The sequence below is a fragment of the Drosophila subobscura genome, chromosome O (genome assembly GCF_008121235.1).
Source record: "Drosophila subobscura isolate 14011-0131.10 chromosome O, UCBerk_Dsub_1.0, whole genome shotgun sequence".
Lineage (NCBI taxonomy): Eukaryota > Metazoa > Arthropoda > Insecta > Diptera > Drosophilidae > Drosophila > Drosophila subobscura.
This window is the reverse complement of record NC_048533.1, coordinates 6986878-7119330: the sequence shown is the minus strand read 5'-3', so window position 1 is coordinate 7119330 and position 132453 is coordinate 6986878. Positions and strand designations below refer to the sequence as shown.

General features: G+C 44.9%; 21 protein-coding genes and 2 long non-coding RNA genes across 29 annotated transcripts; 11 read left to right on the top strand and 12 right to left on the bottom strand.

Annotated features, from left to right (window-relative positions):
* Positions 1–19535: 19535 nt before the first annotated feature.
* On the bottom strand, positions 19536–20463 carry LOC117898288 (EF-hand calcium-binding domain-containing protein 1). Its single transcript, XM_034807544.1, has 3 exons — positions 19998–20463; positions 19831–19938; positions 19536–19766 (listed from the first exon to the last, which is right to left on the bottom strand). Exons 1-3 carry the CDS (start codon positions 20355–20357, stop codon positions 19572–19574), a joined length of 663 nt encoding a protein of 220 aa, XP_034663435.1. The 5' UTR covers positions 20358–20463; the 3' UTR covers positions 19536–19571.
* A 1244-nt stretch (positions 20464–21707) lies between these two features.
* Positions 21708–22626, top strand: LOC117898289. The gene is made up of 3 exons (XM_034807545.1): positions 21708–22181; positions 22239–22346; positions 22403–22626. Exons 1-3 carry the CDS (start codon positions 21822–21824, stop codon positions 22595–22597), a joined length of 663 nt encoding a protein of 220 aa, XP_034663436.1. The 5' UTR covers positions 21708–21821; the 3' UTR covers positions 22598–22626.
* Positions 22627–32718: 10092 nt separating this feature from the next.
* On the bottom strand, positions 32719–34239 carry LOC117897927 (argininosuccinate synthase). The gene is made up of 3 exons (XM_034807012.1): positions 34009–34239; positions 33709–33954; positions 32719–33602 (listed from the first exon to the last, which is right to left on the bottom strand). Exons 1-3 carry the CDS (start codon positions 34177–34179, stop codon positions 32760–32762), a joined length of 1260 nt encoding a protein of 419 aa, XP_034662903.1. The 5' UTR covers positions 34180–34239; the 3' UTR covers positions 32719–32759.
* An 825-nt stretch (positions 34240–35064) lies between these two features.
* On the bottom strand, positions 35065–35792 carry LOC117896824. The gene is made up of 3 exons (XR_004649051.1): positions 35664–35792; positions 35314–35604; positions 35065–35241 (listed from the first exon to the last, which is right to left on the bottom strand). It is a non-coding gene; the product is annotated as an uncharacterized LOC117896824 (long non-coding RNA).
* LOC117896823 lies at positions 35313–35978 on the top strand. The gene is made up of 2 exons (XM_034805332.1): positions 35313–35429; positions 35493–35978. The coding sequence occupies exons 1-2, from the start codon at positions 35341–35343 to the stop codon at positions 35806–35808; spliced, it is 405 nt and encodes a 134-aa protein (XP_034661223.1). The 5' UTR covers positions 35313–35340; the 3' UTR covers positions 35809–35978.
* A 736-nt stretch (positions 35979–36714) lies between these two features.
* On the top strand, positions 36715–46214 carry LOC117898627 (transcription initiation factor TFIID subunit 1). Of its 5 annotated transcripts, XM_034808183.1 has the most exons (16): positions 36716–36985; positions 37038–37348; positions 37402–37560; positions 37634–37842; positions 37906–38552; positions 38621–39001; positions 39061–39781; positions 39841–40113; positions 40175–40396; positions 40453–42310; positions 42375–42517; positions 42582–42909; positions 43729–43827; positions 44487–44675; positions 44855–44944; positions 45080–46213. In XM_034808183.1, the coding sequence occupies exons 1-16, from the start codon at positions 36801–36803 to the stop codon at positions 45850–45852; spliced, it is 6588 nt and encodes a 2195-aa protein (XP_034664074.1). In that variant the 5' UTR covers positions 36716–36800; the 3' UTR covers positions 45853–46213. The 5 variants fall into 5 exon arrangements, with proteins under 5 accessions (XP_034664076.1, XP_034664074.1, XP_034664075.1 ...); XM_034808185.1 differs by lacking the exon at positions 43729–43827 and having other exon boundaries at positions 36715–36985; positions 45080–46214; XM_034808184.1 differs by lacking the exon at positions 44855–44944.
* A 209-nt stretch (positions 46215–46423) lies between these two features.
* LOC117898639 (probable peptidyl-tRNA hydrolase 2) lies at positions 46424–47230 on the bottom strand. Its single transcript, XM_034808202.1, has 2 exons — positions 46966–47230; positions 46424–46899 (listed from the first exon to the last, which is right to left on the bottom strand). Exons 1-2 carry the CDS (start codon positions 47137–47139, stop codon positions 46528–46530), a joined length of 546 nt encoding a protein of 181 aa, XP_034664093.1. The 5' UTR covers positions 47140–47230; the 3' UTR covers positions 46424–46527.
* A 2603-nt stretch (positions 47231–49833) lies between these two features.
* Positions 49834–50761, top strand: LOC117898638 (signal peptidase complex catalytic subunit SEC11A). Its single transcript, XM_034808201.1, has 4 exons — positions 49834–50017; positions 50097–50356; positions 50430–50607; positions 50683–50761. The coding sequence occupies exons 1-4, from the start codon at positions 49949–49951 to the stop codon at positions 50731–50733; spliced, it is 558 nt and encodes a 185-aa protein (XP_034664092.1). The 5' UTR covers positions 49834–49948; the 3' UTR covers positions 50734–50761.
* Positions 50762–50927: 166 nt separating this feature from the next.
* On the bottom strand, positions 50928–51607 carry LOC117898637 (methylated-DNA--protein-cysteine methyltransferase). Its single transcript, XM_034808200.1, has one exon. The coding sequence runs from the start codon at positions 51551–51553 to the stop codon at positions 50975–50977; it is 579 nt and encodes a 192-aa protein (XP_034664091.1). The 5' UTR covers positions 51554–51607; the 3' UTR covers positions 50928–50974.
* A 1479-nt stretch (positions 51608–53086) lies between these two features.
* LOC117898630 (homeotic protein labial) lies at positions 53087–68624 on the bottom strand. The gene is made up of 3 exons (XM_034808191.1): positions 66995–68624; positions 53636–54057; positions 53087–53507 (listed from the first exon to the last, which is right to left on the bottom strand). The coding sequence occupies exons 1-3, from the start codon at positions 68358–68360 to the stop codon at positions 53247–53249; spliced, it is 2049 nt and encodes a 682-aa protein (XP_034664082.1). The 5' UTR covers positions 68361–68624; the 3' UTR covers positions 53087–53246.
* A 5840-nt stretch (positions 68625–74464) lies between these two features.
* LOC117898735 (pupal cuticle protein Edg-84A) lies at positions 74465–75130 on the top strand. Its single transcript, XM_034808355.1, has 2 exons — positions 74465–74476; positions 74536–75130. Exons 1-2 carry the CDS (start codon positions 74465–74467, stop codon positions 75085–75087), a joined length of 564 nt encoding a protein of 187 aa, XP_034664246.1. The 3' UTR covers positions 75088–75130.
* Positions 75131–76038: 908 nt separating this feature from the next.
* Positions 76039–76910, top strand: LOC117898636 (larval cuticle protein A2B). The gene is made up of 2 exons (XM_034808199.1): positions 76039–76141; positions 76236–76910. Exons 1-2 carry the CDS (start codon positions 76130–76132, stop codon positions 76821–76823), a joined length of 600 nt encoding a protein of 199 aa, XP_034664090.1. The 5' UTR covers positions 76039–76129; the 3' UTR covers positions 76824–76910.
* A 1764-nt stretch (positions 76911–78674) lies between these two features.
* Positions 78675–79395, bottom strand: LOC117898640 (larval cuticle protein A2B). Its single transcript, XM_034808203.1, has 2 exons — positions 79257–79395; positions 78675–79194 (listed from the first exon to the last, which is right to left on the bottom strand). The coding sequence occupies exons 1-2, from the start codon at positions 79266–79268 to the stop codon at positions 78751–78753; spliced, it is 456 nt and encodes a 151-aa protein (XP_034664094.1). The 5' UTR covers positions 79269–79395; the 3' UTR covers positions 78675–78750.
* Positions 79396–79897: 502 nt separating this feature from the next.
* LOC117898634 (larval cuticle protein A2B) lies at positions 79898–80797 on the bottom strand. Its single transcript, XM_034808196.1, has 2 exons — positions 80678–80797; positions 79898–80598 (listed from the first exon to the last, which is right to left on the bottom strand). Exons 1-2 carry the CDS (start codon positions 80690–80692, stop codon positions 79972–79974), a joined length of 642 nt encoding a protein of 213 aa, XP_034664087.1. The 5' UTR covers positions 80693–80797; the 3' UTR covers positions 79898–79971.
* Positions 80798–81697: 900 nt separating this feature from the next.
* On the top strand, positions 81698–82476 carry LOC117898635 (larval cuticle protein A2B). Its single transcript, XM_034808197.1, has 2 exons — positions 81698–81727; positions 81788–82476. Exons 1-2 carry the CDS (start codon positions 81716–81718, stop codon positions 82388–82390), a joined length of 615 nt encoding a protein of 204 aa, XP_034664088.1. The 5' UTR covers positions 81698–81715; the 3' UTR covers positions 82391–82476.
* A 758-nt stretch (positions 82477–83234) lies between these two features.
* On the top strand, positions 83235–83751 carry LOC117898642. The gene is made up of 2 exons (XM_034808205.1): positions 83235–83553; positions 83618–83751. The coding sequence occupies exons 1-2, from the start codon at positions 83396–83398 to the stop codon at positions 83706–83708; spliced, it is 249 nt and encodes an 82-aa protein (XP_034664096.1). The 5' UTR covers positions 83235–83395; the 3' UTR covers positions 83709–83751.
* A 1596-nt stretch (positions 83752–85347) lies between these two features.
* On the bottom strand, positions 85348–85878 carry LOC117898641. Its single transcript, XM_034808204.1, has 2 exons — positions 85708–85878; positions 85348–85649 (listed from the first exon to the last, which is right to left on the bottom strand). The coding sequence occupies exons 1-2, from the start codon at positions 85738–85740 to the stop codon at positions 85428–85430; spliced, it is 255 nt and encodes an 84-aa protein (XP_034664095.1). The 5' UTR covers positions 85741–85878; the 3' UTR covers positions 85348–85427.
* Positions 85879–86229: 351 nt separating this feature from the next.
* LOC117898631 (pupal cuticle protein Edg-84A) lies at positions 86230–87168 on the bottom strand. The gene is made up of 2 exons (XM_034808192.1): positions 87070–87168; positions 86230–86983 (listed from the first exon to the last, which is right to left on the bottom strand). The coding sequence occupies exons 1-2, from the start codon at positions 87163–87165 to the stop codon at positions 86294–86296; spliced, it is 786 nt and encodes a 261-aa protein (XP_034664083.1). The 5' UTR covers positions 87166–87168; the 3' UTR covers positions 86230–86293.
* A 1690-nt stretch (positions 87169–88858) lies between these two features.
* Positions 88859–89694, bottom strand: LOC117898633 (larval cuticle protein A2B-like). The gene is made up of 2 exons (XM_034808195.1): positions 89636–89694; positions 88859–89577 (listed from the first exon to the last, which is right to left on the bottom strand). The coding sequence occupies exons 1-2, from the start codon at positions 89645–89647 to the stop codon at positions 88948–88950; spliced, it is 642 nt and encodes a 213-aa protein (XP_034664086.1). The 5' UTR covers positions 89648–89694; the 3' UTR covers positions 88859–88947.
* Positions 89695–91173: 1479 nt separating this feature from the next.
* LOC117898632 (larval cuticle protein A2B-like) lies at positions 91174–92104 on the top strand. Of its 2 annotated transcripts, XM_034808194.1 has the most exons (3): positions 91174–91246; positions 91313–91723; positions 91859–92104. In XM_034808194.1, exons 1-3 carry the CDS (start codon positions 91235–91237, stop codon positions 91991–91993), a joined length of 558 nt encoding a protein of 185 aa, XP_034664085.1. In that variant the 5' UTR covers positions 91174–91234; the 3' UTR covers positions 91994–92104. The 2 variants fall into 2 exon arrangements, with proteins under 2 accessions (XP_034664085.1, XP_034664084.1); XM_034808193.1 differs by having other exon boundaries at positions 91313–92104.
* Positions 92105–93501: 1397 nt separating this feature from the next.
* LOC117898644 lies at positions 93502–94099 on the top strand. The gene is made up of 2 exons (XR_004649158.1): positions 93502–93633; positions 93689–94099. It is a non-coding gene; the product is annotated as an uncharacterized LOC117898644 (long non-coding RNA).
* A 1869-nt stretch (positions 94100–95968) lies between these two features.
* LOC117898629 (homeotic protein proboscipedia) lies at positions 95969–128290 on the bottom strand. 2 transcript variants are annotated; one of them, XM_034808188.1, is made up of 9 exons: positions 128179–128290; positions 127013–127648; positions 116053–116067; positions 99489–99646; positions 99110–99224; positions 98556–98687; positions 98315–98487; positions 97502–98247; positions 95969–97120 (listed from the first exon to the last, which is right to left on the bottom strand). In XM_034808188.1, exons 2-9 carry the CDS (start codon positions 127554–127556, stop codon positions 96586–96588), a joined length of 2418 nt encoding a protein of 805 aa, XP_034664079.1. In that variant the 5' UTR covers positions 127557–127648; positions 128179–128290; the 3' UTR covers positions 95969–96585. The 2 variants fall into 2 exon arrangements, with proteins under 2 accessions (XP_034664079.1, XP_034664080.1); XM_034808189.1 differs by having other exon boundaries at positions 99489–99631.
* Positions 128291–131290: 3000 nt separating this feature from the next.
* LOC117898734 (protein zerknuellt 2) lies at positions 131291–132210 on the top strand. Its single transcript, XM_034808354.1, has 2 exons — positions 131291–131385; positions 131455–132210. The coding sequence occupies exons 1-2, from the start codon at positions 131323–131325 to the stop codon at positions 132208–132210; spliced, it is 819 nt and encodes a 272-aa protein (XP_034664245.1). The 5' UTR covers positions 131291–131322.
* Positions 132211–132453: the final 243 nt, after the last annotated feature.

Below are 132453 nucleotides of genomic sequence, written 5' to 3'. Positions count from 1 at the left end.
TAGAAGTACATACGAGCATGTCAAACGTATTATTGGATTGATTGGGTAGCTGATTGTGAGATTATTTCTTGGGCTAACTTTTCGGAAAAAAAATAAATAACTATTTCCTTTCAGGATGTTTTCAGATTAAAGAGAAACTTTTTAAAAGCATTTTCCTTCAGCGTTTCCTTCATGCAGATTAGGGAAAGGAATATAAAATTCTACCGCAAATCGGGAAACGTTTTCCACATTTAAACATTCAATGTTTAATGGCTTAATGCCTTATCCTCCTGCAACGAGCACTCGACTATCAATTTGTACTGATGTTCATGTACTTACTCGCCCCGGTACTCGTACTCGTCCTCTTGCTCATATGAGTTATTTGAATAGATTGCAATTGATATAAAAACCCCAGTCTGCGGTTAAATTGTAATGCATTGTAGATAAACAATAATTACGCACATTTGAGCACACGCACACACACACAAGCACACACTCTGGCAAATTAACTTGAGCGCATACTTGTGCCAGTAACTGTGCGGTGCGGCTGTGTGGCAGTGGGGATCATGGGAGTCATTTGTTGCTGTGAATGTTGGTCACTTGGTTGGTTGGTCGCTTGGTTTGCTGGCCTGGTCGTTGGGTCTGTCTGGCTGTCTGCTCTGTTTTGGTTCAGTTCGGTTTGGTTCGGGTTTGGGTCTGGCTTGGTCATTACAGATTTATCGCAGCATAATGTAGGTGTGCACGATTTATGCACAGTTTGCTGAGAGCGACAACAGTAACGATGCCAACAAATCACAGCAGAGGCAGCAGCAGCAACAACAGCAATGATGATATGGCAGTAGCATCAAGAAGCGCCGCAACAGCGGCAGCAACAAAATGGCCGGCAGCCATCAAGCGGCAACAATGGCAAACCGGAGGCATCATCCATGTGTGTGTATTAGCGTTCTCTGTGTATGTGTGTGTGTGCTGATTGCCACCCATAGCGGGGCGTGCAAGTGTGAGGCCATCTCCTCCGGACCACAGGCTCCGGACTGTGGCTGAAACCCCTCTGACCTCCTCCCTGCATATCACTTAATGGTTCACGGGTGTGTGTGTATGCGTCTGCCTGATGCGGAAACGGAAACGCCCCACAAATCGTGACCTAATGATCGGGCTTTTATTTAATTAATTGTTGATAACAGTTTCATGCCCAGCAGAACTGCGTCACACACACACAGAAAGGGGTTCCAGCTGCCGCTCGACCCGCGACCTCAACTGGTGGCCTGACTCCAATCAGAGCTTTTTTTTGTACAATGCATTGCTGGGCACACACACGGACCCAAATTGATCTCTCAACCATTAATGATGGCGTTGAATAATTTCTGAGATTTTTGTTTGCACATTTTCTCGGCCATTTCATGCAACATCCGATTCAATATGGCCGGACCAGGGCCAGAACCAGGAGCTGAACCAGAACCAGAGTGCTCCATCGACATGCACATGTCCACACAATGGGATAATTAAAATTCTTGGTTGCGGCTCTGTCTCTCCCTCTTCCTCTCTCTCTCTCTCTCCCTGTCGGTGGGTGAAGTGGACGCCGTCGATGTTTAACCCACTGTGACGACCTGGACCTCGTTGGCGGAGGGTCCCCCGATGGCCCAGTGTCATTACATTGCAATTATCAGTTACAATAAAAACGGCCACAACTCAAAAATTTAATTGAAGCCTTCGCACGGGGGCGTCGTAATTGTTAACTTTCATTATGTAATATCCGTAACGACGCGACGGTCGAGGTCCAGTATCCGTTCTGGACCTTGGCCTCTCTACGGGAGATTATGTGAATTGGAGTGACGGCGGGGTGGGTGGTGCGGAAAAGCAGCGGCAAAAAGCTGAAAAATTGCAACGCTTTCATTACGCATTTCGCATCGGATATTTGCTCGACTTTCTCTCTCCCTTTCTCTGCTGTTATCTCTGCGCTTCTGTGTGATGGTTCAGGCAATTATGCCACCACACGCATATATCAATTAATTACTTTTATGATTCCACAAAACCGAAGCCAGCACAGGCAACGCTCCCATAATGACAGATGGCAATATGGAAAACCGATCTGAGATGAAACAAAGAGTTTTTTATGGCAGGAAAAATACTCTAAGTATTTATGGGTACATGTCAATGATCTCTGAGATTTTTTTTTCTGTTTAAAGATTTTTTCACCTACTTTCCATATTCATTTTCATACAGAAAGGGGCACGATGCGAGTATGCAACCCGATTTAAGGGTAGGATATGCACCCCAGATATATCTACTGAATATTTATAATGTAGCGACTGCTTTTGGCTCGGCTCCTTCGGGTCAAAGGAGTTCTCTCTCTCATTTTAATATATTCCCCTGCACGACTTTCATTTGTTTTCACTTTCGTTTCCATCATGGAAATGCTCCAAGCGGGTGGAAAATCTCCGTTCTCTATTCTCCGCTCGCTGCCATGTTTTCACTTACTCTATTGCAAAGCAAAGACTTGGGAAAGCTTTGACAAAGATCTCAAGGGATTTCTGCTTTGTTTCAGAGTGCAATTTCCTTGGACATCGACAGGGCTGAAGGGCTTTGGAGTTACACCCTCCGCTGCTTGCTTCTGTCTGTGTTTGGACAATTCAAGTGGCAGTGGAGTGCCCTTCGAGTGAGTGTCCTTGCTGTCTGATTTGATTGTGATACCACAATTCAGGCCCATCGTTTTTTCACTTAATTATTATTCAGAAATTGACTTAAATGCTCATGACAGAAACGCAATTATTATTGGATTTACACCTAAGAATATTTGTTTTCTGTATTTATTATATATTCTCTGAGCAATTGCATTGTTGTTGTCTGCCAGCCATTGAAATTCAATTAAAATGTAAGCCCTGAGAGAGCAAGACCATGACAGAAAGATTATAAATGCTTAAATATTAATTACGGGCAAATCAGAGCATCAAATTCGTCTCTGTAGGTATCCAATTAACAGACAGTTGATGGACATGAGTCGCCTGATAATATCTGGGGGAGAAATGAGGAAGTCCTAGACTATTTGTATGTATTTATCTGATTGCTCGATCGATATTAACAAGTGCTGCTCGGATTTCTGTGCGCCTTTTCTTGGGTCTCATTGCAATGAACAGGGCAGAATAAATAAATATATAAAGGTTCTTCAAGATTATAAATTGTATGCAGTTGTAAACAATTTCAGACTTGCGACCACAGCAAGGGATGGTGAGTGAGGCTTATAGCATGGGCGTGAGGCATGAGGCATGGGCGGATGTGCCACAGTTGCATAAAATTGCATACGGAAAACTGAACCGCCGCAACTTCTGGGCCAACGTCGATGGCGACGCCGACTACGACGACGTTGCGGCTGTGGCAGAGTGGAGCGCAGAGAAGCATCAGAGCATCAGAGCAGTGGAGCATCCACAGGACGAGAGAGAGAGAGAGAGAGAGAGATGCACGGAGCGATGCAGAGGATGTACACGGAGCTGAGCGTATGCATCCTTGGCGGACATTTCGGTTGCGAGGCACGTTTTAAAGGCTTGATTTATGCGCACTAACTTGGATTTTACAGCTCCTCTTCTGCGTTGAACTCTTCCCTCCCCCAAATCTTCCTCTCCTCCCCTCTCCAGCATTCCCCGTTGAACTCGTTGCCTCTGCGGCGGCTGCCACTTTCCACTGCCACTGTGTGTGTTCTTTGGTTTTTTTTTGTTCGTGTCGCATGGAAAGGATTATTTAGAGTCAGCAGCGGCTTGCAAGCGTCTCAGCGATAAGGACGCAGGACGAACGACAATGGCCAGAACGATGGCAATGCCGTCGCCCGTCGGCCGACTGATGACGACTAAAGCGCCTGCGATCAACGGAGGAGCCAGAGAAGGCACCCCACACCCCCGCCCTGTCTTTAGCACACGACAGAACGAAGGGAGTGGAGGGATAGGGGTGGTACCAGTACCGCGACCAGGAAAGGAAACAAACTAAACCCAGACAGCATGCAACTGCAGCAGATAGTACGCCATGGACAGTGGTCAAAAAGGGGAAAAAACTGGCAAAGTTTAGATTGAAAACGAGAAGGGACGTGTGAGACGCTTCTTACGCGTCACAACTTTTATACCCGGCACTCAGTACTACATCTGCACTTTAGCGGTTATTTGTCAAATTTTACATTTTTTCTTCATCTGTCATCTACATCAACAACACTGCTCACGCCAACACGCTCCTTTAGCTCGCCACCCTCCCCTATAGACACACACTGAAGAGTTGCGGCAGAGCCAGCGGCAGATGCAGAGGCAGCGGCAGAGATGTGTCAGGGGCAGAGGCCATAAACAGCGCGAAGCAGAGTGTGAATGCTGCGGGACGGGGTGGGTTTGGCCACTGAAAATTAATTTCTCCATTGTGGCTATAATAATGATCCAGTCGGATCCCATTTTGGTGATCTGATAAATATGGTCATTCCCTACGGAATGGCGTTTTTGTTAAGGAGGCGGGGCTCATTTTTGAAATACACTTATAACAGTGTGAGCATACAGAAGGCTGGATGCAACATTTAGTGGCTCTAGCTTTTATGGTCTCTGAGATCAAGGCGCTCAACAATACGGACGGACGGACAGACAAACATGGTTCAATCGACGCGGCTATTGATGCTGATCAAGAATATATATACTTTATGGGATCGGAAACGTGTACTTCGTTACATATGTATGTATATCCACTTTGTGCACAAATACAAAATACCCTATTCACTCTTCGAGTACCGGGTATAAAAATTATGCAAGGAGAGAAAAACTGCCTTTGCGTGCACCCACACTCACTTATCGAGAGGTGCAAGTGTAAGGAGAATTGTTTTTGGTTAATTTCGAGGCGTAAAGCCATAGGGTACGGCAATAAACAAAACAAAAATAAGTAAAGGAAAAAAATGATCGTCACTGAGAAAAATATACGAGCATTTGCGAAAACAAAGTATAAACTGTAAAGCAAACATAAAACATCAATTTTCACTTGCCTTTTACATTCTTCTTTTCCTCATTGCGCTTCTTCTTTTCGCATGTGCCGTGAAGCACTTATTGTCCTCTTTACACACATGCATACGTAACCCGCGCGACGATACGACGAAACGAACGAAACGAAATAAATGTAACGGGATCGAGCGAGAGATTCTAATAAGAGCACAGATTTTGGGCACATTAATTTAGGGTGAGGCATTGGGACGGAAGTTCGTACGCACACACTAAACGAGAGAGAGTCAGACTGGCACGAATTGGGTTGCCTCACCCTATTAGGGGACACTTGAAATGAGAGCGCTGACACTCGCTCTTCTCTTTGCTTTTTGCGCCTCTTCTTTTTTCTTGCGCTTTTATATGACTGCACGGTAAAGGGAGGGGACAACTTCACGCCTTTTTTGGCACATTTTCACACACACACATTGCAAGCCCTTGGTGCAAATTTAGAACATTTTAGCTCTATGTACGTACATATGTACATACATTTGTACGAAAAACACATTTAACACTTCACTTTCACATATTGCCGCATATTTCCAACGCCGATCTGCTTTTAGCCTTGTTGTGCTCCTCCGCAATTGATCTCGCATTTTTTGCCCATTAAATGCTCAACCATTTCACCATATTTCACTAACACACACTTCACTTTCACATATTTCACAATTGATCTCGCATTTTTTGTCCACAAAATGTTCAAACATTTCACCATATTTCACTGCACTTCACTAACACACACTTCACTTTCACATATTGTCGTAGATTTCGCATATGATCTCGCATTTTTTGTCCACAAAATGTTCAACCATTGCACCACATTTTATTTCACTTCACTAACACACACTTCACTTTCACATATTGCCGCATATTTCCATCGACGATCTGCTTCTAGCCTCGCTGCTGTGCTTCTCCGCAAATGATCTTGATTTTTTATTGATTTCACTAACACACACTTGTTGTTGTACACTGCACAAACTGCACGATACTTTTTCCCGTTTAGTTTCCCGATTTTTCCCTTAATTTCCCGATTTTACCCGATTTTTTCGATTTTTCGCGGACCGAATCCGTACCGGACCGAACGCGCTGACAAATTTTTAACTACTGAGTGGGGATGAGGAAGCTGCAAAAGAAGTAAACTGCGTAGGTGTTGGTGGCTTGGGCCGCGCTTCCCTACTCTCAAATCTAATGCACATACATTGTGACGTGCACTTGGGCCTACTGCTCTCTGGGATTTTGAGCTAGCCGACCAGACCAGATCAGTGTCGGGTGAATCTACGTTTTTGCATGGGATTTGCGCTCTCTTTACATTTAGCTAATGAGGAAGTGAAGAGGAGAAAGAATAAGAAAACATTGAGAGCGAGAGAGCAAAGTGACGGCGAAAGATTGCGAGACTGAGCTGTCGTTCTTTTTGCCTTGTATGAGTGAATAGGAGATACACTTGGATTCTTGGTGTTGGTGGATTATGAGTCGCTCTCCTACTTTTGACTCGGAAATTGTAAAGGGAGTTACATTTAAGATTTGTTATACAGAAGCCATCATAATGCGCCGTTTCTTCTTTTTGGTTGTTTCTGGTTTTCGTGTGAGAGCGAGAGAGCAAAGTAACGGCGAAACAATGCGAGACTGAGCTCTGGCGTTCTTCTTGCCTTGTATGAGTGAATAGGAAAGACAATTGGATTGTTGGTGTTGGTGGCTTTTGGCTCGCTCTTCTACTTTTGACTCGAAAATTGTAAAGGGAGTTACATTTAAGATTTGTTATACAGAAACCATCATAATGCGCCGTTTCTTCTTTTTGGTTTTCTCTGGTTTTCGTGTGAGAGTGAGATAGCAAAGTAACTGTAAAAACAACAGCTCATTTTTGAAATACACTGGTTTCAGTGTGAGCATACAGCAGTCTGGAGCCAAAATTTGGTGGCTCTAGCTCTTATAGTCTCTGAGAACTAGCCGACAAACAAGACGGACAGACGGACGGACGGACAGACAGACATGGCTAAATCGACTCGGCTATTGATGCTGATCAAGAATATATATACTTTATGGGGTCGGAAACGTTTCCTTCTGTGCGTTACATATGTACATTCACTTTGTGCACAAATACAATATACCCTATTTACTCTTCGAGTACCGGGTATAATAAGTTCTCAAAGATTAAAAACCTCTTGCAGTTATACAAAAAATTGTATAATATTTTATATAAAAGGAGAGTCATTCAGTTTTCGAATTCTATTGCCCCACTGTGCAGCATCAGAGCGGAAACTACAACTGATACTGCCACTGTGTGTGTGTGTGCGTACATGGGTGTGTTTTTGTGTGTGTGTGGCAGCTGTGCTGCGCTGTGTTTCCACCCAAAAATATCAGCCACTTTAGCCGCAGATAAAGCTGTCCTCCCCCACGTTCGACCAAGCGCGACTTGGATGCCAGCTGTGGCACAGCAGTGAGGCGCAAAGCGGGGGGCACAGAGCTGTGTGTGGCAAGGAATAGACATCATAAAGTGCACCTCGACGACGACGATGGACAGAACGCAACGAGATTTGAGAGTCAGTGCGTCGTTGCCTTTATAAATTTTGTCATTTAATGTGCACCTCTCCCACATGCGCTTCGATAAACAATTTCGTGAGCATTTTCTTGTCCTGTGGCATTTGGCGTCTGTGTGAGTGCGAGTGCGAGTATAAATGTGAATAGCACTGTCAAACGGGAGTGCGAATGTGTGGGTAGCCAAAATACCAAATGAACATCCGTTTTGCTCTGGCAGATTTTCACCATTTTATGGCAACAATTTCGGGATTGTATACCAAACGTATGTGCATATGTTTTGCAGCACGTGCCACAAAAAGAGTTAAATAAAAATGAATAATCCAATAGAAGTCATGACAATTTTCCTGGCGTCTGTGGAGCTCGTCTGCAAAGTGAACTGCTGAGTAAATATAAACTATTTTGGACGAAGGCAAATCAAACAAAAACTTCAAGCTGCCAAGGACCCAGCGCAGGTCAAAAGGGAAATTTCGGAGCACTTCCTTTTGGGCGCCCCCAACCCAGCGCCGACCCTTCCGCCGGACACTGCGCAAAATATGAAAATTAATTAAAACTTTGCCAAGACACGCACACGGCGATGCGGGAAAAATGGAAAAGAAAGAAGCAAACAAACAGACAGACAAAACGGAGAAAATTATGATGACCAGAATGATGAAGCCAAAGGTGAGAGGCAGCGCAGACAGTGGCAAAAATAGAGAAAGAGGAATAGAATGCTGCCACAGAGGAGGGGCACTGACTGGGGTTTTGGCTTTGGGGTCAGCGCGTGCGGCAGACGTTCCTGCCATTAATCCATCCACACTTACACACAGAGAGATAAAGAGAAAAAGAGAGAGACTGGCAGGAGACACAAAGACAGACACAAGTTCATAACGCGAATATAAAAACGCTGCAGGATATCGCTACAACAGACAATTTCCGGGCAACTTAAACTTGAAGACGTCTTCGCCCACAGATCCTCCTACTCCTCCTACTCCTATCCTCCTCATCCTCCCACTCACCGACTGCCGCCACGCATCCGGTTTTGTTTGCCAAGTTTCTGCTTCGCTGAATTTCAATGCTTTTGGTCAGAAGCAGCAACAGCAGCCAGTAGCCAAAGCAGGAACCAGCAACCAGTCCGTCCGCCTATGGCTTCAGCCTCAGCCTCAGCTGTACCCAATGGACGTCGTCCCACCCGATGGACGATGAAGTCTTCTCCGTTGCGTGCACCAAAAAGGCAAAAATAACCAGAGTACAAGAAAAACAAAAAGGCGAGGCAGAATGGAAAAAAATTAAATTATTAAAACATCACCGGATGTCCATTGAGTAAAGAAAGCAGAAAGCTCAAAGGAATCTGTCGCAGCTGCTAACGAAGTTGTCGAGGAAGATCCCTCGAGAGGGAGGACTGAGGAGCATCAGCAGCAGCAGTTGATGGTTTGGGTTTTTGGCTTCTATAACCCCCGACACGACACTCGACAACATAAGCGACAAAATGAAAATTGCCGTCCAAGCATCATTTCCGGCTCAAGGATAGGAGATCGAAAAGGCCAATAGATATCCGGCTGGGTGTTTTTGGGCCAATGGATTAATATACAGGATAGAAGTTGGGAGTTGAAACCCCTCCTTAAGCATTCACAATCGCAAAGATATTCATAATCGCAATAGATTCTTCCATTTCGTGGTCTGATTTGCATAACCACACCCCCTTCTGGCTCAGCAGTGTAAATAATTCATGTACTGTGCTGCCTGCATTGATAACCATTCAATGGTATGTACATTGTACAACCCATAAATACGCCAAATAGGCAAACAGTGTCCTGGAGTGGGTACAAGCACAAGGAGCTACCTCGCTGCCACTCGCCAGAAGCGGCAACAGATTGTGGCACCGTTTAATGCAAGTCTCGGATGTCGTCAGGCGTGTGTGTGTGTGCTTGGGCGGAGGAGGAGCTCGACTCTGAGATACGCCAAGCAAATATGCCATTACAGATATATGGATTTATCCCTTAGCCTCCAGACCTGCCAGGCAGTTTGGTCCGGGGCTCGGTGGTTGCTGGACAAACACAGATGCGACACACACACATCCATTTCGCCTCGGATTATGGCATCTCCGGCTGGCACCTGGACAACGTGGCACCCTCCAGCGTAGGCCCTCTCTTTGAGCTCAGGTTCAGGTTAAGCTGTAAATGGCTGAAGGGGTTACCAGGTGTCCTGGCATTCGTTTCACTGATTTTGGCAATAACTTCGCAGGATGCATTTAAATATGTTTGATATTATGGATGCACAGGGCGAGCTATAGTTTAAAGAATTGTAATTATTTCTACATAGATTTAAAAAAATATATTACACGGCCATTCAGATATTCAGAAAGAAACAAACAAAACTTTATTGATTGATTCTCTGCAATGGGAATGCCATTTTTTCACTCGAATACACATAAATATTCTCCCTTTTCATTGCAGATTTATATTTCTGACATTTTTTCTTTGAGTTTTGAGTATAGTTTATTACAAAAGACAAGTGCCTGGACAGCAGGTAACTATTAAATAGCCTGTCAACTCACACATACATTTATACATTTGAACATGGAAGGGATATGCATATGTGTGCCGTGCCGCATGCTTTCATTGGGACAAAAGTGCCATAAAGAAATGACAACAACAGATGAACAGTAAAAGCTTTTTGTATGCAAATGCAAACCTCATGCAGGATCTGGTATCCACTTACAAACGCTTGCACCACGTCTCTGATATGGCCCCCACAGCTGCAGCAGCACTTTCCCCCCCGACAGCAATTCAATGCAGTCCTTGAAGTTGTATTTTTTTTTAACGTAACGCCCCTCGTGTGCTCAAAAAGGCGAGCCAGACCACTCCACGTGGATGACCACAGAAATTAAATGAAATCTTTTCTATTTTCAAGACTTCAAGCCTATGGAGGGGAGATGTAGGGCTCTTCACTTCCCAGAGCTTTGTATGTTTTATGATTGTTTTATATGCGATTTTCCCTCAATATTCCACAGCGAGGCGCCTAAAAGGCAATGTTGTGCGAAAAATACAATGAAATATAAGAAAAGTTTTCCCCACAAACAAAAAAGGAAACAACCGGATGGCGAGGGAACGAGATGTTGCTGTATTAAAGGGTAGTTTTCTCTGTTGAAGGATGTTTGGTTTATCACTGATTTAGCTGGAGATTTATGGTAGATCCTCTGCTCTAGGGGGAAACAAATCCCCTCTCAATCAACTGACAGGCAATCACAGATAAATCCTTAATCTCCTAGTACAGGGTAGATGTGGAATCGTATATCGAGCGGCACAAACACGGATCTGTCGTGGACTTGAATCTGGACGCACACATGCATACACGGTGGGCAGGCACTTGGCTGCTCTTCATGGCTGATTTATGCTCTCGAAGTGCAGCGACAGAAAGAGCGAGAAAGAGAGAGGGAGGGGTATCAAGGTATCCAAGAAGCTTGGGCCGCGCCCCCTGCTTTGCCGGGTTTTTGTGGCGCAGCCTAAGTGGTTTATACACGGCGAGATTTTAGCCGAAATACCTATAAATTTTAACTCGTTTCGTTGTCTAAGTGGGCAAGAGTACAAGTTGCCGCAGCTTCTGCTGCTGCATTCGCATTCGCAGCCGCAGCCACATCCTTAGCTGCATGCCCCCTGCCATCCGCACATCGACATTTGGCATTTTCTGGTGTTGCTACCACAGCCCCCTCCCTCCCTCCGCCGTACCGCACTCATGCCACACTCCACTGTACTTGCACCACTTGTGAAAAGTTTGCGAAATTGTTGTCTAAAAAGTTTTTCCTGTGGTTTCGTGTGTTTTTTGTTATTTTTGTTTTTTTCTGGAAGAGGTTTGGGGCTTTTGCGTTAAGCTTAACGCACAAAATATTTGCTCAAGTTGGCCCTGCTGCACTCTTGGCTAACAAATAAGAGGAGCAAAAATAAGATGAATAAGAAGAAGGTTAAAGGCCAAAGGTGTGCTAAAATATTTAGAGGCATTTTTCGTCCCCTGAACACAAGTTTTTGAATGAATTTAAGATTGTTTGAAAACCAAAATTACCGAATACATTTACGGCCACAGAATGGAGGGAAATGCAGAAGCTTGAGATGGCAGAAGGTACTCGATACTTGAAACGATATTTGATGAATATTTCGATAGTCAATAGTAAGGGGAAATAATGTAGAAAAAATAAGATATTCAATTTTATTTTTTTTAACAATTTTTGCTTGTACATTGTCCATCCCTAGATAAGTTTGCATTGTCCCAAAAAGAGACAGCTACAGACAGCAGCAGGGGAAAAAAGCAACGTACAGGCCGGCCACATAATCCCTTGTAATTATACCCAAATCGCTTAATTTTGCAAATCCACCGCGATAATTAACTAAAAGTGTCATTAAGTTTTAAGCAGAAATAAGCAACAATGTGGGACACAAACGGAGGGGGGGACTGCGATTACGATTACGATGGGCATGCCATGGCATGGCGCGAGTCTGTCAACAATAACAAGCAACGTAATTACGTTGGACCCAAGTCCAAAGCTGGCCAAAAGCACAGAAGAAGCGAAAGAGAATGTGGCTGAAACCTGGAACAATGGCTGCACAGTGCGAAAGAGGAGATGATGGCAGAGAGCAAAGAGAGCGAGAACAGGATAATGCGGGGACAGAGCGTCGACGACGACGACTTACACTAAACATCCATTTGGGTATTAGCTGACGAGGCGGAAGTCGCACAAAGCGTGCCACCATTTGCGCCCAGCGGAGTACATCAGTAGAGGATTGAGGCAGAGACTCCAGAGTCCAGTGGCTGAGTCCTAGAGGCGGGCAGCGACCAATGACCACGCTAAGTGCAGGTTTACACAGGCCAATGATTGTACGGTTGGCGATTGCGTTGGCGATCCTTATTACAGACCGCGCTAATTCCCATTCGAGATTGTCACCCCACAGGCCCCAGAGCCCAAAGCCCTGAGCAGACTGCAAAAGCGCAGCGAAACGAGGGACAAAAACGTCCAACCAGTTGGTCGGAGCTCCCTCGAGAGCCAAGAGAGAAACAACAGCGGAAGCTAAAACAAGGAAGCAAAGTGAGTAGAAGAAAAATAGCTGAAAAAGCTGCCTCTGTTTGCACTCCTTCTTCCTCCCTCGTTTCCCCCAGCCTCTTAGCCAGAAGAGTGAAAAATTGCGGATACAAACATGGAAAGCAATCAACTAAATTTTACAAGCCATTTTCCTTTGCCAACGGAATGTGGACACACTGCCGAAGGGCAGAGGGCGTTGACCATTCCAATGGGTATCGGATAATTCAGAATCTCAAAAAGGGAGCTACCAACTATAGCTTATAGAAAACTCAAGAAGTTGAATTATATGCAAAGAACTCAGTCCATGCATCTTCAACTTATCTCTGCTCTGGTGTATATTTATTTCATAGCAAAAAGAAAGCGTATCTGATAGTTTCAGTGAACTAAAAGAGTTAAACGAATTCCCTTTTGTGATACATTTGTGATTTCTCTTGGTCTCTCGCTCTCTCTCTGGGGATATTCTTCGCCTTGTTGCCATGGATACTTTGCAGCACTTTCGGGACAGCTTAGGGAAGCCATTAAACTTACTTAAAGCATTTTGAAAAGCTAACAAACGTCAACGTCACTCGCAGTCTTCCCACCGACCTACTGAAAGAGCCGAGGCAGGTCCATGTCCAGCTACAGCTACAGCTCCAGGTCCAGGACTGGAGGAAGTCCTTGTGCTGTCAGGGCGTAGCAAAAGTTGCATTTACTGCAACAGCAGCAACAGAAGGACTGTAAATAAGTAACAAGGATATCCAATTATAGCTCAACCGAACCCCGAAACCCTGCCCAAACACACCCAGCCCAAGGATATCACAAGTACATAAATGGAAGATGAAACGATTAAAATCCCGGGGTCCTGGCCTGAAGGCTTTAATACATTTCCACATAATAAAATGAAATCTTTGCCTAAACTTGGCCTATTAATGTTGGGTACACCACACCACATCACAACGCACACACACAAACACACACACACACTCGCAAGCACCCACACATCCTGGGAGAGTCGAAAAAAGGGACAGGATAAAGTTTATATTCAATTCCCAGGCTAAAATGTGAAAATGCCTAGAAATCCATTTAAGTAAATCCTCTATTTAGCATACATTCGGGGCATTTTCATTGTTTTTGTACTCTTTGCTGCTCTCCTCCCTTTTTGTTTCTCTCCCTGTCTAGTTTCCCTTTTGTTTTGTTTTTTTTTGGGTTAGTCTTTTCCCCCTTTCTGTCATCAAATTTCAAAGCCGAGTCTGTAGTTTATTTTGATGGGTTTTCACTCGGGCTTTTCCTTCCTGCGCCCAACTCTTGATTTTTTCTCTTTTTGTTTGGATTCGGATGCGCATTTCTCTGACCCATTTGTGTGTCCTGCGGCCTTGTGTCTGGTTACAGCCTTATCGCTTCTTTTTCCATCGAATATTATCGAATTTCGATTGTCTTATGGAAGGCCCACAGGGCTCTTGGTCCCGCATCCCTGTGTGTGGTGTGGTGTGGTCTGGTATGGTGTGTGGCTGGCTTCCTTGGGTTAAACCAAAGAAGGGAAAGTGAAAGTAAAAAGCAAATTATGCGCATTGAGTTGTTGGGGCAGACCTAAAACAAAAACCATTCTTATATAACAATAGATGGACATAAATATAGACAATCTCCTGGGTGGGGGTGCGTGTGTGTGTGTGTGCATATTTGTTTATAGGTTTGTGTAAGGGCATAAAAAACACAACCCGAGGATCTGAGGGACCCTTACTTGGGGGCTCCTATTTGCGGTTTGCAGACACCAGAAGAAAATATAACTAAAAACAAACTTTCGAATTAAGTTAAAAATTGTAACAATAATTAGAAAATCGAAATAATCTTCTAAGGATCTGCGGAAAATATCTTAATGTGCAGTTTCAAACGGCAGATTTTATAATAGCTCTTTTAAATGACTCTTAATTATCGCCTTGGGTGATCATTTTTTGATAATCTTTTTCCATTTTTATGATTTCTAGTTTTATCCATCATAATTTTTTTGTTTTTCCCCAGTGCTCGGCATATCAAATATTTAAGCACTTTCCTCTCTTTGCGACTAAGGAGCAATGTGAGGGAATTTCTGGTTAAATTTATTTTTGGAAGTTTAAAGTTTTACGAGATGCATTTGTAAGCTGAATCCCCGAAAGCGAACTGCTGCTTCCTCTATTGGCTTTTGGGTCATTACTTGACTTCTGGCCGGGAGTTTGCCAACAACTTGAAGCCAGTTTAAAACTTGGTCATCCACACACACACACACACGCTAGCACTGCCACTGACACAGACACATTTATGGATAACAGTTCTCTGGCTGTGTGTGAGTGACAGTATCTGTGTGTGACTGCCACTGTAACTATGTCATTGCGGTTTCCTTAATTCATTTTGTTTGTAGGCGGCGGCGCGACATTGTCAGTGTCATCCCCCATCGTCAGCGCCATTGTCAGGCACCGACCGCAGTCCCGCTGATTGCACAGGCATCCAGAGACACACTCCAGAGAGAGCGAGAGAGAGTGGGTTCGCAGGGGGAGGCAGTTGGTCCTGTGGCACGACATTGTGCTGCTCAGAGCTGCCTTCAGTGCTGTTGTTCCTGGACACTGTTTTTAGTTGTGAATGGTGCCGCTAAGCGGATTAATGCTGTTATTTTAAGTTCAACAAACGAACGAAGAATAAATTAATGAGTTTTCACTGTGGTCGCGCAGACAGCGGCGGCGGTAGAGGCCGAATGGGTTTAACAGCAGAAAGCCAAAAGCACAAACACACACAAACCCATTACGACCACCCCTTACCAGCCACCAAAAATGTGCTTCTCTAGCCCACTAGACCCAGCCATTAAGCGCACTCACCAAAAACTGTAATCTGTTCTTTGGTATTCCATTTGTCGGAGGGCACTGGATACCCTTAGGTTCTCTTTCCGGTTGCTCTAAGTCGTTGATTTCTGTAATTTTAGGTAACAATTTACCATAAGACATCTCAGATTAGATATAAGGTATACCCCTAGGGCAAAACCCCTCGAAAGGGTATACTTACGAGCTTCCTTTTCCCCAAATCTCAACCGAGTTTCTTGTTTTCCTTTGTGTGTGCTGAAGGGGGTCATTCCCTTGGCTTTTTTCTGTTCCCCGTTCCCTGTTCTGCTTGTATTTGCATTTGTATTTGTAATTGTTATGGTTTTCGCATCGATTGTTAAAATGCTGCTCCGTTTCTCTCTCTCTATCCCTTTATCAGTGTGTATGTGGGTGGGTGCATGCCGGACACTGAAACTGTAATTAGTTTGAAATTTATGCGGACCCGCTTCCGCATTGTTCTCGTCGAGGATCACGTCCGTGCGGAGCTTTATTTTTTATGGTCCGCTCTGCCAACCACGTCCTGGCAATTATTATTTGTGTGCATGAGTTTTTTGTTGTTTCACTTCGCATCGCAGCGCATCGCATCGGTTTTGTTTGGTTTACTTTCGCTCTCTTGTTTTTCATTTTGTTGTTGTTTTTTGTTGGATACAAATTCTATGAATTTTCAATCCCGAATCGGATTATGGCATTAGCCGGCTGCTCGGTTCGCAGGAGCAACAATGCCACAACAAAAGAACCGAGCCGAAGGTCAGACACGGATGGGTCAGCATTAAAAATGAGCGAGCAAAGCCAATGACATGGAACTTTTGTAATAATGATATGCAACTAAGCCGGTACCTATCCCTCTCCTCGATGTCAAGTGCACAAATTGTAAACTTCACAGCAGGAAAAAAATTAGGGGAAAAAACAGAGATAACAGAGATAGAAAACGGGATGAAGGAGAAAAGGGTTTAAGTTGCATAATTGAGCTGAGATGCAATTAAGCAGTTTCCGACAAGTTGCCATCGAATATTTTGCAGGACAAGTGCCAGTCCTCGGTCCTCGTCTCCCTGCTGGCTCTTGGTGCTGGTTCCTGGCAGGATGCATCCGCCACTGCATCCGCCGTCGAGCTTTGACGAGCACAGCCAACCGGATAATGGGAAACGCTCGAAAGTCCTTTTTGCCTTTGATGGCCCCTGACTTTGAGCTGCTCTGAGCCCCACTCGGAGCTCCGCTAACTTGGCCCGACATTTTTGTATCGCATTGCAAAATTCACCACAAAATTGCTGGTAATTAGCAAAAGTTCGTTCTCAATGCTGCTAATTGATTCGGAGGAAATCTTGGCTGGTTAGTCAATGAAATTGGGGATTATTAGGTGATGGAATCGATCGAGCTTTTGGGTAGGGGCAAACATCAAGAGCATCAGTATGACCACAAATTTAATTGGCCGCCGTACGGCTGCGAATTTAATGAACTTTTGGTTAGTTAGCAGTCTATGAAATGTACCCAAGGACCTCCCTCATTTTCTCTTTTGATAGTTGCCTTAGAAACACTAGCCTCAAAGAGTCTCCCCTTTTATCCGTCAGTTAACTATAATTGACAAACGCTTTGGCTTTTAGCCAGTTTGTTTTTGTTTCCCTCCTCGATTTGCCACAAAGAGGTTGCCAGCAGGAAGAGGCGGCATAGAGATGGAAAGGTGCATCGGCAGGAGATGAAATTTACTCTTTTGCGAGCTCGAATTCCGTGCAGCTTTTGCTTTGGCCAGAAAATTAACTCACTCGCTTACACTGTCCTACACAAACTCAAAGCTGGGGCCCAAGCAAAAAATGTTGCACAAAAAAAGACTTCACTTTGATTCTCCCTTTCTCTTCCTCCACTCTCGTTTGGCTTAGTTTTTGTTGTGTTTTGTCTTCGGCTGCCTTTCAGGGCATTCATTATGCCACTCCTCACCCTGTCTCTTAGCCCCCTGGATGCGCCTCCATTTATCACAGTTTGTGCGCATTTGTCGACTTGCCTTATCCTGGACGGGCGGCTGTGTGGGTGGCGCTCCACATCCGTTGCCACTCGTCACAGCTCCGCACAGATCCAGATCCCTGGGGAAAGCCACTGGGGACAAAGAGCCAGGGAGCTGGGAGCAGGAGGCACAGATTGTGAGGCAAGTTGTCAAAGAGCTGCCAGCTGCGATGGCTTGGCGGAAAATGTCTTTTAATTAGTGTTTAATTGAATTGCAAACTGGAATTTTAATCGAAAATTGCAACGGGATACTGGCTACGATCCCCCAAAGTCATGGCTCAACATTTCCGCACACTTGAGGACACAGTTTGAATTGTCCATTAAGCTGAACACATAGACTGTTTGCTTAGACCACGCAACTGTTGGACACTGATGGTTTTTCTTGGTGGTCACTTGTACAACTTGGCACAAAAAATAGAACCAGTAAGGCCATGTGTAGAGTGGAGTGAGGCAAGGAACTTGAGGCAAAGGATACTGAGAGTTGGAGCCAGTGGTCTACGTTTCGATCCAGCAGTACATTGCTGAAACCTGAAGGATTGATTCGTTCTTGCGTTGATTCAAGCAGTGATCCTCTAGAACCTGAAGGTTTGGTTCCTTTTCCCTTGAAATGCTCCTGCCGGCAGTTCATCGACTAAGCCTAAAGGTGTGGCTTACTTTTTTAGTTTTACTTGTGGTGCTGTTCTTATCACTTTGCTTTTGTTATCCCTCACTTAACCTGCTCTTGGTATATCCCTGGATAACGAATAGTAAATTGCTGGTGGCCACATGAGGCGAGCCGCCCGCACATTTAATTGATTATAATTACTTACATGTCCTAATGCAATTCATCAAACGCGCATTGTCCCCTTTGGCCCGGGGTGCAAGGCAAGGCTCAGCGACGCCGAGGAGTCCTGGAAGCCAGTTACCGAGTCTGACTCTCCCAACGCCCAGCTGCGTGCCTTTGACGACAATAATGAGCATAATGATGCTGCCACGACTGCTGCTGCTGCTGCAGGCCGTGCCGTGCCGCTGCTGTTAATGCCACAATAAAGACCACAGCATGGATGCCGTTGCCGTTGTCGTTGCCGTTGCCCCAAGGACGGCTAACATGGCCACGGCTCACGTACAAATTGCATGATTATTATCAAGGATAATTAATGTTGATGCCAGCGAGACCGTGCCGCACCCGAAGGGACGAAGCGAGGAGTGCCAGGACAAGTTCAACAAAAGGACAACTCCATATATGAAGCCCTCTGACACTGACCGACCCACCGACCGACCATCTATTTAGCCAGAGGCCACACGCTGGGCTTCAACCCGTTAATATAGGATACAGATACATGTAGTAGCCAGCAGTGTCAACTGCAGCTATTGATTAAACAATTTGCCAAACTTTAAATGAAACACATTTAAACTTTACTTCAACTTCACTTCGAAGTCCAAGCCATGTCCCCAGCAGACTTTTGTGTTGCCGCCATTAGGAAAACTGAACTGAACTGCTGGGACAATCGGAAAAGGATGAGCAATGTAGAGCCAGAAGGCGCATTAGTGTAAATCAATTCGCATCACATAATGCCACTACATAAATGCCAAATCATGGCAATACGTGAGCATTCAGTGGCTTAGCCATGTCCCAAATACTTGCAAATTCCAATTGAATTGAGCAAATTAACAGACACAGACACAGTGACAGCGTGATGGAATGAGAGAATGGCGCTCCGCAGATTCTGGTTCCGGAATATGCAATTCACAAATTGTTTGGCCCAAACCTAAACCTAAACCCGAAACCCCAAGCACAATGTGTAATGTAATCAAATGTATTGAAGTTAATGAGCTACTTAACCGACTTCTACCGCCATATCAAATGTATGTGGTGGGCAGGGGCGTTGCCGTTGCCGTTGCCACTGCCGTGATTGTGAGCATATAATTATGGGTTGTCCTGAATTAGGTCGAGTGGCATATGCCGGCCACAAATGCCGTGCCGTGGCATGAAGAAGGTGGGCCCTGGGGGCAACGTCAAGAGCATTGATTAACTGGGATATGGCATCACTCTGTGGAATAAACGAGTATATGTGTATTTTGTATGTGATTCAATGAAATAAACGCCGCCTCAGAGGGGGGAACTTGCCAGCAGCGTGTTCAGAATTTACCAGGATTATTTTGTAATAAATTTAAAGCATTAAAAAACGATTCCGCTGCTCCCAGGAAAATGATTAATTTAATTGAACAAGTTTAATCAATATGAGTCAGAATCGAATCCATATTAATGCAATGGGCCATTATTTCACTGTCCTCGGGAGAAGGAAAGAGCCGGCCCAAGAACTCGAGCAGGCAAGGCTGCTCGGAGACCACCGCGGAGTAGTCCTCAAACGAGATCAAACCATCCTTGTCGATATCAAACTTCTTGATAATGAATTCACCCATGTCCTGCAAGGAAAAATAACCCTATGAAATAAACACCAGATGGTAGATATTCCTCATAATGCCTTACCGCTCTTAGTTCTGTGATCTCATCCTCGTCTTCGCCAGTGAAGAATTTCTCGCAGGCCAGGCTTACTTGTTCGCGATCTATAAAGCCAGTGCCCTTTGTATCATAGATCTACAAAGCAAGGCACAAACTAATCAGCTTTCAGAGAAGGAGAATCAACAGAGACTTACGTCAAAGGCAAAGCGCATTCGCACTGAGAGATCCTTGGTTGTGTAGAGGCTGAAGAGCTGCACCCAGGCCTGGGGACTCACGTACTTAACATCCTTGGTGACGGCAAATAGAGTGCGATCAATGGTCTGCACATTCGAGACTTTGAACAGCACCAGAAACAGTTGATAGAACTGAAGTTTGGTCATCATCTTGGCATTTGGCCCATTGGCCTTGGCGAACTTGTAGTAAACCATCAGCAGACAGTTGATATCCGTCTGGGAAAGATGCGAATTGGCTACAAGTTCCCTGATCAGGCCGCCATAAACGGCGACAAAGCGACTGTTCTCCATGCTATCGATGGTGGCATCTAGATAATCCATGGCAAAAAATTGTGGAATATATTTTGATGTTTGTGATGATGGGGAGAGTTCGAGTTGTTCTGTTTAAATTTGCTTTAGTTTAGATTTGGTTACGATTGAGAGATTATCTTTCAAGGGCCTGCTATTGTACTTCAAAGTAAATTAAATTCTTTCAGGAATGCTGCGCCCTCCATCCTCCTGAGCTCCAGCTGCTGAGTGCCTTAACCGTTTTATGTGAATTAAATTGTGCCCAAATTTTTGCGTCACGCCTCAATTTGTCTTACTTATCCGCAAATTTTACAGATTTACAGATTTAAGTCTTCTCCAAATACCGTATGCAAAATGTATCAATCAAAATTCTATACCGAAAAGTACAATAAAACCAAAAATCCAGACACGACGCTCTGGCACATGTGGGTCTCTGCGTGTAAATCCGCCAACACTTGGCGATGTCAACTTTCGGAGACATTAAGGAGCGTGAATCCCTCTACCCTTCCCACTCGCGTTTGGTATTATGATTTCAAGGAGTTGTTTGCCATGCTAAAAGGGAGAATCTAATTCGATTCTTTGAAAATATTTGACAACAGCTTTCTTTTTACTGCTAAAACTAATCCACATTCTGATGACTATACCGATTGGTTAGGGTATTCTTTGGTTCACCCTTAAAGTTAATCTTTTCTTTTAGCTTTTTTCTCCCTTTCATTTTATTGTTATTATGCCGTGTCGAGCGGTTGAGGCCGCCGTTCCCTGCACCTCTTATGTGTGTTTGTTTCTGGGGGCAGCGGCACCGACCCGCACTTCTTTTCGGCATTTTCTTAGGGCGTGGCATGTGTGGGGGACACACAATTACACAACAAAGGGGAAAGGCAACGGGAGGCGGAGGCGTCTGAACATTTGTTACCCCCAAACAAAATGGCTACACAGCCATTTCCGCCAAATTTCCACATGGCAGGGCTTTACACCCATCTCAACGCTTTTGTTTGGATTATTATATTCGCGTTTCTCATGCGCACAGCTTTGAGCCATTCATTCCTTTCTCTCCTTTCTCTCCTTCTCTTGCTGTTGCTCCTTTTGTGTGTTTGTTTCAAATATTTATTTCGAAGGCCCCCCAAAATGGGGGACAGATGTAGTCCATGTACCGTGGCTGATGTATTTTTTATGTCTCGCCGTTGGTTTTATTGCTTTTAAATTGCGCTCGTTACAAGCGCATTCCTTCATCCGCTCCTTTCTGGCTGCTGCTGCTGACTTACCCAATCTATTTGTGATTTGTCTTAGCCGCATATGGTTCATACATTGTAACCCGAAAACATAGCCAACCCAGTAGGCCTGCTCCTGAGATGTTCATCAATTTGTAGCACACACTTTCCCGTTTCGAACACACAATTATTCCACAACCCGAACAGCTAGGAACACATGCTAGGTACTCCCCAACAAAATAAACCGTAAGTTAGTAAGCACCCAAAAGACACCAAAACTAGCAACAAAATGAATCGCATTGACGCCTCCATGGATGACATGGCCAACAACAAGTTCCTGACTCTCTACAGCAGTGTGATCAAAAGCTATGCCGCCTCCACGGACTTCAGCTACAACGAAGTCGTCTGCCTGTTGATCGTCTACTACAAGTTTTCGCTGAGCAATGGGCCCTCCTCTCGGATGATGACCACCAATCAGCTGTATGGCCTCTTTCTGGTGCTGTTCCAGATCTTCGATGTCAGCATCATCGATCGCATTCTGGTAAACATTACGCAAGATGCGCGCACTGTCTCCCCGGATGCATGGATGCAGCTGTTTTCGGTATTTCTGAGCCGCAACCTACAAGAACGTATGCGATTTGCATACAATGTGAGTAGTGCTTGGGATTCTGCATCCACACATCCCTAAAATGTGTATTCATTTCAGGTCTATACAAGTGCTGGCACACAAGTGCTCAACCGTGAGACTGTGACCCTGGCTGTGGAGAAATTCTTTGTTGGCGAAGACGAAGATGAGGTTCAGGAGCTGCGAGCGGTAAGTATATTATTTCATTTGCATTCTCTTAACACATAAGAGTATTCTTTCCTTAGGACATGTGCGAGTTTCTGTTCAATAAGTTCGACACTGACAAGGATGGTGTTATTTCGTTTGAGGAGTATGCCGAAATAGTCAACCGTCAGCCGGGTCTGCTGGAGTTTCTGGGCCAAATCTATCCCGATGATAATGATAAAACCCTGATTGCCTACTGCAACAACATTGAGAGTATGTTCCCCACCGAAGATTAGCGTTAAATTACATGCGATTTATGATTGGAGAGACTTTATCTTACCTCATCTGTTGTTGGGCTCTTGTCCCGTGTTTACTGTCTTGTTTTCTGCTGTCGCAAGTGTTGAAAATAGGCGCTTAAGGGATACAATGCACAGACCAACTTAAAATAAAGTAATTTTCCATGAAGTACTCCAGGACAACCAGAGAAAAGTTGAAATTGCCTTCACAGACTGTGACTTCAACTGCCAGCGCCACTGCCACTGCGGGTTCTCTCTACTGTTTTGTTGTGTTGTGTAAATCTGTGTCTCTTTTCCTTGGGTTTAACTCTTTTTTGGGTGCGGGCTGCGGAACTTTTGTTTGTCTATGCTGCGGCTTTGTAAAGCAATTAAATTCCCAAGCAACACATGCGGGTTTCGACTGCGACAACAAGTGAAACAACAGCTGAGATTCTAATTAAATTTGCTTTCTAAATTATGTGAATCCGAGAGAGGGAAAAAGAGAGGCAGTGCTATTTCTTAGAAAAATTAAAACGCTTTCACATGTCGCATGTTTCAAGAACATTTCCTCAAACACAAATTCAACTGTGGCCTTCTCTGCTGGCAGCACAAAAAACCATGTAAGGAGCTTCAACCATGGACATTTAATGCTCTCTGCACTCGAAACGGGCAATCAGAAAAATGTCAGAAATCAGATTCGTAAAGAACAAGTAGAGAGGCGAAGAGGCTGAGCTGAAGGCGTGGTCCATTCCGGTGACCCAGAGTCATTGACACGCCTCATTTTCGGGGGCATTGGCTGGGCATTAAAATCAGCGCGTGACTCAAAGTCCCAGACAGTTGTTGCTGCTGTGCTGTCAAAGCAGAAGCAAAAATGAAAATGAAAATGAAAAAAAGGGATCAGAAGAGGCTCAACAGAAAGCATGAAAAGTGACCGCGACATCCAGCTGGTGGCACTCGCCCCTATCGCCCTTCTGCCTCGTGGCTCCCTCCTGCTGGTTGCTGTGTGGGGCAGAGTTCGTCACGACTTTGCCACTTGGCTGCCGAAAGGGTCCTTGCCGCCTGTTGTCCTTTTTTCAGCATTAACACGCGGCCTCCTGTTGCATTTCAGTTAAAATGTCGAGGGCCCCAAATGGGCTCCCATTTTTTGCCTTCGCCTTTGCTGCCTCGAGTGTGTTTTCACCGACCAAAAAAAGCAACAAGAAGCAACCCCCTCCCCTCCCCCCAAAGCAACATTGCAAAAAGGCAGCAACAAATTGAGTAAAACCAACAAACATTTCCCCCTCCCCTTGCCCTACGGCACATTTGTATTCCCAAACCCAGGCCCAACCAAACACACGGGAACGAACACCCTTTCCACCATGCGCCCCCCACATGTGTATCCTGCTGTTATCCTTTCGCGTTCGTCAGTCCATTTATCGCCCGGCCCCAACTTTTGACTGCCAAGCGGCGCTCTGGGTTCCTCCATACCTCCTCCATGCATCCTCCAGTATGCATTTTTTTTCTGTTGCCAACTGCAGTAAATCTTGTGGTGCAACTGGGTGGCATTTTTATGAAGTTATACCACAAACTGCAGGCTGCCTGCACGCTGCCTGCTGCCCCTTCGTGTGCAGTGCATTAACACATGCCAGATGAAAATGTGCATTTTCCAAATGAAATGACCGACACAATGGAGCCGCGTGAGGGAATGTTCAGCACTGTTGAATGCCACAAAGGGAGTTAAACCCTTTTCGGCACTCGTGTTGGTTCAATGAGATGACTTATGGCAACATTACATCGTGTAATGGTCATAAAAGAGCTATAGAGTCATCAGATTTGTATTAAATAATGAAATGATAATAATGATTTGATATTTGTTGTCTTGAGGGGTCCCAAAGATGTTTAATTCTCTTACGAAACAATATCTCAAGCCATTGATTGCCCTTTAAATGATTTTTCTATTCCAACGCATTCGAAATTCCGAATGAAAACAAACAATTCTAAGCACAGAAAGATAAAAATCATAATGCAAACAAATTGCCATTTTAGGACTCAAACAGCTAGCGGGAAGACGCAAGGTCTAATGCGTTTATGCCTCACGGAAAAATCTGCGCACTCAAACAGGGGGAAATATTCCACAGAGGAAGGAACAAACACAGAGCTGGAGCGGAGAAAAATGCGCATTTTGCTTATGCCTTTTACGATAGGCGATAACAATGATAATAATAATCCGATTCGCATAACATCAGGCAATGGAACGGAGGAGACGGGACACGGGGATGGGCAGAGAGACAGAGTATCAGGCGACCTGGAATCGGTTTGATTGTCACATTGTCATCATCTGCATATTAAGTACAAGTGATTACACTCTCACGTGTTCGGCTACAGAAACACACACAGGTGAGCACATGTCCTTGCTACAGCAAGGACTTACATCCCCTTCCCAATCCGCCCATTTCCCCATTCCCACTCCCATGGATGATGTGTGCTGCATTGAAAATTCGGCATTTAAATCTAACCAAGCAAGAGCAGAATAAGAAAGCAGCGAGCGAGCACAAAAGCCGAGATACATCTACCAGATACATATGTATCTTTTGTTAACGAGCACGAATCGGTTCGAGACAGAGAGAGAGAGAGAGAGCAAGCGAAATGTAAATGCTTTTTCGATCCGAATGGAGGGGGAGGTACCCCTGACGAGTTATCCAACACAATTGACATGGAGGCGAAGAGAGAGAAATCAAATCTGTTTTTTGGCGGGGAAACGGAAACGGAATCCATTTCAGGCACGTGAAGTCGTTTGATTATCCGGGATGAAAGTGAAATTCCAAACGGGGAAAACCTGCAACTTTTTGCTGATACAAATTCCTAATAATCTCTCATGGCAAAAGCTGGGTGGAGTGAAACTCTTCTAGTAGAAACACAAACAAGCAGCAATTAAGCATTACCCCACACAAATGACTACAGTTCTCGGACTCCGAGTTGCAGTTTCAGTTCCAGTTCCAGACTACACAATTCTGTTTTTGCTTTGTGTTTGGGGTTTTCCCCCAGAATTGAAACTAACCACTTCAGAGCACACAACTCGCATAAACAAAAGCCAGACAATGGGTTCGCCTGGGCTCCCAAGAAGTTGTTGCTGAGGCAGCCACGAAAGTGGAAACTGTGGCAGGAAAGAATGTCTGCCTGGCTTTGGCGGGTTGGGGAAATACTCGAAAAATCGTAAAATTGAAATTATAATTGCAACTGCAACTGATTCCAAAAAGGGCTGCCTGCCGTGCTGCGCTGTCTGTTGTTCTTTCAGACTTCTGCCGTTTTGTGTTGTGTGCTTGCCTGCTGCCAAATATGGTCTAATTGCGCCACTAACTGGCTGAAATCATTAAAGCTCTTGTCTAATAATAATTGCGCATTTGCCAGCCGCATGCAATAAAAACCTTTTTCTGGCAATTTTCTATCCTAATTGTTGCAACAGAATGCTTTCGCTCACAAATGATCCATGAATTTAAGGGCGTTTACTCTTTCTCTCTCGCTGGAAGTGCATCAAAGCCAGTAGAACGCATATGAGTAGCGGGTATCTCATAGCCATTGCACTTGACTCTAGCATTCCTACTTGCCAGGGTTGTGGAATGTGTTCAAGCCTCTCTAAGCGGGCTCTCTAGTTGGCAGTGGCAGTGGCACTGGCCCAAGTGCTGTGTGGTGGCATGCCGGATGTTGTGACAGTGCACCCCAAAATAGTTCCACCCTGCCAGTGGCTCCTGCGGCACTTGCCGAGTGCTCTGCATAACTCTCTCTCTCTCTCTCTCTCTCTCTCGTATTTTTTTGGTTTTTCTACATTCAAATTCGGTCAGTTGTTCTACTTCGCTTTTGGACGTTGACATTTTTGCTAAATATTCAAAAAGTTTCAGCGTTTTTTTTTCCGACACCCCACACCCCACAGCACAAATTTTATTTTTTTATTTGTTTGTTGTGTGAATTTTTATGGCATATCAGGAATGTTTGTTGGGGGCAAATCAGGATGATGGCTTTGGCTGTTCGATAGTTTTTTGCATGTGACACGTTGCCAGGGACAGTCGGACAGTGGGACAGTGGGACAGTTGGCCAGAAGCTGGGCTTTCCGAAATGCGTCACGCATGGAAATCCATGTGGAGCACGGGCCATGGGCATGAGCCGGTATCTGAATTTAATCTGGCGAATGGGGCCAGAGCTTAACTTCTCTCAGCTTGGTTCGGGGGAGGAGTAGGTCTGGCTAGGGCCGTGGGGCATGTAAGGATCCAACCGGCTTTAAGTGGCACACAAACACAAGCCGTAGTTTTCATCAATTTCCATTGATTTTCACAAATGCCATCATCCTCAGAAGCGTTATGTTGCTCCATTTCAGCATTTCTAATGTCTCGCTCTATCTCCCGTTTGTATTCCTCTCTCACTCGTACATGTATGGGTGTGTGTGTGTGTGTGGCAATTCATTTGGCATTTGAAGTTATCGGAAATGCAGCAACACTTCAAATTTCAAATTATTTTTAAGTACACGAAGACTGTAAATTGCACAAAAGCCAATTCTCGGCATTAGGAAATTGTTTTCTGCATCAGTCTGCGTGTGTGTGTGTGTGTGTGTGTGTGTATTTGTGCATGTGTTTTGCGTGTTTTGTGTATGTGTGTGCGAGCAACAACAACGATAAGAATCCCAATCTGAGAGCAACAAGAACCCAGACAACAGTCCAACGTAAATGTGGCCTCTTCTACGGGGGCCCGGATCTGGGTCTGAGGTCCGCTCTTGTGTGTTTTTGGATCGGGTATTCCCTTCAATTGAAGCAACGAGGATGAAGTCTCTTTGCTATGTGTACACTGAGCGAAACTACACCGTTAAATTCTGCTACAAATCTCAGCTTTCTCTTCTCGTTCTCGTCTCATTTCTCTCGGTGCATCAAAGCCAAAGGAGGCGCTGTGGGAACATGAACCAAAGTGTTTGTTGCATGCAACTGATTGCAAAGGATTTTATGGCTGTTGCTGCAGCTCCTCACCACCCCACACCCGTCTGAACTCTCTTTCAGCCTTCAACATCTTCCGCCTTGGCCCCTTTGGCAGGGCAATGCAAAAATCCACAACAGCAGCAGCTGCCGATCGCAGGAGCCAGCCAGCCCACCATCGCATCGATGCAATGCTTAAGTGCAGGGAGGTGGCAGGCTCCAGATTACAATTGTTGGAGTGGGTTGAAGGGGAGCGAGTAGAAGCTGTGGCTGCGCCACTGGGATGAGATGTCTGCACTGGCAGCCTTGTTGCCACAGAAGGTGTCGCTGCCTGGCACTGGCACGCTGTTGTGGCAAAACACGAGCCCGCATCAACAGCAGCAGCAGCAACAGCAGTGGCACTGGCACTGGCACTGGCACTGCCAGTTGCAGTTGCAGCAGTAAAATGTCGACATCAGCATTACATGCGAGAATTGCTCGACTGCGGATTTGCAGTTTAATGCCAATGGAACCAGGCGACATGCCACCACCCCCCAACCCATGCCAATCGACAGGCAATCGGTGACGGAAATATGCTGCGGTGCCATGTGATGCGGTTCTGCCATTCTGTCAACTGCCGTGAGAGGCGCAGATGCACTCGTGATTAGCTCCAGGGGACACGGCGAAGGTGTCGTGAAATCATTTCGAACAGAGTTTTTGGGAAGCAGCAGAAACCTTTGAGATTGCCAGCATGCCAGACTCCGCGCCGCTCTTAATCGCCATCAGAGTTTGAAAGCAGTTTAACTAGTATTTCATGCTTCGATTGGAACTTCTCAACAGAGATTTAACTTCTCTCAGGCTGGAACTGGTATGATTATCCGTAAGGAAACTAAAAACAATCTCCCTGTACTCCTCTCCGCCATTGTCCCTTCTTTGAGTCATCAATAGATGAGTGATGATGCATTAAAACTGCCACTTAAATGCACAAAAACTTAGCTTAATCACCTCTTAAATCCCTGCAAAATAATCCATGGGGACTATCAAGTGTTTCTGCTACGAAATAACACAATTGTGCACTTCGAAACTCCTTTTTTATGACACTTAAAGTTGGAACTCGTTCTCGCGATCTGGCAACAAAAACTAAAGTGGAACATAATCTCCAAGCAATATCGAGAATCCTTTGGAGGCTCTTCCCTCTGTCGTCGTCATCGTCATCATCATAATGCCTCCGCAATTGCTTTGGGCGTCCCGTGGCAACTATTTTGGCTGAAAAACAGATTTCAACTTCTCGATGCCCCGCGTGTCCACTCAGCGGCTAAAAATAAAGAGAACAAAATAGAGGCTCCTAAAAACAACAGCAACAACAGCAACAAAAAATGCGAAAAAAACTCAACAAGTTTTCCAATAAAATTAAAAGTTTGGGCTGCATGCAGAGATTTTTGCAGATTTCATTGAAAGTAGCAAATACAAAATACTCGGAAGGCCGGACTAGCGGGCAGAGAGAAAGGGCAGGGCAATAGCCATAGAGACATAGGGCCATAGGGCCATAGAACAAAGGGCTGAGACCGTGGGGCTGTAGGGAAAAGTTTTGATTGCCAATAAGGATTTACAGGTGATAATACAGCATAATCTGGCCACGTTCCACGCCCCATGCTGCACGCTCCATGTCTGCCTTTTGCCCGTCGCGTTGGCAGGGGCAACATTCTGTTCGGATCGGTTCTGGGAAATTGTGTCTGCTATTTGTGTATTTACCTTGCGTTCCGCTTTTCGCTGGCAAAATGCATTGCATTAAACCGGGATTCAACTTTAAAACTCCATTTCAATTGCAGCGAAAAAGTTTTTCCACTACGATTTGCATATATTTACCAGGCAAAAAGAAAGTATCTCCAAAACAATATCCGGGGAATACGTGGCATTCTCTGCGCCTGTCCAAAAAGGTGGACAAAATAATTAGTTTTGCTCTCAAAAAAACTTAGCAACAGCTGCTGCCAGGAGACGACCCGCGCTCCCTTGCTCCTCTTTTTTTTCTGGCAAGCAGCCGCCCTGCCAAGTGTAATAATTTGAAAAGCCATTGCTGCGCTGCTGTGCCTCTGCCTCTGCCACTGGGAAGGCAAAAATTCATTTGAAAAATTAAGTTTTCTCATGGACAGCACAGCGTCGCACCGTCCGGCCAATGGGGCGTATGAGTGACCTGATTTTAACTTCTGTCTGCACTTAATTACAAAATGCGAATGCATCCAGCACTAGCAGCAGCAGCAGCGAGCGTAAACCGTGGACCGTGGATGGGGACAACAAAGTCCACGCAAACAAATTTCAATAATAAAATTCCTTTTGCCGGATAGTTTTGGCGCCGCCAAGGAGCCCGAGTGACGGCTAAGGACGCAGCTGTGCGAATGCCAACTGCGTGATAATTAAAATCAAAGCTTTCAAAAGGGGTCAAGACATTTGCTGGGACAGGCAGCCATTTCAAAAATAAAATATAAATGGATTTAAGAAGCTGAAAGGCGAAAGAGAGAGAGAGAGAGAGAGGGCACACCTCTCCTGAAATATATACAAAAAACTGACTGTGGGTGGCACAACATCTGCCTGAAAATATGTCCCTGTGCCACCACACTGAACCCCTGTCATTCCGGTTAAGTAGCAGGCTTGCACCTCCCCTCGTGTTGCCACAGGTTTTTACCGATACTCCATGCTAGACATCAATGGCATGCCTTCGCTGTGGTTGCCCTGCCCCGGCCACAACAAACACAAAAAAAAACATTGCCCTTTGACTGCTGGGCCGGAGCATCGCACCTGCCGATAGGGACACAAAAACGCGAACCGAACCGAACAGAACCTCAATAACCACCGAGTCAGTGGACCAACTCCGTTCGGTTTGAGCCCAGCTACATGCTCATTCCATTCCCGGCTAGTGAGCATCCCATCCAGTCCCATTCCCTCCCATATATCCATCCATCAGTGACTGGGACAATGTTGCCGTTGTTCGTAGTGTTTGAGTCCGTCTGTCGGTGTGTCCGTGGCATACGATCAGAATCAGACAGCGTTGACGTTTCAACTTTGTGCTAAACTGCGAAAATTGCAAAAAGGGGCTTTTGGCCACCCCCAAAAATATAAGCGAATGCAACCAGTCCCCCCCTCTTTCAGTCGCTCAGCCACTCAGCCCCTGAAAACTCTGCATAAATGCTGGGAAAAAGTTAAGCTCTCGGTTTTTGTGGGATTATTTGCGAGCGTTCAAAGGATGTCGTTCGTTAGTCCTTGTGCGAATCGCAGGCGCAACTTTTACGAAAAACCTACCGCCTGTCCACCTCTCTTTCCCTTATTGTATCTCTCTCTCTCTCTTTCTACTATGGTTTTGCGGCCCTTCTGTGTGCGTTCCCTTAGTTGTTATTTTTGTTGTATTCCTGCTGTACGTTTTATTGAAGTTGATAAATTGAATCAAAGGTTAACTTTGTGAAAAGTGTAAAATATGATTAACAAGAGAGGGAGAGAGAGAGAGCAGAAGCGGCTTAAAGCGAGCAAATAAATGGGTGCTAATTTCCCCAAGATACTTACTAAGATGCACAACGTTCTACAAGCATCTCCCAGATTAATGCAATGTTTCTTGTTTGAGCAAATTGATTTAGTCAAAAATGTACACAAAAACTCTCCAGATACATAGCTCCAGAGGAGGCAACAAAACAGAAACAGAAATTCCCTATAATTGCAAAAATAGCATTCCTCTATAGCTCTTACTCTTTCTCCAGCTCCATCTCTTTCACCACACCCATTTCTATCTCTTTTCAGCTTACATGCTCTTGGCTGAATGCTGTCAGAGGGAGGGGAGCTGGCAAGAACAACCAGAAATTTATGGGGCAGCCTGGAACTTGGAACCAGCTCGGGGCACGCCCAATACACTTCAGCAAACATAAATTTATTTATGAGCATGTGTCCGTCCTCTCCCTTTCTCCCTCACACACACACACGCACCCCCTCATCTAGGGTAGATATACCCCACCACCCTGGATCCCCTAGAGTAGAAGTCCCCACCATTGCTTCTGCTCGCCTCACTTCCGCCAAAAAGCTTACAAATTGTTTGAGGGCGAATTTTAATTATTCCTCATTGTTTTGATAGGAACGCGTGCTGTTCGTTCCCTCGTCCACTCCTCCAGCAGCCTGCATCATGGGAATGGGGTTCCGACCTTTGAGCTCTTTCATTTGGACTTAGCAGGAGGTTCTGGGCGGAGACTCCTCTTTCGAAAACTGTGAAGGAAGTGAAGGCTGAACTGTCTCTGAGGCGGCTGCTTTGGCTTGGACCTTTGCCATTCATTTCTTATGCTTGAGAACTTATTGGTTGTGGTGCTTTCGGTTAGTTCCAAACTTGGAGAGTTTCTGTGTATGTTTTAAGCTTGGAAATGTATTGCATTTGGAAATGTGGGGCAAACAGACATCATTTTGATCGAAAAGACACGAAATAAAAGTGATAGAGTGAATTCCACCTTAATTTTCATCCATTTCAGCTGTGCCATAAGTTTTGCACGTGTTTTTTTCTTACCTAAAAACTTTTCCTCACTTCGGTAGCTGTCAAATCTCTGCCGAAAATTCCCAGAGCATGGAATTGCTATGAGTTTCATCATCAATTGTTGTCGATGGGTAAACAGAAGCTGCAGAACCCACACCCACCCCGACAGACAGTCGAACAGACAGACAGAGAGACACATAAATATCTAACGAGTCAGAAATACAATCCACAGCTGATGTTTCCGTCTCTGGTGTTGTTTCTGTTTGCTGGATTTGTGTATGTTTGTTGTAATAATATTAGTTTTTGCATTTATGTACAGAAGGAGGAAGCATCTTTTGTTCTGGCTCGTCTTTTGCCGGACCAGAGCTGAGCAACACCGGAAGTAAGATTAATGCAATTGGGAAATCCCACATAGAGCAGTTGCTCTCACTGTTTGCTCCCCGGTCCGAGAGAGAACCAGCTTGTGGGGATGGCACTCAAATATGGCAATGATATATGTACATTTATTTGTGTGCGAGTATTTCATTAGATTTCTATATACATATACATATGTACATATTTCCGAACCCATACAAGTGTCTCGTCGAACTGCAGATTTATTAAACAAACACACGAATGATTCCATTGATTGCCATGGAAATAATGTACATAACTAGCTACACAGACAGTCATGGATATGAATATGTGCAAGGAAACACATAGAATAGAGTCTGCTAAGATTTAAGACAGAGTTTTTGGTGCGAGCGGTCAGAAAAGCTCAGATTTTGCACATTTATTTCGTTTGCTTGGCCACTTCGTAGGGTCCAAAGGCACGCACATGCTCCCGTATCCTCACGGCATTGATCGCAATGAAACCACCCGCATCCTGTGGCACATATCCCCCGTGCACGTCCATAGATACGAGCTGCTCGTTGTACAGCGCACCGTCTGCCTCAGAGGCCTTGCGGGCAATGGCGCGGCAATAGCCGGGCGCCAGCTCCATGGTTACCTGGCCGCAGACCCGCTGCTCGGCCAGCGCAATGCAGCGCTGGGCATAGATGGCCTCGGGACTGAGCCAGAATCCATTGTACACATAGTCGCTCATGCGATCGCGCAGAACTTGCTTGGTGCGGAGCACTTCGCGGTCCAGCGTGAACACCTCCAGATCCTGGTGGGCCGTGTAGAGGATGGTGCCGCCCGGGGTCTCGTAGACGCCACGGGACTTGAGACCCACATAGCGATTCTCGACAATGTCGATGCGCCCGATGCCATAGGAGCCGCCCACATCATTGAGGAACTTCAGCATCTCCAGGGGTGTGCGATAGACGCACTTGTTGGCTGGGTCCTCGACACGGGTGGGCAGACCGTGCTCAAAATGGATCACAACTCGGACAGGCTCCCGTGGGGCATTCACCAATGGATCGACGGTCATCTCGTAGAGGCTGGCCGGTGCCACAGTATTGGGATTCTCCAGAACCCCAGACTCGTAGCTAATGTGCAGGATATTGGCGTCGGTGCTCCAGGGAGTGGACGGCTTGGCGCTCACCTCGATGCCATTCGCCTGGGCATACACTATGAGATCCTGGCGCCCCTGAAAGCGACGGCAGAACGCCTCGTCGCGCCAGGGAGCGATGATCTGAGAGTTGGGAAAGCATTAATAACGTGAGGTGCAAAGATAACTGGAATAGGCATTGATTAGATTGATTGATTAGCTTATCAACCTGCCCTGCTGTTAGGCCCACCTTCAGATCCGGCTTGAGTGCATATGCGCAGAGCTCAAAGCGCACCTGATCGTTGCCCTTGCCGGTGGCACCGTGGGCCAGGTACTTGGCATCGTACTGCCGCGCCACCTCCATCAGGGCCACGCTGATGCAGGGCCGGGCCAGCGAGGTGCCCAGCAGATAGCGTTCCTCGTAGATGAGGCCCATCTGTATGGCCGGCCAGATGTAGTCCTCCACGAATGACTGCTTTGCATCGACCACGATAACCTGTGGGTCAGGGAATCAGTTAAAGATGTGTCCCCCATCCCTGGGCTATCTCACCTTTTTGGCACCGATCTTGAGAGCTTTCTTTTCGGCCGCCGCAAAGTCCTCTTTCTGGCCAACATCGGCCAGGACACAGATGACGTCGTACTGCTTGTCCAGCAGCCATTTGAGGATGCAACTGGTGTCCAGTCCGCCGGAATAGGCCAAGATAACCGTTTCTCCTGTCATGTTCGCGCTTATTTCTGCTCCCACTTGTGCCAGTCTACAACGGCAAGGCAATACTGAACTACATGGTGCTTCTACCGGCCTCCTTAAGGTGATGTCTCTAATCGGAACACACCTTATCAGCTGCCACGGGCGATTCTCTCTTTAGTTGTTCGCTGAAATAAAAGGCATGTTTGTGGTAGGCGATAACAACTAATCTTAAAGCAGCTTCAAACAAAATCTAAGTCATTTCAAGAGGCAACGGCAACCCAAGCCACAAAATGTAAACAAACAGCCAGAGTCACATCCAATGGTATTTTTCGAGTAATCGTTTGAAATGCAGAAAACAGATTCGTAGCTGTTTCTCAGGTTATGTGTGTAAGCTTCTATAATTTATAAAACAATGCATCTATTATATTCCGCAATAAATATATGTATTTGTATGAACATATATGTATGTATGTATATCGTACAAATTCTACATACGGTTTAGTATTTTCATAAACTTTGCGTTTACTTTGGTCACACCAAACAAACCTCAGCAGATCTTTTACGATTTCTTCAAGTATTTTGCAGCCTTTGCCACTTCCTGGGAAAACGCATTAATAGACTAAATTATTATCATTATTAGTACCTTTTCTAATTATTAATTATACTATTTATAATGTTTCAGCTAACGCCGATATGCCCTGGTATCTGCTGTACCCATACAAGTCCAGACACTCTTGGTCGACAACAAAGGTTTACTTGAAATGGTGTTTGATCAAATGCAACCGAATTAAATTAATTACGCTGGCCATAATTTGGCGACCTTACCTATTCCTATCCTATCCCTATCCCTATCTCAAATGCAACTACTCGTATTAGATTTAAAAGAAATAGCAAATATTCACAATAAAATTGATTAACAAATGAGATTTCATTTGATTTAATTACTCTTGACCTCCGCATCGTATTAATTATTGAGGCTGTCAGTCTGAGAGGCAACCGCCTTCGCGGCCTTCCATGTCGGGAAGGATGCGCCATTGACCCACAGCGGTCACGACTGGCTGACCATGGTCCGATTGATAATTCAATTAATCTATGCTAAATCATTTGCATACATTATAATCTAATTAGTGTGCTGCGGCGGCCGGGTATAAAAGGACCACGGCTCACCCGGTGTTGGAGAGGAGATAACTGAAAATGCAGAACCACGTGCAGTTCCGTCTGGTCAGACTTCTGCTACAGACATCTGTGCTGCTATTCGTCATCTGGCACCACTGCCGGGCCATGTAAGTTGGCCGCACATCGTTGGTGGTATATTTTATGATACTTTTGATGATCTCTTCTTGCAGGGACCTTGAGAAGGTCCATCCGTGCCGAGAGGGCAGCGACGACATCACGCAATGTCCCAAAAGTTTCTTCACTCTGAAGCGGGACAACTGCTTGGAGCGGCACTTTTGCTATCTGCAGGTGAACGAGACTTGCTTTGGCCAGGAGGAGAGCAGGTGTGCGCCAGGACTTACCTGTTCGTGCAACAAGTGCATGAACTGCAACATCCACTATTGCGCCCTGGAACTCTGCACTCTGCACGAGTTTAAGAAGCGCCTGCCGAACCGCTTGCTGCCCTGGTTCAGGCCCCGCTGGCTGGAACTCGCCGCCGACAAGTAATCCCAAAATGTTGAAACAACCGCCGCTGAACCCCTGGACCAATCTCTTTAGTCTCCTCATATGTTTATCAAAGTGTATTTAACAATTTGCAGCTGTAAGAAGTTAACATATTAATCGCAAATAAATGACATGAACACAGTCGAAATTTGGACAAGTAGGCCGAGAATTTACACAATATGCCGTATCGACTGTTAATATTTTTTTTTTTTTGATATTGATAATCGCTACTGCGAAATTGGTTGGTCGCAGAGATGAGTCCGCATTGACCAGGTACTTCAGTTTTGTGTTGAATATTATAAAAAAGTTACCGAAAATTTTGAACTCAAAAAAGAGTTGTTTGCCGAACGAACACTAGAAATGTGTTAATATTTTAGTCTCCGCTCAGAGTTCCATGAAATAACACTAGAACACTATGAAAATAATACAAACATCTCTGTGGTTCAAAACCTCTGTAAACAAAAACGCTTCAATGCGATTGCGGGACCGTAATCCAAGCAAGCTGATTGTTATTTGCTTTTGAAGCTGACAATTCATGAGGAGCCTTGGCGAAGCCTGTGAAAACAAATTGATAATAAAATAAATTAACTATTTTGGTTGTTAATTGTTGTTTTCTAGCAATATTGATTCAAAAGTTCCTCGAACATGTTTTCTGCAGCACGAGTGCTGCATTGTCGCCCAAACACACAAAGGTAAGGCATTTCGGGCATTAATTGCTAGCCTGAAATGTTTGCCTCCCTCTCCCTCTCTCACTCTCGCTCAATCTCTTGCTTACACAAAAACAGCTATAACCAATTAATTGCAATATGATTGTGTGTTGCTTGTTTCTGCAAGTCGCGGACCACACCTTTTATTTACATACCTTTGTTTTGCCTATCGGTCGCGGCACGAGGCGTTTTGGTATATTTTAGTGCTTCTTTACAACTAAAACCCAAATGTGTGCAATTGTGTGGAAAAAACATATTTAACAAATAGAAAACACTCAAACCATTTAAATGGACACTTTATCCGACAATAGTGACGATGAGGGGTCCATTGGCAATGGTGGGGGTGATTTCGGCATGGATCTAACCGGTATTCTCTTCGGTAACATTGACTCCGATGGCAGGCTGCTCGCGGACGACGAGAGGGGGAACGGCTTCGATGCGGAGCTGCGTGAAAATCTTGGATCGCTGTCGAAGTATGTCTTGTTGCCACTATATTTATGAAATTTAGCTAATGCTTGGCTTCAGGATGGGTCTCAATTCGTTGCTGAACGAGGTGATTGACACCAAAGATGCCGAAGCCTCGTCCGACGACGATGAGGATGAGAAGGAGCCCACGTCCGACTCCGCCACCTCTGGCCTGAGTGTCTTCGATGCGTTGAAGGCTAGCGTGAAAAAGGAGGAGACCGACGATGGCACCGTCACAGCTCAGGACGATGCAATTGACTACTCGGACATAACCGAACTGTCCGAGGACTGTCCACGCACGCCCCCAGAGCAGGAGTCATACGATGACCTAGAAGATGCCATACCGGCATCCAAGGTTGAGACAAAGCCAAGTGAGTGATCTTCAAGTGTGTATTATGTGTGTCACTGTGCTCCATTCATACAGCCAAGGATGACAAGGAACTGATGCCGCCACCGAGTACGCCTCTGGGGCGAGCATCTGGTAGCAGCGGGCCTGAAGAGGTCCCCGCCAAAGCACCAAGCCCCGACGGCGGCGGCGGCTCGTCATCCAGTAGTGAGGCCAAAGCCAGTGGGGACCCCAAGGGTAAGCGCAAAGATTTGAATATCTGTTGAGAGTGGATTATGGACCGTGGTGTCCCTTTGGGTGTTCTTTAAAGACGACAGCAGACTGGACACCCCCTTGGCCGATATCCTGCCCTCCAAGTACCAGAATGTGGACGTCCGGGTACTCTTTCCCGACTTTCGCAAAAACAAAGTCCTGCGATTTTCACGGCTCTTCGGTCCGGGGAAGCCAACAAGCATGCCGCAAATCTGGCGCCATGTCCGCAGGCGGCGAAGGAAACGGAATCAGTCGAGAGATCAAAAGGTACTTGTGTCCATCCTCAGTGCAAGTTGTTCATTCAAACAAATATCTCTCGCTTGCAATTAGACGACGAACACTGGTGGCTCCGACTCGCCGAGCGACACAGAGGAGCCTCGCCATCGCGGCTTCAATTTGTTCTTTGGCCAAGAGCCCACGCCTGCGGCTTGCATGTCCGACGATGAGGAGAAGCTGCTCAGCGACCTCAATCGCGTGGATGTGCGGCAGGAGGGGCCCGAGAACGGCGAGAACAGCGACCAAAAGCCCAAGGTGGCCGATTGGCGCTTCGGACCGGCACAGATCTGGTACGATATGCTCGAGGTGCCCGAATCGGGCGATGGTTTCAATTACGGCTTCAAGATGAAGTCCACCACCAACAACCAGTCCAAGGACACTGTCGTTCCCGAAGAGCCAGCCGCCAGCAGCAGGCCAGAGGCAAGTGGCGGCGACAGCGAGAAGGCCACCCTAGCGGAAGATGCCTTCCTGATGGTCTCCCAGATGCACTGGGAGGACGATGTCGTCTGGGACGGCAACGACATCAAGGCCAAGGTGATGCAAAAGCTAAACTCCAAGACGAATGCTGCTGGATGGTTGCCCTCCAGCGGTTCCCGCACAGCAGGCGCCTTCAGTCAGCCGGGCAAGCCGGCAATGCCAGTGGGCGGCAGTGGCAGCTCCAAGCAAGGCTCTTCGGCCGCCAGCAAGAAGGCACAACAGAAGTGAGTGAATCTTGCAGCGAAACAGAGAACAAATAATTGAAATTTTCATCATTTTAAAATGTTATCAGTGCGCAGAACAAACCCACCGAAGTGCCCGACGATACGTGGTACAGTCTGTTCCCCGTGGAGAACGAGGAGCTGATCTATCAGAAGTGGGAGGATGAGATCATTTGGGATGCGCAGCAGATGACCAAGGTGCCGAAGCCGAAGGTTCTTACGCTGGATCCCAACGATGAGAACATTATATTGGGCATACCCGACGACATTGATCCCTCGAAGATCAACAAGAGCATTGGGCCGCCGCCTAAGATCAAGATACCGCATCCGCATGTCAAGAAGTCGAAGATTCTGCTGGGCAAGGCGGGCGTCATCAATGTACTGGCCGAGGATGCTCCACCGCCGCCACCCAAGAGCCCAGATCGGGATCCCTTCAACATTTCAAATGACACGTGAGCATGCACAGCAGTTGGAATCCATGAATAATACTTGATTAATGATTGTCCCCCAGTTACTACGCACCCAAGACGGAGCCTTCAACGCTACGCATGAAAGTGGGCGGCGGCAATCTCATCCAGCACTCGACGCCAGTGGTGGAGCTGCGCGCTCCCTTTGTGCCCACGCATATGGGGCCGATGAAGCTGCGCTCCTTCCATCGGCCGCCGCTGAAGAAGTACTCGCACGGGCCGCTGGCCCAGGAGTCGCACCAGAACGTCTACTCCCTGCTGAAGCACATCGTGAAGAAGGCCAAGCAGCGGGAGGTTGAGCGGATAGCCTCTGGCGGTGGTGATGTCTTCTTCATGCGCAATCCAGAGGATCTGAGCGGCAAGGATGGGGACATTGTGCTCGCCGAGTTCTGCGAGGAGCATCCGCCGCTGATGAATCAAGTGGGAATGTGCTCTAAGATCAAGAACTACTACAAACGCAAGGCGGAAAAGGACAGCGGACCGCAGGACTATGTGTATGGTGAGGTGGCCTTTGCCCACACCAGTCCCTTCCTCGGCATCCTCCATCCGGGGCAGTGCATCCAGGCGCTGGAGAATAACATGTACCGTGCGCCCATCTACCCGCACAAGATGGCTCACAATGACTTCCTCATCATTCGCACCAGAAACAACTACTGGATAAGGGCCGTCACGGCCATTTTCACTGTCGGACAGGAGTGTCCACTGTACGAGGTGCCGGGACCCAATTCGAAGCGAGCCAACAACTTTACGCGTGACTTCCTGCAGGTATGGATTCCAAGCTGCCTTTGAGTACTCCTCTCTGACCAGTTCTCCCTTCCCGCCAGGTGTTTATCTATCGCTTGTTTTGGAAGAGTCGCGATCAGCCCCGGCGCATACGCATGGACGACATTAAGCGCGCCTTTCCCGCCCACTCGGAGAGCAGCATTCGGAAGCGTCTGAAGCAGTGCGCGGATTTCAAGCGCACGGGCATGGACTCCAATTGGTGGGTGATCAAGCCCGAGTTTCGTCTGCCCTCCGAGGAGGAGATACGCGCCATGGTCTCCCCGGAGCAGTGTTGTGCCTACTTCAGCATGATTGCCGCCGAACAGCGTCTAAAGGTAGGACATTCCACTCCTTCCAAAGATTCGTAGCCACTCATTTTCCACCTCGATTTAAAAGGATGCTGGCTATGGGGAGAAATTCCTGTTTGCGCCCCAAGAGGATGACGACGAGGAGGCTCAACTGAAGCTGGACGATGAGGTGAAGGTTGCCCCCTGGAACACCACGCGTGCCTACATCCAGGCCATGCGGGGCAAGTGCCTGCTGCAGCTGAGCGGCCCCGCAGATCCCACGGGATGCGGTGAAGGCTTCTCCTACGTGCGAGTGCCCAACAAGCCAACAGTAAGGACTACTGTCCATAGTCCAGCAAGCATTTAGTAATCTGTTGTCCCACATAGCAAACGAAAGAGGAACAGGAGTCGCAGCCAAAGCGCTCGGTAACGGGCACTGATGCGGATCTGCGTCGCCTGCCGCTGCAAAGGGCCAAGGAGCTGCTGCGCAAGTTCAAGGTGCCCGAGGAGGAGATCAAGAAGCTATCCCGTTGGGAGGTCATCGATGTGGTGCGCACCCTGTCCACGGAGAAGGCCAAGGCCGGAGAGGAGGGCATGGACAAGTTCTCGCGTGGCAATCGATTCTCCATCGCGGAGCACCAGGAGCGCTACAAGGAGGAGTGCCAGCGCATCTTCGATCTGCAGAATCGCGTGCTCGCCAGCTCTGAGATACTGTCCACCGATGAGGCCGAGTCCTCTGCCTCCGAGGAGTCCGATTTGGAGGAGCTGGGCAAGAACCTGGAGAACATGCTGTCCAACAAGAAGACCTCAACGCAGCTCTCGCTCGAGCGGGAGGAGCAGGAGCGACAGGAGCTGCTGCGGCAGCTCGACGAGGAGCATGGCGATGGGGCCAGCAGGGCCAAGGCCAAGGAGGATGCCTCAAATCAGCCCCTGGCCAACCAGAATCAGGGCCGCATTCTCAAGATCACGCGCACGTTCAAGGGCCTTGACGGCAAGGAGTACACTCGCGTGGAGACGGTACGCCGGCAGCCCGTCATTGACGCATACATCAAGATTCGCACCACCAAGGACGAGCAGTTTATCAAGCAATTCGCAACGCTGGACGAGCAGCAGAAGGAGGAGATGAAGCGCGAGAAGCGGCGCATCCAGGAGCAGCTGCGTCGCATCAAGCGCAACCAGGAGCGGGAGCGCCTCGCACAGTTGGCCCAAAACCAGAAACTGCAGCCCGGCGGCATGCCCACCTCGCTGGGCGATCCCAAGAGCTCTGGCGGTCATGCGCACAAGGAACGCGATCATGGCTACAAGGAGGTTAGTCCCTCGCGCAAGAAGTTCAAGCTGAAGCCAGACCTCAAACTGAAGTGCGGCGCCTGCGGCCAGGTGGGGCATATGCGCACCAACAAGGCCTGTCCGCTGTACACGGGCATGCAGAGCAGCCTCTCCCAGTCGAATCCCTCGCTGGCCGACGACCTGGACGAGCAGAGCGAGCGGGAAACCAACATGGATGATGACGATCTGGTTAATGTGGACGGCACCAAGGTGACGCTCAGCAGCAAGGTGCTGCGGCGTCATGGCGAGGAGAGCAAGCGGCGCAGCGGCATGGGCTTGAGCCTCAAGATGTCACGCGACGGCAAGAAGAAGCGGCGCCTGGGCAGCGACCCCCACTGCGACTATCTGCAGCGGCACAACAAGACCGCCAATCGACGGCGCACCGATCCTGTGGTGGTGCTCTCATCTATACTGGAACTGATCCTCAACGAGCTGCGCACCATGCCGGACGTGTCTCCGTTCCTGTTTCCCGTCAACTCGAAGAAAGTGCCGGACTACTACCAGGTGGTCACGAAGCCCATGGACCTGCAGACCATGCGGGAGTACATCAGGCAGCGTCGCTACACCAGTCGCCAGATGTTCCTCGAGGATCTCAAGCAGATTGTGGACAATTCGGCGCTATATAATGGCGCCCATAGCGCCTACACCGTGGCCGCCCAGCGCATGTTCGAGAGCTGCTACGGACTGTTCCAGCAGCGCGAGGAGAAGCTGATGCGCGTGGAGAAGGCCATCAATCCGCTGTTGGGAGATGACGATCAGGTGGCCCTGTCGTATATCTTTGAGAAGCTGCACGCACAGGTGAAGCTCCTCAACGATGCGTGGCCCTTCCTGAAGCCCGTCAACAAGAAGAATGTGAGGGACTACTACCAAGTGATCAAGCGACCAATGGATCTGGAGTGCATGCAAAAGATTATCGACGGTAAGTAGAGGCTCTTTCCTTAGCTTCTGTTTGTAGTTTCTTTACTTTCCTCTTTTTTTTGCAGGACATGGCTATCACAGTCGGGAGGAGTATATGGCAGACATTGAGCTGATGCATGCCAACTCCTTGCAGTACAATGGCCCCGAGCATCGCTTCACCAGAAACTCCACCAACATACGGGCCTACGCACGCTCACAACTGGAAGAGGTACATCCATACATCCACCATGGAGACCCTATATTTGTAAGACATCTTCTAATTTGTCGTTTAGTTGGCGGCCACTTGCATCCCTCTCGAGGAGAACATTGCCAAGACCCGAGAGCTGGCCATGGAGAATGCACCCGAGCTGGACGAGGCATGGGGCAATGATGATTACGATTTGGCGCGTGGCAGCCGTGGCAGTTCGCCCGGGGACGAGTACATCGATGTGGAGAGTAATGTGGGCGCCACCACAGCAGCCTCCATACACCGCAGCATGGGCTCCGATGGCCATATGTCGCATCATGCGATGCCAGCCCGCAAGCTGCCACGTCCGGCCGTGGGCGAGGTGAAACGTGGCCGGGGCAGGCCACGCAAGAGGCACCAACCCATGGAGGAGGGTAAGTCCCAGCCCTGCTACGATCTCTGCCACAATATTTATGCATACGAACAGACACATACTCTCCTATCTACATACATAATTACTCTTATCTCTCTCTGGTCTACTGTGAAACTCTATTGGTAACGATCTCACGCTTTCCTCTTTCCACATCAATATGAATATGATATAAATCTACATACTATATGCAACAAAGTGTATCCCAGGATTCCCGATCCCAGATCCCCCGATTATGGTTATGGTCACCCCTCCGCCATCCACAGATGTGATCTGTTGAGCCTGCTTGTACTAATACCCCAACCCCAACTTGACTTTAATCCACACTCGAAATCATTGAACTCCATTGAAAGTTGTTCCCATTTCCTATATTCAGCTATTCAGAGGTAGATTGTAGATAGCGCATATCATTAGAGCACTGCATGATACTTTACCATCAACTAAATTCCATTTCAGACCAAGTAAAAATATCATATTTTAGGTATTCTTGATAGGAACTTGAATTGCTTTCCATCAACTATTGTAATCTGTTAAAGTGTTTAAATAATTTTAAGATTTTAATCTTTTGCTTGAATCAATCAAACAATTCTTTGGCTTTTCCAATCAACGCTTCTCAGAGTAAGGCAGCTGCAAAATAGATCGAAAACCCAAATTTCTTGCTTTTGATTTCCTTTTTCAATCTGAGAGCTCTGTGTTTCCTCCTTCTACTCGTATTACATGTAATTGTGTGCATCAAAAGATGCTCCTCACCCTCTTGATAAGTACTGTTGCCACCAAAACACATGCCACAACTGCAAAAATACTTTTACTGTACTTTTTCTAGTCAAAGCCCAGAATCCGGTTAAGCGTGGTCGGGGGCGTCCGAGGAAGGGTAGTCTTACATCAAACAAGAGTCAGGCGCAAGCTTACTTCCTGGATGAAGGTAAGCCTCAAACTACAGACTAACGGATTACAGACAAACCTCACCAAAACACCCCCCCACACACACACATACACACCATGTGTTTTTTTTTTGTTAATTAATTTACACACGAATTCAAAATTGATTTGCCAAAAAATACCTGCCTAACATCTAACACAACGCTTTTCATCTCATTTAGTTTTCGGTTAATTTTGGTTTTGCCTGTTTCTAGCTTCATTTGCATTTTTGGTTAACTAATCCTTGAGGCCTCGAGTTTATCTTTAACATTTTGCATGATATCCTCCAGAGTTACAATATCCAAATTACTTTTCACTTAACTTGAAATTATTTATTAAATTGTTTATGGTGCAGCACACTTTAGATTTGTATCCTTGCAGAGGTTATGAGCAACGCAGAAGAGTAATTATTTCCGAGATACAATCAAATCTAACGAAGGGAAGTGACCCCTCTCTTTCGCTTTATTTGCATACATTTATATGTACAAATCCTTTAGAAAGAATCGAAAGAAATTCATATACAACCTTGCTCCAATAAGATAAAGACAGTCACTAAAGAAACAATTTCTGCAAGGATATATATAGCTTTGGTCACTCCGAAGATTACGTTCTCCCGTGTTCACTTGTTCAATTATTCACTAACGATTTGACACTCTCCCGCAGACCTGAATTTCTCCACAGACGAGGAGGATGATGAGGAGGAGGACTTCCAGGAGGTGTCCGAGGATGAGAACAATGCGGCAAGCATACTGGATCAGGGCGAACGTCTACAGGCGCCTGCCGATGGCATGGACTACATCGATCCGAAGAACATTAAGACGGAGATCGACATCGAGGAGCAGCAGCTTGCAGGTGGGTGGAGAGCCAGTCGAGCGCTGGTCGTATCTGTCTTTGAATCTGTCTCTGTTTCAAGTTGATGATTGATTACTAATCGAAAAACTTCCTTCGAACTTTGACTTTGTCTGGATTCTGTTTCTGTTTCCGTCTCCGTTTTACATTTCTATCCGTCCACTTGCCACTATCCGCCGCAGAGGAGCCGTGCGGCGAGGATGACAGCCAGCAGGCGGCGGAAGCAATGGTGCAGTTGAGTGGCCTTGGCTTCTACGCTCAACAGCAGCAAGGTCTCTATTATCCCCACAACCCACACCACATATCAATGTTGTCCTGTCCCTTCGATATCTTCCTTAAGCTCCGCTTGCTCTTGTCCCCCAATCGTATGCGACCGGCAATTGATTGTGTTTCTGCATGTCTTCCAGATGAATCCATGGATGTGGATCCCAACTACGATCCCTCTGATTTTCTGGCCATGCACAAGCCACGCCAACCCATGGGAGAGCCCACCACCGCCCGGAGCGCCTTCGCGGACTTCATGGCAAACGCCCAGGACGACAATGGACAGTACAATCCACCGGAGGCCAGCACAAGTGCCGCTGCAGCAGCTGCGGCTGCGGCTCACGAGGATGAGTCTGTGGTGTTGCAAATGCCACCGGCCAGCACCCTCAACAACGGCATGGGCATTGAGGAAGATTTGGACGTGTCGGACAGTGACGAGGAGGACGATGGTCGCAGGCGCATCAAGAACGAAGTGTTTGACGACAACGAGAATGATATGCACCAGTCGCAGGCCTCGCATCACTCTCAGCCCTACCACGTGGATGCCTCGAACGAGCCCGTGCTCGACTACCAGCAACAGCAGCCAATGGGCTTTACAAGCTCCCAACAGGCAATGGGCTTTTCTGGCGCCCAGCAGGCAATGAACTTTATGGGCTCTCAGCAGCCAATGGACTTTACGGGCGCCCAACAGCATATGGACTTTACGGGCACCCAGCAGCAGCAGCAACAACATATGGACTTCCCGGTCGTCCAGCAGCCAATGGACTTTCCGAACGCCCAGCAACCCATGGACTTTCCGGCAGCCCAACAACCAATGGAATTTCCAGCGCCCCAGCCGGGACTAGAGCAACAGCAAAATCAGCAGCCACAGCAGCCACTAGTGCAGGGGGATAATGATTATGCCTGGACATTCTAGGGATGATATGGACAGCCCCAAAGAGGGGGCGCAACTATCGTTAAGTGAAATATTTTTTATATTCTTCCTTTTTCGGATCAGAAGGGGATCTTTAAACAGCTGAAATTGTTTAAAATCGAGATTCCTTTTAAGGCTTTGCACTGTCAGCTGATGATCATTTCATGCTCTATTGAAATTTAATTTTTTTGCAATATTATGTGTGATCTGAAGGCCCTGGCCTGAACGATTTGTCAATCATCTTTGTTTTCAATTGTGTTTTCTGTCATCCGATTATGGATTAAGCCGATCTTTGTACATTTAAGAATAACCAACACACAGGGACACGAGTCGTGTTGCTGGAAGATTAATATAAATATAAAATGAATTAAAAGTCATTAAACTCGCGAGCATTGCAAACGGAAGCCGCATTACCGATCATTTAATAAGTAAATATTAATTTTATTCCTAGATTCCTTGCATTTCACAGTCGTCAGCGTCATCGTGTCGTCGTAATGGAGGAGGCGCTTACCATACCCCCCATTGTCGCCATCACGCACCCCACACGCCCTGACCCATATTGCTTTTTGAGTTGTTTTTTTTGTTTGAGGTGCGCGTACATAAGTGTGTGGTGTGGTGTGGTGTGGTGTAGTGTGTTCTCTATGGCCTGCGAGTATTCCAATGCGATGGTGCGGCTCTCTACAAGAGCTTCAGGTGCCCAGTGACACGATCGATATCGGCTGCCGCAGCTGGGCCCACGGCCAGCACGGTCTTGGAGTTGGGCTCGATCTGGGTGCGACCAGCGTCGCGTATAAGGCACGTGTTCAGCTGCTGTCGTTCTGCAGCCTTCTTGATGGCCATCAGTTCTGCCTCGCTCTCCACGCGCACGGCGATTTTGGCACAACCGCAGTTCTCCCAGGCGCGCAACAGACGCGGTATCCGCGTCACCGCGTTCTGGTAGGCGCCCACCGCTCCGTGGCCACATTGGGCGGCAATCTTGCCCTTGCCCATCTTCAGGTCGTTCCGCACGACCAGAACCATTTTGAAGTTCTCGTTGATGCCGCCATAGTTCTGCAAATGCACTGATAATTAGCACCCGACTGCAAAGGAGGAGTTGAAGTAGGTCAGTTGGCTCACCCTGTCGGACACAGCAGCTTCCTGCGTGGTCGTGCTGCCGGTCGCAGCCGCTGCTCCTTCGTCCGTCTCCTTGGACTCGCCACGCTTGATGGCGTAGCGGTAGCCCACGAAAAAGGATATCATCACAGCCATTCCATTGATGATTTGGGAAGTGTCCAGCAGTTTATCACCCATTTTGCTTTGTATCTCAGGCAGACTTTGTTAGAATTTATTTCGCAAAAAAACGCAAAGTGTGGCGCTCACCAGCGTGATTATCGATAAGATATACCACAAAACCCTCTGAAATATGCCGAAATATACCTTTAATTTAAAAAATATACTGTAAATATACCGTAAAGCTTAAATTATTTTCCTCGATTTTGCCTTTTTTTATAATATTAGCAGCTAGTGTGGACTCTCAGATTTAAAACAGTAATTTTACTTGTATCATCATTCAATTCTTCACAAGATTGGCAGATTATCATGACTTGTCTTTATTAGATTGATTGCAAAATAAGGTTACAACCAAAGGTCAACCAACACAAAAAGCATATAACATTACGTGAGTGGGAATGGATTTCTACGTATTTGACAATTTGTTGCTTGTCAACCGGTAGGTATAGTATAGTATGGGCATTTGGATACCCTATTTTCCAGAAAATTACCGCTATATTCAAAACATGTCTTTGATCAAAATATTCAATACATAAATGAAGCTTACTGATGGTGACTTTTTGAGTTGATTTAATTTTTTTTAATATATTTTTAAATACTTGTTATTGTTACTCTACTAAACGCATGAAAACCAAGAAGATGGAATGCAAATGTGATAATGAATTTTCGGGTTTATAATAAAAAGGTACCACTTGTTTAATTCTAAGACTGTAAGTGTCCAAATAATAGTTGTGAAAGTGATGAGGTGCGGCACTACTATTTCATTGAACACAACTGTGTGTGTATGTACATACATATATGTATACGCCGGAAACTTTTCCTTCCGTGTGTTACGTTTTTCTACCACAAATACTCGAAGAGTTAATCGAGTTCCGGGTAAACAAATCCTAACCACAAACCATACAGGTATACTGTATACAGTATCCTGTATACTTGTTGGGATTTGACATCTGTATACAGTATACTGTATGGTTAGTGCTTACGCACTATTACTGTATACAGTATACTGTATGGTTAGTCCTTACGCACTATTACTGTATACAGTATACTGTATGGTTAGTGCTTATGCGCAGTTGGCATTTGTCATCGCTGACTTCTGTTACTGTACCTAAAAGCATACATACATACACACATGCATATGTACACATGTACATACATGCATTTTTAACTGCCAAAAATAATTTAAATTATCTAACCACTTTAACCATTTTATATACATAGATATTAACGGACAACATTTAAACTTTCGCTGAAATCTGATTGTGAATTGGGCGCCGTATTTTTTTAGTTTTCCTCCAAATGCAATGTTTGTGACTGTCCCATTCGACGTCAGAGAAAACAAATATGTACATATGTATGTATGTATCTACAAATGAATAATAGTTTATTGAATACATTTTCGACAACTGCCATTACGGTGGCAATCAACTTCAGATCTTCGGCCGGTAGGTTGGCCAAAGTTTCCAGCGCCTGAACAACCTTAATGACTGTTTCGGACCCGGACCCGTCCCCGGCTATGGCATTCCCTTCAGCAGGCACGCTGGCTGCCTCACGCCGGATTTGGGCGCCAAAGTTGTGGTCTCCGTGGTTAGGGGGGGCCAAAGTTGTGGTCTCCGCGGTTAGGGGCGCCAACGTTGTGGTCTTCGCGGTTCTGGGAGCCAACGTTGTGGTCTCGGCGATTAGCAGATCCCCCGTTGCACGCCCAATGATTGGCGGCCGGGGCGCATTCAGCGGACCTACGGCTAACAGCCCCAATGTTGGCGGACCGGTTGCAAGCCTCCACTGACCGTGCTCGTTGTAAGGCTAACCGCGCTCGCTGTAAGGCTTACGCGCTTGCACCCTCTTCGCGATATGCGGATTATCTGCAATTACTGAGATGCTAAGTATCTTTATCGCAATTTTCACTTACTAATCACTGACATCTTCCTTTGAAGGTCTCATCGTTGTTCTTCATTGCTTGTGGTTTGTGGCGTTGGCCTTCGTTTGGTTTGGTTTTACTTGTCGTTGGCGCGTCTTTCCAAAATGGTGTCTATATACCTTATTTGCATGTGTGTGGGTGTCAAGCAGTAGAAAAGTACCTCACAATCCCGACGCAGTTAGGCCGGGCTTGCCCATCACTAATGCGCCTGATAGGTTCACATACAAATTGCGCTACAATTCAAATTGCTTCAGTTATGTTATTTCTTATGGTGTGCTAAAAATTTTTCTATTTAATTAGACAAATATAGAGAATGCAAGAAAAGGTCTGTAAAGTTTTGCTCTTCAATTTCATGTGTGTTTTATCAAATGAATCTTTAATCAACATTTTATCTCTTAATAATTCCGTTAAATTTTTGGCTATTCTGCTCTATTTCTGGAAAAAACTGAGTGAGATAGTTGAGTGAAGTTTTGAGTCAAATAAATATGTTATTGGTATGAAGAAAATGTGTAGTTTTCATGTAGTTACTCTGTAATATAAAAGTAAATTTGTTCATCCCTTCTTTGTTAAAACATTCAAATTGATAATACAGTATTCCATAAATTAGGGATGAAGAGGATTATATGATGAATCGTATAAAATTTAAGTTTTAGCGCTGACAATCCTAACTAGCTGTTAATATTAAATGGAATATCAAAATCGAGGAAAAGCATATAGGATATACGGTATATTTACGATATATTTAGAAAATGAAAAGGTATATTTTAGTATATTTTTCTGCGGTCACACTGGATCGAACACCATACGTGTAATTCTGCCTTCGTCGACGTAGCATTTTTAAAACCCGATCGAAATCGCATTTAGCTAGATTAATTTAAGTAAATACAAACCACAAACCATACAGTCGCAACCATGGGCGTCGCAAGCATGCTGCAAATCGATGAAATGCTGGGCGATTTCAACAGAATGAACAAGCGTCAGGTGAGAGGAGAGCCGCCGCCTTGTCCGGCGACTGTGGCATTGTTGAAAGTGGCATTGTTAACAACGATGCTTCTTGCAGTCCCTGTATCAGGTGCTGAGCTTCGCCATGATCGTCTCGTCGGCCCTGATGATCTGGAAAGGCCTGATGGTGGCCACCGGCAGCGAATCGCCCATTGTGGTGGTGCTCAGTGGCAGCATGGAGCCGGCGTTTCATCGTGGGGACCTGCTCTTCCTCACCAACTACAAGGAGGACCCTGTGCGCGTCGGCGAGATCGTTGTGTTCAAGGTAGAGGGCAGAGACATTCCAATAGTGCATCGCGTGATCAAGCTGCATGAGAAGTAAGTTGTTCAGGCGAGCAGCCACTCCAGGCTTTTGCTACTTTTACTGATGCCAGCTTACTGATGTTTGCAGAGAGGATGGCAGCGTCAAGTTCCTGACCAAGGGTGACAACAACAATGTGGACGACCGAGGCCTGTACGCGCCCAACCAGCTCTGGCTGACCAAAAAGGACATTGTGGGCAGGGCCAGGGGCTTCCTGCCCTACGTGGGCATCATCACCATCTTCATGAACGAGTATCCCAAGGTTAAAGTGAGTGATTGCCTAACAAACCCATCGCCCAAGCGCCCCTTGCTGATCCATCTCTCTCGTTTTCTTCTCTTACAGTGGGCCATTCTCTCAATACTGGCAATATTCGTGCTGCTGCATCGAGAGTAGAGGAGGCGCGTTTATTTATAGGTACAATGTATAAGTAGGATCTGCGCCCAGAATGTGCACAATCTCAATTTCGAGCCTGTTTTGCATTTTTTCATTTGATCAATCCCGCAACGATTTGTCCTTTCCACGGCCCCCCAAACAAAGTCGCCACAAAAGCGAAACAAAACACGTTGTCCGGAGTGTCCGGAGCTGAATTTCAATAAAAAATATAACGATTTTTAATTATGTTTGTAATAACAATTTATTTTGTAGCCTGCTCGAAGCTGAGCAGTTCCTGCTTGAGCCTGCCGCCCCAATGGTACTTGGAGTCTCCATTCTTGGACACAATGCGGTGGCAGGGTATGAGAATAGCCACCTCATTGCGGCCCACTGCACTGGCCAAGGAGCGCACTACCTCGGGGCGACCCATCTGCGTAGCCAGCTGCATGTATGTGTACGTCTGACCACTCTTCACATCCAGCAGGGCAGACCAGACTGCAGTCTCAAACGTCGTTCCAAGGATGGCAACGTCAATCACACATTCCTCGACGTCCTTGCCGCCAGAAAAGAGTTTGTCGCTCCACTTCTGTATGATTGCACTCTCCTTCACCATTTTCGCACCGTGCGAACGTTGAATTGCCTCGCCGAGCGTGTCCTCGTCGTTCTCCATGACGAAATACAGCAGACAAATTGCGTCTTGGGCTTCGCTCTGAACATCGTCCAAGGAAACCACTCCCATTAGCATGCGGCCAAACTTGGTGTCTACGAAGCCATAGCTGATCTGGCGTGGCCTCCTCGACATCATGGTCAAGCGGATCTTTAAATTCTCGGAAAACCACATTTTTTTCCTATTCGAATTAATAGAGAAAAGGCCGGCTTGCAGTGTGAACGCGGAATTATCGATAAGATATACCGCACAGCCCCAAAATATATACCAAAATATACCTATATCACAAAACGTTACGTGAGTGGGAATGGAATGTGTTGTATTTGACAATTTATTGCCTGTAAACCTGTTCTACGGTATGTGCCCCATTTTAATTAACTAATATTAAAATTTCGTTTTAGAGCTGCCTCTCCAACAACAATTCTCAAAAATATGCTGAAATACACCTTTTTTCAAAAATTGCGATACTTTTGTGCGATATTTTGAAAGCGCAATTAGAGCGCGCAATCAAATCTAAATTTATGTTTTATTTGCTGCTGCTGGGTTAGTAGTAGACAAAATATCAAAACATTTTCATATTATCAATGAATGCAATTTTTTGTTAGTTGATGACTAATATTCGATGTAGCCCAAATGGGTATAACCAGAAATGTATTTACCATTTTCTTTTGCTGCCAACTTTTTTTTGTAGCAATCCATAATGTGGCCTTAAAATCGTATCTATCATCCATATGCAAAACTACTTTGGTCAAAAGGTATTTGATGAATTTCCTTTGCCCTCAAAATTACTCATGATATCAAAAAGCGACAAATCCCCGAAAAAATTTTAATTTCCATAAACATGTGATTTTTAGAACTCTAATTGTGTTTTTGTTGAATTAATCCCAAGAAAAGTTATGTCAAAATGATAGATTTGCATGAAATACGTTGACCATGGGACCATACAATTAATCAAGATATAATTCGTTCGCATTTTCCCCACTGGATGTGCCGATAATGCACCGCCATATCTATCCATATCTATGCCTGTTTAGTTCTCGGAAGCTTGATCTCCACCATTGTAATGCCAATCGACAGATGACAATAAATTATGCCATCAATTTGTATCAACAATTGCAATCTGTTTTCGTTTATTGTTTCTTTAAATATATATGTAGATGTACAATTATAATTATATTACAATTAGGACTAGATTAAATATACAAACGTACATACATAAAGATTGTGTCATACCGGTTACACTCTAGAAAAAAACGAATAATAACTCTGATTTGCGACTGAATCTTAAAACTTAGTTAATAAAACTACACTCGTCAGAAATGTGGAGGTGGTACATTAGGGGGATTCTATGCTGTGAAGTTGTATTCTGGGATTTTTTTTCCTTTTGATTTCGGTTGGTGTATTTTTGTCAATTGCTCTGTGTGTCTTCAAGTTTTCAGTTTTATGAATTAAGTATACGTTTTTGTTAACCCTGAGTCAATGTTTAGTGCTAGTCTAGACGAACTTCAGCAGCGGCAATGCGAAAAACTAGTTTAAGTATTTACAGCCACTAGATGAAGATAAATATACATACATATGGCACCTCGATTTCACAAGTTGCTAGCAAAGTTTGATTACCGATTTTGTTTTTATTATTATTATTAATTTGAATTTAGATGAATTTGCGCTACAAATATAACATAATATTTATTTAATTATTGTATTCTCTTATTTAGTTTCTTTATTTATTTTTTCTTTCTATTAATTTATCACAACGAAATGCGTCAACATTTTGGCGACAACAACAACAACAAAAACAACAACAACAGCAGCTAAAACAGCAATAACAATTAAAACAAAGTTCGACCTGAGCAACCCTGAAACGTGTTCAACTCTGCTTGATGGATGCCGTGGTTACCGTTATGCCTGCTGCAGGCAGTTCGTTACTGCTTAGTTCACTGCTTTGCGGTTTCAATTGGAGCTCTGCTTGCTGTTGCTGTTGTTGCTGTTGCTGCTGTTGCTGCTGCTGCGGTGGCTTCTCTGCGAGCACGGGTATGGATGAGTGCTGCGTGAGCATATCCGCCGGGATAAGGCCCTCCTTGACGCGCTTCTTCTGCTTCATGCGGCGATTCTGGAACCAAATCTTCACCTGAAACAAAAAGCGGAGATGCATGAAATTTGTGCTGATAAAAGACTCAATGTAGACTCATTTGTGGAGTACTTTACACACATTTGGAATTAATAGTGGAGCTTTTTAAGTGAAGAACAAATTCTCACCTGCGTTTCATTAAGCTGCAACGTGTTCGCTATTTCGATGCGCCGTGCCCGTGTCAGATACCGATTGAAGTGGAACTCCTTCTCCAGTTCCGTCAGCTGTTTGTTGGTGAAGTTCGTCCTGCCGGAGTTGTTGGTGTTGGTGGAGAGGCTGCAGCTGCTGAGGCCACTGCCGGGCCCATTTCCCATCCCCACGCTAATTCCCATGCCGTTCGGCGCATTGCCCGCGCCTGCATTGTTGGCGGAGAGCATCAGGGAATTCTGCACGGACAGGACGTTGCCGCCAACGACAGGACCATTGGGCACGCCGCCACTCCCACCACCACCGCCACCAGCACCACCAACACCACGGCACATCTCGAGCTGTCCATTCATCTGGTAGTCGTGGTGCATGTTTGCAATGCTGTTGGCAGGTAGTTTTGGTGCTGCAAAGAGAGACAACAAGAGAAGATAAGATTTTGTTTTCTGCTGCGGTTGGAGGCGAACGATCCCCTGGCGTTGATCTTTAGCTGTCGCAGCTAATCATTGTGAGAGTTCTCCCTCTCGGTTGACTTTCTGCATTGTTGTCGTGATTTTGCATTTTATTCATAATTTGACATGCGCCCCGTGGCTAAAGCCGACGATGATGAAACCGATTCCCAATGCCTTTCCATAGAAGGATTTCGTGCGCCCAATAGGTTTGTTTGAAAATATTGGGATTATCCTGACAGCGGGCATTCATTCGTTTCCTAATTCTGACTTTGACTCTAATTCGGACTCTGTTTTGTGGGTGGTTCAGGAACTATGATATTTGTGGGCCCGTCAAGGATTTGCTCATGATCTTTTTGCCAATGTTTGTTGTGGTTTCTTTTGGTTGGACTGTCCGGAATTGTCTTGGAGATATGCTGAGTGCGGTTTGGGCAAGCGGATAATTGAATTTATTGGAATTCTAGAGATTTTCCTTAAGCTGTTAATACTTTGTAAGTTGTAATGTATTTGATGAGACGTTAAGATCATAAATATTGTACCGGAAAATAGTAATTTACGGATGATCTTCAAACTGTTTGTAATCGAAGGGTAGAATTTATACTCCGAGAGGCAAGTGACATATTTTTCTCTATTAAATGAGATATTTTGTACCTATTATAAACCCCTTAGAAGGCATCCCCAGTGGCTCATAAAAAACCTTTTCACACAATCATAAATCTAAATGAAAGTTTCATTCAGCATAAATCAATTAATAAGCAGTGACTTGAGGTGTTTCATTTGCAGCTCGATGATGTTGATTAACCTTCCTTCAAGTTGAAAGAAGCCGTCGTCGTCGTCGTCGTCGTCTAGTGGTCATTCATGCTCGTATTAATATTACTTGAATCCATTTAACATTTAGTTATCGAATTGGTGCTACCAATTTTTAGGCAATTGGTCTTTCGTACAGCCATAAATCAAACCCCAACGACATACAATAAATAAGGTTTCCAATCCATACGACCTCAGGCGAAATGACTGATGAATTTATGACACTCAACTGGTGCTGCTGCTCCTACTCCCAATAGTATACATTTTGGCATCCAGATGGAATCCGCACACAGTAGCCGGTTGCGCACCTTTCGAGGATTTGTGGCCTGTTTGCCAGGGGGATTGGATCGATAAGTGGCCACCGAATTAAAGTCGAAGTCGAAGTCGCAGTCGGGGCTGAAGCTGAAAACTCCTCGCCTGCTATCGTAATGCACACAGGAATGTCTAAGAAAACAAGCCCAAGGATTACGGCGGTGAGTGGCTTGGGCTACATTTGAATTTTCCAGCAAACAGACAAACAAACCCGAGCGGCGCGCCGGCAGTTGCAGTTGCAGTGGCAGTGACAGTAGTGGCTGTGGCAGTGTCAGTTGGAACTTACGAGTACTACTACTGCATTCCGGTTATCAATATGGATGGCAGCTCCGGCTGCCGCCAATCAATGCACAGTGGAACGAATCGCGGAAGAGCACAGAAGTTCAAAGGATGTGGAAAATATTAACATAAAGTACTGAGGGTTCGATTGCACCCATTGATCCTTCCAAGTTTTGTTCTCAATTTGTATTTTCATAGCTTGAAGATCGTCTTCGTTGACCCGTAACACTAACCATAACTTTTATGCCACTGTGGCGCCCTGTTCGTGCCACTGCTGCTGCTGCTGCCGCTGGTGTCGCTCGGGTTGTCAAACATGTCGCGGCCAGTTGGCGGCACTGTCGCTTTTGTCCGGCGCCAAACGATATCTACTTTGTAATATTAGTTTTAGAGAGCATTATCGGGGGATCGCTTCCACTTCAATGCTCCGAGCGCGACGTGAGGCGATGTTAGGCGAGGCGAGGCGAGGCGAGAGGTGTGGATGGGACTCTGGCGACTGCTGACAGAGAGGTGGAAAAGTAGGGAAAACTCAGCCCCTCGGCCAACAAAACCCAACCCAACCCTTCCCTGCTGAAGGCCATCTCCTCTCGGCTGGGCGGAAAGAGGTAGTGGGGGTGGTGGTGCTGGTGGTGGCACCATGGCGCTTAAGCTTAAGAGTGACACTGTTGACAATCAATGCAAACAGCAAAGAGGCGCTGCAGCAGAGAGAGTGAGAGACAGAGAGAGAGAGAGAGAGAGGGTTGCGGGAGTGCAACGGCTAGGGGCGCCACCCAGAGTCAATGTAATTTGATAACATCTCAACTAGCGGTAATTACAATTGCAGGTTTAAGCCAGTCAGTCACTCAGTCCAACGTCTGTTGACTTTTCTCGTGTGAAAAGTGCATGTCTGAATGGGGAAAAATCTGGGGAAAATACAATCAACATTGATTGTTTTCAATTGACTCAAAGAAAGTGTTTATTATGTGGAAAATATTCATATATTTTGGGTGTTCAAATTGGGGAGGAAATAAGTAAGTTTGTGTGGAGAAGTCAACTCAATGCTGGACATTTAATATATCAATTTAATTCTATTAAAATGATCCTAAAAACAGTTCTTATTTTTGATAAATGCAGATATCTCATAATTAGTTATTCCTAATCCAGTAACACATTTCAGAAATTTTCGAATGCCGCTTTATACAAAATTGCACTTGAAATACTCCAAACTTTGTCCTTGAATTCTGCCTTACCCAAACACTTCCCCATTCTCATGAGTCATGAGGCAAGCGTGCAAGCGGCCATTTTGATACGAAAGATATTATGATATTATCAGTTCTATTATGTAGGCGCCACTGCCACTTTACAGAGATCCCCCGGCACACAAACACACACACACACACATACAGTTACACAGTGGTGGACAATCTGTGTGGCATTACAAGGGGTAAGTTTTGGGGCGATTAAATGGGGGACTGACTGCGAACTGGAGACCATGCCAGACCGTAGACCGAAGACCGAAGACCGAAGTGCGACATGCGTTGTCTGGGCAACGGCTCAATTGATAATAATATTTAATTCGAGTGCAAATAGAAAATTATATTTCAATTAAAAGTAAATTGTTTTAATTGTTGATTAAACACTCGTCCGTCCAACATCAACGTCGTCATGTGGCAAAAAGAAAAGCACTTTCGAGAACTAGTACATAATTTCTTGGCAGTCCATAAGCATTAAGTGGGAGCTCCATAAAAGTGCACACAAAATGCTGACCAAAAACTGCTGACGATCGGTGGTTTTAGTGACGATTTGATTGATCACCTGAAGGTAATTTATGGCCCCCAAACGGAAAGAACTCAGACATCGATTTGAGTGGAACTATGGCCAATAATATTTTGCAATCAATGGAACATATTTGTACTTTGTTTTACTTGGGACAGATGTTCGGGTTCACTGCCCAGAGGTCAGTCCGAACTAATTGGGTTGTTTTGGGAATCTCAGCAGAGCAGCGGAAACAAAACCCTCACGAGGGTGGAGAAGAGAAGGGTTTGCCCCTCGGCTAATTAAGGACAGTCAACACTCTGGCTTTGCGCTGGCATTTCACTGTCTGTCTGTCTGTCGCTCCGTCTCTCTGTCTGTGTGTCCAGGCACGGGCCTGACTTGACTAAAATGCCATATAATCCCATCGAAAATCCCATCCATGGGCCGTGTCCATTCAGTCTGTCAGTTTTATTGGCTGCCTGTCAACTCGTGACTCTTTCCACATGTCATGCGATGATGCAGTCGTATCTACATTTCAAACATGAAATGCACAAAATACCAAAATTCTTATAATTGTACAAGTATATCTACATATCATCTCAAATCCCAAAACACAAAAACCAAAACCAAAACGTAACAAAGGAGAAGTCAAGTTTTTCCAGCTTAATTGAAAGTTTTTTCGTGGTTACGGGGCATAACCAGACATCCCGCGGCTTATTAGTCACGATGTCTAACACACATGGAAATTGTTTAACAAAGGTTTTCGAAATTATACAACAACACCAAAGAAGTGTACCCAAAAAAGAAACAGAAAGCTGTGTGATTCATAGGCTGCCAGAGGTAGATGTCCAGGTACCCTTTTGGGGGAATTTGTTTCAAATGGCGCCTGTTAAGCCTGTTAACTGTATCGTCTCCTGTCTCTTCTGTCTGTCCGTCTGTCTATTCCGGAAGAACTTATCATACATAGATCATCTTCTGTTTGAGTTGTTCGTGTGTGTGCGTCTGTCCCTCAATCCGTTTGTTTGCCATTGGAAAATTATGTCGCTGTCGTCACAAAACTCTGAGCTCGATTTAAATATTTACACAGCCACGAACGAGTGTGCACATATTTGTGCTATCTTAATAGCTATATTTTGGCTACTGTTTTTCTTTATTTTACTTTTATTTTTGTGTGTAGATTACGCTGAATTCCAGTAGCGAAGTCCCGAAAATCAAAATCGACAGCATTATTTGTTCTACATTTTATTTTATTTATTTTTTGGCGATAAGAAATTGCCCAACATGTGGTCAGAGAGAGGGAGGGAGAAGTAGGGGAGTGGGAGTGCTAGATGAGAGCAAATTGAATTAAATGTGTTGGTTGGAGTACGATGTGATTATGATATCTATGCGATTAGGTTTTCATGGTGATTATTTCTTGGGTGTTTTCCGTACATTCTGTGAATTAAAAGGAATAACATATTGTCCCTCAATACCCTATTAAAATAGGTTAGTGTAATGTAGGTCCGCCTATGACAATGTTCGTGGAGATTATCTGCAAACGTTTTGTAGATAATTTTACAGTCTGAAGTACCTTTCTTCCTCTCCGTGCCGATAAGACTGACAACATTTCCGATTAACAATTATTATTTTGTTAAGTTCTAATTTCTGTTGTTGGGGTGGCTAGTTATATTTATAATTCAAGCAAACCGCTCGTAGCTCGTATTAATAGAACTGACTAACTGCTCGTACAAATTCGGGTCTCAAATAAGGAGGGTGTTGTGGCGAGGAGAGGTGAGGCAAGTCGGGTGGCAGCTAGAGGGTTAGTTTTTCCATGTCTGTTTGTATCCGAGGTACAGCTGCCTGTTTGTGTTAATTCAATTCAATGGCAGCAGCAGCAGCGGAAAAAAGAAGTAAAATCTTAATTCGAATAATACATTCTGACAAGATGACGGATCACCCAACGAAAATGCACAGGCACACACTCGCACACACACATGGCCATAGATGTTCATAGTTTCCCTTTTTTTTCTTTTTTTCTTTTTGTTATTTGTGCTCGTGTATATAGGGAATATATACACGCTGAAGAGCTGTTGAAATAAGGGTGTTCGATAGAAGCTAAGAAAAGGGAATCAATGTGTATACAAATGGCGACCAAATGCCAAAAAAATGTGGGCTATATACCACTATATACAAGACTTTATATGTAAGGTATGTGTATACCCATGAGAGTGTGTTCCTTTGTGCGTGCCAATGGCTGACAGTCAACACTTTGAGTGGCTCCACTTGACATGGGCCCTACTCCAAAACCCAACCTCTTTTTCCCTCCTTTGATGATTTAATTCAATTAATGCCTCAGTCCTGACACGATATACATACATATGTATATGTATGTATGTATGTGTGTATCCCCAAGTATTTGCAAATTAAAATGTCAACCAAACAAATTTCAAAACATTTTGCCACTCGAGTGGAAGGCAGCAGCAGCAGCAGCAGCACAAAAAACGAAGGCTGCTTTTGGTCCTTTAAAATATTTTTTCGACAATGATGCTAATGTCATCATCAATCTTCGTGCCCGCCGTGGAAATTCCTGTAGACAAGACGCGAGCCTCAGACTGTCGACTGTCGCCTTCAATATCTTGACTTTGCTTCGTAGGCCTCAGGTTTGCTTTCGGCTTTCAGTTTTCCCAATCTCCCAACCCCCCCAAACCAGGCAAAGAAATACAATTTTCATTAGACAAATTAACAAAATTTTACCGACTGGTGTTTAGTGGCGGGGGGACTGGTGCTCCAGGGGGGAGCGGGAGCGGCGACAGGCGGCATTAGCCAAACTGGCAACTTGACTTGTTTACACGAGATAATTTCAATATAATAAATCATTATTTTCCTCTCTTTTTCGCCACAGAATATCGAAAATTTCAAGAATTATATTTTCGTGTGTATTTTTGTCGGTCGGCCGTGTTGTCCTTGGATTTTGCCTGTCAAATGAAAGTGTTACGAGGCTTAGGCATTATTTGGGCACAAATCCATGACTCATTGGGTTCAAAGTTCCCAAATTTAATTTCAACAAAAATCAAAGACTGAAGAGGAATTTTAGAGAATTTTTCTAAAGAAGAAATCGCTAGAAATCCTACCCCAATAACCCTGAACCCACTCGCTTCAGTTGTACCCATTAAAATCTAATCGAATTCCGTAACTCAAGTAAAATCTTTTCCATCTAAACTAAGCCTGTATGGTGTAATTAAACTAATACTTAAAGCCAGCTGCCCTGCCCCTAAAGCTAGTGCCTAAAGATAGATAGGATACATCCATCAATTGGCCCCAATTGAGGCGAAACGAAACGGAAAAGTAAAAACCGAGTGAAATAATTCAAAGTAGCGCGTGTCGCCGTGCAAGTTGAAGTTCAGGCGTTCATGGCTAATACCTGGCCGGCCACTAGAATGTCCACTTTAAAGCCGCCCGCTGTCCATTGTCCGTTATCGGAGCGCAGCGGAGAGAGGAGTGCCAGTGGCGGAGGCACCGCTGATATCGCCAGAAAGAAAACCAGAGCATAGCGGGAGCAACAGCAGCAGCAGCAGCAACAGTCGAGTGAAACAATGATAAAATACCAACAAAGAAACTTCAAATTGACAGCTTTCGTTTACCATTTTATCTACTGTTCACTCGCTCCAAAAATGTTCGGGGGGAATGAAATCACCTTCACAGAAAACGAGACAATTGTCGAGCTCTGGGGCTCAGAGGAGTCCGAGGCGGTCCCTTTGATTCGCAGATCAATTGCTAAATGCGTGTGCTTTATGGAGTCCAGAGTCGAGGGTCTCTCCCCCTTGAACCAACGATTCAAAGACCCGCACCGCAATACCTCATAGAGAGCAAAAGTTTTCATTGGCCGAGACAGTTGTCTCGGTTCGTTTTGGCCGTAAATGATTTTTTTGGGAACAGCTTAAATTGTTCGCCCCTACTACTGTTTGTCTCTCGTCAAATGATTCATTATGTCGCAAAGTATTTTGTTTATGTCGGGATCTTACAACGAAACTCCATTTGAATAGCGTGTTACCCCTCGAAAAAACCGACTCTTGGATCGGTGTGGAATGTTGGTTGCATGCTAAAATGATCTATAAATATCTGATTGATTCTATTTCTGGAACGCTTTCAATTGCGGAACTCTTCTGCACTACCGGATGTTATAAATCTTATAATAATTTTAATCAATCCACACGTCGTGCTGTATCTTGCAGTTCCACTAATTCCACTTGAAATTTGAGTTTTATTTTTAGTAGAAATGCTTTAAAAATAACATTTATATTTGGTCAAACCATTACCATAGCAAATCGCGCCACAAATAAATCACACTCAATTAGTTCTGCCCATTGATAACCCTATCAGTGCAGGAGAAACTCAACGCCCAACGAAAATCCATGATGACTTTGTGCAATTTTGCTGAAAACAAAAAGATATTGAACCACATTTATCGACGATATCGCATGGCTGAGGGGCTCAACTGAGCGAGGGGGGAGCTGAGTGTGTTTGTGCTTGTGTCACAGCACGTAACGCGATACTTATATAATTTACTAAATTATACACTTGAAAAGTATTAAGGCGTCCAGGGAAGCAAAGGAAACGAAGAAAATGTGGAACGCAGCAGCGCCATGGATATGGCGGACCTTGGACGAATGCAAACACCAGATAAGATATCCGTATCCTCCGCATTTGGCGCACTGTTCTGTTTGCACCAAATGTCCATTCAAGGCAAACATTTTTATATAGATATTGTGGTTAATATTACACAACAGGCGGAGGCACCCCGAAAGGCAGGACGAAGACAGAGCGCACCCTTGAACGGGCTAGGACGAGGGATATCCTTTAATGCAGTGAGCAGTGAGGGGCCTTTGGTGGTTGAGGTACGTTAAATTCGATAACTGAATTTTATTTTACTTTATTTTTGGGAGCAGTTCTCTCGCAGTTCTCTCTATCCCTCGCTGGCTGTCACGCAGACTGGACTAATGTGCTTCTCATGTTGTCTCCGGCAAACTCCAGCGACCGGACTGGACTCAGACTTTATGAAAACTGACATTTTAGGTGTGTAAATGTCACTGCGGTACGTCAGGAGATGGAGACAGAAGGTCGGGTAATACAGGGAGATGGGGAGAGCGGGTCGGGCACTACTGGGAGATGGGGCCTCACGAGATGCAGAGCGGATCACTGTGAGCCCGTTCCCACTTAAGTGGTAATTAATGTAAGTACTGCCCAAAGCTTATCACCTAACAAATCGAATCCAAACGAGTCAAAGGCCAAGGCTAGGCGGCTCCTTCGGGTTCTTAGATTTCTCGTTGACCCCCAGAAAAAAGTGGAGAAAACCCCGAAGCAGACAGAGGGAAAGAAATTTAATAATACGCTTTCAAAAATGTTAACTCAGCGCGCGCCAGCGAACAAAATTTGTCACGACACATGCCATACATTTTTGTGTGTGGGTCCGTCCAGCTTGTTATGTTTTTTGGTAGAGTTTGGAGGAGGTTTGGGCTTAGAGATGGTAGCGTGAGGAGGTTGTTAGGAATTGTTAGGAATTGATATGATGTTAGAAACTCTTCTAGGTACGCTATCAAACGTTTTTAGATGCACATGGGAGTATATTTTAATTTTATTGCAGAAGAACCAAATTAAAAACTAAGAATGCGATGGGTTAAATAGTCTTCTAAGCTTGGTACACAGCATAATAAGTCCCCTGAAGATAACCCTAACTTGTGGCTTTACAGATCTCTGTACTGTTCCAATAACTATCGCACACTCCATGGAGCGCACTCACGCTGCCATCTCTGTGGCAGCGGGCTAACCCAAAGTCTGTGACGGACCCCGGCTCTGACGATGACGGTGACAGACAGGCGGGCGGGTCGGATCGGGTCGGGTCTCGGCTCAAGTCTGGCCTCAGTTCTGTTGGGTTCGTTTTGGTTTTGGTTTGGGCAAGCGTTTGATCTTATCTCGAATTCCTGGTGGTCACTTTTCTATCCACAATATCATTTCATTTAAATAGTCTGCCTCTGTAGCGGGGTTCTCATTTGTTTTGTGTGTTTTTTATATGAGAGCGTATATTTCTTAGTTTACCAATTTTTGGTGTGTGTTTTGAAATGAACGTAATTAATTCATTTCGTTTTCATTGTGGCACATTCGTCGCTCTTTGGGTCGCGTGTTGGTGTCAAGAAATATCAAAACATCACATCAAATAAATGTTGAATATCCCCCAAAGCGAAGGTCCGTCCCCTCTGTCCGATGGTCCTCCCAATGGTCCGCCTTCAGTGGCCCATAAAACTAACACCTTTTGCAACCTTTTGGCCAAAAGTTGTTCTCCGTTTTCTCTGTTTCCCCCATGCCTCCCAGACCAACATTTATGGTAATTCGAGTTTCCTTCACTTTTGTCAGCTCTTTTCATATTTCATATTTTCCTTTTCGTAACCTCGCGTGTCGACCTTCCCCCGCCCCGTCCTGTGTGGATACAAAATACAGCTACAAAGTGGTAGATCGTTTAAAAAACAATAAAACACGAACAGAACTTCTATTCTGCGAGGCATTAATTAAATTGTTCTACCAAAACAAGGCTGGTTACTCCTCTCTCTCTTGGAACTTTTCAATTATGTTTGTTTTGGAAAGCCATCAAAAGCCTAATAAATGTAAACAAAATTATTACGAGGCGTAGTCGTAAAAAGTTTGTCGAATTGTGGGGGCAGATACATAGTTGGGGAGATACTTAGAAAGCGAAATTTATGGGATATAAAAAAGAATAAGTGTTATAAAGGAACAGCACTTGAAGTGATATTTCCATTTCGGGAAACCATTTAATGGGAAGCTTCTACAAATCAGGCATTAGCTGGGAAGTCTTACTACAAATATTTGCATCTACCACTCCCCTCATAAGAGTATCTAGAATTCTACCTTGTGTTATTCCCCGCGAAATCTCACACATTTCGCATACTAAGTTGGTGTTCTCATAGAACCGTTGAACTACTTCAACCCTGACACCCAAATGATGGATAAGTTTTCGCTGCTTTGCCGTGGATTCCTCTTTCTATATATTTTTGCTAATTTTAGTTTTATCTAGGTGTCATCACAATCTTGTCAAGCAGCGGTTGAATATTTGGAGAGTTTTCACATTGATTGATCTTGTCTACCACCCCCCAAAAAAAAGTGTCCAACGTTAGACCTGGGATGTGGCAAGAAGTGCCTGGGTTGAATTTAGCCAATGACAAATCCCAGCATAAATTGCCATTAATCTTTATCCCAACGGGAGAGAGAGAGAACAAATCGAGTAGCTTCCCGCCACAATTGATCTTCGATGCCGTGGTCTGGTTATTGAAAAATGCTGATTAACACATTAGAGAACTCTTTGAATTGAAATAAGACTGGTCAGGGCAACCCCACATACAACCCCATCTACCAAATACGAATACGAGCTCATATGTATATGTATTCACGAGTACGTACGAGTATGTCTTGAGTGCGTGAATGCCAATATGTCGAATGCTACCATTTATAACCATGATTGCTGATTATGCTGTTTCCCTGCCTGAAAATGGATGACATGACAGATGGACCCAAGCATGTGCGCTCACAGCCAGAGATCGGATCCGATCCAGGCACCATCCAGCATCCAGTATGCCAGCATCCAGCAACCAGCAACCAGAGATTCCAGCGGAGCGGCTCTGATGGTGCGGGACGGACGGTGGGCAGATCATTGCTCAGTGACAGTTCGGTTGCAGTGAAGCTCAAACGAGAAACTCTTATTTAAATAATCATTTTTTCTGACAGCCAACTTGACTTCCAGATCGGCATGCCGAGAGAACCAGCGGCATCATCCTCCTCAGCATCCAACCCTCCCCCCGTTGCCGTTGCCGTTGCAGTTGCCGTCGCGTTGCAAGTTTCATTCTTGATTCGAGCTGCATCTCGTTGGACTCTGGCTGCACGCTTTAATTGTTTGTTTGACTTGCGGTCGCCTCTGCCCCCCAGTCACAGCCCCATCTCCATGCAGCCTTCCCTTCCAATCCCTCCTCTCCTAAGCGCCTCTCGTTCCACTTGCACGCGTCATTCTTGGGCCCTTTGGAACGTATTTGGGTCTCGTTTTGGGTGCGGCGCGTGGGGATCTGGGATCTCAGATCAGTTCGGTTCGGTACGGTACGGATCGGATCGCGTTTTGGGGCTGAGGTGAGGGGTTTTCTGGGGATCTCTGGCGTCGTTTAATTGAAAACGATGCATGTAAATGACACTTTTCAGCATTAATAAGCAAATATTTGTATGATTATTGGTGTAGCTGAGGGATTAACGTTTGAACTGTAAGTGGTTGGACGCTTGATACTCCGATATCTCCGATCAGCGTCAGTTGTGCAACATTGTGTCACGAACAGGTTAAGTGCATTATAAGCGCAGAGAGAAACCTAAATGGGTTAACAGGTTATATTGGAAGTTATCTAGAGTAACTATAGAGGAATTGGACCCGCAGAAGCTTGACCTCAAATATGCTACAAAAATGATTTAAAATTCCTTTATTCAAATGCAAATAATTCAACAATGTTTCAGGGTGAGCAAATAACTCGAAGATAATACCTCAATTTTTATTGATTTGCTGTGACCTCTCTTCGGAGTAAACGTATAGCCAATTAACAGCTTAACCACTTTATAAAATTACTCGTTTCTTCACTGCTTCTGTTGCTTAATATTTATTTATATCTGATATTTTATTTTTCGAGTGGTTTATCAACGCAAATAAGTATATTCTCTTAGCTGGCTAATTCCCAGATACAAAACTCCGCTCGGCGAAATGTGACAAGTGACAACCTGACTGACTGCACAGGCATTGACAAAATTATCTGAAATATGCAAGAAAAATGCCAAAACGCGACCCAAAGGAGAGGCCAAGAGAACGGCTAAAATTATGAGTGGAGGAGAGTGAGGGCCAGCCGGGGGGAAGATGCAGAGTTGAAGTTCTGCTTGGAGAGAGGTAAGCGAAATCTTTGGCATTTGAAGAGACATTCTTATTTTTAGGTGACATGCCCTCGGTTGGACGTCTGACTGACGCACCAGAAAGTTATTGTCTCTGTTGGTGCCATTTAACACACTGAATAATGCTGTTGGATTGTTTAATACCCAGCAGTTCTAGAATCTATGCTATTTAATACAGGAAATCCTGAACTCTGAGGACAAACATATGCAGCTTTATTCCACATTAATCCGATTTGTCCCAACATTTTGTGCTTATTGGTTGCTCCTTGTTACGATGATAATAAAATAATAATTACAGGGTATCTGAAACTCCAAATACTCCATTATATCATTCCCCCGTTCTTGTTGTTGTTCTTATTCTTCTTTTTGTTTCTCTTGTTGCTGTTGTTCGTGTATATCTGAGCTGTCAATCAGTTTTGAAAGTCATCGTTTTATGATATTTGAATTTTATTTCATTTTATTTTCTACCCTTTAGGAATTGTTTGCTTATGTTTGAGTTTGTCTGTGTTGTTGCTGTGTCCCAGCTTGATTAGCTTAATATATTCATTTAGCTGTTGGCTCTGGTCTGTGATCTATTGAGCGAATCATTCGAGTTGACTTCCCCACGAATGTATCCGTCTGTCCGCTCTGCAATGTGGCAATTAGCCAAGTATGCAGTTCTCAAATTGCCCCCGGGGTTACCTAATGAGCGGTTGTCACACATTTACTAGACTGTTCGTGTGTGGGAGATGTGACAAGAGATTGAGAATGTTTCTAAGCTATGAAATAGCAAAGTTGTGGTCTGCCAATTCTTATCCCTAAACTCACCTTGTGGCTTGGGAACATTCCGCTTGAGTTGCATCCACTTGTAGGTGGGAATGCTGGCCGAGTGATTTGGCGATTTTGATTGTGCGCTCGCTGTGTGCGTGCCATTCGAGGCGGAGGCTGTCGATGAGGATGTGGAGCTGCCAGGTGAGATGACACCCCCGCGCTGGTGTCGCGACAGGCCGCCATTCGGCGACACCGAATGTTGCTGCTGTTGCTGTTGCTGCTGCTGCTGCTGTTGGGATGTTGCCTGCGTCACCGGCGACTGATTCTGTGGATTCGCATGTTGCTGCTGCTGCTGCTGCTGGAGCTGGTGTTGCTGGTGGGTGTTTGTGGCAAGATTGGCCAAATGGCCGTGGGCTAATCCATGATGCATGTGGGCATGCATGCCCAGGGAGTCCATCGTTAGACTGGCATCCAGGGCATAGCCACCCGCCAAGTGCTGCTGGTGGTGCCACATCTGCGACTGCGTGGCCTGCTGCATCATGGGATCCTGCTCCTCCAGTATCAGGCCAGGCCCGTAGCTGGCATGCAGCACGGCGGCATACTTCTCCTCGATCTGTCCGGCATAGCCGTGGGCCTGTGCCTGGGCCTGAGCCTGCGCCTGCACGGGATTGTACATGCAGTCCAGATTGGTGTACATCATCCCGTTCTCGGAGCTGATGATGGGCGCATGGGCGTGGGCATCGATCCCTGGCTGCTGTTGCTGCTGCTGCTGCAGCTGCTGGGGATTTGTGGCACTTGCAGCGGTCACAGGTGAGTTGTTGGTGGGCGGCGGAACAGTGGCCACCGCGGCGGTGGCGTAGTAGGAGTGCACCGAATCGCTTTCGTAGTAGGAGTCCGTCGGCGAGTGGCTGGTGGGATGCAGAGGTGTGCCTGGATTTCCGGTGGCCGTGCTCGTCGTGATCCCATACTCCGCCGCACTGGGGCTGAACAGGTGCGAGTGGGGGTAGAGCTGCTGCTGCTGCTGCTGTTGCTGCTGCGGTGGCGGAGGCTGTGGCTGCGTCTGTGGCACCTGGTGGCCCACTGCTGCTCCTCCTGCCCCAACCTGGGGCGGCGGAGTCAGCTGTGCCTGCTGCTGGGGATAATAGCTGCCGGGGGAGCTGCTCTCGTAGCCATTATACGTGAGGGCATGCTGCTGCTGCTGCTGCTGTTGCAATTGCAATTGCTGCTGCTGCAACTGCTGTTGGTGTTGCAAGTGATGCTGGTGCTGGTGCGGTGCAAAGTAGCTGCTGGCATTGCTGCTGGCGGTTACGCTGTTGCTGCTGCTGCTGCTGGTGGTGGTGCCTCCATAGCCGTCGTAGACATTGGCATGTGGGTGGGGATGGTGGTGCGGATGATTGCCGTACATGCTGCTTACGTCCATCATATTGTCCAGCAGGAACCACACTTGCCTCTAGCCTCGACTGGAGTTTGTTCTCAATGACTCTATCCGCTATCCTTGAGCCTCAGGACTGGAGTCCGTGTTCTCTCTATCAATGGTCTGATTATCACTTCACTCTTTCACTGGGAGGCACTCACACAAATCGGCAATAATACGCGACGGTTAACGGCTATTCTATATCTTCTATCCGAACCACTATCGAAACACAAACCCCGAACGACGACGACGACGCGCTTACCGACTGCTCAGTTCAAATATTTTCTTTAGACTGGCTCGTACTGGCCCGGATCTGGTCGGTCTGGTCTCGGTCGCAAATCAACCCACAGACCGATTGCACAGGCCACGCCTTCAGCTCTGACTGTACTGTTGTCCTGCTTACACCTGTGGCCACTGTATGGCCGTAGGTATGGTTGTTTCGCTCGCTCTCTGTTATGTACTCGAATGTCTTCCCTTATCAGTGGCCGGGCGGGGGTTGTTAGTCATACCGGTTCTCGTCTCTGTTGCTGTTTCCATTTAGATTTTCTTGTTTTTCGCTTTGTGTGTTTTTATTAATTTTTTGCTACTCAGGAGCGGATTGGATTGGACATGAGATGGTGGAACTATTGGAGGAGCACGGGAATTATGTAATAAATAATACTTATGTATGTGTGGTAGGAATTATTTCGAAACTTAGAACATTTATTGCCCACAGATATAGTTTTAAGAATTAAACATCAGGCCAATACTTTTTGATTTATTTTTATTAGTGTAAAGCAATTCAAAATCTCAAAACAAATTGGATTATTTATAATTGTATTTAACTAAGGAAATACTAGTTTTAATGAGGAAATTATTTTAACTTTAGAAACCCAAAACAAATACCATTGAATACCAGACGCAAGACAACTTTTGAGTGGTCTAAAATTAAATTGAAATCACCTGAAAACCAAAAAACATAATTGAATGATCATTTCCCAACAAACCGCCCCCTTTGGGCCCTGCTGTGTGTGCTAATGCTAATCCGCTCCTGCCGCCCGCTGATATTAGAGGTAACGCCCATGTCCATGCTCATGTCGACGTCTTGTTTTAACTGGAAACCCAATGTTCTTTATTAGTTTTGTGGTTTTGGCACGTTTTAGCACCTCGCACGAAATTCCCAAATGAATTGACGGGCAGGTACGTACTCACTCGTACGTAGAAGAGAAGTTTTGTGACCAGCTAGGGGATTGGGAAGGGGATTGATAACTAGCAGGGAGAAGGCCTGGGACTGGGACTAAGACTGGTTATGGGAGGAGCTGCTGCTAAACGGATGCTGACTGAGGCAGCTGTCAATCGTCATTTGCACATATGACAGCTCATCTATGGAGACGAACGACACTGGAATTTAAATCGTCGTCGAACGACAACGACTCTCCTGACTTTATCTCTGTTTCAGACTTTGACTGCGTTGACTCTCCGACTGTGACTTCGACTCTGACTCTGACTCAGTGGGATGCAATTCGTAGGCGCCCCCTACGAGTTATCCCCGAGTGTCCGTCCGTCCGTCCGTCCATCCATCCGTTCGTCCGTCCATGCCCCGTGTCCGTGTCTGTCACTTTGCCAGAGATAGAGATACAACATTCAGATATCTTCATGCACCTTTCACGCACAATGCATCATCTTTGGCTGTCTGGAGGAAAACTTTGTTGTTTCCTTTTTTTTTGGTTTGGTTTTGTTTTTTCCTCCCTCTTTTTTTTGTACAAGTTGATTGACATTTTCACAAGTTTTTGTCTCTACACTGGCAGCAGTGGCATGGGGCAGGGGAAGGACTGTGGAGTGTTGGCCATGCCAACTCCTGTCTCAGTGGCATTCCCTTCGTCCTGTTTCGGCTGTTTCGGCCCAAACGCTCCAAGGTGATTCGTTATATTTTTCGGACAGCAGCAATTAATAGTAACAGGATGTGTGTGAGTGTCTTTCCATATACTACTCGCACTATGCACACCACTTACCTCGGCCCAATCCCAATCCCAAAACTGAAACTGTCCCACATGGCCAAAACGAACAACAGCCAGCACAGGACAACACCAATCTACAGAAGAGGGATATCCGTGTTAGGGCTTGGGGTTGGTGTGGCTGCTGCTCGACAGTTTGCGAAATAGTTTGAGTTTTCCATTTGGTATACATCCCATCTTTGTTTTCATAAATAAAGTTGTTGAATAAATGGAAATATAGTTCGGGGATATCAACCAATATGTCCTGAACTAACCAAAATAGAAGAACCAACTGGGATCAATGGAGCGGCTGTTTAATATCAATGAAATTCAACTCCAGACGGCTATATAATTTGAGGATCTTCTGCAGCAATTAAAGGTCTCTTAATGCAGTAGTATTTGCCTGTATGATACTTATCCTATTTATCCTTTGGGTATTGGGTTTCCCAAGAATCTTTCTCTATGTTCTCGTAACTATGTGTTAAATATCTTATCAAATCTATGTGGATTTATGTTACAATTATTTCTTATTTGCTGAATACTCTTATCGGTTAAAAGTACACTTAAGTAATTATTTAAGTTTGGATATATGTACATTTATTTTATTTTTATTTTTATATTTTTACAGAGTTAGCCACATTTTTACAGACTTTATGCGAACTGCAACACGTGCCTGAAAGCTCTAGGAACGTTTGGACATCCTTGTAGCTGCTTGACTTAAATTCATAGACTTCATGCAACTAGAAATGGGTCAAAGATTTAGCATACGCCTCATAGATCATCTGACGAATGTGTGTTAAATCAATTTATACTTAATCCCATACGCTTAGTTTAATGATTTAATTTGAGTACACATGTCTAGTCAAGTGGTGCTATAAAGCATTTCCAATTAGGACTTTCGTGGGATTTGTTAGTCGCGCCATTAATGTCTTTTTAGCGCCATGGAAGCCGTCGGAAGACGGAAGATATATGGGCTAGATGACGGCCTCTGGAGGCGTCAAACCCGGCTACAAACCTAAACCTGACGCCAGGTTGATGGGGCGCCGCTGTTAAAGTTCCACAACCAGAAAAAAACTTCAACTGCCGTCGTTCATGTCGATTCTTGTTACAAAGCTTCAGTGTCTCCACACGGCAGCCCAGCCCATATCTGTCCATCGTTCGCTGTCCACTGTCCACTGTCCGAGTGGTGTCCGTCCCGGGGACTGAGACGTGACGTGACGAGTAACTGGCGTAATTGGCGCTGCACAAATTGATGGATTGCCCGGCGCCGACTGTCACCGCTCCAAGAACAAAACTTGGCGGTATTTTTGGGGTTTCTCTTTGTAATTTTTTTTGGGTAAATCGATATTTGTGCCATTTTTTATTCGGTCTTGTGCAGCTTTTGACTTTTGTCTTTTGTTCTTTGGCTCTGTAATGATTAATTAATTGAATGTACTTATCAGTTTCGTCTACCGTAACAACGTTGGCAATGGCGTCAGGGGAGGGGCCATAGAGCAGCCGTCGCCTGATGCCTGTTGCCTGTTGCGCGGAGACCGGAGGCCAAGAGTATTCCCAACTTTTCCGTCCGCCCAGCAGGCAGAATGAGGCTCCAGCTCCCTAATTGAATATGTAATTGAGGCAGACGTGCTCATTACGTTTATTAATACGATTTTAAGCTTCCCCCCTGGTTTCCACCTGTGCTTGCAGCCAATTAGAGAGCGAATTCATCACATGTCCCTTTGTGGACGATGCGAGTCCTAAATCCCCCTGTGCTGGGAGCTCTTCTTGTTGATTGATCCACTCAATTGTCGGCGCCCCAAATATTTTTACAGTTTTTAGGGATTCCCTCGCAATAAGCCCGGCAGATGGGCCAGCAGTTGGGAAATTATGTTATTTTATTTAAATAAAGAAAATGGTTTTTAAAGCAAAATAAACCTGGAACTTTCTAAACGTATGGCCTTAACTCTATAAATAAATTTAGCAAACGAGAAAATATACAAATTACATATGTAAAATGTACCTATATTGACTTCTTTTCAGTTAAATAATTATCTTTAATTCGTACATTTTGTATTCTTCTTAGGCAGGCTTTTCCAGATAAGTACCTTTCCCAATTAAGAAAACTAACTAACTAACCAAAAACTAATGCTCTATTACCACCTGATCAATTATCGTAACATAGCAAATACTATTTTTACCTGGAACATAGCAATATTAAGTATGGGAAACAGTCTCACAGAGAAAACAGTTAAATGTACACTAAAAATTCCACCGAAACAGCCTTAAAATCTTCATAAAGCTTAGCATCACTCAATACTTAAGCAAATAAATAAATAACCTTACCCAAATTAGAGTTAATTAACTGTATCTTAAAGACTTTCCTTTCACTCTCCTTAAGAGTATTATTTTCGGTCGAAATTCCAGACATTATTATAAATATTCTTTACACACAGATCAACCCATTCCACACTCTCAAGCACGCTCTACTTTAATCCCTCGTGAAACTTGAAGCTATGTAAACATTGCCAGTGGACACCCGTCAACGACCTTGGCTGTTTAAGATGCAAAATTATGCGTAAAGCATCCCACTAAATATAAAGCCTGGCATCGTTTTATGTTAAATCCAGCGCAAACAATCTTTCATTTTTGATTCAGATGCGGTGGGAGCGGGACAACTAGCTGTGTGACAGCACTTCTCGTGTTGGTGGTGGAGGAGGCAATAACAAGAGCAAATGGCCGCAATGCTACACCTTTTCCCACTTGTTTTTAACGATTTGGTGCTGGTACTGATGTTTGCCAAAAGGTATTAAAATAGCTATATTGTCTTTACCTCTAGTGGGGATGCTGGCTGCCTGCTGTGTCTGCAGCACTCTGCTTTTCTCGGCAGCAGATGGAATGTACGAGTATGTGCATTTGCACATAAGTACATACATATGTACAAATGTATAAATCTACATATTTTAATGTTTTGCATGTGCACCAGTATTTTGAGCCTTTTTTGGCAGCACTCTGGGAATTGCTTTGAGGCGTAGTTTCCGACGGAAAAACTGCCAACAAAAAGACATTCTGTACGTGATGTATTTCGAAGAATAAATAATTTTGATTCAAGGATTTGTAATGCACGCATTCGTTTGTTTGATGTGTTTGTGAGTCGACGCAACCAACCCGCCCCTTGCTTTGTACATAAGCAAATAACAACTGTGGCTTTTATTTAATTTGATTTCAATAAACTTATAACGATTCTCTATACCTATACATAATGAACAATGAAGAAACTTAAACAGCTAAGAAAATATACCTCACATTAAAAATTAATATTAAAATTTAAATAGTCGATGTTGTTGTATCAAAGTAATTATTTCGATTTTTAACCAATGGCAACCAAAGAAATTTTTTAGCCAATGAAAATTGTCTCATGTTCACGAATGAAAGATATGATAAAAAGTGTGGCATACTTTTTGGCGCGGCTATGATATTTATATGGTATGATGCATGTAACATTCGTGTAGAATTGACACCGAGACGGGAGTAGATTCCTTCCTGATCTGAGTCAACATCTGCATTATATAAATTGTATTCTTAAAAAACGGTTCTTTATATATGCGTCTCCAGTAGCACTGTATGGGCGAAACGATGGGCAATCTTATCGAAATAGTAGTCGACTTTGTCGTCAGGTGTGTAACATCATTCAATTATGTATATTTTATCAAATCTGCTTGCTGTTTTGATAATTTATGGAATACTCTTAGGCCAACCATCAATCTCTTGGCCGTTTCAAGGAAGCGCAGATATGATAATTCAGAATTCCTGTCGAGTGTTAACGCAAAATTATGAAAGGGCCAACGGCGGAAAGCAGCTGAAAACGGTCTGCCAAACCTGTCGATTGTCTGATAAACTTGTTGCCGCATTTCGACTCCAATTAGGCGAGAGACTGGAGGTCTCTCCTTGGGCTGACCTTGCCACATTGTAGAGAGCAGAGCACAGAACGGTAACAGGTCCAGGCGGCTCTGTCTGTCCCTCCAGAAGCAGGGCACTGTGGCATTGGGTCAATGAGCATCCATCGTGGTATATAAACTGGTGACCGCAGCGAAATAAATTGTGTGTAAAGTCAGCGACCGACAGGAACAAACCTAAATTATCTTCCTTTAAGAGCTTCCAGTCATGTTCAGCAAAGTAAGCATCGATGTGCGGCCGTTTCCATTAAAATTAACTAACTTATCGATCTTTAAAAGATTGCATTCTTTGTGGCCTTTCTTGCCGTGGTCCAGGCGGGTCTTCTTCCCGTGAAACGAGTCGGTAGCGAGGATACCTTTGATGCCCATCCACAATACGCCTTCAACTATGATGTCCAGGATGGCGAAACCGGTGATGTCAAGTCCCAGTCGGAGACCCGTGACGGCGATGTGGTCCGTGGTCAGTACTCAGTCAACGATGCCGATGGCTATCGTCGCACTGTGGAGTACAGCGTGGATGCCGAGAGTGGTTTCAATGCTGTCGTCCGCCGTGAGCCTCTCTCCAGTGCCGCTGCAGTGGTGGCTCGCCCTGCGGCTCCCGTTAAGTTGCAGCCGCTGAAGAAGTTGCCCGTCCTAAAGCCCCACTCTCAGGCCTCTGCTGTGGTCCATCGATCCTTTGCCCCGGCCTCAACGGTGATCCACCATGCGCCCGTTACTCATCACGTGGTGCACCATGCCGCCCCATCGCAGGCCATTATTTCGCATCATGTGCCGCTGCTGAGAAATACGCTGCATGCCACGCATCCGCAGCACATTTCTTATGTTTTCTAGATATAATTTTTGCTTACTAAGGATTTTAATTGAATAAAACTGTTGAAAGTCGTTTCTTTATAATCTGTGGCCCCTTAAGTAATTTTTTAATAATTGAAAAATGTTTATTAACTGTCAGAAATGGTCTACAAAATGTGTAGTTCCCCTACAATAATCTCCATTTTAGTTGGCTATGAAATGATCAACCTGTTGACACAAGAAATCGATAAGAATAACTCGAGAGCTTTTCCCCAATAAAATCATCCCCACACCGTGTAGAATCCAAAAAGAATATCCACCAGAAATGCCTGAGCAGTCATCAGCATTGACTTGTCTTTGTTTGGGTGGGCATTCGGAAGTGCGACAGTAGACACAATAAACACAAGCTCGAAATCCCATTAACGTTCAACTGGAGCGACAAACCAACTCAAAAATAAACGTTTAAGGTCGCTAGAGAGCCATATAATGGTTAATGGTTAATGGTCAATGGCTATGGGTTGGGGGTGCAAGTGCAGAGACGATTTGAAAAACCGTTGTTATGCATTTGCGCATGCGCTGCATACGATATCGATACGATAATAATAGTGCGAACGAGCAGCACTTTTCGAAAGCGAATGATCATCATCGTCATCGTCATCATCATCATCATCATGATGATCGATTCAAAGGCTGGAGCTGGAGTGCACACGTTCGGGCATGCGACTTCTGGGGCCAATATTAATTTGTCGCCGCTCAAGTCCAATCCAATCAAGAAGGCATTATGCTGCCTCGGCTCGGCCCGGCTCGGGCTGGGGGCCTTTGTCACCGATCGTCACTCAGCCTTGGCTCGGCCGCCCATCGTACTAACCAAAACACGATCCCCTCCCTCAGTTCGGGGCAACTGCTTCTAGTCTTGAGCGTCTCGCATTTTGATATTGTCGCCATCGTTTTGTGACGCAAGTGCACGCCGTCATCGGGCAGGTTGCCATCAATTCGGTATATAAGCCCCAGTTGGACGCTGTTCAAATCAGTTCAAAACCAATTACGGTATCTAGAGCAACACCCCCCCAAAAACAATCCAAACATGGCATTCAAAGTAAGGCTCAAACACCACCCCGCCCAAGGACTATACGCCCGTGATATCAAGTGATCGAAAAGTGTATTAAATTGTGAAAATGTCTTAATTCCAGTTCGTGGTCCTCATCGCCGCCTGCATCGCCGTGGCCAGCGCTGGCCTCATTCCGGCTGCCGCTCCCTTGGCCGCCGTCGCCCAGGTGGAGGAGTACGATCCCCATCCCCAGTACACCTACGGATATGACGTGAAGGATGCCATCTCCGGCGACTCCAAGACCCAGGTGGAGAGCCGCGACGGCGATGTTGTGCAGGGCCAGTACTCGCTCAACGACGCCGATGGCTACCGTCGCATTGTGGACTACACCGCCGATCCCATCAATGGATTCAATGCCGTCGTCCGTCGTGAGCCCCTCGTGGCCGCCGTCGCCGCCGCCCCAGCTCCAGTTGTCCGCGCCGCTCCCGTTGTGGCTGCCGCTCCAGTTGCTGTCCGTACCGCTGCCTATGCCGCTGCCCCAGCTCCCCTTGCCTACCACGCCGCCCCAGCACCCCTCACCTATGCTGCTGCCCCAGCTGCCTATGCTCCAGCTCCTCTGACCTATGCCGCTGCCCCAGCACCCATCGTGAAGGCCGCTCCTCTGGTCGCCGCCGGACCCGCTTTCGTCAAGACCCAGTACGCTTCGCCTCTTATCTCGTACGCCTATTGAAGTGCCCCGAATAGGCGCCACGACCCGATAATTGCCGTTAGTTGTTATTGAATAAATGGATGTGATTTAAATGAATGCAAAACTAAACAGAAATATTAATTTTTGGGATGGGGAATATATCTCCAAGCTCATTGGAAATTACAGTTTGAAAGGGGGAAACGACCTTCGATTCTTATGAAAGAAAATTAGCTGAAAAAAATCGTTTAATTTTCATGGAAATACTTAAGACCGAAAGCCTTCACCCTGTTTACATGTATTTTATTTTCATATCCCAACAGGAAGCGACCCATATATTGGTTATTATCTTTCAAGCTCCCATAAACTCTTACAAAATATTCTCCAAATTGTTTTGTCATTCTCTTTAATGTTCCCCTTTGTTATCATTCTCTTCATTTGCTTTCAACAAGTAATCGTCTCTCTTTCTGCCTTGTCCCACCGAAAAGTACCCTAAAAGCTTCCTCAAAAGAAACCGAAAACTCACTTTCACTCGCTCAACTACAAGACGTTTTCAAGGTCACATTGCAAGCAAGAAAGAACGCTCCAGTCTTCGACATAAACCGACAAAATAACACTTCCAGTCCACAAAAGCGAAACAATGAATAATGTCAACGTAAATGGCCAACACAAAGCGGAGTCCAACACGTCCAAGAACGCAGAAAATGTCGCGACAAGACAAGACAAGAAGTGTTTACACTAAGCTAAATAAATTTATTTCGAGTGGCCACTAAATTGTTGCCAAGTTTACTTCGAGCGGGGGAAACCCCAGAAGAAATTAGTATTTTGTACTCATTCGATGGGGGCCTAGTGTGAGCGGGTCTTAAGCGCACTGATCGGGGTCTGGGTCTGGGTTGGTTTGCTCTGGGCTGGATTTTAATGCGACACGAGCATTGCTGTAATTCGTCTGGTAAACGTTTATGGGCCTCGATGCGAGTCGTTGCGCATGCGCACTGCCATTACGAGGCTCGGACTGCTACTGTGGATCTTCGAAGCTCCGGCAGTGCGTCTGTTGGTTGTTGTGACTACTGTGTGTACTTACATGCTAAGCATGGGAACGCAGTGGCCACGAACTGGCAGCGGGTCCGTTTCTGCGCTCACTTCAACGGTAATTAACAATGAAAATTGACTTTGACCTTAACCTTTGCTGTCCGTGGATCGATGTACATTGCTGTCGGCTGTCCATTGTCCATGGCTTGGTGTCCCCTGTCCACTTGTGTGACAGTCATGTGGCGGATGGGCCTCTGCCTTGGCATATTTGCACTTGCCCACGTTCGAAAGTCTGCCGCCTGCTATCTGGTAGCCACTTGAAGATAAAGGAAACAATTTAAGCCCAATAATGTCACGTAAATCATTCTCCAGCCGAGTCGAACACCAGGCACAGACTTGGCGAAAGGTACGGACCAGGCCAAAGCACCGATCTGACCTTAACTGGTTTTTCAAGGGGCTCCCCCCATCCCAGTCGCCAGCCCCGCGCATTGAATGCACATCCAAGCCGGCAAGCACATTACATGCATTAAAATTCAATAAGCCCTCGAACGCAGATGGCTTTTATTGAAATGTTCCAATGCGTTTCTTTCCGATCGGATGTCTGCCTCAATTTTCGTTGATTGGTGTAAAATGGGTCGGACCAACGAGATCCAACGCCTGCTCAATTTTTTCGTGGCTCTTAATGAGTTATTACCAGAAAATTGATTACCAGAAAATTGATTACAAAATATATGTGTTCAAGAAGCGCCAAGGTAATGCCACATTATTATTGGAGTTGATGTTTCTTTTGGCAAGGATTAAGGGAAGTGTGCAGAACTTGTTAATGAAAGGATTCCCCGTTTTAAAACACTCTGCAATTTGTGAGCTTACAAATATTCAACAATTTATTCATCTAAAACATTTCGTTAAGGGGAATGATGGGATTGAGTGAGAGCCGTGATCCTTAGTGGTGCTGATGGTAGGCCACTGGCAGTGGGGCAGCGGCAACGGCCACAGGAGCCACTGTCTTCACCACAGTCTTGACATGATCGAGGGGCACGCGGTTGACGACGGCATTGAATCCGTTGACGGGGTCCGAGGTGTACTGGACAATGCGACGGTAGCCATCGGAGTCGTTCAGCGAGTACTCGCCATGGACCACATCGCCGTCGCGCTCCTCCACCTGGCTCTTGGAGTCGCCGGAGAGGGCGTCCTGCACATCGTAGGCGAACTTGTACTGAGGATGGGGATCGTACTCATCGTCGTGCTTGGCCAGCACGGGCTGGGCATGGGTCACGGCAACAGGTCCATGGGCATAGGCCACAGCGGGTGCTGGGGCATGGTACACCTGCTGGACAGGGACAACACCAGCACTGACGGCAGCCACGAGGGCGAGAACAGCAAAGAACTGAAAGGATGCAGCAGCCATTTAAAAAAAATCAAACAAATATCCCTCATAGGATCACTCACCTTGAAGGCCATGGCTCTGAATTTGGGGGGTTTGGAGTGGGTTTTTGTGGTTATCCGTTAACTGTTGCGAAGACGGTGAAGCTGTGGAATGATTTACTGTCCGACGTGCACTGCTTTTTATACCCACCAAAAAGTGCGAAACTCCAAAAAAGCGAAATTGAAATTGATTCATTTCGCTTTTGGCCAAAAAATCCGTTTTGTCACTTTTGATATAACTTTTTTGTGTATTTTTTAACTTATTAAATTATTGACTCGAAACGGGGCAATTACAATGGCCCACGCAATGCGATAAATATATATATAAATATATATTTATGCAATCTTATGGGGAAGCATGCAAATGTGGGGCCTGTGCGGCTTAGTGTCATAGGCGAAACTTTCACTATTCTGCCTTGAGTGCGATATTGTGTTACCCGATTGATCTGTTGATTGGGTAGCAGAGAGAGACCTAAAAGAGAGATAAAAGAGGAGTGTCCGAAAGAGTGTTTCAATGTGGAACTGACCTAGACAAGAAGCTCTACAACAGTTGACAGAAGAGTTCTGGAAACATTAAATATGCCAAAGGGAAATAAAAGATAAGAAGAGAATCTTCAAATCCTTCTTACCCTCATAAGAACTTTAGATAAATAAAACAATTCAAATTAACAATTAACAATCACAATTTATATTCATGAACAACAACAAACGATGGCTTTACATTAATTCTTGTCAGATTTTACAAGTTTGCAACGGTATAGGTGGGGGCTGTGTTCCTCAAAGGCGTGGCATAGGCTGCGGTGCGCAGAATGGGTGCCGGAGCAGCCACCGCCAGAGGGGCAGATCGCAGAAAGGGAGAGGAAAGTGCCAACGGAGCCGAACGGACAATGGGGGAGGCAACTGCCAGAGGAGCAGAGCGAACAACCACGGCCAAAGGAGCGGAGCGGACGACTGGAGCAGCCACGGCCAAAGGAGCAGAGCGGACGAGCGGAGCTGCCACAGCAACAGGAGCAGCCTTGATCAAAGGCTCCGCTTGCACGGCAACGATGGGCTCACGACGGACGACGGCATTGAATCCATTGATGGAATCCGCGGTGTAGGTGACGGTGCGCTTGTAGCCATCGGCATCGATCAGGGAGTACTCGCCGCGGACCAAATCTCCATCACGCTCCTCCACGTGTCCCTTGTTGTCGCCGGAGAGTGAGTCCTGCACATCGTAGCTGTAGGAGTACTGGGGATGAGGATCCACCTCCTCCAATTCGACGGTCTTGGCCAGGACGGGCGCTGGGGCCACTGCCACCGGAGCAACGGTCCTCAGAACTGCGGCCTGGGCTGCCACGGCGAACAGAGCCAAAGCGATCACGATCTACACGGGAGAGAGATGAGGAGGAGGAGATTTAGTACACTGATAATCCCGTTGTAGTCCTCGGTTTAGCCACACGAACCTTGCAGGCTGCCATTTCGGAATGGATTTTTGAGGATTGGATTTACTGCAGTTGCTGTCTTGGGCTAAAGCCAAACACTGAATGTCTAACCCGTCTCGGGCCATCGGAATTTATATGCTATCCAATGACATTGATGACACCTAATTGGAATTCATTTTTGGCGGTGGTGTGCCCTCACCTCGGTGGCTGGCTCGAATGCCACCTGGGGGACTGGCGACTGGAACTGGGGGCTTGTAAAAACTGTCACGCACCAGTCTTCCACTCTTTGGTTCTGCTTAAAATGGCAGACTTTAATTATAAAACCAAAGCTGCATTTAATTGATTACAACAATCCAATTTTAATTAGTGTTTGCTAAAAACAAAGTTGTAGCTTCTGAAATGGGAAGGGGAAGACTTGAATTAGAACTAGGAATGAGAAGAGATGGACCAGAGATGGAGAAGAATTATTACAAACAAATAAACCAAACTTCAAAGATTCGCAATTTGTTTTTTTTTCTGTCTAAAAACTCATCCCTCTTGTCACAAATATAATTCTGAATAACACATCGAATATTATTTTAAAATGTTCTTAGCTTATAGAACTTTCCCATTGCAGCTTCTATCTCCAAAATCACTGCACTGGGGAAGCCCTTTTAATGCACTCCTTTCCCCCCATTTCATCTTTCATAAACAGCGCAGAAAACTGGTTTAAGAGCCACAGAAATACCTGTGCATACGCGTACTCTTGGATAAATTGAATTTACTTTGCTGACAACACACAAAGATTGTGCGAGATACAATAGAGCACGATTTCAATGTTACATTTTGCCTCCTACTACTTCTCCCCCTCGTGCTGCTTGCCATCCACGTTTAGCATTAATGAATTGCACTAATTACGCAGAGAGCGTAGCCATTGCCAGCCATTATCAGAAGTTGCTCCATATACGTATAAAAGCAGTCTGCTAGCCCAGTAGCCCTCACAGTCCACTCTTCGCCTTCCAGCAACCAACAGCAGCCGCAGCAGCAGCAAACGCAGCACAAGCCCCAAAACAAGTAAAAATGGCATTCAAGGTACGCATAAGAGGGCATAGCAAAGATCCAAGATCATAATTCAGAACAAACTGCTTCCAGTTCATCGCCCTCTTCGCTCTGATCGCCGCTGCCAACGCCGGCCTTCTGCCCGCGGCCCAGGTCTACCACGCCGCCCCCGCCGTGGCCACCTACGCCGCCCCCACCGTCGTCAAGACAATTGCCCAGCCCGTGCTGGCCAAGGCCGCCGAGGAATACGACCCCCATCCCCAGTACAAGTACGCCTACGATGTCCAGGACTCGCTCTCGGGCGACTCCAAGAGCCAGGTGGAGGAGCGCGACGGAGATGTCGTCCGCGGAGAGTACTCCCTGATCGATGCCGATGGCTACAAGCGCACCGTCCAGTACACCGCCGACCCCATCAACGGATTCAACGCCGTCGTCAACCGCGTTCCCCTGGAGCATGTCAAGACTGTGGTGAAGACCGTCGCCGCTCCCGTCGCCCACTACGCCGCACCCGCCGTTGCCCACTATGCCGCCCCAGCTGTGGTCAAGACTGTGGCTCCCGCCTACCACACCTATGCCGCACCAGCTGTCGTCAAGACCGTTGCTCCCGTGGCCCACTACGCTGCTCCCACCCACTACGCCGCCCCTGCTGCGACCTACACCTCGTATGCTACCCCCGCTGTTGCCTACCACCACTAAATTCCATCCCTGCCATTCCCCACACCCTTTCTTGTTATAGTTATACGAATGCCCCCTAAAAATACACAACAAATATTTTCCACATATACATTTGCTTTAAAGGATCCATTTAGCCTTAGGATCCGATTGGAGCTGGCAATTTAATTGAATTGAATCAAGTTCGGTTCATTAGGGCTAAATTCCATTCCGTTGCCAATTAATTTGGCTGCGACATTGAAATTCCGAGCTCCAATGGAGTTTTTTTTTCATTTTCAATTGTTCCATTTATCAATTTACTACTCCATTTGCTACACCCGCAACGACTTTGATTCGCTTTGGCTCTGGAAATTGCCCAATCCTATCAGCAATCAATAAATCATAACAAATTCAGATCTGCGAAGCACATTCACACAAGTATGTCACGGATATAGCCCTCGTACTCTGGTGGTATATTCTGTTGGAGAGGGAGATCGGAGCACGTGGTCATCAGCTTCCGTTTAGAGAACTACTCTCCAATTGTATCTAACGGATACACCAAAAGTACCGGCTTTTCCAGCGTCAAGTTCAATTCCAATTCATGTTTCTATCATGACGTGGGGGTTCAGTGTCTCAGGAACTGGTTTGTCTAGCGGTTAGACACAAGTCAGACAAAGTCGAAATTCGAATCGTTCTTATAATCTCATTTGTCTATTATTGGGTAATGAATTCGAACAAATTAAAAATTGTATTTGAAAGTAAAAAACATGAATTAAAGTTGAAGTTAAGTGAAAAGAAAACGAAGTCGAAAAGGGTCAATGATTCATAGATAGATTCTGGAGACTGAAGTAAAAAGGAAGCCTTGAGAATTCAAATGGTATTTCAAAATTCCCAACAAACAAATGCATCACTTGGCCTTGCCGTTTTAGTCGGATGTTTCCTTACACAGTACAGTCATTTATAAAAATTTATTCAACAGGATAGAAATTGTTTTCCATATTCAAACTTTATTACAAATTTTTTGGTTTAAAGACAGACACTAGCGTAATAATGATGTCTTCGAAATCCGGCAAAACGGTTGCTAGCGACAGCCACCTGCTCCACTCTTCGGATAGCGACTTAGCCCTGAAACTGAAGTCGGCGCCGAAGCTCGTTTGCATTCCACAGCAGCATCAGCACCTTCAGCGAATGTTCAACTCGGAGATCAAGTAAGAGAATATATACGATTGCGAAAAATAAGTAATCCTATTTAAATTTCGATCAAATTAATAGCATACCCCAGCGCCCCATGGAGTACGATATTCTTGACAAGTCTTTTTCGGTTCTGTACATCGGAGGGGTCAAGAATAAGAACTCGAAGTAATGCTGGATGCCCATCACTTTGTCCGCACTCATCAATAAAGAATCTGAAATGAAATTGATCAAAAAGTAAATTATTACAATTTTAATATGAAAATCTCTAGAAATAATATTCTAGAAATTAGCGTTCAAGGAATTTATTTCGTTGCCAAGCGAATTTCGATTTTTTCATTACATCATTTGGCAGAGAGTTGAGTCACTTTTCTACCACTTTGACCATGATTGTGCACTTATCTATGCCGCAGTAATGGATGTAATGCAAAGAGAGAAAAGCTTCAGGCTGAAAGCTCGAAATGGTATGGGGTTTATTGCGGAATGGTAGTATGGGCATGGACATGGTGAGCAGACAACTTTAGCGGATCATTCATTCGCCAAGGAGGAGCATTGAGTGGGAATTGGAGGTGTGTCTCTCTATAAATAGATCTCTGCCTCTGACTGTGTGTCAAGTGCAATACTGGGCATCGATCATGTTCGTATTTTTTGCTCTTCCTTACTTAGTACATATGTATGTGACCCACTCCCTGACCGAGTTCCTTGCCTAAGTCTTTTGTTTGCTTCGTTGCAAATCGGAATCCTGTTTTGGCATTTATGTCTCAAATTATGTTCTTCAATATTTATACTTAATTATAAACCATAATCCATAGTCAGTGGCCAGGGCATGGTCGAGGCTGTCCAAGTGTGCCGCTCAATCCGCTCGCATTGCCAAAGCCACAGACACAGCCACAGCTAAAGCCACACAATGAGGAGCGAAAGGCCGAGAGCATCGAGGGCGAACCGGCATTTGGCCGCTAATGTGGTTGCGTTAGACCTTTGTGTGGGAATGTGGAGCAAATTATGTCTTGTCTTGCAATTGGACATACCTCAAGATCGAGTCAGAGCCATACACATACTCGTGCGAGTATGTACACCGTAGTAGTTGCCGGACTCTGGCCTGGCCGCAACCGACAGCGACAGCGAAACTGATATCAGAGCCAATGGTATGGTATGCCTCAAGTAATTTGACATTCAATTTGTGTGCGACATTAAAATTGCAAAAAGTGCTATTGTTGCTACCGGATATTTTGGCAAAGCAGACCCCAGACCCCACAAAAACCGGTCTACGAATGTGGAGCTGCGGCTAACAAAAATTCGCATTGAATCATGACCAATCCGGGAAACACTGGCGTGGTGCTTAATATGTAAATCTCACACCTCATTAAATTAATGCCAATTGATCTCACATATCATTGGAATATGTTTCGATGGACATTTTGTGATATTGTTTGGATTACTTAAGAAGCGTGTGTTCTGTGCCTAATCTTTTTATTCCAATGGAATGTGCTTAGTCTGTGCAAAATATTACAAGTCATGTTTGTTGTTTCGAGATTAAATATGTCGGTGGATATACATATTTTCATAGCCTTGAGTTTATCTGTAAGTAATCCAAATGGTCACCTGTATGAAGTAATTCAATGTAAACTAGGAACAATGTTGTGACACTCTTCAGGTAAATTGTATTAAAACATCAGAAAATACTATAGATAATAGGTACAGATCGTTACGTGGGTGTTAGGGTTATCAAATGTAATTTTAAAATTCCCCAATGAAAACGCACACAAAATTGTATTAAATTAAATTGTATTTCCAAAAAATATTACAAAAAGAAATAACCAAATATTTGCTTTTCCCGCGATTCCACCGAGCAAAAGATTTGTTCATTATTTTACTTAGCATTTTCAGCATTTTAGGAAAAATAGCTATCGCGAAGTACTCGTTCTTCCGAGTTTCGCGGCGGTTGAATACGAGGACTTTGTGTGGGTGCCTCAGCACTGGGCAGACGATTTAATCGATCTTTGGCATGTTCCGCCTTCTGGCTTTGAACCGAGGGGCGCGGTTCAGGTGTGCGATAAAACTCCGTGTGCCTCAGACGCGGATATCTCTCGCAAGTGTTGATGTTCAGGTGTTTCTAAAAGGAGAAAAACCAAAGAATTAAAGAATTTATATTTTGAAAAAATTGTACTTACCGGAGAATATTGCATTCGTGAGTTGTTGGACATTTTTTTAATTTTTCAATCGATTTTAATATTTTTGTTCCTTTTTTTTTTACCAAAAATGTTTTCCTAATTTAAAGCCTAGATTTTTTTCCAAAAGGTGCTACAAATTTATTGAGAAATTTAAAATTTTGATTTGTGTCTTTCGACTGTTTTTTACGAACTGAATATGTTTTACATTATTTGATAAAAGCGTAGAGAAATGTCAGAGATGCTAAGGGGCCTACCTTGTGTCAAATTGAAGTTATCCAAAAACTAGTATCCAATCGATTCCATCCTCCGATTTCTAGTTGTACTTAAATATATCCGTGGTATTTTATGGCTACTTTGAAATGCAAATTATGAAGAATGGCAAATGCTGTCGGAAAAATGGAGGCATCTATGATATTAATCCACTGTTTATAGTTTTTAGGAATTCATCAATATTTATTCAAAATATGTACAATATAACAACTAATCAACAACTAAATAAATGTGTATAATGATAGTTCAGAATGGAATGGATATGCAAGATGGTTAATACTTTCGCTTGTCAGTTCTCTAGATGGAAGATATCCCCTTACTGATGATGGTAGTACTCATGGGAGTCGTGGGCAGCATGGGCGGGTGCTGGAGTCTCGTAGGTGGCATAGTGATGCTGGTGCTCCTGCTCCTGCTGCTGCTGCTGGTGCTCATAATGAGAGGTGTAGGCGGGAGCAGTGTAGGCAGGAGCGGTGTACGCTGGAGCAGCATAGGTGGGTGCCACATAGGTGGGTGCCGGAGCAGCATAAGACACGGGTGTCTTGATCACAGCAGTCGGGGCGTGGTGATACTGGACAGCAGCCGGAGCAGCCACCACCTTGTGGTGCACCTGGGCCAGGGGCTCGCGATGGACGACGGCATTGAATCCGTTGACAGAGTCGGCGGTGTACTTCACAGTGCGACGGAAACCATCAGCATCGTTGAGCGAGTACTCGCCCTGGACCACATCTCCATCGCGGGACTCCGACTGGCTCTTGGAATCTCCGGAGAGGGCATCCTGCACATCGTAGGCGAAGTTATACTTGGGATGGGGATCATCCGGGTACACCTCGTGTCCGTGGGCATGGACATCATGTGCCTTCTGGTAGAGCACATGCTGGGGCTGTGTCTGGTGCTGGTACTGGGGCTGGGCCTGATAGAGGACATGCTGCTGCTGCTGCTCGTGCTGCTCCAGTGGAATGATTCCAGCGGACACGGCTGCCAGGCAGCAGGCGACGAGTGCAACCATCTGTGGGAAGAGGATGATTAGATGTTGTGGGTGATATTTGGACTGTTACCAAGCCCGGAGAGGCGTTACATCAGCCGCAAACTCACCTTGAAAGCCATTTTGCGAGTGTTTAAGGTTAGTGGGCAAAATAAGCGAAGCTTTGTCCTCCTTCTGTGGAGTGTGTGACTTGAATAATAATCCATTCGCCGCTGCATTTGTATTTATAGACGAAATTTTTCGTGGAGCCAGCAACGAAACCTCATCATTTGGCCATTGTCTCTCCTGGCCTTTCTTTCACTTTTCACGTTTTGGCTTACGGAAATCACTTCAATCTTAATTCATTTGCATGTCTGCCTCTCTTTCGCTCTTCCCCCAATGATTTGCACCCACGAGTCACACCCATTTTGCTATTGTTATGAATGAAAGACGGACGGACACACCGTTCGGTCAGGCGAACACAGACAGACTCTGAGACGGACAGACGAATAGGCGAACAAAACGCTAAGAGCAACAACAAAAGCCCGTTACAAACAAAAGACGAAAGACGAAAGACTTAGGCGAGCAACTTGCTTGGATCAGGGTCGGTACTGGGATCGGGGACGGTGCTGCGGTGCTGCGGTGCTCTCTAGTCATGTAAGTAACCCAATAAATCCCACTTTGATCGATGCCCAGCATTGCACTTGACACACAGATACACATACACAGAAGAGAGACACACCTCCATCTCCTACTCTATCCTCCCCTCTGGCGAATGACCCACAAAAGCGGCATAGTTCGGTATGGTCACCTTACCCATATCAATACCCAGTCCAAAATAAAACCCGAAGCTTTTGGATTGAAGCTTTTCTCTCTTTGCTATTACTACTATTACTATTACAGCTATTACTGTGCCGTAGGTAAGTGCTCTATCATGGTCAAAGTGGTAGGCTGGTGGTGACTCAACTCTCTGCCAAATGATGTAATAAAATATTCCGCATTCGCTTGGAGGCTAAAGAATTTTATGGGAAGCTCATTACTAGAAGTCTAATCAAAGGGTTCGAAAGAACCAATTGAAACTATTTTTTTTGTACCTAATAAAGTAATTCCAATCTCCAGAATTTATCCAAGAATCAATGACCCTTTAAGGCCACTCTTGTGTCCGTTTCAATTTCGCTTTCAGTTCACTTCAATTCAACTTTAGTTCATGTATTTCACTTTCAAATACAATGTTTTAATTAACAAATTTGTTACTTCTTATTGGAGTGGGAACACATTCATTACCCAACAATCGACAAATGAGATTATAAGAACGATTCGCGACTCGAATTTCGATCTTGTCTGACTTGTGTCTGTCCGCGAGTCAAACCAGTTCCTGAGCCACCGAATCCCCCATGTCATGATAGAAACATGAATTGGAATTGAACTTGACGCTGGAAAAGCCGGTACTTTTGGTGTATCCGTTAGATACAATTGGGGAGTAGTTCTCTAAACGGAAGCTGCTGACCACGTGCTCCGATCTCCCTCTCCAACGGAATATACCACCAGAGAGCTAGAGCTATATCCGTGACATACTTGTATGAATGTGCTTTGCAGATCTGAATTTGTTATGATTTATTGATTGCTGATAGGATTGGGCAATTTCCAGAGCCAAAGCGAATCAAAGTCGTTGCGGGTGTAGCAAATGGAGTAGTAAATGGATAAATGGAATAATTGAAAAAGAAAAAGAAACTCCATTGGAGCTCGGAATTTCAATGTCGCAGCCAAATTAATTGGCAACGGAATGGAATGGAGCCCTAATGAACCGAACTTGATTCAATTCAATTAAATTGCCAGCTCCAATCGGATCCTAAGGCTAAATAGATCCTTTAAAGCGGATGCCGTTCAACAGGAAAAGACAATCTTTCGGTATATGTGGGAAATATTTGTTTTGTATTTTTAGGGGGCATTCGTATAACTATAACAATATGGGGTATGGGCATGGGAATGGGGAATGGCAGGGGTGGAACTTAATGGTGGTAGGCGACAGAGGGGGCAGCATAGGAGGCATACTGAGCAGGAGCAGCATAGTGAGCCACTGGAGCAGGAGCGGCGTACGATGTGTACTGGGCAGGAGCGGCGTAGTGGGCGACTGGTGCAACGGTCTTGACGACAGCTGGGGCGGCATAGGTGTGGTAGGCGGGAGCCACAGTCTTGACCACAGCTGGGGCAGCATAGTGGGCAACAGCGGGTGCGGCATAGTGGGCGACGGGAGCGGCGACGGTCTTCACCACAGTCTTGACATGCTCCAGGGGAACGCGGTTGACGACGGCGTTGAATCCGTTGATGGGGTCGGCGGTGTACTGGACGGTGCGCTTGTAGCCATCGGCATCGATCAGGGAGTACTCTCCGCGGACGACATCTCCGTCGCGCTCCTCCACCTGTTCCTTGTTGTCGCCGGTCAGCTTGTCATCGACTCCGTAGGAGAAACGGTACTGGGGATGGGGATCGTATTCCTCGGCAGCCTTCACCACCACCTTCTGGGCCACAGCCACGGGTGCGGCATGGGCATAGGTGGCCACCGCTGGGCCAGCGTGGTAGACCTGGGGAACTGCGTATCCGGCGCTGGCAACGGCCACGAAGGCGAGGGCGAAGATGAACTGGAACAGAGGGACTCATTAGATCGTTTCCAGGCGCTCTACCATGGGGAGAACTCACCTTGAATGCCATTTTGGTATGGTTTTGGGGCTGTGGGTTGGTTCTGTGCAGAAGGAAGACTGAGGGCTGAATGATATGGCTTCTGGCCTGGCCAGCGTATTTATAGCCACTCGTATGCACTTTCCTCGGCGACCAGGTCCGTCCGCGCTGTATGGAGCTGCTTAAGCGTGGCCTTCTGCATATCATGCTCCACATTAGCGCTCAGTCACTGCTGCGCTGCCGCTGCCGCTGCTGCTGCTACTGCCGTTGACGCTGTCGTTGACGTAGACGTTTACGCTTGCGCAGGTCGTCGCTGAGGTGGAGAGTCAAAGAGATTGTCGACCAACGGATGGCAAAGGCGACCAGGCCAAGTGCAATGCCCATAATTATTTAGAAAGGATTTGGGATTTCCCTTCTGCCAGATGCCCACGTACAAATTGGTGGCTGGCAGAGATGATTGCATCCACTAATAGCAACGGGGATTTATCGGAGATCTTTGCATGAGATGAGGACTTGAGAACAGCCGCCATGTGGGGGGAGATGCAGTTGTGGTCTGTTGTTGGGTGGCCTTCATTGCGGTCTGATTGTGCCAAATTGATGATAAGTTTGTGATGTAATCTTAATAAGGTGATGAGATTAGGCAGAGGAACTACAAGAAGAATCTGCAGATCTGCATGCTAAATAATCTTACCAAGAGAGATGTACGTCTAAAAGGCTTTCAGTTAATGTAATATCTCCTTGAAAATCTCTCTCAAATATTACTTTTACCCATAACGGAAACCATATTAATCCCCAAGTTAAAGTTCAATAACCTTGATACATATTCCCCAAGAAGCTTGACAAATGTTCTGCCACAAAGTTACATGGGTCTTGTATAATATTCCTAGACCTTAATTATAATCAAAACGATCTACAGGGTCTTACGACACATTCGGCTCTCAAGAGGATTAACAGAGCTTAGGCTGCTCTCAATAATGTGGGAGTAAATATCCGCTGAAAGTCGAATGAAAGATTTGCTAGAATATAATGAAATATCCGCTGAAAGAACTAACAAAGATCGCACATATTTGCATAGTGACCAAAACGGATCTTTACCAAGTGATTGGTTCAATGAATTGGCTGGCAATCGAAAGTTAAGCATAATTAGAGCCCAACCCCTTCAATAGCCTTTCGCTTTGGGATCTCTCTTTCACTCTGCCGAGTTGTTTGTTTCCAGAATCTGTGGCCAAAAAAAGAACCAAGCCAGACATTCGCATTTTGCACACCCACAGAGCTTAGCGCCACACGAACAGGAAGTACGAGTTATTGCCCCGCAATTTGTTTTACGTACATTCAAAGTCGAGAAACATTAAATAGATTTCGCTGTCACCGCGAAAATAAAACGCTCACTCGCAGCCACACCAGACCAGAGCAGAGCGGAGCAGAGCAAATCCGAGCAGAGCAAAAGCAAAATCAAAGCAGATCAGATCGGAGATCGTGGCAGATCCGGAGCAGAGCTGCAAACTTGATTTACTATAAAAGTTGACGTCTGTTTCCAGAAAAGTATCATTCGCAGCTCAAGTTCACTTCTGTAAAGAACCCAATCGGCACAGCACACCACACCACACACACCTCCCAAAAATGGCATTCAAGGTAAGTGCTCTCCCCCCACAGATTGATGGATTACCTCACACCTCATTCCGACTCTCCAACTTGCAGTTTGTTTTCGCTCTTGCCTTTGTGGCCGTTGCCAGCGCCGGATACGCAGTTCCCCAGGTCTACCACGCTGGCCCAGCGGTGGCCACCTATGCCCATGCCGCACCCGTGGCTGTGGCCCAGAAGGTGGTGGTCAAGGCTGCCGAGGAATACGATCCCCATCCCCAGTACCGTTTCTCCTACGGAGTCGATGACAAGCTGACCGGCGACAACAAGGGACAGGTGGAGGAGCGCGACGGAGATGTCGTCCGCGGAGAGTACTCCCTGATCGATGCCGATGGCTACAAGCGCACCGTTACCTACACTGCTGATCCCATCAATGGATTCAATGCCGTCGTCAACCGCGTGCCCCTCGAACATGTCAAGACTGTGGTGAAGACCGTCGCCGCTCCCGTGGCCCACTATGCTGCTCCCACCCACTACGCCGCTCCCGCTGTTGTGAAGACTGTGGCTCCAGCTTACACATCCTATGCCGCCCCAGCTGTCGTCAAGTCCGTTGCTCCCGTGGCTCACTATGCTGCTCCTCCTCAGTACACATCGTACGCCGCTCCTGCTCAGTACACCTCCTATGCTGCCCCTGCTCCCGTTGCCCACTACGCTCATGCCGCTCCAGCTGTGACATACTCTGCGCCCGCCGCCCACTACTCCACGTACGCTGCCCCCGCCGTCAGCTACCACCACTAGGATGATAGTAGGACCCGCAGGACTCTGAGTTGTACATAGAATTGTTGGCTTTATTACATAACTGAACATTTATTTATTGACAGCACCAATAAACAAAATGCATACGACATACTACACATATCAAGAAAATCAAAAGAGTTCTTTGCAATTTAAAGATATTTTATGGGAAATCTCCCTATAAATGAAGAGTCTTTCTGCATACATTTGATTCGCAGTATTCACTCCCAATATCAACTAATCAACACTCAGTTCTAACTCCAAGTAAATCCATTCAGTTTCCACCAGCTCTTTCTCTGAATTCACATTCCACAAGTTCCATTATGACAACTCTCCTCTGCGAGTATTTCTCTGGACATTCGTGGATTGCCTGCCTGTAAAGGACCCCTCAAAGGTCGTTCACATTATCCTGATTTGCTGTTTTATTTATTTGCTGTTCATTTTTTTCATAACTTGTTTTGTCGGCCAACGGAAAAAGTTCACAGACATCATAGGGTTCGATGCAAAAAAAATAAAGGATTGCTGCTGCAATCGCACTCGTAGAGCGATGCAATTCCTGTGGTGCTGTTGCTGCAGTCCAGCGAGGCGGCAGGACTTTTGTTTCGCGGTCCTTTAAGGATGCGGTGCGATGCTCATTCGAGGGCAACGAACTGCTTTGGCCTGCTGACGATCCCTATCCCTGGGCCCTCTGTGTCTGTTTTGTCTGAAGGGGCAGACACAAAATCGTGTGCTTTGTCTTGCAGATTTCCATTTGAATGGACGAAGGACTCGAACTCCGCTACCACAATCCAAAGAATCCCTCGCTTTTATCTGTTGTTTGTAATATAAAACGGAAATTATGGGGTCATGACTTTACTTGCATGACTGATAAATGTTCTTCTAGGGGAACTTTCGATTCAGTTTCTGTTTCAGTTTCTAGCTGCAGTTTGAAGGGTTCTGCTTCTGCTTTCGCTAGCTTCCCACAGTTAAATAGGAATTTATGTGGGGACTCGGATCTATGTGGAAACACCTGCTGCCGTTAAAGAACAATTCTGGATTCTGGAGGGGTGATCCAAGGTTAAAAGTTCTCCAATCTCAGCTAGCCAACTGCTGGCATCTACAGACTGCTCACTCTTAACCCCTTTGCCGATGCGATTTTACTGACTAATCAAGTGGAAGATTTCAGATTTTGGGTGCTGGACTCTTCATCGATAGCGACCGATGGCGAAGCCGAGGCCGAACCCTTCTCAACATCATCATCATCATTATCTTGCACGGAGCCCAACTACAATGAGAACTGACAATGCAACCAGACAAAAACAGAAAGCACAAGCTCTAAAAAACAAAAGGAGAGAGAGACGAGACGAGACCAGCGCACAGCACACAGCAGAAAAACAAAACCCGATCAAGTGAGTTTAAGGATCGTCGAACCTCAAGCAGGGGGTAAACGTAAACTGGCTTTCGGCCCTCTCTGTCCGTTCTGAGGCACTCGTATAAATAGTGCACCTCGGGTTCTGGCCGCTCATTCAGTGTTTTGTGTTGAGTCCAAGAGGTTGGGCACAGGAGCAGCTTGGGGTGTAGCCGGACCAGCAAAAACTTACCTTTTGGATAACGTACTTTTGGATGCAGTTGCGCCCAGTCCATCAAATGGCAGATGTCCAGAGGTAATCCCATCAATTAAGACCAATTATCAAGGAATTAACATTTGAATCCTTTCAGATCCTTCTCTTAGATTTCAGCCATCGGCGTACTCAAAATAATGCCAGGAAAATAATACATTTCGATTTCGGTCCAGTCACATGCCACCACTTCCATCAGCACCACTTCCAACAAATCCACTGCACAACCTACATACAAAACACACACAAAAAACCATCCTAGGATGATCGTTAGGCCAGAACCCAGACGGAGCTAGCTAGCACACTGGCCCGCACACCTTTTTGGCCCTCATCATGAAACATTGAATCGTTGGAAGGTCGCACCACACCCATCCATCCATCCATCCATCCATCCAGCAACACCCCACCAAACGTCGTTTCGGAACTTTGGACAAAATTCACATTTGTGTTTAAGTTTAGGTGTAAACAATAAACAAAAGACAACAATAGGCTACCGAAAAAAAGTAAAAAAAAATCTAAAACTGAGTTTTGTTTTTTTTTTATCGGAATTCTTATTAGAGATCTAATGAAAGTAGGAGAATTTCGTAATAGAAATTCAGGAGGCTGTCAAAGCAGTTTCTAATTCATTTTGCTGGATCCTCAAGGTGATCAAAGTTTATACAAATTCTTCTGCCCCTTTTGGACTTTTACTTTTCTTTGGTTTTGATCAAAGAAATCGCTGAATAAATGCATGAAAACATTTCGTTATGATTGCCCAGCAAGAAAGGCCGCAATGCTAACAATAATTGTATGTATATCAAGGTCAGGCCAGAGTCAGAGTCAGAGACAGAGCCCAAGTCAAAGCCTACAACTATGACAGAGGCACCATGTGAGTGCCCCGTACAGTCAGCAGATTTTAAAGGTTTTACGGCACACACAGGTGCGGTGCCACTGCTACTGCCAAAAATAAAGCACAATAAAATACATCAAAAAGGGTAAAGAAATATGTCTAAGAAAAATGATAAGTGGTAAGTGAACTGGTTTTCGGTGTGCAAGTTTAATTGGCATTATTTGAGACAGCAGCAGCAGCAGCAGTAGCAGCAGCCTGGTTGGGCGGTGGGGTTATGCTATGGAATTTGTAATTGTAATGGCCATAAACTATTTCCAGCGCTTAGCTGGATTGCATTCGCCGCGTCGATTAACATAAACAAAACTCCGAGTCGAGGGTTTCCCTTCAGAAATTAAGCAAAACTAAATTGTAATTAACAAGCTCCACAACTTATCTCTTTTTCAACAGTTGTCCAATAGATACAATATCTTCAAGATACGATTCGAGTAGCTGCGCTGCGGTGCGGCTGTTGACGGCCAGCTGTTCGCTACTGAAGTGATTATTTTTTATGATTTTCAATACAAATTCGTTTCGTTGTGACCTTAGAGCTGTGCTGTGGCATCGTGCTGGAGTGGTCTGTTAATTAAATTAATTTAGCCAGACAGCCGACGGCTGGGCAACTCCCCCTATCCATGTCCTTTGGGGGTATAACCAAACAGCCAGACATTCTGTGACATTATTTAGGTTTTAGCCAGCACTCGACATGGACACGGATACGGATATTGGACGGACATCGACAGGGACACGGGACACCCAAACAGCTAAACCAATTTCCAGCAAACACTCGGCCCTGGTGATCAATCTTAAATTTTCACCGCCACTGTCAGAATTGTGCGTAGTCGACGACACGGGAGGACTGAGGACTGGGATATGGGACAGGACATGTGCATCATGTGGCTTAGCTGTTCCTGGTTCCTGCAGCCTGGTCCCTGGTCCAGACACTCTCTCACCCGAATCTACCTTAAAACGTTGACAGGCAAAAACCCAAAAATGCTGGTTGACGAATGAGCCTCGGAGTTGGAGGCTCGCCAGTCTCTAGGGAAAAAGCTGTTGAAAACTCTGCTGTTCAGCTCCTCTGCTCTTCTGTTTGCCTGCTTCAAATGGAGTGTTCCAAATGGACCATGAATTTTGGCACTTTCCCTAATCAAATCAACATTTTTTCTCTCAACGAAATATATTAAAAGTTATCCCTGAATTTAGGTTGAAGTTTCATGTTTAGTTTTGGAATTTCTACAACTATTTCTTTCCCCCTTTTAAAAGAGATTTGCTTCACCCATTGTTTGCGTAATCCAAAAATGTTGAAAAGCAGCGGGATATGGCCTTAAGTTGCCTTTCGAACCATTCCACCCATCCATCATCGGTTGTCAATGGCTGTGGATGTCTGTACGTATTGGGAGATTAAGGAAGTTGTACCCGACGCATTCGGGGACGTACAAGATGTGAACTCAATTGCCGTTTCATATTCATATCTTAATTAGTTTTTATTCTTTCTCCTTACACAGATATATTTTAAGCCATATTTATTTAATTATTTAATAGTTATGGTGTATTTTTTAGAGGGAGAAATTGTAAAGGCAACATACAAACATTACAAACATTGAAATAATTGAGTGTGTTCCTTAAGATTCTAAATCATATTTCTTGAAAGGGAAATTGCACTTGAATCGTAGGAGGGATTCAAATTTGTATTCCTGTCAAACTTTTGATTTCAGCTACTTTTCAATATATATACACACAAAATCAACAAAAGAATAAGAAATTAATTTGATTGCTTAGTTTTAAGAGAGATTTTTCTGGTATTTAATTACTTGTTTGATTAGTTGTGGAATTTGTCTAGCTATTTACAGTTTTCCGGACTTTCTTTTAGTTCTGAATGGAGTTTTCCAAGAGAGAATCGAAATTCTGTTTGACTTTTAGTCAAAAGAAAAGTGTATCAAATTTCGTTTTATTTAATTATAAATACAGATGGAATAGAACTCTTTATGGTTAATTCTTAGAGGATAGTATTTACAGATATGTGCTATGTGGTTACAACATCGAAGATAAACACAGATACTCACACACACACATGCACACAAAAGAGGGGGAGAATTAGGCTAGAACTGTACAGGCGCCTCTCCCTACACAAACTAACTGAGTTGGTAGTACTCGGGTGCAAAGTCATTGGCCAGATTGCTCAGGAAATTGAAATCCGAGGAGCTGTTCGAGTTCTCCAGGCCACTGATCGCAGCGGCTCCTGCACCTGCATTGCCTCCACCAGTGACAAAAGCCTGACTCTGTACGGACGGTCCTCCTCCATTCAGTGCAAAGCCATGGATATGCGATGGCGGTGGTGGGGGAGGAACAACACCCACTCCGACTCCAACTCCCACACCCACTCCTACGCCCACTCCAACGCCCACTTGGGCTGCTGCTGCGGGATTGTGGTGGGCATGAAGATGCGCATGCGCCTGCGCCTGAACATGGTGGTGTGGGTGATGGGTGTGCGTGTGGGTGGGCGGTACCGGGGGTTGTTGACCCGCCTCGTAGTAGCCGGCAACACCAGCACCCGCAGAACCAGCTCCAGCGGAGCCTGGACCGCCAAAATTATTGTAGCCATCGCAGTTCTCCATCTGCAACCCAAGAGCGCTGTATGCCTCGCCAGTTCCCAGGTGATGCATATGTCTGTAATGTAAAAATTTGGGAGAATTATTTAACTTGAATTTTAATTTGCGGCAGTTGCGGTTTTCTTGCCTTAATGGCGGCTGCCTAAGTGGTTGGTGTCTAGGCTATGCCATAATGGCTGTCTCGACTAAATGTAAAATTTATTTATAGCAGAAATGGCGCTACTAGAGCGGATGCAAATGGAAACTGACCTGAACCGCATGTAGAATTCGTGCCACAAATACATTTTACATTTAGTCAAGAGTGCCATTATGGCATAACACAGACAACAGCCGAACAAAGAAAAAACCATAGAGACTAGCAGTATTCTTAAAAGAGATCCAAAAATCTCTTCGCGCCAATGTTATAAAAGTTTAAATTCACTGTATAACGTCCACTTACTGCTGATGATTAATGGGTGCCTGTTGGTGTTGCTGCTGGAAAACCACAGATTGGTGTTGTTGGTGAGCCTGCGCCTGCGCTTGATGTTGAAAACTCATGTTGTCGTAGTAACCACTGTTGAAATTACTCGGTCCGTTGATAGGTGGCGCCTCAAAGTCACCAACGTGGTGGTGTTGTTGCTGCTGCTGCTGCTGCTGGTGGTTCATGTACGCACTACCGTTGGTTTCGTTGTAGTTGTAATAGAATTGATGCTCGTGCTGCTGCTGCTGGTTGTTTTGGTGGAATGTGGCAGCATTGGGTTTGGGACTCAGATACTCGCCCGCATGCAGCGTCGACTGCTGCTTGTGCGGATTGTGGTGCGGCGAGGCGGCGAATTCAATATCGTATTTGCCATAATAGTCCTGGGGCTGTGGCTGCTGCTGTTGCGGGTGCAGCTGCTGTTGCTGCTGCTGCTGTTGCATTTGCTGCTTGGGACTAGGATAGTAGCCTGGGAAATAGCCACCAGCTGAGGCACCACCAACACCGGCACCAACATTTCCACCACTATTACTATCGCTGAGGGGTGTGGGCGTGGCAATCGCATTGGCATTATTCTGGTAACGTTTCTTGCCCTTTGTTGGGGGAGGATTGGCGGAAGCGATGACGGCATCCGAGTCCCGCCGAAAGCTGACCAAACTCGGCGTTGAACTCTCATAGCCAAAGGGCGATGCCTTCGATGAGGTGGACACGGCCTCCTTTTTGATGACCTGCAGAGACACAGAGGTTCCCATTTCACTAAGGATTTTCAAGCATAAAATATGTGTTAGTCCTTACCTGATTCTCATCTTTCTTCTTGACTTTAATGGGGCTGCTCTCCTCGATGTCCTCGTCCAGGCTGACACTGGAGGCGACACTGGAGTCGGCACTGATCACATTCGAGGCGGATACGGTGGTGCTGCCAAGCAGATTCGATGAGATGCCCGTTTCCAAAGAGGAGTTGGGTGTCACTGAGCGAAACAAGAAGTTATTAATATTAATTAATTCTAATACAGATCTTTGAGCTAAATAAACTTACGACTCCCCGCACTGGGATTGTTGTTGGTGGCACTCGGCGTGTTGTTGTTGTGTCCCCGGGAATTGGACGTGGAATCGGGTATATCATCGGAGGGCAGTTCGCAGCCTTGACACGATTTCTTCGAATTGGAGTCTGGCATTAAAGGTAAAACAAAAGCCGAATCAGTGGGTATACATCTACTAGCAGCAGAAAATTGATGATTTGTTTTCATAAGAGGAGCTGATGGCTGGAGGGCAGAGGACCAAAAACTCTCACGCGAAAGGGGTTAGCCGTGGCAAGAGAGTGGTTCCATCCCACCACTGACAATGATTGATAAGCTACAGCATCTTTTACTCTTCTCCGTAAAAGCCTCTCAACGAAAACCACAGGCGGAAAGGAAAAGTAAAAGTGGAACAACTTGTTGGTTGGAGAGCTGGAGAGCCCCAAAGGAAAGAGTTCGATTGAGAGTGCGGTACAGTTTCATGTATCCTTTAGGGATATATGTCAGAGGTACATTATTTAAAGAGCTTAATTCTATTTGTTTTTATATATTTGTATGTATTTGCTTTACTTACTGCTGTCGGACTGATCATCGTCACCTTTGAGGCTGTCTTTATTGTCCTCATCGTCCGTTTTCGAGAGCGTTTGCCGCTTGTGTTTCATGCGGCGGTTTTGAAACCAAACTTTTACCTGCAAAACACCAAAATTAGATTAGTTCAACTTCACTCCAGGCGTCAAGGTGTGCAATTAAAAAGTAGAGAAACAGGAAGGCAGACAGGAATGAGAGGAGGCAGTACCCGCCTGTCAACCCTGCACTGCATGCAATTTGTCAGCGAAATAATGGAATTCCTTCAGAGAAGGTGCAAGCTGCTGCTGCCACGAAATTGGATTGGCGGAATACATTGGAATACATTCTGCAGAGAGCTGCCAAGAATGGGGAGCGGAGCGACTCACCTGTCGCTCGGTTAGGTCCAGGCTGGCTGCTATCTCGATTCTCCTTGGGCGGCATAAATATTTATTGAAGTGGAATTCCTTCTCCAGCTCCAGCAGCTGGGTGTTCGTGTACGCGGTGCGGAGGCGTCTGGGCAGGCCATTTTCTGGAACGAATTCAGCTGCAATTGAGAAATTGCATTTTGTTCTTTGAGACTTTGGAGAGTGAATGTGAATTTTTCTATCTCTTCTGCTTTCTGTTTCCAAACCATTTATGTACCTACACATCCTTGCATTCGCCGTACTTAAAGTTTACTGGAAAAATCCCTCTTCCTGTCCATATCTTTTTGCTTGTAATCAATCCATCAGTTCGTCACCGAGCATAACTAATTCAATGGAAATGCTCACCAACTATGGCAGCAACTTTTCCAAAGATTCTCCTTCCGCGCAACCGAAAAAAAAACTGCAGCTGATGCTGCGACGGTAAGTTTTGCTTTTTCGCAGCTCGGGAAAAACCTCAGAGCACCGAGAGCGTTAAGTAATTAACAAAAATCTAATCAATCAATCGGTGATGGAGAGACATGGCTACAGAGACGCCGCTGCGGCTCTCAAGTAGTTTGGCCACCGAACAGAAGCCGCAATCAGTGGATAGGCAATAACCAGCATGGGAACATGGCTTCCAGGCGGCAGACCTATGCACGGCACGGAGATGAGAACTTAATTTGAATAAAGTGTGATGTAAGGGAAATGCTGCACGGCTGTGACTGTGTCACATTTTGGCTGTGAATCCATGGCAGATCATTGCGTTTAAAATGTAAATTGTTTCAATCGGGATTTTACTTTCGAAAGTGGGCGAAACAACCCCAAAAACGTTGCAATACTCAGAGACAATAAGAATATGGTTTATTCGTGGCGTAATGGGTTTTATGTAAGAAATGGATACCTAATTAATGCCAGAGTAATACCAGAAAATGTATGCTGATTACCAAACTAATGCCTTAGAAATTCCACTCGAGATACAAAATTAGTTTTATGAAATATACAAAAACATACTCGAAAAAGAACACTACAAATTATAAAGAATATTCCAAAATGTACGAGAGTCATCTATCTCATGGATTATTTACTTAAATCGAATAAAATGCAACATTCGAATAATGCTATGCCTTTTCAGTAGTCCCTAAGCTAAGGACTAGCCCATTTTATCCCTTAACTAAGCTGCACTTAAAATCTCTATAAAAACTTTTCTCTTGCCCAACTTCGCACAATTTCGAGTGATGGAAGATCGCGAAAAAGTTGTTTCTACTTGAACGAATTGAAATAAATGTGCCCCGAAATAAAAGTCGCATTGGGTAGTAAAGAAATGCGCATATCATTTTAGGAAACGCTGAACATTTGATTCCTTTACCCCCCACACTTCTCCATTGAATTTCTCCACACCTTATTTGCATTGATGCGATTGCAAAATATTTTTCTTATAAGTATTTTCGCGTTTTTCCCTTTTGGCAACAGCACAAATTTCCAGTTGAACGAGCTGCGTAAACAGAGTCTCAATAGCGGAAAATGGCAGCAGTTGGGGCCGTGGGGGAGCTGGGACCAGGAGCCAGACATAGACACTGATTGAATTACAGATGCGAAGCGAACACTCGGGGTTCGGTTCCTTCATCAATACTCGCAAAGCGGATGCCATAAACACCACCTGGTGGGGCACACACACTGACAGCTGGGAGAAAAGAGAGTGGCGAGAGGCAAGAGGCGAGGAGAGGCCATTTCCCCAGAACGAACCCGGAGGCGGGAGTGTGCGAGTACCGTGTACTTTGGGTGCTCGTACTCGTACTTGTGCGAAAAGTGCCCAGAGATATAGATACGGAATGAAAGCATAAATTTCGCACAAAAGTTGCAGCCGAAAACTGTTTACGAGCGAGCGAGAGAGAGAGGGCCAGGCGCAGGCAGAGCGGGAGGCAGGCACTCAGGCAGAGCCCAAAACGGCAGTCAGCCAGAGGGAAAACTGAAAAGTAAAGTGCACAAAAGCAGAAAATATGATTTCCTTTTTGGCGACGACAAGCAAAAAGATAATTTTCTAAAACCCGAACCGAACCCAAGCCCCTCTCGAAAGTGCCACACAGAGAGGCCCAGCGAGAGAGAAAGAGTGGGGAAAGATTCTAGGCAGCAGCCAAGTTGAATGCAATTTCTGCAGCCTGGTCAAAATGGAATCCACATCGGAACCATTGCACCACCCAACCACCCAACCAACCCAGCAACTCTCCCAAAGCAAATGACAGCTGCCTGCTCTGGGCCAGTCTCTGCCTCTGCCTCTGCCTCTGGTTCTGGTTCTGCTTCTGGTTCCTGGCTCTCTCTAGCTTTTCTAGAGGTGGCTTGGAAATTACAAAATGAATTTTGTTTTGTCATGGCCCCAGAGATGAAGCAGGAGGAGCAGGCAGAGCGTAGCTGTAGCCGTAGCCGTAGAGACATTGGAAATGTCATCAGCATGGATGAAATGCCGGAAAAGTCAAAATGGAAACTTATCAGCAAAACTACAAACGAAGGAGGATAGGAATAGGACAAGGATACTTTGCAGCAGCTTTTGGGGATTGGATTGGGTTTTGTGGCACTCGACTTGGGGATTTTGCCTTCAACTTAAATATTAGAAATCATCAGTTGGTTATTATTTGCTCGTAAATCTCTGTAGAGATTGGTTTTTGACTGGAAATAAAATTAATTTCAACAGCAAAATTCCAGCAGACAGTAGAGGAAACACTTTTGCATGATTTACAGTCCTTTTTCTAGGTGTGGGGGAATACACTTATTAACTGCTTCAACAGCATCGTTTACATGTTAACACTTAAACGCACTCGTTGTCCGTTGCCCACTACGCCCAAGGACCTTCTTCTGCTGCTGCTGCTGCTCCTGGGAAATTTATGTTTCTATTTGGGGAAACCCACAAAAACCTCTCTACAAAGAAGCCCTGGAAAAGCGGGGCACATTTAACGCATTTGCCGCACCTTTGGTCGGGAAATTAAAATGAGCGTAAATTTTGCAACAATTGCACAAATGTTGCTATAGGAAAGAAGGATGCAAAAAAGGGAAATATTATAATCAGTACAGAGGGAGAAATCTGCAAGTAGCTTGAAATTCTTTTACTAAGAATTCTGTTCAACTTTTCGCCATAGAATTCATGCAGAGTTCAAGCCATCACAAGACGCAGGCAAACCTCCCATTTGTTTCAACATTTCATTCCTTACAGTGTATATCCCTCACCAGTGCTTCAACTAAATCATCTGTAGCCCTTCCCTCACATGCCAAGGAGTTTCCAGAATGAATTGTATATTTGGTCAACGCTAACTACGAATTACATGCATAAGTAGATGGTAGGACGGGGCCTGTTCAACCATTTTTTGGGCTCGACCACTTACACACGACCACAGTCCATAAGGATGCACATTAAGGACATTTGTGGCCGGTCAGAGGACAAGAGCGGTCAACAAGGTGGGACACAGACCCGGACCCGGACTCAGACTTAGACCCAAAGCCCTGACCAAAGGTGCTGGCAAATGGCAAAAAATGACCTCAATTTATCTTGTACATTTTCGTGTTGGTCTAGCCATTGGAAAGGGGGAAATATTTTCCTTGACTAGGAACAGTATGCCTGGTGCTTGCGGTTCGTTAAAGCTTTTAAATTTGGAGCAAAAGTATCTGACAAATTCAATCAAACGGGTGGCACAATCAACAGGAAAAAAGATCAAGAAAATCTAAGAGTAGACAATGCCGATGCGGCATCAGTCAGAAGTCAGTAGCTGAAATGCCAAATGCTGATGCGCGTTGCAGTAAAAATTCTCATTCATTCATTCAGCAGGAACAGCAACAGCAGCAGCAGCAAAAAAACGAGATACAGATACAGCAACAGCTACAACAGATACAAATATGTAGCTGCTGGATATATCTTATTGTCGGTGTGGGCCGGACGAATGCGCAAAGAGCAGAACCATTAATCATTCCGGCCAAAGGAAGACAACAGCCAACAGACAACACAGACAGCGAACGCAGACGACGATGGAGCTGTGGAAAAAGTCAATTTCTCATGGAAATATTTTGTACGAGTATCTGTTGTTGTCTCTCCACTTGATATGCATTCAGAACTAAACCAGCTCAAGACGCAAACTACAAAAAAGGGAGCACCCAAAGATAGGAGTATAAATATTTTATTGGATACAACAATCCAACCCAACCAAACCCCCCACCCATGCGAAAGGAGCATCTTGAGGAGAAAACAAAGGATAAATACGGCTAGGAAAGTCTTCAATCATTTAATTGTGGCTCTTGATTGACAGTTATGCGAAAAGTACAACCCAACACTTCTGAATGGGCTCCGGGAGATGGTCCTTGCCATTGGATTAGTTTTAATTAGCGAGCAAGGAAAAAGGGTTGAACCACAGTCGGGGGGGATAAGCCCAGCACACTGGTCGGCCCAGACAAACATTTCCGCTCCAAAACTTTACTTTAATGCCACGACAGAGCTGCCACAGTCGAAAAAGATAAATTAGAGAAATATATTTAATGACTTTTCATGACCAGCAAATGTCAACAAAACAGCAGACAAAACTGTGAACCCCCGGGAGGAGGATTGTTTTGATCAGGACTGTGTCTGGGCTGTTCTCCGACTCTGGAGGTGTGAAAATTTTTGATTAATGTTTACGAAAATGCTAGGGAAATGTGTAAATATCTTAGGGAAAGGTATTTTCAGAGATAGGATCTCCAGAGTAGGCGCTGAACCTGTCTTTTCCAATGGAATTATCGGTGGCAATCGTGGCATGAAGTTTTCATTCACATATTTTGAAGATGGTCAGAAAAATAGGTATATTCCGCCACCAACTCGCATTGAGAAAAAGTATACATCTTTTTATATGACACACATTTTGTACCTTTTTTCATTCCTCTTATCAAAAAGCCATTAAGCAGCGCCGTCGAATTCAAAGAAAAATAATTTTCAAACCATTTTAAATTTGTTTCATATTTGAGTTGTGTTTGTTTTCTCCGCCATTTTCCCATTCATTCATTTATAAAAATTGAATAACAAAGAAGCAAAGAGACAGAGAGAGATAGAGATATAATCAGGGGGAATACTTTAAAGCGGCACAAATTGAAAAACTTTCAACATGGCCCATGGACTTTTCACTGTACATAGAAATATATATATGTTTGCGATATTTACGATTTTATATAGATACAATGTCATTTCATACAAAAGACCATGTGTTGTCGAAAGAAAAACACAGAGGGAGAGAGAGAGAGAGAGAGATGTATGTATTGCTCTTCTGCCATGGAAATATAAAGGAAAGCTGTTTGGTAAAAACTTTTTCCAACGCTTAAGCCGTGTTCCCTGGCCTGTGTTCTCGTCCTCCCCTTGGAGCTGGCTGTCATTTTGGCCTGGTGCTGGGATTCCACTTCTCCTTCTGCCGCACTCCACATTCACATCCTTCTCCTGCTGCCACATCTTTCTCTTCTGCTTGGCTCAAAATATGAAATCCATCAGGGATGGATGCTAAGAGCTGTCAATCAAAATCAGCGAGGGAAACTTTTTTTCCATCCCCGCGCTCTCTCTCTGCCCCTGCCATATAGAAAATTTACATTTCCTGGCGCTCTCCCATACTCTCATCCCTTGGTGGATTATGTTTTTGCATGTCTGCCAGATTGAAAGCGAATTAAAAATGGGAGAGAAGCCGGCGAAAAAAAAAACTGCTTAAAGCTTCATCTCAGTCAATGTAAAATTAATGTCAATTTAAGAGCCCAGCCTCGATTCTGTCCATTCGGAAATTGATTTTCGCAAGATACCAAAACTAAACCAAAGCTCGACACGAATGCGATTACACGGAAAAGTATCATTGAAGGCACAGAGAGGCAAACTATGGTGTGCTCCACGTTTGGACAATACTTAGTTCCACCTTAACGCCCATGTTAAAGATCCCAAGGCAGTCACGCAGGTGGAGATCCAAGGCAGAGTCTTTCAGGTGGATCGGCAAGGTAGTCTCTCGGGCAAAGCAGACCCATTCGAAGTCTTTCAGTGGGATATCCAATTGTGTGTCCAAAGCAGAAGCTGCAATACCCAACAATAGGCCCCATGACATGACATAGGAGGGGCCTACCATGGAAAGCCTCTCGCTGTCGCGGTTTTCGCAAACAATGGACAAGAAAGCGTGCCGCCATAGAAATGAAAATGATTAGTCTCCTTGCTTCAGGTTGCATGAAAAATTATTTAACGAGTAAATTGTAAGGCAGCGCACAAATGCTACTCAAACACTCACAGCTACAGAGATACAGATACAGATAGGGGCCGGACAAAGACAAATACTGAAGCTGAAGGCCAAAAATCAGCTTATGATCGTTTGAAGTCTTGACACCTCAAAAAGCCGGCAGCCAGAGCTTCTCAGTGTCCAGCGAATGAATGAGTATGAATGATGTGGCCTAGAGATGGCATCGTGATTGTTCGGAGAACATGCGATAGGAGCGCGAGGCACTTAGGTAAGTACTGCGATGATTCCGCAGGTATACATTTAACTATGGATTTTATTCCATTCATTCGAGTACTCTATCCACTCTATCCTCCTCTCTAGCGACAGAGTTTGGACTCTAGAGCACCAGCCACACAGCAATGGCCGACTTCTTAACAAAATACTTATTTCTCTCTTTTTTTTATGATTAATCAATATTTTGTGTTTGAGTTGCACACAAAAGCGTCGCCAGGCAGCAAGCGGCAAGCAGCCAAGTGGCAAGAGGCTCAAACTGACTGACGAACGGATCTCTCGGGCATTTCTTTTCGGTCTGGCTGGCTGACTGCGGCAACATTTGACAGATCAGCAGCGTGCGCTGACAGCTTTTGTGTGTCGTGTCTCTGCTGCTCTTCTGCTTCTCTCGTTCTGTTGTTTGCTGTTGGCAATGCCTGAGCATAATTAATGATGCGCGATGAGGTTTTTCGGGGGGCTTTGGTTCGGCTTTGGCAATGGGGTTTTATTGTTCCCTGATCATCGCATTGGTTTCACGCCACTCCACCTCCACCTCCACCCGCCACTCGTTCGGCTTCTCTTTTTCTATGTGAGAATACATTTGTTGCAGCCACTGTACGATATTGATCTTGCTCTGAAATGAAGCCTGAATTCTGGCCTTTGATTGATCTGGCTACTGTTTCATTTTCACGGTTTATTGCTGATGAGTTATTGAACATGGAAACCAAAACAAAAGCCCCAAGAGTTGGGGGTAATAATTTGGTTTGTGTGTGGTGGGGAATGGCTGGTGGCAATGGAAGCCATTATGAAGTTGGGCAGCGAATTGTAATATTTTTACCCTCTAGGATAACTTTTTAATCTTTCTTTTATTGGAAACATTTTCATCAAAAATTACCTTCCTTCGTTACTGTTTTTTAAATGCAATAAAAGTCTCTGGGCTCAGTATGCTTTCATTTGAGTTTCAGCACAGCAAATTGAAATATTCTTAGATTTTTCTTCTGCTCGATTTGCGGCACATTAAAATGCAAGTAATTCAGGCTCCACCCCCAACAGAAATGGGATGGCTGAGACGGGGGATAAGTAAAGCGCCAAATCATGGCCACCGCACCCCAAAGGAAAAACCACAAACCGGAGACGCTCCAGGAAATTGCCGCATTCCCTGGCATTCCGCAGACTCGACCTGTGGTCAGGCTTCAGCTCCGCCCCAAGGCGCAAAATGGAAAATATCTGCGAATGTTTTGCAGTGGGGCTGGGGTGATAGAGTGGAGATCCAAGTGACTGGAAAAAAGTTGCCTTGAAACAACGAAAATAATGCCTCATTTTTTCTTATCGCCGCAATAAAGCAGAATAAACGCTTCATTTCCATTTGTCTCGCAAGCGAAGCGCCCCGAAGCCAACTTCAGAGTGGCCGCGTCACTTATGGCAGTGGCAAGGAGGCAAGGCGGCAAGGGGGATTTGTGGCAAAGATCTGTGGGTTGTTGGCCACCCAGTTGTTGGCTGTTGTCCGTCCACAGAAGGTCCGTCAGAAGGTAGCACAATGTTAAGGAGAGGCAGGAGGAAGAGTGCCAGCAGCAAAGTAAAAAAAAAAGTAAAGAAATAAAATAAAAACCGTTTACACGCGAAGTTTGCGTACTTCTTCTTATACACTTTAAAGGGGTAACATGATTTAGGAAAGGCTTTTGATATGGAGAGAAGTCTCGAAACTACAATCTCGAGATATATTTTGACACAATTTTCAATTTTGTTTCTGCAAATGAAGTTCCAAAGGAAGAGCTCTGAATCAGATTACGGTTTAAATATATTCTTCTATAACCCTTTGAAATGTTTTCCATATGCAAACGCCGCCAGACCTACAAATCTTCAAGAGTATCCAAACCTTCGCCTCTCAACGCTACATTTTCTCTTCTTCTCTATATCTTTCTTTTTCTTTTGGCCATTTTCCTGTTCTTGGACCTTCCTCTCCTCCATCATCGTTGGTTTTCTTTTGCCACTTCTTGAAGCGGCATTTTTATCGCTTCGCAAGTTTTGCTGCTTATTTTAAACACGAACAGCAGCAGCACCAGAAGCAATAACAACAACAAGAACAGTCCGAACCGGCGGCATGAAAAAATTATATTCATTGTGGAAGAAACAAAAAAAAAACCACATTGGAAAAGGAGGAAAAAGAAAAAGCAAAAGTCACTTCCGGCATGCCAAAAGGAAAACGCGAAAAGTCTGCGACGACTAAAACTAGAGGGAAAAAAGAAGGAATAGGTTGCCGAGACAGGGAAAGAAGAAAGCGAGAGAGAGAGAGAGAGAAAGAGAGTAGAAAGGAATTAAGGGGAGCGGCCAGCAGTAGAAGTATTTACTTCTAATTAAATGGAAAATGGTAAATATTTGATATGATTGCTGCAGAAAGTAGTTTTCAATTGGAGAAAATAATTGAGCATTCAAGATCTGACTTTAATTTTTCAGAAAGAGGGAATTATAGATCAGCAGAGAGGTCATAGACGGTACATACAATTCTTAGTAATGTCATAGACAGATCATAAAATACGCGGAAGAACTATGACAATCATATGTATTTCCCTTATATTAATACTTACATTATTTTTCTACCCAACTATCCGTTCTATTACAATATCACAGACACAATTTCATTGCCAGGCATATATTTTTTTCAATTACCCCATTGCTCGTTCCATTAAACACTTCCTTAAGCGATCCTTACCTCAAAGCTTACTACTCCCATTTCGATCTTAATGACCTCTTGGCCAATTAGCTTTGCATATTTGCACACATTTTGCAACATTCTAACTAAAGCTTTCATCACACAAACCACTTAACAGCGAAAAACTATTTAAAAATGCTATAAATCTTCGCTCGATAAAATGGCGGGGGGCCTGCTGCTATGTGACTCTGTGGCCGGGCTAACAAACACAAATTGGTTAATTGACACAATGCTATCTACTATGGCTAAGCAATTCATACCCTTCCTTTTTTATGGTAAGGTATATTGGTTTCTGCGAAATCAGCTTAACCTTTTTCATTCTTATTTAAATTCTCATATCTGCATCTATGCAGAGACCACCCATAAGTCTCATCTTCTTGCATTCTTTAACCTTTCCTATCCTTATTCTAAAGCGTATCTTTCGTTCGCCTAACTTTAGTCGTAGCCACTTTCTTTTTAGTTCGCGTCTAGCGTGTTTCGTAATCAACAAGTTTTAGTTTGTGTGCGTGCGTTCCTCTGTGCCTGTCGCAAATGCAAATTAATTAACGGCTGCGGCAGCCGCTTTAATTGCGGGTCGGCTCCAGCTACGACTCCGACAACATGGCGTATGCGTGATGCCCCCGCCTGGGTACCCTTGCGATCCGGTTTCCGATAATTGAATTTCAACGGGTGTTCGCATGCGTTCAAAATGCTGCAGCTGTGTGGATAGATTCTCGTCGTCGTTGTCGTCTCTCTCTCTAGAGACTGCTGCTGGAGCCTCCAATTTGCCACAAGCGCCGCCTTTTCGATATGAGTTATGGGGCACGAAACGCAAGTTGCAGCCAATGGTTGCCATGTTCTGTGCTCTCTGGCAGTGCGTAAATTTGTCCCCTAAAATATGCTCTGTTCTTGTGGTGGCTGGTGTGGCTGCTCTTTTTGGTTTTGCTCTTTTGCTCTTTTTCCTCTGTGCCTTTTGGCCAATATTAACCCTGAAGTCAAAGTCTTGAGACATAAATCATTTAAATCACTGAAACCTGCAGCCTGCCTGCCTGTCTGACTGCATGGCATGGCATGGCCTGCCCCCCCTGAGGTCCTTGCCAGCTCTGTTCTATGGCAAAGACATTAAATAAATCGCCTGCCTGCCAAATGTTTCACATACGAATTTGCCTAAGGAGCTGACTCTCCTCTGTATTTTTGGCCAAAAGTTTTGCATTTTGTCTTGCTAGCCGTCAAAGTTTCCACCTTTCCCCCCTGCTGGGGGAGGGTTCTCCATTCCATATTCTTGTCAACTCCCTGTGTAGCCCTCGGGGCATTACACACAGGTGGCGACATATGCTCTGTGTCACATAGTTCCATTGTATATTGTATGGCATGTACATTTATTTCCCTTATTTATGCATAGCTCTCTGGGCATATATCATTCATGGAAAGTGTTTTGCTAGTCAATTGAGCTTAGGGGACACATACTCGTATATTTCAAGGCAGTTGCTACGAAATTGATGAAATGATTGTGGCATTACGAGGAACGATTATGTGTCCATCGATGGGGAGTACGAATGAAGTGGAAATGTCGCTTTAAGATCTTAGGAAATTGAGGTACGAGTACAACACAAGTATTAGTTCTATGTGGATCTAAGCTGCATATATCATAGAAACAAAAGTGAATTATTCTTTCGTAGAACAGTTTCAAAATTTAATTCAATTTAACACATAAATGGGCAAAGCATTTTTGTCTTTTCTTTCTATTTTAGCTAATTTCCTTTCAACAATTGTCCATCACTGCCATCGATTCCATCAATAAGAGACAAAAACGAAATAATATCCGGGGAATCGTTCGGTAAGCGGGATTCCAGGGACTCAGGGGAGGACTCACTGCAAGGACCGAAGGATGCGCATTGCCTTAATTGAAACCGTTTAAATTGCAATTAATCACTCAATGGCGAGGATGGGCACGAATGTTGCACAGTTGTTGCCGAGTGCCGCAACGAATGCTCCACACACACACAAACACACACAGACACCACAGCGGGGCAGCTATAGATGGTGAATGGTGACTGGGGACTTGGTGGGGCCATCGGCATCTGCCTGAGAATTACTGTCACCGCAGTGACTAATTTTTATCCTTTTCCCTTTTTTGCTGCTTTTGTTTTAATTTCGTAGAAGCCACTCTCTGATGTCGAAGAAGCAGCCACAATCCCCGCACACAGCGGCGGCAGCGGTAACTGTTTAATCGCTTTCGACATGCAGATTTAAGTTTGTGGTGGTTTTTTAGGAGGTGTGGGGTGGGGCAGGCAAGAAGAGCGCTTTGATAAGTGAAAATATGGGCGACAACCGCCGCATGGGGCGGATGAGGATATGGCCAGAGCGGTGTGCCGTGGACCCAGAGAGGGAGAGGGAGGAACACCCGATAACACCAACCCCAAACCCAAACGAGAATCAAACTCCGCCGGACGCACGCACCGGATACGGGCTTGCGGATGAGCATAGGAAAGGTGTGTGGGCTCCTGCTCCTTCTGGCTTTCGTTCTCTGTGTTTTTTTTCTAAGTGGAAATAAATTAAAAATGGGTGGCATCCTCCTATTCTGGCTTGCTGCGCGTCTCGACTACGTCTGCCACACGCCTGCCCTGCTGCCTCGACGACGTTGCCAGCTTTTGGCTTCAGCTTCCAGGCTTCAGACTTCGGGCTTCTGGCTTTCGGGTAGGTAAAACTTTTGGATAAAACAGTTGAACTTCAAAATGTGAATTTGATTAGGATATTTGCATAAAATTCTGTTTCTGCGCCAAGTACACTCCTTCCAGATCCAGATTCACCTCCACCCTGAATCCTCCACCCACAACCCCCACCCAACAGTCAGCCATAAAAAATCCCCAAGAACATAAGCCATGGGATATGGGCGGAGGTGGAAGGAGGTGCTGTAAGGACTACGAACGAACAGCCGCTTGAGAGCCAAGTTGTAGCGTATGTTCGCTGCCGGAAAAGGAAGTATATAAGTCAACCTAGATTTGGTTTAGTAGCAGCTATCCTGATACCAAGGACAAATGGCCTTTCAGTCAGAAAACTTGTCGAAAAGCGGTCGCTCACGAGTATCGCTTTAAGAAGAGAGGAATTTAAATATTTCACGCTTAAGAGAAGCGCCAAATAAGTTAAGGTGAAAAGAGCACCATAAAAAGGAGAGTATCTTTAAAGTTTTATGGCTTTTGAATTTACACGCAAAAAAGGAAGGGACATTTCGTTGAGCAACTGCTTGGCGAGACTCTTTTAATGGGAAATCTCCAGCTTTCGAATTGTGAGTATTCTAGAAAGAAATCTTTTCGTTTATATGATGAAATCTCCTTAGGATTCTTTTTTCGTATAATTATATATAAATCAGATTTATCCTAATCCTCCTAATTGATCCTAAATTCAACCCAAACTCTTTCTAATTTTATTGTATTAACAATGTATATTTGTCATACATGTTCTTAATGTACCTTCGAAATAATTACAAAACTCTTCCATCCATGAAGATTTTCTTATTCCCTACACAATCCTTCAACAACTATATGTTTTCTGATACTACTATCTCCAATGTTTCCATAATAAATTATTCCCGTATCTGTCGCGTCCTTAAGCTGCACATGTCCTTATGCAATCCCTTCTAATAATGTCCTGCCCCTTTGGCTAATGTTTCTATTATCTTTTCGTAATCCCTGCCTCATAAACTCTCCCTTTCACAACGATTCAGCGCCCTCCCATGGCACCATAGGAGTCTTGGCCACAATTAGTCTCTTGTCCATAACTGCAGCTAATAGTCTCGTAAATAGTTTTTGGCCAATATTTACATGAGTTTGCCTTCGTCTACTGTTTGCTGTTTGCTCTGTTCTTTCTGTCTTTTTGTCTTTTGCTACCATTGTGAAAATATTTGTCTTCAAATTGTGGCCCATTGTCTCTTGTCCGCTGACGAGAAGAGGCATGGGCATTGGGCCCACTCGCTGTGCGTACGCATCCGCCGCTGCTGCTGCCGATGCTTCTGCTGCTGCTGCTGCTGTCCGCGAGCCATCGTTGACGTGCGTCTGTCTCATCCTCTGCTGGTTTTTTCTGTAAGGTATTTCGTCTGGCAGTCTGTCTCTTAGTTTTTATCTCTTTCTGTCTCTTAGTTTTTGTCTTCTTCTGTCTCTTAGTTTCTGTCTTTTTCTGACTTACAGTAATACCTCTCTATCTGCCTTACAAAACGTGTTCATTACAATCCTCCGTTTGTTCGAGCGCTGCTGCCGTTGCTGCTGCTGCCGCTGCTGCTGCCTTTGCCGCCGATCGGCCAAATGTGTCAGAGCTGAAACGTCATGATTAATGATGCAAACATGTGGGCCCTGGTCGTCCGTCTCCGTCTCCGACTCCGACTCAGAGCCGTAGTAGACATAGCCCCGGACTCGGAGACTCGGCTCAGAGACAACGATGAATGCGTTTACGAGGGCAGAGACAAAAACAGCCCGGGGATAGGGCAGGGCTTGGGATGGGTCTGGGGTCTGGTCTCTACTCTCTGGGTCCGAGGCCTGGTCATGGGAATGGGAATGGGAATCGGTACAATTTCATCAAGGTAAATTAGAAGACGAGACCAAAAACACGAGCACCCAAAATGTAAACATCGAACACTCGGCCGCCCAACACTCTCTGAACATTAGGCGAAATTAGAAATTAATCCTGCCACTGCAATCGAGGGGGAACGGAGCCCACAGTTGCAGAGGTAGAGGGGGAGACACTATCTGAAGGTCTCTGCTGCATGGGGGAGTGTTTTTTTGTGTTTTGTTTCTGGAGGCGGAACTTTAGAGGTCAGGGCAAAATTAATGGTAAATCCTCATGACGGACAAGCTGGCGCGTAGTCGTCATAGATGATCTATTCGAGGAGGTTGTTGGAAAAAGTAAGAGAACAATTGAGGAAGTCTCAAATTATACTTATCGTTGGACAAAAGGATGGCAAACATTAAATTTAATGTGGCGAAAAGTTTAGCCATACACAAAAAACTATTAAAATTAATAGAAAAACAGCTGAGAAGAGTTCTTATTAGAGGAATGAAAATTGAAAGGGAATTTGAAGAGTAGAAAAGTTAAAGAATAGTTTTGTTGCCAATTTCTGGATATTTGTATCTATAGTTCAAATATTCGAGGGTTTCAACCTAGTTTTTGAGCACTAAAAAGCGTGTAAATGTTAAAAGTAAAATCCCTTAAAAGTGTAATTATGTCTCTAAAACCTGGGTAGAAATTTTCCATAACAAAATTCTGTTCCACCTAAATGCTGGTGCATATTTTCGTCGTGTCTGCAGTGTTTTTTTTTCCATGTTCCTATTCAGTCCTCTATGTAAATGTATTGCATAAGTCTTATGTATCCCATGGTGTTTGTGTGTGCTCTTGTTGGTTCGCTGTGTTTGCATTAGATTCCTGTGAGGTAACCGACCGACAGCCAGCCAATAACCACACGACAATTCCCTGACCTCAACAGCAGAGTCCTTACACAAACACACAGGGCTCACAGGACACGCGGGAGAGGGTTGGACACACGCTCTTGGCCAAGCGAGTGGTTACAGTTTTGTGGCCCAACGGGTGGCGGCACGAGGGAGCAACCGATACAATAATTGCTCTGGGCCCCGGTCTTTGTTGCGGTCTTTTGCCGTGAATTATAAAAAAGCAAAGGAGAAAAAAACTACGAAAGAAAGAAGGAAAAAAAGCACACGAACAAGAACCGGGTATGTATAAAAAAGCCGCCATGCCAGAGCCATTCATTCATTCATGCTCGTGCATATGTCGGTGCTTTAACACACAGATATACACACACACATTCACACTCACACGTGCAGACAGGGGACGCAGTGGCCAAGTCATGCAATGGTCAGGAACCTCTGACATGTTCTTTTCGATCAGACAACGACCACCACTGAAAGGCCACGAAAAAAACACGAGAGAATTTCAAGAGAGAAAGAGAGATGGAGAGAGGGGATGGATGGATGGGGAGGGAGTGTGGTGGCCCAGTGTTTGTCATTGTGGGTATTCATGCAAGTGTTGCTTGCCCTTTCCACGTTCCCAGTGTGTTTGTGTGTGTGGAGTACCTCAATCATGTAATTATTTCCTCCGCAACGACCGCCACTACCAATACCACAAAAGCGTATAGAGAGCGGTGGGAGAGAGTGCTGAGTGCTGGTCAAGGCAGAGAGCGTGTGTACAGAGGTACACTGGAAGAAAACGTAAGCTAAATAGAATAATATCTTTAGATGAGGAAACCCTGGATATTCATATCTTTAAATCAATAATTAAATTTCTTCGATTGAAGAGTATTTGAGCGTGGATAAATCATTTTTATGACATCCACAAATTGATTTACTTTTTTCATTAAATGTGTAAGTTTCAACTCTTAGATTGAAGGACTTATGTATCAAATACAGCTCGCCAATATTTTTAATTTATGCTTTTACACTAAGCCTTGTTTATTCTGCAGTAATCATAATAATTTATATAAATTTTTTTTTGTCTATAGAAGCCCAAAAAAATGGTAGCGTGTTTGGTTCTCTCTATGTACAGCAATATCTTACTCCTCCTACCACTACCCCTCCCCTACTTCACTACTACAACAAAAAAACATCAAATAGGAATGGTCTTCATATACATACAAATAAACAAACTTATATTTCTTCTACATTTATGTACATATATACATATTTATGTACCTCTCCTCAACCTTCAATGTCTGCTGCAAGGCATTAAAAAACTTTTCGTGTTTTCGTTACTCAATTTAATTCAGGTAAAAATTGGTATGTTTTTTTCTGTCTCTCTTTTCTGATTCTCTGTTTGTCTCTGTGTTCCCTACCTCCCCGTTCCGTTCCCAAAGAGCAGACTTAAACTTTGGTCACGAACATGAAAAAGCGACGTTTCCGCTGAAACCGTCTCCAAAATGGTCATCCGCTTGATTGGTTCAATTTTTTGTTTTTTTCTTCCCTGTTTAGGTTCACTTTTTTCTCGGTTTGGGTCAACTCTAGATAATTTCGATACACAAAATGGTCGTTCGAGAAAACAAGTCCCTCATATATTTCTACAGAAATTATATTTGGTTTTTTTCAAGCGAAATTATTATACAATAATTATTGAAACTTCATGAATTTCGTTTTGCGGTTTTTTGGCAAAGGTTTCTATAGGCTGGCAAAAATGTTTTTAATAACATTTAATCAGGGCTTTTGCGGTTTTGAGGGATCTACTACCTTGAAGCGTATTATCTGTCTCATACAGCGAATGCAAAATGTATTTTTGGTTTCTTTGGTTTCTTTGGTTATACTCGTACTTTCAGGCCAATTGGAATATGTTTTTGTTTTGTGGTTGAAATATATTGTATGTTGCGCAATGGATGAGTAATCGTATTGTTTCTTGTAGGGGCAGTACTTACTTATGGAGTTATCACCTGAAATGGAGATACAGAAAGATAGTTTCGATTAGAAAATTACAATAAATTGTATGTAAGTGTTAGGCAAAAGACAATTTCCCTCCGAAAACGGTTAAATTCTAGTAAAAATGCAACTTTCTGCCCCAAAAACTTATTCCATCTTTAACTGTAGGAATATAAAAGATAACTGACAGACTAAATCGACAGACAAAATGCCAGTCACATTCAGGAGCTTCCATGTAGAAATGGGAATGGGAATGCTCCCTGATCATCGAAACAAAAATATTTGCTAATCATGCAGATGGTTCCCACTTCCTTTGATACAGCTGTGTCTGCTGCTGCCACACCAAAAATATCAAATATTGCTTATGAAACTGCATAAACTTGGGCCCCAGTTGGAAACCCCAAACCCCCACTCGGAATTAAGTTCCAGACGCTATTATTTCCGACAGCATGATTTTATTTGCCTTCCACCCATCTTCATCATCATCGTCATCATCTTCCAACCCCTTAGCTTCCTTCCAATAATAGACTGCGGAGAACTTCGCTTCCTTAAGACATTCTTGGACTGGGGAACTTCCCCTCTGTTTTTGCTATCGAAACTTCTCAATTAAGTACTGAGGGACCAGGAGGAAACTCCTTGGGGGTAGTGTCCACTTGACCGCTCGTTACGTGCTGCATGTGTCGACTGTGGAAACTTCCGCTTACCAAAAACTTTGAGGTTAATTATTTTCCACTTTTGAACCAAGCTAAACTTCAAAGAAAGAAAGTTTGCCACAACACACATGTGTACAGGGGATTCTTTATGGAGGAAAAATGCAGCAGCCCAAAAAACAAGCAAAAAGAATGCAGATACTCGTATGAAATGCGATGCATCACAGTCTTCTGCTGCCCTTACAGGTGACTGGAAACTATGTCGCAGGAGTCTTAAAATATTTACACACATCGACGAACATTTAATGGTTTTTTGGGTGCCACTTTATAGGTGCAATCATTTATTCTCTCAAAAGGTTACAAAAAGTCCTTTAAAGTTTGGTTAATCTGTTGTTAAAAGGTAAAAATATTGAATGGGAAATCACTAAGAACCTGAGGAACTAAAGAGCTTTGTTACGGTAGGAAAGGTAAAGAATTGAATAAGGAATAGGATCAAAAATCAGAAAATACTTGTTCAAATTATTATACAGCTGAAAGATTCTCTGTACGTTCTGTGCTGAATTTTGTAAATTTTGTGGTATAGTTAGAGTAAATGTTAGCTTCCTAGTTATTTTATTTTATGTCCGTTCTTTTATAATTGAAAAATCTTCATTACCATTTAGCTGCCACTCCATTGAGCGCCAACTTCATTACTCCCAGACTTTCGCTAGTTCCACCTCAAAACACTTTCTAATCATACTCAAAGACCATTTACCTAATTGAAAAGAATGTTTGTAGCGATATCCATCCATCCATCTATAGATGGCTACTTCTGCAGTTTAAAATTCCAATTCAAGGCAACGCCTTGGACAGTTTTTTCGTTTGGGAGAGTGTTATCGTTTCCCATTGCCATTCGTAGTCTGGAGGCCCATGTCCATGACTGACAGTCGAGTAGGTGTGACCATGCTACTCATTCATTCTGACAGTTTTCCCACCCACTCTTGCACACGAAACGCAATTTGTTGGATTGTGGGCTGTGCCCCATCGAGGAAAAGGTACAACCACCACCACCACCAGTACTATAGCTAAAAGGGTGGGGCAAGGGCAGGGACACGGGGCAGCAGGCAGTCAGGTTTTGGTGGCTTGTGGCGCCAAAAAGCATTTCTCGCAGGTCGCAGCGTTTCTTTCAGTTCTTTCTTCTTTCTCTCTGTGGTACTTATTTTTTTTGTTTTTTGGGATTCTTGCAACTAATTTTCATTTCCAGCAGAGTGCACCTTTCGCCAGCAGACAATATGGAGAGGCTAGGGAGGAGCATGGGCCGGAAAGCGAAGGAAAATCTTATTAAAAAGTGAACAGAGTGCGATAAAATTGAATTTGCATTCAAAAGCCATTAACCGCAGCAGTCACTCAGTTCTGCCTCTCCACCAAAACCAACTCTCACTCGGCCCCCCTTCTCTGTCTCCCTGTCCATTTAGCCTTTGGTTTTGGGGCAGAATTAAAAATAAGAAGCAAAAATCCTTGAACCGCAGCTTTAATGGTAAACGAAATTATTATTTCAAGCACATTTATAGTGGCGATATTTTTGCATTGTTGACATCTGTTGGGCCATAACAATACCCATACGTGATATATCCATATAACCAATAATTATTCTAGATATCACTCGACCGGAAAAATATTATTTTAATTGCATATCAATTTCACGCTCTTTAGGCCCCCCAGGCGGCCCCATCCATCCCCATCGAAGCAACAAATTGTTCGAAAAATCATTTGGCCAATGATCTGAACGATGGCACCACTTTTCCACCTCTCCACACCACCTTTCCCCCTCAATTTTCCTCCCAAACCCAGTCATCAAATTAAAGCTAAACGATTTTGGGGCCGGCCCCATTAAAAAGTTCATGGAACCATGGACCTCAATCCCTTCCTCTCTATTGGTTCATGATTGTCCCACTTACAGACATTTTTATGCCATATTACATCTATCACGTTCCATTTGTCCAAGAGGATTGTTGGTACGAATTTTAATTGATAACTCCAAAAAGAGTTGTAATTTGTGTGTGTGTGTGCATTTACATTTATGTTGCGGACATTCAATTATTACAGTTTATTATTCAAAACGAATCACACGTTGGCGGTACCTGTCTGTGGGAAATGTGGCTTACAATTTCATTATTTTGGATACGAGAATGTATTACTAAAGGAATTTTCAATAGGGGATTGGGCATATTTGAAAGGAAATATTATACAAAAGAAACAATAAATACTAAACTTGCCTCTTGATACCTTAAAGTAATATTAAAGTAGTGCAAAAATTCAATTTAAAGCCTTAAATCCTGTGGAATCGATCAATCGATCAACCATCTGATGTAAGATTGACATAATTATTGCTCTCTTGGATTGCTTTCGCTCATCGCATGTCAATTAAAATCACGATTTTCAATGCAAATCAATCAAAGACTTCTGGACCTCAGAGAGAGATGAGGAGAGAGAAGTCAACCCACCAGTGAATCAACAATTGATGTATGGGCTGAGAGAAAAAGATTTCGTTTTCTGTTCTTTTTTGGCAAACATGTCAGACCGTTTACAGATGACAAATTCATTTTTAACACGACACAAAAGTGAAAACCAAACCAGGGAGAGATACAGATACATAAAGAGAGGGACACTATGTGCTCTCGCCAGCTTAATCATCGGCAGCATTTACAATGGGACATTGCATTGCAGATTTCCCAGAGAGACAGAGAGAGTGAGTCGCTTATGTGACATGTCTGACATTTGACTGCCATTCTGTTCGTCCTTCCCTCCTTCGACTATCTTTGTATCGTGTATCTGAGACATGTGCATCGCATCTATTCCTAGCATATACTCGTATCAAAAATTAAAGATTCGCTTGCTAGACTCCTGTTAAACGGAAGCTTAGCCTCAACCAAAAAAAGGTCAAGTCCAAAATGATGGATGATGCCTTGACACTCTCTGACACACACACACACACACATACTAAACTCTCTCACACACACAAACACACAGATATGTACATCTGCAGCAGCATCCCCAAGTGACAGCTTTCGGTCTGTTCCGCCCTTTGGTGGCACTCTTTTTCGGGGTTGGTTGCAAAATCAACCTTCGTTCCAATACACTTCCACAGAACCTTATCACTCAGGTAATATCCGCTTTTGAGACTTGGTCTCTACATAATTTTGGTTTATCATCCAGCGAAATCCCATAAATAATAACCGTTAACACAGTGCTCAACAAGCCACAAATTAAAAACTACAAGAAGCACTAAAAAATGTTTGAAAATTCTTTGGAAAATTTACGACCAACGGAATCACGTGTCAACCACGCGCGCCACACCCCACACCCCACACCCCAACCGCCAAACTCGAACCTCTCACCTCTGTCGAAAACGAAACCAACACCCAAACTCAAACCGAATCCTTAAGGATGTGACTGGAACCCCTCCCAATGTTTGCAGGGGTTTCCGCAGCTGTAGATATGATGCATGACTCGACGGAAAGCGGTGTGTCGTCGTCCTCTCAAGGATATTCCCATTCACGTGCTAAGCGTATGCGAAATTTTAAATCTGTTTGCCACCGAATGAATCCGTATCCGTTTTGTGAATTTGAATAAGGAAGAGGAATCCTTACGCCGAAAAACTGTGGAAAGTCAACAGGCGCACACACACAGAGATAGAGTGAGAGAGGGAGAGACGATGACAGCACACATAAAATCCATTTTCCACACAAACATTAGTTTTATTTAAATCAGAGACACACACACCGCCTGTAGGGGTTAACCGGGGTTATCCAGGGGTTACGACGTTATCATATGTGAGAGTGTGTTTGTGTGTGTTTCCTCCTGGCAGTGGTCGTGTGTGTGTGTCCTTGTTGACTTTTCACGCTCTTTTAAACGCCGTTAAATATATTTCACTTTATTGCCTGTTGTTCTTGTGGCTGCTGGCTGTGGGAAGACCTTTTCTCTGAGTTTTCACATTAATCAGAGATTTAAACTAGGTTTTCATATAATATGATATATTTATAATAAATTAATGTTTCTGGGCTGCGATTATGTATTTGCGTATTCGGGGTGTGATGTGAGGGGTAACAGGAAATAACTTGAGTGTAAAATGAATCTATTTGAGGGATATCTTAATTAAAGTATTAATGAAAAATTAAGAAATAGCCTAGCCATTTCGTGGGACTTAATCTTGGTTTTAATTCTTGAACGCTAATGATTGTTAGAGACTTTCATTGTTAGTTGTTCCCCTTAATATGGAATTTGAGTTATAGGATCTACCTAGTTATAGAGCTATTCCTGTAGGACATTACATTGACATTACATTTAAAAAGCTAACTCCTACATCTGGAAGAAAGAAGAGTCTTCTTCCTATTTCTGTTTCCTGTTCCTTCAGCACCAGTCAGCAATAACATTCTTACTATTAATTTTTGAAAAGTTATTTAGAATTTCTACACTCATTTGTCTTTGACAACACCCTTGCACTGGCCTTCACGGTAATTATAGTACTACTCTAGCGCTCATTGATAAGTAAAACTGTATTTTATGCAAAAACTTGATAATTTATTAATTTATTATAGTTGTTAAAGTGTGCAGTAGCACTCCCACCAACCACAGCCATGCCACCTTTGTCTGACACATCTATTGTCAGTGAAGTGGAATGCAATGCGATTAACTTTGCAGTTGAGTTATGGGAAGCGGGTACTGGTTATCGGAATATGGGGGTATGGGTAATAAATATAGGTGTACGAGTACTTCCCCCGCTACTCATGATATCCACTAATGCCAACAACTTGGCCAACAACAGAGCACCGCGTGATAAAGTCGCTAACAAGCAATTTTTATGGCCCAAAAATCCAATTCAAATGTTTACAAATCGTTTAAACTGGGATCTGCAATGAGGCTGAGACTCTCTCCCTGGCCTCGTCTCGTCTCGGCTCGGAAGGAAAAAAAGACATAAAAATAAATCGCTTACAAATTGAAAATAATTTCAGATTTGATTTTCTTTTCAGGGAAGAGAAAAAACTGGACAGAGAGATATCTTCTTTAGCGAAATATGCGGACAGGCGGGTCAACCGCCATGCGGGGGGCTTTCTCCGGGAACAAGGACTAGGAGTGGGAGTCCTGGCAATGTCCCTTCCATTTCACTAAGTACACAGAGAATGGAGCGTAAAAAATTTTTATCGTCGCGGTTTTTACGGAATGTGATCCACGGCGATTAAGTGCGCGGCTTTTGTGTCATTGTCATGCCCGTCCGTCCGTCGTTCTGGTGGTTTCTTTTGGGGGTGTGGCAGGTCCAGAGCAGGGGTTGGGGGCAGCAGTTCTCCAGCAGTTTATTTGCAGGGAGTCCATATCCATCCCCTCTCTCTCTCTCCCTCTCCTCATAATGTATTCAAATTTTACGAAAAGGCAAAGGCGAGGCCAGAGTGTCAGTGCATTCATTTCATAAAATGCTTTTCTCTCTTACACTTTTCTCCCTTCCCAACTCGCATTTCCTTTCTTTTTTTTTTGTTGGTGAGTTTTTCCAGTTTTTTTAATTTAATCGTGAGCAAATATTTTCATTTTTCAGTGAAACGCTTTTAGCTAAATGAGTGGGAAATAAAATTAAATCGATATTGGTTGACGTTAGTCAAACTTTTGCCAGCAAAATGGCAACCAAATGACCAATTTTAGATGGAAATTAAAGGAAAAATGGAGAGAGATGATGGCTAACGTAAGAATGGTTTTTAAGGTTTATATTTCAGTTTGCAGTTCTTCTCTTTTTTTCAGTTTTTCCTATCCGCAGCAGTTGCTGGCAAGTGCAGCTCCCCTGCAACATTAATGTTTATAATTCCCTGATAAATTTCGCCCTCTTTGCGCTTTAAAAAATAATGACAAATCAGTTTGTAGATAATAGAAAAAGCCAGCGAAAAAAATTGCTTAAAATAATAATAATCTTAAAATTTACTTTGGGCCAGCCGCCGGCCTTCGAGCTTAACTAATTGTAACAGATTCTTTTTTTCCACCGTCACGCTGCAGAGGGGCGAACAGAAAGGAAAACCCAAGGAAAAAGCACAGGAAAAAAGCCAAAGAAAAATATGGAAAAACCCTTTGGGGCGTAAACGTCTGCCCGGCATTATCCTGGCTGAATCCTGCTTTCTGCCAATTAGAACCCTTTTGTTGTCTCCGGCCAAGACGCTGTGCACTTATCTCCATAATAAAGTCGTAACAATTAATTGAAGGCGACCCCGAAAAATGCGAACGGCTCTGCTCCCCAACTGAGGTGAAAGATAGAAATCCTGAGACGAGCCCATGGAAATTTTTCATCGTTTGACGCGTAATTAGTTTACCAAAAAATTATTTGACGAGGCTCAATTAATTTAATGCTCGGCGACATGAATTTCAAGTGCAATGGAGTCGGATTTACCTTTCGCACAGGAGAAGGCGGGAGGCACTTATCTACTGGGACCTTTGTGGTTTGATGGATCTAAATAAGGATTTTGAGGGAGCTACGAAAGGGGTTGATGGCATATATTTTGATGGGTTTAACTTGGATTAGCTCTGTTTGTGGTCGTGTATAAAATATATAACATTTTGCGAGCATTTTGTATATAAAATAATATTTTTTTTTATCACAAAATATCGACGTTTCATCGATTTTGTAATTTCAAATTGTCGTAAAAAAGATATTAATCAAAAATAATTGTTAATTTAGGTTTTGATTACTATTTTTATTAGTTTTATGTGATTTTCATACTAATTGCTCTATTTTTTATAGATTTAAGGTAACTACTGTTAGTCGATAAAGAATCAAATTGAGAATCTCCCTCAATAATCGACTAACGATCGCCTCTGAATGGTTGCTTGAAATTGTGTAGTGGCATAAATCATTTCCTCTAATTTACTCGATATTAGATAGACCTTCCCTTCAATTTGCACCATCAAATGTCTATTTATGTCAACCACACAATTATTCTCAGTCAATAACTAAATAAATCTTTCAGCTACCCTTCACTGCCACCCCCACTGCGACGCAAACACAATTTTGATATGGGAATCTGTTAAATTTTTTTTGCGATCTGCATATCTGGAATTGAAATGGACTCCCCTTGTAATTCACACTCGCACGGGTTTCGGTTTGCGAATGAATTCGAGTGTAAAGGTTAAAATTATAAATGTGCAAATGACTCATCATAAATAAAATTAATAAAAGGCACCGCGCCGCGACACCGAGAGCGAGAGTGAGTGAGAGGCGAGACCTTCATTGAGAAAAAGCACAACACATCAACATAAATATTATGATAAATGGTTTGTTATAATCCTAATCCTCGGGGGGTAAGTTTCCAGTCGTGCCGCACGCATTTTTTATACCCCGAATGAACCCCTCAGCCCATGGACACAGAAAACCTCAACCAGGACTCAGGATGAACTGCTTTTGGTCCTGGCGCAACATATGGTCGATGGGTGGAGTGGAGTGGAGGAGTGGATGTGGAGTGGATGATACAGATGGCGCTGCCAATGAATTGCCGCCTTTCAATAGCCGCCGCTCCCCAAGCAAAGTCAAATTGTTTTTTATTGGTTTCCCCACTCCCCACGCAGAAAATCTTGCATATCTCTCACTCTCTTCTTTCCACAGAAGAGATGAAGTATCTCGCAGATACTTGACGCTGAAAACTTGAACATGTTGCACGACAATTACAAACTTTTGCTTGCGGTTCATTACGCCTAATTAACACTTGCCACAAATTTTATTGTTTCCACTCATTCGAGTGCGCGTACAGGCACAATTTTGGTGGCACAATCATCCTCCTACTCCACATGGAATGGAACTCATCCTCTGAGGCACTCCATGCGGCACGCATTAAAATTCAGGATGCGTTGTAAACAATTTGTGGCAAACAATGAGTGTGCTCCCGCTAGGAGGAAGCAGGAACATGGATACAAATTGTTATTCCAGGCGGCAAAAGGCATTTTATGTGGGGTATTGGCATAGGCTTATTGGAGGTGTGGCAGTTTAAGGTTTAATTCAACTGTTGATTTGGTTTCAGCGAATATATTTGAGTAGAGCATGTTTTAAAGGTAGAAAGGAAGGTCACAAATTCTTAAAGTCCCTTCTTGAACCGAGGTCTCTTCTTATAGGCTTTGATCCTTTTGGTTCAATCAAAAGCCATTTCCCTGTGCGCTTACCTATAAAGATTTTCCTCTAGAGTCTCGTTTAGATCGTTTACCGTTTGACATGGAATTAATTTGACAACATTAACAAATTAAACTGTTCAACAAACACTCCACGAAGCAGCCAACACACACACTCAACAGAACACAGCGGTGTGCTCTCTCTCTCCCTCCATCTCCATCTCCTCCTGGTATGGGCAGACATTTACAACATCATTTGTAATCCATATCGCTCAGCATGTCGTCCTCGCCTCACCCCCTCCATCATCCGAGTGAGTCCCTTGCCGCAGAGTGTGTGGCAGTGAAAAGATGTATTGACCCTTCAACGGGATTCAGTGTCGGGCGCTTCGGAATGCTTCACGGCTATTTATTGGCTCACTTTCACCCGGGGAACCAGAGAGCGAGACCAGAAAACCAAAAGGGAAGATTTTCTTTCCCCCTCTCTGGGGAATATTTCGTGCATGTTGCCTTTTGCTTGTCTGAACACATTCTGCACTGCGGCAGCCACGTGTTGGGATTCTGAGGTTAAACATACTCTAGGACTCGCAACTACTACTGTGTTCCTAGACACCTTCCAGGGGATTAGTGTAACTCATTTGTCAACATGATGGTGGCGGGCAGTGCGAGTGGTATGAGTGTGTGGTCAATATTAATTGGTATCCTATTAGTTTAAGTCAGAGCAGGGGCAAACAATCTCACGGAGATTTGCATTAGTTAACGCTGCAGAAAAGCAGTCAGCAGACGCGTAGATTAGGAATACGCTGACCAGACAGAGGATCTTCCTTTAGGAATGGTAGGGGAAAGCTCAGAGAGGAAAAAACGAGAGCAGAGACCAGAAAGCTTAGCAATTTCGTGGGAGAGCAGAAGTCATAAATGCAGCAACCTCAATGCGCTCTCTCTCTCTCTCTCTCTCTCTCTTATTTCCAGGCGCGTTCTCATAGCAGCGAATTCATAGCCAAAGCAAAGCTGTGATAGCAGGAGCAAGAGAGATCATCAAAGCTTCGCCTGTTCCTCTTGCTAGTTTATTTTCACAGGCGAAGCTTTTGTGAGCAAAAGGTAAAGCAGCCACAAAGCTTTAACTGCGTGAAGGAGTGATGGAGAAAGACAGATCGTCCCGCCTTCTCTGCTTGCTAAATTCGCTGCCAAGTGCTAAGCTTAGCTGGAAAGAAATCTAAAGCAGCGGCCAAGCTTCTTCCATTCTTTCCGCTCTGCTCTCCACCGCTTCTCACACATTTAAATTTCCGCTGCTGCTCGCCTTCTGTCCATCCGATAAGAGTGATTAATTGAAACTCTCTCCCTCCCGTATCCCTGGGCGAAGTAAATGGGGGAATTGGGAGAATGGCGAATGGGAGGCAAAGCTTTAAAATGGTGCATGCAGCAGCAGCCGCGAAACATTGTATGCGCTACACAAAACCTATCCCCAGGCCCTGCCTGGCTTGCAATTGCAAGTTGCAACATGGCACCCGGTGCTGCTGCCTTTTCCCCCCCTTGATTGAAGGCAGCAGCAAAAAGGGGCACAGGAAAAAATATTTTGACAAATGAACCTAAATAACAGGTTGCAATCGCTCTCAGTGAGAGCGAGCAAGAGGGAGAGGGGAGTGTGGAGTGGCATGCAACATGGACAGGAAAACGTATGGTCGGACAACCTTGATACCTCATTTATTTTAAATGCGGCTGCCTCGATCTTTTCTTATTTCTTTCTTACTCGAGCATACTCGTATATTTCTTGCGCAAATGAAATCGACACATTCGAAGGGAAATAAATGAAGCATTTCCAGAGCGAGCTCTGGCCTCTGCTCCGGTCCAGTCCGAGGACTGGTCTGGTCTGGTCTGGTCGCTCTCAAGTCTGCCCCTCGAAAATTGTTACAAATGATCGCAAATAACAGATCTTTGCCGGCACATCATTCCGAAGCTGTCCATCAAAGGAGCCGTGCCCCGAGACGAGACGAGCGAGTGCGTGTGTGTCTCTGATCGAGTGGCAAACGTAAGAAAAAGGAAAGGAAATAAAAGGAAAGGGTATGGTGGTATGGGTGCCATGTTCTAGAGAAGGCGCCGCCATGCTGCGTCTCCTACTCATCGTGTTGCAAGGTAAATGGCATTGATTTCTTGATTAATGAGAGTTTCGCATTTCACTCTCCCGTTCCGCTGATCTTGGACTCACCCTGATTATTATTGTTGCTGCTCTTCCGCGACGTCTTCTTCTCCTTCATCCAGGGATACTCCGGCACCGAGTCCATGCCATCCGGTGTCTGTGGCATTGGTCCCACACCCACCGGATATCCGACGCCGACATTCACATTCACATTGACACCACCGCCGCCGACGCCACCTCCAACGCCAACAGGTGTTCCCATCTTGGGACTCTCCGGGCTCAGGTGATTGAGAAACTCTGCCATCGAAGGCTGCGAATTGATGAAGCCACCTTCGGAGGCGGCCATCCAGTAGGCCGTGTCCGCGGCCCGTTTATCACAGTTCGAGGCCATCTTATTGACCAGCATCACCGCCGGCACGGCGGGAGCACCCTGCTGCGGGCCCTGACCCACCAAACCACCAACAGAAGCTGCGCCACCAACACCACAGCCAACACCACCCACAGGGAGTGCGGTTTGTCCACCCGTCTGCACCTGCAGCGGATTAAGAGGCGACTCCGATTTGATCTGCGTCCCCATTGGGGTTGTGTCCAGGGTGCTGCAGACCTCTTGCATGGCTTTCAATTTTTTGTTTTTTCTTATTCAGTTTCTTATCTCTTGTCTATTTTGGGCTTGCGAGAGTCTTAAGTATTCGTCTGCTTAGAAATCTGCAATAAAAGAAAATATAAATGTAGGTTAGTGTTCGAAAGAAAAGCCGGAAAGCAAATATATTTTAAAGAAATATTCCAAAGGTTTATATTTTGATGAGAGTGGGTCTCTTACATATGTATGTACGTATGTATGTATGTATGTAAGTATGTATGTACATACAATACGTATAATTTGTTTAGTCAGAAGAACCACAAAGAAAATGTATTAAAAAGGGTAAAATGTAAGTGTCAAAAAAGCCGACGGAGGTAGACACCATTTTTTCTATCAAAAAGCTTGTATAATTTTTATAATTTTATGACTGCGAAAGATCACGATTTATGAACCTTTGACATTTTCTTGTTGTACTGCAGAATATTCTGTCAAGAAATATCTGTAAGTCCGTAAAAAAAAGCCTCATTTGAAGATATTTCTAAATGAAAGAACACAATATTTTCTCAAAGATATCTATTATATCTGTTATTATTATTGAAAAGATATAATAATAACACCAAGCTTTAAATTGAAAAATGATTTCAATTTCACCTACCATTTCGTTAAGATCTTCAAGTGTTGACTCCAATCCACATTTAATGTTCTGTTCTAAAAGGTTTATCTATTTTATTTTTCACTAGGGGCTTTTCACTTCACTTTTCTTCACATTTTCCACCACAATTTGTTTAGTTTAACCTTTTTTGTTTTGCACAACTTTTGCAATGCGGGTTTTTGGTAGTAGAACTTCTTCTGTTTGCAATAGACCCCCATGCGGCGGGTCCTATGGCTTATCTGTGGGGTCCGAAATGGAGGCGACAACCGCGACGAGAACGAGAACGCGTAGGAGGCGTAAGGTAAGGCAAGGGAAATTGGGAGCACCGGAATATTGTATGGCCGACCGTTGGTTGTGTACTCAAGCGCTGCAGCGCCAAGTGCTGCTGCCACCGACGACAGTTTTGGGTTTAGTATCGCTTTCGGTTGCACACACCTCTGCTGCTGGTGACGATGGCGGCGGCCATGGCGACGCGAAACGGCCAAAACACACAGTTAAAGTACAGCAGCAGCAATCAGCCCCACGGTGCGTATGCGTATGTGGAGGTTGTTGGTTTTTCCACTCTGTAAAGAGTTTTTTCACTTGGCGAGAGAGTCGTCGCCTCGATCGTCAATGGCCACACAGTGACACTCACTCACTCACTCACTCACACTCGTATAAACTTGTGGAGACACTTTTCTCACTCAAATACGCACACACTAGCTGTCTCTGTCTGGCTTTGGGTAGGTGCGCAGTAACCGGTTTTTCGATATCGTTGTTGTTGTTTTTGTTGCTGTTTCAGGTGGGGTTGGTTCCAATGGTGGCCAAGATGCGGCTCCGATAAGATTTTGTTCTAGTTAATGTTAGCCAACTATTTGATAACGATTGTTATTTAAATTGTTTCTATAATAGTTATAAATATTCGATTCTCCGAGTCTCCGTCGCGACTTTGAAGACCCTGCGAGTGGGAGCGAAACGAGACCGACCGAGTGAACGGGAACCAACGACTGGCGGGTCTTGGGGCTTGCTTCGTGCGCGTGGGGCCCGAGAGCTTTGAGAGAGCAGCAGCCAACCAAGCAACCAACCAACCCATCCAATAACACCGAACGCACTGAAACAACCAGCACTTGAGTGTGCTTCGGGGGCAATTTCCAAGTCTCAGGACTTGCGCATGCGCTCTTCTCCGCCGGGGGTGGAGTTCGCTGCACGTACATACAAACACACACATGGACGGCCTGCAGCGCGCTGATTGGTCGACTGCTATACTTTTGTATCTTTGTATCTTTTGTGCCTGCTCTTGAGCGTTTTTTTTTCCTTCGTGGCTGGTTGTGAGCGTTTTTGCTTTTTTATTTAGTTTGAACGTGTTGCTTGTGACGGAATTTATTTCGTTTTTGTTATTTACACATTCTGCAGCGGCAGCAGCAGCAGCAGCAGCGACAGCAGTAGAAGAAGAAGGGCATAAACAAGTGGCAGAAGAAACAGGGGATAAAGCAGAGGTGCAGCAGAGGCAGCGACAGTGACAGCCAAAGCAGCGGTAAAAGAAGCATCAGGCAGCAGAAAGCGCAGCAAAAGCACAGCAGCAGCCAGCCGCCTCCTCTCTCCCTCCTTCCCCCTCTCTCTTGCTCTTGCTCTGTCGGTTTTTGTTGGCTTTTGGGTATTTTTGACATTTCGCTTTGCTCATCGCTCTTTTTGTTTTGGGCAGCGCTTCTTCTCTTGTCTAACCATCATGTTGTCAATCTTTCTCTTTTCACTGTTTTTCGTCGCTTGTTTTCTCGCTTTTATTTTGCTTTTTTCGCGCTCGTCTCTCGGTCTTTTTCACGCTCTGTTTTTAGTGCATTCCAGTGGAGAGTGGAGAATGGAGAGACATTACCCCACCGTAAAATATTTGTAATTATGTGTAGATATAAATATGTATTGTATGCCATTACAGGTGTAAATAACATTATTACACATAATATTACATGAGTGGGCGGCAGCTTTTACTTATTGGGGCCTAAATGGATATGCATGTTTTGGTCATTTATATTCCATATGTTGTGGCCCACTTTTTGATGGGCCTAATAAAAGTGAAAGTATTTATGCTTCATTGGGTGATATTCAGCATATAGGAAATTCATTTGAGCAAGAAATAACTGCAAAAGTGTAAGATATCTTTGCTTATTCTGCCAAATTATCATCCGCAAAAGTTCTGCAGTGATCCAACCAAGACGCGGCATTAAAGATCTAAAATTTCTGCACCCTTCAACGAAACGTTCACACTGAACATTGGCTAAGGATCGGTCTAAGGATTTCCCCCATGATCACCTGAACACTCATGCGATTCTACTGCAGATTGGACTACTTGTTGCAGGACTAGAACTCGTCTTGGATTTTGCATAAGCCTGAACTCATGCAAATCTGCGTCTAGCAGCACGTAGCACATGTCCCGATGGGATGGGCCCCTAAAGATGTTTTTATAGCGGGTGATTGGATTAGCCTGAAGTGACACACACGTTTTATGGCCAGAGGATCAGTGTTTTCGGATCGCGTTCTTATGCTAAACAGGTAGCCTAACCCTCAGATATTCATAACTCGCATGGAAAACCCCGGGGAAAACCGAAATCTTTCTCGTTCATGATGGATGGCTACCTGATTAGAGGAATTGGGGTTTGGACATGGGCCTGATGGCAAAAGTTTTGCTGTACTTTGAGGGGAGGTTTCGAAAAGTCCCTTTAAAAGTGCGAATTTCCGATAAGAACTGGATGGATGGTATATGGACTTCACCCTTTACTTCGAGTCAAAGGCTACTTCACTGCCTTTTTAAAGACCTCCCAAACTTCCATTAGATTCGAGCCTTTGCTATCCATCATTAGACACAAACGACGCAATCAGGCCTCACGCCATTGTGGAAAGTGTCGCTAACTGAGGAGACTCTGATTCCGATAGTCGCGACATCAAGTTGTCGGCCCTGATAGGGAGAGAGAGTGCAGACCAGCCGGCTGCCCAAAAGTCCCTGGCGTCGGTGCTCGTCCTACAGGTAGGGAAAGGACATAACCGATCCGATTCGCGGTGCAGTGTGTGGGCGTTGTACCTGAGGTGTTTGGTATAAAAGCAAATGAGACAAGTTCTCTGGCATCTAGTTAAAAAACCAAACTGTCACCGAACACAAGCAACAGACAAGCGAAGAAAATGTTCTCCCCAAATAATACAAACTATTTTGTTGACAACTCATCAACTGTTTGTGATTTTCTGGTATGTTTTACCGTAAAACATTTAAAGCAATTCATTGAAATTAATCTATAAATTTATATAAACTTTTAGATGTTTCCCAGTGAACCGTTGACCATGGAAGCCGTGCCCTTAGCTGCAACGAAATCCATGGAGAAGTGCAAGAGATCCCGCACGGCCTTCACCAGCCATCAGCTGCTTGAGTTGGAGCGAGAATTCCATTTGAACAAATACATGTCACGTACACGACGCATTGAGATTTCCCAGCGCTTGAATCTTACCGAAAGACAGGTGAAGATCTGGTTCCAGAATCGTCGCATGAAGAGCAAGAAGCTGGCCAATAAGCAGGTGTCCAAGGGAGTTCTTACCCCCACAAAATTGTGCGACATGCCCTTAAACGACGACCTCCTGGAGCACGAAAAAATTGTGGAAGTTCTATTGCAATATGTGGAGAGTATGCCACAACAACAGGCTACGGTAGTGCCCCAAGAGGAAGTGTTCCTACATCCTACTGATGTGCCTCTACCTCCTGCTGATCGGTCCCTCCAACAAGGTCACATAACGCCTCCCTATCAGGCGTATGATTACCTCCAGGAGTTCTGCCCAGCACCCTTGCCGATTGCAGAGACTCCCCACAACCAAATGGAAAATGGCCAAAATTGGCCCACCAATTGGTTTGCGCCTGAAGCAACTTTTGAGCTCCCCCAAGATCTACAGATGCCCAGCAGCAATTCTTACACCCAAGCCGATTTAATGGGGCAAAACTTGTGCTGGGATACGAATAGTACTTCTTCTGGAGAGTCCTTGGAGGTGGATTTTGATTTCATACAGAATTTAATAGACTTTTAAGATATTTTTAACTATAACTTTTCTTGTTACCAAAGTTGTACATAAATATTTATATTTGTTCCTTTAACGATAACCAAATAATATACAAAGTAAAAATAAAAGCCTGCACCAAGAATGGATTGACAGGCACCTAAGCTAACAAATCTTCTTGGCCAAATGGATTACCTCAGTTTCCTTTCAGCTGGTTAAAAAGATGAAGCCAAAATGGCATCCATTTGGTCACAACATTTTGGTGGACAAGAA

What these genes read in the sequence shown, in the direction of transcription:
- LOC117896823 (XM_034805332.1), top strand. Translation starts at nt 35,341, where the DNA reads ATGCAGAACCACGTGCAGTTCCGTCTGGTCAGACTTCTGCTACAGACA. An exon ending in TGGCACCACTGCCGGGCCAT is followed by an intron (nt 35,430 to 35,492) that starts GTAAGTTGGCCG and finishes CTCTTCTTGCAG; the next exon opens with GGACCTTGAGAAGGTCCATC.
- LOC117898637 (XM_034808200.1), bottom strand. Translation starts at nt 51,553, where the DNA reads ATGTGGTTTTCCGAGAATTTAAAGATCCGCTTGACCATGATGTCGAGG.
- LOC117898642 (XM_034808205.1), top strand. Translation starts at nt 83,396, where the DNA reads ATGATGTCTTCGAAATCCGGCAAAACGGTTGCTAGCGACAGCCACCTG. An exon ending in ATGTTCAACTCGGAGATCAA is followed by an intron (nt 83,554 to 83,617) that starts GTAAGAGAATAT and finishes TCAAATTAATAG; the next exon opens with CATACCCCAGCGCCCCATGG.
- LOC117898639 (XM_034808202.1), bottom strand. Translation starts at nt 47,139, where the DNA reads ATGGGTGATAAACTGCTGGACACTTCCCAAATCATCAATGGAATGGCT. An exon ending in AAGCTGCTGTGTCCGACAGG is followed by an intron (nt 46,900 to 46,965) that starts GTGAGCCAACTG and finishes GTGCATTTGCAG; the next exon opens with AACTATGGCGGCATCAACGA.
- LOC117898734 (XM_034808354.1), top strand. Translation starts at nt 131,323, where the DNA reads ATGTTCTCCCCAAATAATACAAACTATTTTGTTGACAACTCATCAACT. An exon ending in CAACTGTTTGTGATTTTCTG is followed by an intron (nt 131,386 to 131,454) that starts GTATGTTTTACC and finishes ATAAACTTTTAG; the next exon opens with ATGTTTCCCAGTGAACCGTT.
- LOC117898288 (XM_034807544.1), bottom strand. Translation starts at nt 20,357, where the DNA reads ATGGATTATCTAGATGCCACCATCGATAGCATGGAGAACAGTCGCTTT. An exon ending in GAATGCGCTTTGCCTTTGAC is followed by an intron (nt 19,939 to 19,997) that starts GTAAGTCTCTGT and finishes CTTGCTTTGTAG; the next exon opens with ATCTATGATACAAAGGGCAC. An exon ending in AGATCACAGAACTAAGAGCG is followed by an intron (nt 19,767 to 19,830) that starts GTAAGGCATTAT and finishes TTTTCCTTGCAG; the next exon opens with GACATGGGTGAATTCATTAT.
- LOC117898638 (XM_034808201.1), top strand. Translation starts at nt 49,949, where the DNA reads ATGGGCGTCGCAAGCATGCTGCAAATCGATGAAATGCTGGGCGATTTC. An exon ending in ACAGAATGAACAAGCGTCAG is followed by an intron (nt 50,018 to 50,096) that starts GTGAGAGGAGAG and finishes TGCTTCTTGCAG; the next exon opens with TCCCTGTATCAGGTGCTGAG. An exon ending in GTGATCAAGCTGCATGAGAA is followed by an intron (nt 50,357 to 50,429) that starts GTAAGTTGTTCA and finishes TGATGTTTGCAG; the next exon opens with AGAGGATGGCAGCGTCAAGT.
- LOC117898627 (XM_034808183.1), top strand. Translation starts at nt 36,801, where the DNA reads ATGGACACTTTATCCGACAATAGTGACGATGAGGGGTCCATTGGCAAT. An exon ending in AGCCAGTGGGGACCCCAAGG is followed by an intron (nt 37,561 to 37,633) that starts GTAAGCGCAAAG and finishes TGTTCTTTAAAG; the next exon opens with ACGACAGCAGACTGGACACC. An exon ending in CCGCCGAACAGCGTCTAAAG is followed by an intron (nt 40,114 to 40,174) that starts GTAGGACATTCC and finishes TCGATTTAAAAG; the next exon opens with GATGCTGGCTATGGGGAGAA.
- LOC117898289 (XM_034807545.1), top strand. Translation starts at nt 21,822, where the DNA reads ATGAATCGCATTGACGCCTCCATGGATGACATGGCCAACAACAAGTTC. An exon ending in GTATGCGATTTGCATACAAT is followed by an intron (nt 22,182 to 22,238) that starts GTGAGTAGTGCT and finishes TATTCATTTCAG; the next exon opens with GTCTATACAAGTGCTGGCAC. An exon ending in AGGTTCAGGAGCTGCGAGCG is followed by an intron (nt 22,347 to 22,402) that starts GTAAGTATATTA and finishes TTCTTTCCTTAG; the next exon opens with GACATGTGCGAGTTTCTGTT.
- LOC117898629 (XM_034808188.1), bottom strand. Translation starts at nt 127,556, where the DNA reads ATGCAAGAGGTCTGCAGCACCCTGGACACAACCCCAATGGGGACGCAG. An exon ending in TGGACCTAACCGAGCGACAG is followed by an intron (nt 99,225 to 99,488) that starts GTGAGTCGCTCC and finishes GGTGTTTTGCAG; the next exon opens with GTAAAAGTTTGGTTTCAAAA. An exon ending in CGATGATCAGTCCGACAGCA is followed by an intron (nt 98,688 to 99,109) that starts GTAAGTAAAGCA and finishes CTTTAATGCCAG; the next exon opens with ACTCCAATTCGAAGAAATCG.
- LOC117898630 (XM_034808191.1), bottom strand. Translation starts at nt 68,360, where the DNA reads ATGATGGACGTAAGCAGCATGTACGGCAATCATCCGCACCACCATCCC. An exon ending in GAATGTTCCCAAGCCACAAG is followed by an intron (nt 54,058 to 66,994) that starts GTGAGTTTAGGG and finishes CTCTCTTTGCAG; the next exon opens with CACCAAAACTACCTGCCAAC. An exon ending in TGCAGCTTAATGAAACGCAG is followed by an intron (nt 53,508 to 53,635) that starts GTGAGAATTTGT and finishes TTTTTGTTTCAG; the next exon opens with GTGAAGATTTGGTTCCAGAA.
- LOC117897927 (XM_034807012.1), bottom strand. Translation starts at nt 34,179, where the DNA reads ATGACAGGAGAAACGGTTATCTTGGCCTATTCCGGCGGACTGGACACC. An exon ending in TCAAGATCGGTGCCAAAAAG is followed by an intron (nt 33,955 to 34,008) that starts GTGAGATAGCCC and finishes CCTGACCCACAG; the next exon opens with GTTATCGTGGTCGATGCAAA. An exon ending in CACTCAAGCCGGATCTGAAG is followed by an intron (nt 33,603 to 33,708) that starts GTGGGCCTAACA and finishes CCCAACTCTCAG; the next exon opens with ATCATCGCTCCCTGGCGCGA.
- LOC117898631 (XM_034808192.1), bottom strand. Translation starts at nt 87,165, where the DNA reads ATGGATTATTATTCAAGTCACACACTCCACAGAAGGAGGACAAAGCTT. An exon ending in CTCGCAAAATGGCTTTCAAG is followed by an intron (nt 86,984 to 87,069) that starts GTGAGTTTGCGG and finishes CTCTTCCCACAG; the next exon opens with ATGGTTGCACTCGTCGCCTG.
- LOC117898641 (XM_034808204.1), bottom strand. Translation starts at nt 85,740, where the DNA reads ATGTCCAACAACTCACGAATGCAATATTCTCCG. An exon ending in CACGAATGCAATATTCTCCG is followed by an intron (nt 85,650 to 85,707) that starts GTAAGTACAATT and finishes TTCTCCTTTTAG; the next exon opens with AAACACCTGAACATCAACAC.